Below are 142833 nucleotides of genomic sequence, written 5' to 3' on the forward strand. Positions count from 1 at the left end.
TTGCTAACCTTAGAACACTCTAAATGGAACATTGAGTAGAACATTAACACAGGCACGGAACTCTGGGAGCGCACAACCCCCCTTACTTGCAGGGTACAATAACTTGTTAAGAACCAATTTGCATTAGTGAAACAGTGCTGTTAGAAGCTGGGTTTCCTTACAACTTTTCAATGCCAATTTTGACTATTCTAATAAGAAATCTGAGAGGAAACTTTTGTTGAAATTCGCATAAAATCTTGGAAATCTAGGAAATGTTATCTCTAGCTGTATCTCCATCCAACTCATTCGCATTTTAAGCACATTTACGTAAATTCAGCTAAAAGAGTCTGTACACATTTCATTCCGCTTGGTTTTGTGAATTTCAAAACTTCAACTAATGTGATTTGATGCAAATAAACCCTGTTTCCACCAATAAAGGCATACCCTATTGGGAGCTAATCCACCCCCTGTAGAGAATGCATTTCTTATTTGATTTAGAAAATGTTTGTTGCATTTCAAGTGTTTCCACTCATGATTCCCTATTCCAATGGTCAAGATTAGCATTTAACAGTTGAAAGGAAACCCAACTACTGGAAGGGGGTGGATGAACTCCCGATTCGCATAGAGTATAAATAAAGTAAGGTTGATAGAAACGGGTTTATTCGCATACATTTACATTTGGTGCAATTTTATTAGGTGTTTCTGTTAGGGGTGCCACCTTAAGTTTTGATCCCACAGCTGTTCATAACTTCTCCCTTGATTGGAAATGAAGAGTGTGCATTTTCAATTTGCATCACACAGTCACACAGTAACGCATACAGACTCGCGTTTTCTGTATCCGAATTTTCATGAATGCGCTTAAAAAAAAGCCAATGGGGGATGTCCGTCTCTTCTTTTAAGCTCAACCAATGCTAGCAACAGGAGTTCTCGTGTCTCACAAATGGGTCAGACTGATGCTGAAAGTGAGGGCGGGGGAGTGGTGGCTTGGCGAGAGGGATTATAATTTCTAAACATGAAAATGACTTATGTAACACATTGTAGTTTTCACCACAGACGATTTAGCGTCCATCGAGAGAGCCGTGGCGGTTATGTAACAATGAGTGACCTCACCAGACACACAACCAGTGCCCTCATGTGAGGTAAAGAATCCCTGGGAGATTAGCTGTGGTGTTTAGCCTGCGGAGTCAACCCTCCAGCGCCAGTTCAATCAGATGCATTGGCTTCGAATTGACAGCATCTCTGTTACACATTTAGCGCTAATGCATGTGATTGAATTGCCCCCAGAGACATCAGTGGTCATGTGGCCAACCTGCAGCGGCTAGATTAGGCTACTGCTAGATTAATCTCCCTAGTACTCTATCAAAATATCATTTTAATTCTGTTTGTTCAAATGTACTGCATGATACATTGCAAGAATATGACCCCACTTCCATTGTAAGAAGACAATGATCCTTCTCAAATTCATTATTTCATTATTACAGCCATATAATCCGTTCCAGTATGCTCTAGGTATCAATCCACTTAAACATATTAAACATTGTGGTAATAGTACATAGGCCTACTGTATAGCCAACATTGTAAGATATATTAGACATTAACACATAAGTCATTTAACAAGTGATGCAATAGCGCATATTGCGTGTCTTTGGCTGCGTCTTGAGTAAAGAGCTCATGTTTGTCTTCTTGGCACATAACCTGTCTGTTCATATTAACATGTTAAATAATGTTTTAGTTTTCAAGACGTTTTCTTTTAAATACTTTTCAGGGCAGATACTCAAAAGAGACCAACATAACAAATGCCACCTTTATTTATTAACAAAATAAATAAATAAATAACTTCATAAATACTGAGCAAATTAGTACAGTAATAAAATAATTAGCTGAAATGCTGTGATTCTAAATCTAGCAAGTGAGAATAAAAGTAGTTTAGAAACAAGGCTGTTATGCAATTTGTTTAGAGAAATAAAGCTGAATAAGTCGAAGCATTGGCAACACCTACGTAGAGAATGAGAATAAACATTCAACAACCTTTCACTGTAAAATTACAAGAACAGCAATGTGAACTTTAGAAACAGAACAAAACAACAGTTCACAACATGTTTGTCCTTCTATAAAACTGTCTGTTACTCTGCATTCTAAACAGATGTAAACCATACTGGCATGCTGAGGTAGCTGGCTAGATTTTCAGGAGCTGTATGTTTTATGAAAGGTTGGTTTCAATGCAAGTGCTCTAATTGAAAAAAAAAAAAACAGGCTACTTGAAAATGCCAATATGGTCTGACAATCTGAAAGAACAAACACAATAAGGTTGATACATTAAAGGACCCAGACACGACAAAGGTCTAGGTTTTTAATATCTGTCAAATGATAATGGACGCTGTTGTCCACTGCGACTGCGTACAGCTCAGCCAGAACTCCGGATGGGGCATTCTCTAAATGCAAATTAGTTACGCAAATGCAGTCATTGTTTCGCTAACAACACTATTACACAACATTATATGAGTATATAGTGCCCTGTGTGATATTAGGAATAACCAAATATGTAACTATGTGGAAACATGGCAACAGCATGGACGTAATCACATAATTTCTTTGGGCACCATTGATGAAAAAAAAATATTATGTTATTGTATAAAAACATTGTACTTTCCAGGTACAATCTTCCTTTCTTTTGAATATGATTTACAAAATAAGAGAACGCCATGTGTAGAACTTCACGTCAATGTAACACATCTTTAAAAAAAAAAAAATGAACAGGAAGAAAAGGCTTCATGGCGATTGTTCCAGAACACGGTCACAGACAGACATTCTCCCGTGATTTCATCAGTGTGGCTGGACATGCGCTCCGTTCAGAGTGTTCTGTTTGCTCCACCTCCTCTGGCTCAGCAGCTTGCGACTCTTCTGCACCTTCAGGCGCACGTCAAACACGTCCTCGATGGCTTTCTTGAAGCAGTGGAAGTTGTAGTCGATGAGCCCTGCAGGAGTGGGCACAGGCCAGTGTATTGCTCAATGACAGTTACGAATGCTTGACTCTACCGAGCTCCATCTTATTTCTGAGCGGAGATATGTGGTCACTAAAGTGACCGTGGCTGTCTGAGAGGGTTGTGAGATGTCACAGGGGTGTGTGACAGCAAAAAAACGTGGCTGCATGGTGCTTTGCACTCACCTTTCCTTTCAAAGCTCTCTTCCCTCAGGAAACAGACCATGGCCAGGAACTTGGTGACCTCCTTCAGGTACATGACTGTGGTGTTGTTCAGGTGTATGATGGCCATGGACTCTTTGTCATAGGGAGATACTGCCTCATCCCCAGTTAGACTGGCGGGAAACACAAAGAGGAGAAAGTATCTCTATTAGCCTACTCTCAAAACCTAAAAACACTGGCACTCTGATACCTGATGTTTTCCTTATCAACATTAGATACTAGAAACAGATGGTTTACATAGGTCTAAACAAAGAACAGGATGAAAGAGGAATATATCAAACGAAGAGTTCATTAAATCGCAACAGATGTAGTGCAAAACTATAATTACACAGAATAATTAAAGCTGCGGCTTAGGCAAAAACTTTTTTTCTGATGGGATCAGGGGGCAGATTCCCCCTGATATTTGGGGCAGAAGCTCTACTTTACAATCACATACAAGGCAAATCTTCCACTTCTAAGCTGAGCTAAATGAGTTAATGTGAGCATATTTATATAAACACCACGAGACAGCAAATCGGGGTCACGATATTCATTAGTCAAATTAGATGGGAGATGAAAAATATGACAGAATTTCATTTATTTTCAAACTAGCATTAAGTCTTCACAACAAATGCATACATAAAAAGGGAAACTTCTTTCCCTCGCTCTCCCCATCTCTCTCTTGCATGTGTGTGTGTGTGTTTGTGTGTGTCAGGCATTTCCATGTTTGGGTGGATTAATAGCCAGACTACAACCGACTCTGAGTATGTCTCTCTCTCCGCTCCCCCAATGACAGCAGTGAGACCGCGGGGCACATCTGCTTCTGCAGACGAGTCCAAACCGACAGCTGTGGGACCCAGGGGGTCTGCCCCCTTCTCGCGCCCCTCGTCCACACCTTCCCTGGCTCTGACTACCGTGCCCATAGTTCAGTCTGGGCTAGAGGCGCCAGGAGGCACGATTCTTCCCCAGCCCCTCGCGGGTCAAGAGAAACTCAGTCTTAATACACTTCCAAAAGGAACATCTCCCACAAGTGAAGCAGAAGATGGGAGGGATGTCCTGAGGTGACACATTTCAATTTCCATCTCTCTTTTTTATTTAGATAGAGCTATGAGTCACAGAATTGCAGTGAAGTGGATTAAAGGAACCGTCTGAGTGCTGTGTGTTTCATAAATCTTATCGGTATGAACCAAGAGAACCAAAAGAACATTTATTTTTGTTAGACTCAGGGGGTCATTGCAAAGGGTAAGGTTATTTCAGTGAAAACGTACCCATAGATGCAGGAGATGTCGATGACCACGTCAATCATGTCACAGCACAGCTCGTACGTCTGCATATCCACCGGACTGCTGTCCGTCGCGATGTAGATCTTACTGACCACGTCAAACAGAAAGGCCTTCTCAATGCCTGAGTTCTGAGGGCAAAGACACACACCACCGGGAAGCGATTACTGGAAGCTCAGGTATAATAGGGCAATTACTCAAGAACCAAACCACACCAATTCAGTTCAATTTAGTGCAGTGGACTGGCATTTTGTGCTTTGGAAAATGGAATGTTTTTCAAAATGCATGACAAAGGACAGGAGCTTTTATTGAACTTCCCGTAATAGAGGGCTGTTATATTTATTATTTTAAAACAGAATTATTTTATAATAACGGGTATTATTCAATTACATATAATCCTTTGGATACATTAATTCCATCACCCACAAAGGCACTCATATATAATTAAAAATAATTATACTGCCAAGACTTGGAATCCACATAAAAAAGAGAAATGCCACGGCTTGTTGTTACTGCATTCAATGGCATTATGTGCTTCAAATCAATGTATTCCTTTACTGATGTTTAAGGAAGGCAGAATAAATGATGTTGCTTAAATAATTTAATCCATAAAATAAAATCCATCCATTATGACAAAGGGTCTAGAGAAAATAACACAAACTGTTCATCATTCACAAACATCTAAATCCCTGGTGCATACCAAAAAGCTTCCATAAGGATCATGCAATATAGTAACTTAGAAGAACAAGCTATCATAATGTCAAGGAGAAACACTTTGTGGCAGATCATTTTGTCTTCAAATAGTTTTACAGTTATTTGCATTCTACTGCCCTCGTCTGGTTATAATCAAACATACTGTATTTATAATCAGATTTGGACATTTGGTTGGAGAACTGATCCTGACCAAGATAACTCCAATACTAGCCGTGAAGAAGCATTATGAAGCTTTGGTTTAAATCTAGCGAGCTACCTACCTAAAAACATGTAAAAACGTTGCAAACACCACCAAAAGCCCAGTTGGTACTGATGAAAACTTGCTAACATGCTAACTGGCATCTTCTGGCGATATTGTTGGCAATGTCAAGCTGGGAAAGTTTTATGATCCGAACCACATAACTACACAGTGCATATCATAGACAGGTAGTGGGAACAACAGGTAATTGTATCTGTCCTTCACATGACCATATTCCATTAAAATTAATTTGGAGATTATACCAAATGTAGTTGCTCATAAAATACATACCGCCAAAGGTGGCATAGCGTCGTTTTACACAGAACTACAAGGAAGGGTGGATTTATGTGTGTGGGTGTAGATAAATTACATTACATACCAGTACATTAAATACATTTTAATCAGTGTGTGCGTGTGTGTCTACACAAATGTGTCTCGAGATTCTTTCAATGAGACTGTTACTAAGGAGACGTGGTTCAAATATTTCATCTTCAGTCCCTACTGACGTCGCAATAATGAAATGTAAACTGCTCTTACATTCCCTGGTACATTCCTTCTTAAAACAAACCACCAAAAAAACACAAAAAAGTTACATTAGTAACACACTAAGAAAATCAAATCTGATCCTTGAAATGTGGTTGATGCTTCCAAGGCCTCTGCCTGGTGTAAAAAGGCATGAATGAAAGGTACAGTACTTACAGAAATAAAAATATTGAGGAGGTTCTCAAGAGTGGGAAGCTGAGGAATGAGCTTCTGCACCACTTTACTGAAGGCCTCAAAGATGGAGTGGTCGTATATGCTGGTCAGATAGAAGCTAGGGTGACACACAGAGCAGAAACATATGCTCACCAAGGCTAAACCACACACACTTCAACAGGGTATCTTACTACAGGTAAGAGATGCTATAATGAACAAAACAACCACGAGAAAAGGACTATATGCCACCTTTAAAAAAAGACCATATATTACTACTACTACATATGCGAAGAATGTGAAGAAGAAGAAGAAGAAGTAGAAGAAGAAGAAGAAGAAGAAGAAGAAGAAGAAGAAGAAGACAACAACAAGTCATTGACATCGTCACACACTTTACAGGAGTTATTTATATATAAAGAACAGGAAGTAAGGTTATGTAGACTGAAGACAAGACAAATCAGAAGAGCAGTTCTGCAATTCATTCACATTATTTTCGTGCCTTAGATTTCAGAGAAGGCACTCAGGCATGTTGACATGTGGTTACTCAGACATGTTGACATTAAGCACAATGAGTGAACAGGTACAGTTCAGCTTGAAATGGTAGGCTTCAACCATTCGCTAAAATGGAGCACTTCCACGAACAGAAATTCTTGGAACTGTTGCCAGGTGATGACAGTCCTTTCAGACTGGGAACATTTGGGCAATTACTGCAAACAATCCAGAGCCAACCTCTCAAGGGACAATAGCACACTTTAATAGCCAAATGCAATGCATGTAATGTTTCATGCACATTTCAATGCTATGCTATAACATACTATCTATTGTTCTGTGACCCCACTGAAATACAAACAATGGCACACAGAGGCAATTCACAGCTCAGTCAATCAAATTCACCTGAGGTGTATCCGTTCCAAGCCAGCATCTGCCAGGTCATCATTGGCCCTTTTGTGGATGTCCCTCTGCTTCTCAATCTTGTGGTCGTCCGACAGCCCGTCCACTTTATGGATAAACACCTCAAAGTTGATGTCAGGGTTGACCTTGTAGGCTCTGGTCACGGTTAGGTGAAGTCTGCTCAATGCTTCAACATAGTCATCCTGGAAGATAGATACTTGGGTAAGATGAACATCTAAAGCACATCTACATAAAAGAAAAGGCTACATCAGATGCTGGAACTCTGGGACAGATACGTTGGTGATTGTGTTCATGTGGCTCAACAGGCTGAGCCACGTGCTAAGAACACAAATGTCATAGCGAGCACACATGCCGATAGAAATGCATTGCTGTACAATACAATATAATACAAAACAATACTAGACCATTCTCAGAGACAGGCCTAGTTTGATTTAAAATAGGCCATACAGTTTATAATAATGTTTTGCACCTATGTATTTTCAACCAGGGAAGGAGAACCTGTCTTTGTATTTTTTTGCAAATGTGTGGCTCACATGTGGCTTTGACTTACAACTCAACATTTAGCCAACTTCTTACAAAATACCAATATATACTGTATACATCAGTATTCAGCCTAAAAATACCAGGATATAATTTTACAATACAAAACTAGATGTCCTCCTTATTAGCTCAGAAAATAAGTTATCTTTTCTTTATATCTTTGAGTTATCTTTGATAAGACCCTCCATTTTGAGCCCTATGTAAAGACACTCTCACAGTCTTGTCATCATCTTCAAAACATTTTTGACTGAGACCCAAATATGGACACAAAGGAAATTCATGCATTTATTACCTAACGTCTGGACTACTGCAATTGACTGTTTTCTTCTGCTAGTCACCTAACCATCGCAAAGCTACAGTAGATACAAAACACAGCTGCCAGAAGTGTTACCAAATCAAAAAAAGACCTTTCATATCACCCCTGTCCTTGCCTCACTTCAGTGGTTACTTGTGTGTATTAGAATAGATTTTAAGATATGACCTTTTAAAGCACTATACAGGCTAACACCAAAATACACTGAAGGTCTTTTTAAGATCCTATGTCCCTTCAAGACTCTTCATCAGCCATCAAATGAGCATAGACCCTTTCAATTTTCAAAACACGTTTCAAAACCCATTTTTATAAACTTGCTTTTTTGCCTGTTTGATGCTTTATTGTGTTGTGCTTTGTTACTATATGTTACTATATTTTGTTCATATTACAATTGTCTGTTAATATGTTTATTTATTAATTTACATTTATTTATTTAAGCTACAAATCTGTTCTACACTCTTTGGTGAGTTTAACTGCGACTCTAAATCTAAATGGGGAACAGGAACAAGGGAACCAACAAAGTGATGCAACAGAAAATTACTTTTTAATGGGGAACCAACTCCAGCAGGACTAGTCCCAAAAACAATCTAGGATGAAAGACTTTGCAAGCGCGCGCACACAGACACACACCCATGCAGGGTATGCCAAGCAGTGATTTTGATTAACACATGTAGCCTACCCTGAGAGCTCTAGCCAGTAATTTGCTCTAGCCAGCCCTGGACTTACACACCCACCCTAACCCCCCCCCCCCCCTCGTATTGTACCTGACTGAATGATATACATGTCAGGTAGACCATTCTCTGAGCAACATGCTTATAGGGTCTCCGAGCAGGAAATAAACTCAAGAAATCCTGACAATGTCTTCCGGCCCATTCTTCAAGTTTGGCGTGCTCATTAGATTCTATTATAATCTACCCAGAGAGCTCAGCCAGGCATTTTCTCCAGCCAGCCCAGTCTCTCATTCTGCTTTGATTTTTGGGCCCACTCCTGCTGGAGTTTGATGCCCATTAAATTTGGTACATTTGTAGACTACATTTGTGTGCTTCCCCTCTCCTGTGCTCTTGTTCCTATAGGCCCTGATCGCCACGCTGTAACACCACTATATCTGTCCGTGTTTACACTATAAAAAGGTCCCTTTGACTTAAAGTTAGTATTTGATCACTGCAAACACTCAATTAACACTGAAGTTAAAACCACTATTCAGAATCGTTTATGGTTTATTTACGTTAAGAATGAATTTCATTCTCTAGCATATTTTTCTCATTCGTTAGATAACATGCAAGCTTTCCTTTCAATTTTAATTGATACTGAATAATACATAAGACCTGTACTTGATAATTAATTAATGCCAATCACTGCCTTTAATTAATGTTAGTTCATGAAAGTTTGAGCGTTTGAGCAATAAGCATTGTCTTAAGGAGCTTTATGAAGGCCAAGACGCGTTTGAGCAATAAGCATTGTCTCAAGGAGCTTTATGAAGGCCAAGACCTAAACCCCTAAGGGTAAGCCGACAGTGGCTGTGGCAAAGGAAAACTTGAAAACCAAGCTCAAAACAGGGGGCCTATCTGCCTAAGGCTGGCCTGGGGAGAATACACACAGAGGGGAAGGGAGGCCAGAAGGAGAAAATAGTGAAAACGGGATGAATAGAAGGCAGGTAACAGCTGGAGGTTGATGTTTAGTGCATCAAAACGAAACCACGCATTGAAAGTTCTTCTCTCACCTGTACTTAGTGGGCTTTGTTACATCTAGAAGTTAAGCTCAGGAAATGTTTTTTTTTTTATCCTGATGTATGTGTTTTCTTATACCTACAACTGGCAAATAGATTCAAATTGTATACATGCGATGGCAGGTGTGCGTAGAGCATACAGACACACATTCATCCCGTTTATCAGAAATACAGCAGTATGAAAGCTCTCATTAGATTTACATCAGGATCGTGTGAGTGTCGCTTCACCTGTGAGTCAATGACAAAGATGAGTGCCCCGGTGCCGCGAAATATCATCTCGTAGTCGAACGTGGGGTCGAAGAAGTCGATCTGGCCAGGGAAGTCCCAGATCTGAAAGCTGACAAAGGAGCTGTTGGAGACGTCCTCGCGACAGATCTTGTTGGTACTCTCCAGGAAGAGCGTCTCGTTGGGAGACATCTTGTGGAACACAACCTTCTGGATGGAGGACTTGCCGCTGCGACGGAGGCCCATCAGCAGGATACGTGGCTTCACCTCACTATTGAAGGGGTCACTGAAGCCCAGGACTGTGTGAGGTTGGACAAACACACACACACACACACACACACACACACACATTGAAATATTTTTATTTGTATTCAATAGGGAGATTACAATAACCAAAACAAGATCCAAATATATTTTTATGCCAATCTGCAATCCAAGAATTTACCCAATAGAATACATATGATGGGTATAACACACAGCCACACACCCACACAAAACACATACACAAACTTCCAGATTGACATACCCACACCCACAAAATACGGATGTGTATTTATATTGATGCACACATACACAGAATTCCTCTCTCTCTCTTTGTCAAACACACACACCCACCCCCCCCCCACCCCCACCCCCCCCCCACACACACACACGAGGGAGATTTACAATTCACTTCATGACTATGGAAGAAATACCATCACTTAATATTATCTACTCTGCTCCAAAGCTAGTCATCACCAAAAGTTCACGTGTTTTCAAGTAATTTCATCGAAAGCTAACAGTAAGAAGGACAATGTGATGCAAGTCTGTGCAATGGCACTGCAGGGAGCAGTAATAAAGAACAAGGCTTGGGAGATCAGACCAAGAAAACACACAAAAAAGTTGACACGAATGACTCGTGTCAGGAACAAATCCTATGAGAGTAAAAACAAGTATTAGGGAAATGTGTTATAAAGCACACGACTGACTGACTGACATTTGCCGGGACATGTATGGGGTCCTCAAACAGTTCGACAGTTTGGAGCGATCTGTAACAGGCAGCAGATCAAGTCATCAACATTGTTGGTGAGCAAAGTGGGCACTGGCACTTCCCTCTCACTAATCACATGCTCGCTGATTTGAAGGCTGTGACCTTGATAACTCCATGTTGTGGAATGCGAGCTGCATTTGGGTAGAGCGGAGGCGCACTAAACCTTAAAATACAGCTTTTGGAATCTGGCCACGATCGACTTCCAGCCTCCTAGGACGTCTGAATATGAATAGTCAGTGGTTTACTGGTCTGTCTCTAAGTCTAATAATTATTACACAACGAAGACATATCGGAATTAAGCACCGCAGTTCTAGAAACAATGTAATGCGGAAACTAGTGAAAATGTGTCAAATGATGAAGTAGACTGAAAATACCTCACTGCGGTGAGGCACATTTTTCCATTCTGCTTCTGACCCATATCTGACAGTAACCTTAACTATTACAATAGTAATATGAACAACCAGGCCTAAGGAATTATTTTAACATTGTGCCAATACATTTCACCAAAACTCTACCCCAACCCCCCCACGACTCTACCCCTTAGTAATAATTTACTTCGAGGCGTAGCTCAAGAGTTATACGGCCCGACTGCCTTCCTGGCCGTATGTTACAGGGTCACAGTAGTCAGTTATAGTGGTGTTATTGATTCACTGAACTTGCTCAGCGAATAGCCGACTACTGTCAATGGAACTGATATTGATATCATGTCGCTACACTGCAATAACATGTTTTAGTAGGGTATCTGTGTCTGCACATTCGAGCCAACAGTCTGGTGGCTTTAATCAACCAATTGCTCACAGTAGCATAATATTTTTGTCCAGCGAAGAAAAGTTTAGACAATTAACAACTACCTCCGTCCTCGCAGCTACAGTCAACATCTCCGTCTGTGAACGTATCGAAGTCGTCGTCATCGTCATAGTACGCCAACGCCAAGTCCTCATCCTCCTCGCAGTATTTTGAAAGCCCTTCGCTAGTCATTCCAAAAGTTCTGAAAATGTAACTGCGGCGCTTGACCAACTTCTCCACATTGTCACCTGATATGTCCAAGCCATTGTGAACTTTCACCTCTCCTTCCCTTCACAGTGGGCATACCAGCCCGCCTGCACGGGAATTCGCAGTACACTGCAACAATTCATGACCTCAGGCGCATCAAACAATGATTTGCTCTGACAAACAAGGGTGAAAAAGGACAAACTTGCCATGCCAAATACTTTGTACAGGGCAACGCCTACCCTTTCGCTCAATGAAACAGGCGACAATATGGTGGCCATCGTGCAAAAGTGGCTTAGCACACTGGGAAGTGTAGTGAACGTCTTATAGGTTATATCAGCGTTTATTTAAGGGCTTAATTGTTTAACTCAGCAGTCTACCACGCAGGATGTGTGGTTCTGGTTGATTTGTTTTCCATGCTATTTGAGAATACAGATTGGCTTAACATAGACAGGCAAAATATGTTGTACTGTGGATGTGCTGGTGCCTCATAAGATATAAAGAATAATCACCGCTTCACGTGATTTCAGAACCAAGGACAGTGGTTTCACCTAGCATTATTTCACCCAACGAAACTAATTGAAGCGTTAAGTGCACCACACAAAGGTCCGTTGTCTATTTGAATCCGCTGGATGGCGATGCGAGTATACAAACAAGGGCAGATTCTCTACTTAGAGGCTTTTGTTAAGAGTTGTACTTTGGATGAAACCACATCCGAGATTAGTGCATTCAACCGGCAGTCGGCTAGATCTGTTCAGAAAGTAAATGTATCTGTTGAAGTCACGTGTCACAGTGCGTGGCGTTCTGAATTCTGAGTTCCAGTGCCTCACACGGATGATCGCTAACCATGCATGCATCCCCATGTGCTCCAATTATGGAAGTGTAGCCTACTAAATGTTTTTAGCCTGGAACCACTGGGGAAAAAATGTTAAAGAGAGCTGTCTTATTGTTATCCTTAACTATAAGCTGGTCAATTGTACTGTTCAGTCTTTATTTGGCATCATGAAGGAGTTCTATGAAGTTGTTTCATAATAATTGTGGATGGCCCTGAAGCCCTAGTTTTGCTGGTTATGAGACAGATGTAACTTAAAAATGTTGTGGTGTTTGGGTGGGAGACTGCGTTTGGCAAGTGTGTCTGTTAATCTGTAGTGTTCTGTCCTAGTAACGTGATTCATGTTCCTTTTTGTGTCTGGTCTTAGCGTGTGTGACTGTAATAATTTCATCTGCATTTATTGCTGTTGGATGCCTGTGTGTTACCCCCTGCGTATCAGTCACTTATACTGTCTTTGTTATGTTGAAGTTAGATATGCCTTCTGTTTCTCCCACTATGGCATCAGTGATTCTTGCCTATCTCCATGTCACAATGGAAGGTTTACAGCCAGTAATAGGTCACTTCGCTCTTTCCTTTGATGTACCTACTGACGCCACAGTATTCAAAGACTTGAGATGATTTCCCCTGTGGAAGTGGAGAAGTATTTTAATACTTTTTCAGTAGGCAGGCAATCACAAGAAATTTTATTTCTTAAACTTCATGAAATAATTCAGATGAGAGAGTATTTTGCTGGAACAATGGGTGATTGACGCCATGTGTAGTAACAAGACCAAATGCATAGAGCAATAAGAAATATGACTACATTCATTATACATGCATTTTCTGTAAGCCTGTTCCAACCTGATGCAGCATATAATGTGTTGATGCACAGACTGCATTTGCATCAGTCTTAGCCTTCGACTGATCCGCCATTAACATCGGAACCACCTTGTGTCTCCTCCTCAGCCAAATAGACACCTGACGGTATTAACTAATGCAAACTATCTTGACAGATCACACTGTTGCCGTGCGACAGTCCACATAACCTCAAGCAGATAACCTCATTCCTGTAGGAATGCACAAGACACTTCTGAAGACCTGGCTCCTCTGCCATGATCTTATGCTGTAGACTACTGTCCTTTCCATCCCTCTGCAGGAAGCCTGTTGTAAATAGTTATTCTACTGCATTTATGACTAGAAATAATGTGCAATGCTGAAATGCACAAGGGCACTGACAGCTTTTTACTCTTTTTGAAACCCCAAAGGTGACACGTATTTCGCGTGGGTGCAGTAGGCTTTCTGACAGGTACAGAACAGGAAACCAGCGATGCTTCTACATTCAGGTGGCATGGAGTGTGTGTGTGTGTGTCTGTCCCTGAGACAGAAAGGAACCTGGGGTATGTGCAAAGTGCAATGAGAGCTATGACTCAGAGAGGTATAATAAAATCAAGCCAAAAAAGTTGTCAAATATCTGGCATTGAGCGGAGACTGATACAGACACAGAATGTGTGAAAGGGTGACTGAAAATGTTATTCAACTCAATTAAGTTTTATTTATGTAGTCCCAAAACACTAAAACAGAGCCCAGGGCCCGAAACAGAATGTATTAAATAATTTCTTACAGCCGAACCTCCAACAGAGACTGACTGGATAGATGTTCAAAATATGGAGAGAATGACTTTTTCGCTGAATCTACGGTTTGATACATTTTTGCAGTATTGGGAAAAATGGATTATGTTTGTGACCTCACAGAATCATCACTGATCTGTTATTGTGTGAATTGACATTTATTTCCATCATTGTACCATCAGTATAAATGTATAGGTGACCAACTTTTTGTTCATGTATGTATGCATGTATGTATGTACAGTATGTATGTATGTATGTCCCATTGTATCTTTGTTTCATTAAACATAAAGTATAAAAAAAAAAAAAATTAATAATTTCTTATAATGATAGGTTTGGCTGAATTTCCACAGCAGTAGACAAGTACTATTCAGCTGTTTAAAAGGAGGCTATGACACTGTGTTATGCCGGTGTAATCTAGATCTCTACTGCAACTACTTCTACTACTATGATTACTACTGCGGATATGTTCAGTGTTTGGAGTCGCAGCTGAGAACAGCTGATGCTCTCCCAGATTAATCTCCACACGAAAACAAAGCAAATCATCAAAACAGCTCGGTGGCACTGTAAGTATGGCACTGCATACCTCCTTATGGTTTTACCATGCTGAATAGTGAGTAGAATGTTGTGTATGGCGAGTGAACAGATGAATGAATGATGGTTATTAAGTGCTGAGATGGATGAATGAACCCTGACTGATGATTCGGCATGACGGAGCACGAGAGATGCAACCATACCACTAGTGATGGATGCAAATGCTATTACTGAACAGTAAAATATTCAATGCTACGATTTTGTGAGTTTGGTGATCCAGTGTTAAAGAGCACTAGCTTGCAAACCGATTTAGAACTGAAAGACCACGTGCTGAGTTGTTAGCAGGCACCTTTGTAAAGTATGTAGGAATAATACTTTAATGCTGTATAATGTCTTTGTTAACATGTCCATGTCAGTGTTTACTTCATCATATATTCAATTGCAGCCTTTTAAAACACGTATATAAAATCATACATGTCGACTGTTAACGTAGCAATAACTGTGTTACAGTTCACATCTCACATCTCACACCTTCAAACGTCCTTTAACTGTTGCTAATAGGGGCAAAGCAAACCCACCAGGGAGCCATTTGCCATTGGGTGAATACCAAGGGGACGATTCACACTGGGCTGTTGTGCCAGTTGTTTTATGGTCCATGTGAGTTGTGAGGGTTTGTGTGGAGGGCTTTGCACTGACGGAGTGAAAGAATGCCAGGTGTTTGATGGGTAATTGATGTTACTATTGATGTAAGGCCTGTGGCTCATTGCATTATATATGGTGCGATGGTTTGTTAGACAAGTTATGGATGATGGCTACATATGGGGGTAGTAGTGGGGGGGGGGGGGGGGGGATGGTCACGGTGGATTCATCAGAACCTGCTGTTTTCATGAATCAATCAATGTTGTCTTTTGGAAATTGCATGATGTCCATGTGTAAGCCCTGCATGTGGGAATGAGGGTAAATACAAGCCCTAGGGCCATGTTTGGTGTTTGTAGGCTATACAGTAAATAGGAAGCTGATAAAGCAAAGCAGCTTTTCTCTTTGCTTAAATCTCCTCTGTTTAATATCAGACTCTAATCACTGGCTTCTTAACAGCATCCAGAAGCAAGCCACGCTAGGTTATTTGGCAAAGGGATGAATGCAAGAGAAAAATGCCAGCCTTAAACATTGAAAGTGCTGTAGTTATCACAACAGAAACATTTCAGAGTGAACAATTTCGTTCAATTTTCTATTGTGCTTTTAAGTTTGAAGTGATATTCTAAATGACTCACTTCAATACAGACACACTCTGGATATAACACCAGCCATGTCCTTGAGGCTTCTAGGAATGATACAGCTCTGTATTTAGAGTTTGTAGAATGAGAGACCTTTTGAGCAATACTATTGCTACAACTATTATCTACGTAGTGAGCTTGTTATAAAAATATGGAGGAACCAATCTGTCTCTTTGCAACAGCTGTGTTACATTTCAGTGTATATGTTGATGCAACATTATCATCAATTCATTATAATCAGCTATATACTTACACTATATACAGTGTGTGATATACTATAAATATACGTGTGTGTAAAATATATATATATATACTATATGCAGTACATAAATATTGATGCAAATATTTCTGCAATCTGTACATTAAGATTTACACAGTTAATTCAGGCAGAGGAAAACTTTAGGGACAAACTGGCTTATGTACTAAGTAGCTTGATAAAACATATTTTTATATCAATTTGAGACTATGCTCCCATGGACATGGGTGGCTGTGTCATATAAGCAGTATAGGTTGCAATATTGGTAAACATAAACTGAGAAGTGCTTTGTTGTACAAAAGTGTAATTTGTCTTTAGATTTCAGAGATTTTTCGGATCAGCGAAATCAGAGATTAGAATCTCTCCTTGACATCCCCATCTTAATCTTCTGGAAGTGACATATGTGTGTTGCATATCTCGCTCAGTAATCTGTGTGCCAGTGAACTTGTTTGCTCCACTTTAATGTGTGTTGGGAGATTGAGGCTTCAGGGCTGGGTTTTTTTCACGGGGGGGTTGGTTGGTTTTCTTGTAAGACTCCACCTGTCGGGTCTTTCTTAGTGCCCCTACAAAAGGAATAAGCTCTGTTGTGTTTCCTTTCTTCAGCTTGATGAAGAGAGCAAAATCCCCTCAGTGCCACAAGTTCAGTGTTCTTAGTTGACATTTCATTTGGGATATTAAATAAGCTTTTAAATAAATCTGTATTTGTGCCCGACCTCCCTGAAATGCCTAGCACAGATGTAGGGCGCTGTCATTGTTAAACAACCAATGTCAGGCTCTGTTTGTGCAGGGTTTAAATAGTTCTCATATACTGAGATGTATTTTTATGCAGATCCCTCTGCATGTTTTTCACATTCTCGGCTCTCTGCTGGAAACTTTGCTGTGATGAAGCTCCTTGAGCAGCAGTGCTATTTTTCCCCACAGTTTATCATTAATTCATGTGAGTTCATTGCAGTGGATTGAATGATTGAAGTAAATCAGAAGAAGCTGTTTTAAACAGAGGTCATTTCAAATGAAGCCATAATACATAATTATTGTGCATTTAACCAAGAGCTGTGTTTTTTTTTCTCTCAATGAATAGTAACTATATGAGCCTTAGAAATGAAATGTATTATGTCCACGGGAATGAAAGGGAAAAAGTAAAAGAGATTAATTTACTCAGTGGCAGTGGGTATGACCTTCAGTGTGTCATTAAGACCAAGGGATAAAGAACAACGAAGAGTTCTTTTTTATCTTTCTTTACTTTCTTCTCTCTTGCGCTGTCCCTCCCCTCTCTCATCTCTCTCCTCCTCCCACTGTCCTTCTTTCTCTCTCTCTCTCTCTCTCTCTCTCTCTCGCTCTTTCTCCCTCTCACACACACACACACACACACACACACACACACACACACACACACACACACACACACACACACACACACATGCACTAGGTCATCAGTGGCATCTTTTTGCAGGAGATTGCTGGAGATTACTACTCTCTGACACACGAGCAGCTAGGAGGTCAGTGGTGTGTGTGGACGGATGGATGGCTCGTGAGAGAAACCACGCAGTGGATGGAGAGACACACGGTGCACGTCAGTGAGCAGGCCACGGTCGCCGTTGTCAAGGTAAGTGAAAATAATGGCTTGCAGCGAGACACCATCGATGAGTCATTTTTTACATTTGTGTGAAAGTGACTGAAGTAGATATTCAAGGGAAATATGAGGGTGCTCTGCTGGAGGTCAAGGAAAAGGGCACCTAGGAGAACTAATAATTGACTTTCGATTTTTTCATTTACACACTTCAAGGTTCTTTTTTATGCAGTTTCTTCACCCCCTTTTTCTGAAATTGACACCGCGTAGGGAATAAATCAGAAGGTTTCCGTATTATTAAGGGTTCAATATTATATGTATAGCTATGCATGTGAAATGTTGTGGAACTATCCATTAAGGTTAAAGGTACAATTTGCTGTTATTGTCGTCAAACAGAAAACTCTCACCAACAAAGAAGAAGCAATTCAATGGTTATATTTATCAGTATGCTTGTGGATTCTATGTATCTTTGCTTCAGAGTAAATAATAAATTACCTTGTTGGCATGTTTCATTGCCAAACAACTATCAACAGTTGCAATTAAATGTCTCTTCTACATCAATGTCCAAGAAAATTGTGCAGCATTGTCTGTCATGCCCACACAGTCACATCTGGTCAAATCTCAAAACTATTTGGTTTTCGACAACAGAACCGCGTATTTTACCTTTCAACTGACAACATTGAATAATCCTTCATGTGCATACAGCTATCACACTAAAAGCCTGAATATTTAATTTCATCCTGTATGCACCTCCTGTTGGGCGCTTGATGAAGTGACTAATGCAACAGTAGACCTAGACGATCTCCATCTGTTGTGATCCACATCTGGAGTAGTAGGGAAACATCTGGGTCGTGCCAGAAGCCTCTCCTGAGATCACAGCAAGGTTCAATCCCTCCTGATTCTCGCCACAGCGTGTTTGTGTAATGCATACACTTGTCACAGATGTTTCAAGCACGTACTGTTAACATCTATAGTGTTTCAGCCTGATCTTAGTCTTGACATAGCATGTGTAATGCATGGACTTATTCTTGCTTTTTCAGCTTTGTCCCTCGACAAATATACCTCAGAGACTTTTTAGATCAAAATGCATAAACTTGTGACAGGAAATTATTTGAGTTTCATTTAAGTTGATATTAACATGGACATTTTTAGTATTGCTCCATTAATGCCTGCAGTGCTTCATCATTATAAAGTCACCTGGTGGCAATTTGTAGTGTTTTTTCTCTCTCAATTAGCCAAAAGTACATTTAAAAGCATAGAAAAAAAAAAACATTTTTGTGTGGGTCATGTCAAGTATAAAAAGTCCCTTAAAATAAAGGCCATAGCTTTTCACCTTTTTCAGAGTGCCTGCCGCAATATCACATCCACGTCTCTGAATGTCACCATCCATAATAGATTCTGCGGCTCATAAAAGTTGCAGTTTGTTGTGGATACTTGCTCCTTCCGCTGTGCTCTTAAACAGAAACAGACTGGGGTAGCCTACACTTTGGCAGAAGCAGGTGTGGATAGCCTCTGGGAATGTACAGTTAGCAGACCTCTTAGTGGCGTTGACAGATGTTATAGCATGGACACACTCTGGAGCTCTTAGGCTCAGCGCTGTGGAAGGAAATATATTCTGTCTGTTTTGGAGCCTAGAGAAGACTGTTTCTTCAGGGAAAAGGGTAATTGCTGTCATGCTTGGTTTGTATTCTTGATTGCTGAAGAAATTACTCTTAAAAGGTTTCTATATGCATTGTACATTTGTGCATACTGTGGATATAGCCTGTTTTATTATATTTGATTAGTTAATTGAGGGTAACAAAAGCCTGTCACACTTTTGTTAAGCCTGTCATTTAAGCACAGAATCTTCAAGGCGCTGTCACTTCAGAAGCTGTCAATCACCTGGAGTGAGTTATACAGTTTTACAGTTTTAAACGTGTAGAATAGACTTACTTTACACTACGCTTCATGTATTCAGGCAACAAACTGAATATTATGGATTCAGATAAGAGGCTGCAGGGGACAGATTGGTCATACATAAATAACTGTTACTATATATTTGTAATGAAAGTCTGTCTATTTACCTCTTGGTCTGTTTTTCTGATTGTGATGATGGTAGATATTATTTACGGAAAAACAAAGTTCTGCTCCAAAATAAAATTGAGAGGGACCCCATGTAGGGAATGTGATATATTTAGCTTGATTGTTGAACGAGGCAGTTTTTTCTATGTGTGTGTTTTTATTCTTGCATATGTTTGCTTGTGTGTGTGCTTGTGTGTGTGTTTATGTTTTATATATGTATAATGTGTGTGTGTGTGTGTGTACATCATGTGTGCATTAAAGGACAGCCCTCCAGACATCCCCTTTTTTTCGGGCTGGTCTGAGGGTTATGCCGTAGTGTTAGACATTCCTCTGAGGCTGGAATGCACTTTGGCCATCTTTGATGATGGAAACCTTTGCCTTCTCTCTGTCACACACTGGACACTCCCAAATCAGCCAGGGAGAACAAACACACTGCAGATTGTCCTGTCGCCTGTCCTGGTTTAAGTGCTATTTTGGTTTTTGGGTGTATGGTATCTGGGAAAAATACATGGAATATGGATGTTGCATTTTGTTTGTTTGTTTATTTGTTCATTTTAAAAGATGCTTTATGGTACATTAATCAACATCATATAATGCATTAATTAAAGCTATCTGAAAGACAGCGTGGACCTCCATATTTGCAACCAATGCAATGCAAACAATAAAAGTTAAATGCTAAAGTTTCGCTATTTAAATTCACGAACCACTTACATTTCACATCAAGTACATTCATACATGTACCCTAACACAATCTAGAAAAATACAAAGTAACGTATGCAAGCCTTAAATGGAACCTATTTAATTGAAGTAGTAGTGTTTGTGAATGGAACCTCAATGTACGATGCAGCCACTGTGACATGTTGCACTGACTTACATTTGACTTTATCAAACAAAGCAAGATGGAGAGGCACACTCTTCTTACTGTTGATGTAAATTGGATGTGTTGTTTTTTCTCATCTAGAAAAATGAAAACATCATCTCCACGTTCTGCCACTTCACCATGTGTCTGTGAGCTCCTGCACTTCTGGCTCTAGAACATGCCCATTCCTATGGCCAGAGGGGATGATGGTTAGTTTTCATCTACACACATACCCCTCAGCCACAAGACACAGATATATAAAGGGATGACGAGGAGTTTGTATCTGCACAAATACCCCCTAACCCACAAAATACTGAAATATAAAAGTTTTTTCAAAAAGCTTTTTAATTTTTCATTGCAAAAAGATATTTATAGATCATTACTCTGTGCTTCAGAGATGTATGCTTTTGCCCCTAGTTAGTTTCTGTGAGAGGATACACATCCTTGCTCCTTGAGCACCTCATGGTGGAGAGAGATGGAACTTGAGGCAAGATATCACACATCTTCAGAGACGACATGCAGAACAGTTCTTTAATCAGTATTGAGGATGACTGGAAGAACGGCTGCAATGATGACTTTATCAGATGCCTCATCTGTTTTCTCACAACTGTAATTGGCATCTTGCTATTGTTATCATCTCTCTTACACACACACACACACACACACACACACACACACACACACACACACACACACACACACACACACACATTCTCCCTCCCCTCTCTCCCTACAACTCACCCTCTCTCTCACTCTGTCTCTCTCGTACAATTCTTCTCTCTCTACCTTTCTCCTTCCCTCTCCTCTCTGCTTTCCCCTCTCTCATTCTCTACCCCCCTCTCTCCCCCGCTTACTCTCTCTGACTCTCTTTCTTTCTCCCCTCCTCTCTGTTTTTTTACTCTCTCTCTCTCTTTCTCTTCATATCTCTGTCTCTGTGTTTTCCCCCTCACCCTTCTCTCTTCCGTAGCAGTCCCATCAGACAGCCCTCCACAGAGCAGCGATGGTGGGGAACCGTGATGGTGTCTCTGCCCTCATCAAAGGTGGCTGTGCTCTGGACCTGCAAGACAAAGCAAGTACCTCTCTCAGGTCTTAGAAAACGTACACAGGCGACCGTGGGACTGAGATCCAAAGCAAATACCTCTCTCAGGTCTTAGAAAAACGTACACCTACGACCATGGGAAATCATGCTCTTAGATTGAAGTGCTGTAGTGACATTGTATTCATGACCCCTGCCAGTATATCACTAGCAACTGAACACTTGGATTATGATGCACTTAGACCCTGCGACAGAGAAGTGTGTTGTTGAGTCTTGGTGTTAAGCACTGTGTCTCTTAAAGAGACAGAATGGAATAATGTACCTCTTTTTGAAGCATGTATTGTATAGGCTACTAGGACTGGTATCTTTTTCAAATACATTTGTATTATAGTCATGAGAAAGACAGATAAACACACCTGTCGTTCTAACTGGCCGCCTATATGCTTTGCACTATGCAGTTCCGTGATTCAGGTTGGACCACCCTGAGAAATTGTAGAAAAAAAGCTTTCCCAGCTCAACATTGCTGACTATATTGTCAAAAGACATGAGTCATGAGTCGGGAGTTAGATTGTTAGTTTTCAAGTTAAAATCTCCTTACTGCTGCTTCAACATCGTTTCCCCTCTCCGGCAGGATGGCAACACGGCATTGCATGAGGTGTCCTGGCATGGCTTTAGTCAGTGTGTCAAGCTACTGGTGAAGGCTGGCGCTGACGCTCACATTAAGAACAAGGTAAACACGCCAAACCTATCCAATGCAGTCCTAAACAAACCAAACCAAACCTATCCAATGCAAACCAAACCAACAGTTTCTTTTATATATGTTATAAATCCTCATCAAAATCATAACTCCCTTCTCTCCCTCTCTCACTCACTCACTCACTCACTCTCTAACTCTCTCTCTCTCTCGTTCTCTCTCTCCCTCGCTCTATTTATCTCTCTCTCCTTCTCTCTTTTTTTCTCTCTCTCTCTTTCTTTCTCTCTCTCTCTCTCTTTCTCTCTCTCCTTGTCTCTCTCTCTCTCTCCTTGTCTCTCTCTCTCTCCTCCTCTCCTTGTTCAGGCAGGGAACACTGCGTTGCATCTGGCCAGTCAGAATGGCCACTGTCAGAGTGCCCATCTTCTACTGCTGGGGGGGTCCCAGCCAGACAGCAAGAACCATGTTTGTCCAACTGTGTTAATCTGACCACACACTATTTACACACTGTACCCAGCAGGCTGCTCTTTAATCCCCGCATAATCCAGGGGATTTGTGCAAGGCTGCATTGAAAGAATCATTTGTCAAACACACAGAAAAGAAAGTTTAATGCTGTAGTATTAAAGTCATGTTCATGTTTACATTTTATGCAAAGTAACATACAATTCAGTTCATCACTGTCTCTTTGTCTTTCTTTCTGTCTTTTTCTTCTCTCTTTCTTTCACTATCAAACTGTGCTGCTACATTTAACATTATAATCACCTTCACTGTCTTTCCCCCCTTCTTTCTCAGGTAGGAGATACCTGTTTGCACATTGCCTCACGCTACAATCAGTTAGCTATGATCAAAACTCTGCTGGCTGCACTCTGCTCTGTGGCAGAGAAGAACGAGGTTGGTTCCCATGGTGCTCAGTCATGCTGTGAAAATGCCATATCCCACGCAAAATCTCTGAATGTCACATCGCTGTCACAATGAGAGAAAAAACATGCAGGGAAAAATATATAATTAACAGACCTTTACAACCTATTGTTAGCATTTACATGCAGGAAAATAATAGAGGATTCACTGAATTGTACAACCCAGTGTCAACATTTATTTAAATGTATTATTCGTGACATGTTTACAGATGAGATGTTATTAACATGACTAAAGGTGATGAGATGTTTGTGTTACACAGACAGGAGATACTGCCCTTCATGTTGCTGCTGCTTTGAATCACAAGAAGACAGTTAATTTGCTGCTAGAGGCTGGTGCTGACAGCAGCATCAAAAACAACGTGAGTGTGCCTGATTATTATGCCTGAAAAGCATATTAGCACTATTCACATTCGAGCAGAAGTTCATCAAGATGGAAATGTTAATTCAGTCTGTGTTTCAACTAACAAAGTGAAAATGAAAAAAGAGAATATTGAGATGATAGATGTTCTTTTCACAGATTCAGGTTTAAAAAGTGTTTGTTATAAATCAGTGATTGAATGAATGAATAAGTGAATGAGTGAGTGAGTGAGTGAGTGAATGAATGAATGAATGAATGAACATATATATTTCAATATTTAGTTTGTTGTTTGATAATAAGAGGCCTGATTTAAAACGTATTTGCTGTAACTGACTCTCCTTCAGGCTGGTCAGACTGCTGTTGATAAAGCCAGGGACCTGAACCACAGAGAGATGGCTGTAATGCTGTCCAAAGCAGACCAGGTGGGTGGGGGATCACCCCTGTCAGTACAGAGTACATAGTCATTAACCACAACATCCGTATAATAATACTGTTTATTTTTAGATGTTTGTGTTGGTATGCAGTGTTTAAGTGCAGCCTTTCCATACTCTGTACACGGCAAAGACAAATGAAGAAGCAAACGGAAAACTGGACCAAAATCTAGTCTGACTTCAGACTTGCTGTCTGTGTCTGTGTCTGTGTCTGTGTCTGTGTCTGTGTCTGTGTCTGTGTCTGTGTCTGTGTCTGTGTCTGTGCCTGTCAGGGTCATTGCTTTGCTCGAGCAAGGACAGTGAGGAAGAGGCGAGACCAGCTGAAGGCGGCTCGGCGAGCTCAGTCGGTCCCCCGGGACGATGTCCCTGCAGGCAAGGTAAAGTCTGGGCAAAACATCAGCTCTGGCATAAACAAACACTCAAGCACAGTAGTCTTTTTCAGATGTTACACACACACACACACACACACACACACACACACACACACACACACACACACACACACACACACACACACACACACACACACACACAGACAAGTATAACTCATCCCTGTGGGCGTGCTCAAGGCTGGGGAGCGTTCAAACGACAGGGGAGACAGAGCCACATTTTCCAGACTATGAACTCTAATTCAGCTGGACCTTTTGAACGTTCCTTTCCAAGCCTTTCCTTCACCTTAGCTAGAGATGGCTGCCATGATCAATTATTAATGCACCCTGATGCCACCACTAGTTAATAATGTAGGTGTAGAAAGAACCCCTCCTTGCGGCTCAACTTTTGATACCTTTCCAGTCATTGTAAAAGCAGTATGGTGTCTTGGTCATGGTGGGGCATGACAATGACTTCTGTGAAAAGTGGAAGAATCTTGTGACTTCCTCAGTGTGAGTGAGTTTCCTGTGTAGCTCGTGCCGTTGCAGGAGAGCATGTCTGTGGCCGAGGACACGCACAGCAGTGACCAGGCTCTGAACAAGCGCATCGAGCTGGTCAGCAAAGCCATGTCTAGCCCACGCAACCGGAGGAAGTTACGCAAACTCAAGGACAGGGTACGAGGGGTGCAAATACACATGTCTACACCTAGAAGAGTGCTTAGGGGTGAACTGACAGACTTTACAAAATGATTAAGCCATGCTTATGATGTGCAATATTGCAATGCAACTCCTTCATCATGATCTCTTTTGATGTGCAGAAACAGGAAATGTATTTATACACCTATACAAGCAATGCTATTGCTTATAGAGTGTGTATCTTTACATTACTTTAATCAGCATTTTTACCTGTAGCATCTTGTGTACCTGTAGCTACTGTATGTATCGTATATCTGGTAATGGCTCCATTAACTTGGGCCTTCCTGCTACCTTAGACACGTTCAGCCCGTAACACCAGTCAGTTACGCCCACTATCAGTTATAGCTACAACCGCAAGCTCACCCCGAAACACCATCTGCGGGTGAATTGCAATTAGCTAGCCATGTGTAGACCACAGCACGCATTTCTAAAGAGATCAAGAATTTTAGTCCTGCTGGGTAAAAGTGCCTGTTTAAAAGTGCCTGTTTAATGCCATCATTATGTGCACGTTTAGTTCCTTCTGCACTCATGGTATTGTTGGTGGCGTCTCAGGCGGACTCCCACATGAGGAAGGAGGACCACAGGAGGAGAGCACGCAGCGCCAGCCCACTGGGCGAGGACGACATGACCCTCCCCAACGGCAACGCCTACCAGCTCTACACTCTCTACCGTGACAAAGATGGCAAAGTCAAACAGGTCAGAATGAGGTGTTTGTGATTGCTGTTGATGAATGGTGGTACTAACGAGGAAGGATATTGTGATCTTGGTGTACAGACTGACTCCAAAAGCCTATATGAAACTTAACACACGTTACACTACATAGCCCGTATTACATGAAACTATAATTTGAAGCTCAGTATCAAATATTGTGTATCATAAACTAACAACACACTTAGGTATTACTGTACATAAAATTAGTGTTATACGTAGGATTATGCCTAAATGCAGAGTAAAGGGCTTTTACCTATTAATAAATGTTGTCTCAAATCATTCTGAGAGTAATGTGTATGACTTGGTAGGCTATATCATAGACGGCTGAACAAAGTTTTTTTCTCCAGGTGTTCATTTCCAGTAGTGCTTGATCTCCTATGGTGGATAGTTATTTATCTTATCTTCTCAGGCCCTGGCAACCGACTGCCACTGTAAGCCCTTCATCAAGAAACTGGAGAACCAGCTTAAGGCCACCAAGATGGAGATCAGGTCCCAGATCTATAACATCCACGAAGAGATGAATAGCAAGCTGGGTCGCATGGATCGTCAGAGCAAACAGCAGGTGTGTCACGCAGTCACCCCTTACTTAAAGGTGCAGTCTGCAATTCTGGCAAAAAAAGGCTATTGACATTTGGGCTCAACAGCCAATCATTTACACCCTTCCCTTCCATGCTCCTTTAAATCAGAATGATAAATCAGAAGTTACCTGTTTCTCTTACATTTATTCTTTGCTGTATGTAGTTGTTAGTGAGGAATACACTGTTCAGCAGTAAACAGCCACAATGATAGACTAGAGATTGAGGTATTACACTCAAATGTTTGAATTAGCATTTTTGTAATAATAGATACATCGAATTAAAGTGTAACTGAGAACTTCCCAACCGACACAAATTAACGGACAGACACGAACATCATAGCGTTGGTGGTGAGAACCTTTGCTTGGACAGAAGGAAGGAGTGATCAGGAAAATAGGTACAGCCGCAGATAGATTATACTAGCCTCCGCTAAAATATTATTTATGAATATCCCTGAAGGCCTGCCACTGGCATTACCTTACATGATCACATTATTTCCAAATATTAGACAGCGGTGTTACAAAGATGTCCTCTTGGGGTGAGCATTTGGATTTGTAGGGTCGGCAACTGAATTTAGTATTCACAGTAGTTAATTGTAACTGTAATATTCCAATTTGAAAACAGTGAGGGGGTTCTGAGGGTATCATCCCCGACGGAAATAAAACAGTTGTAGCATTTAACACTTTTCAAGCATTTTGAGATGAAAAGCCCCCCCCCCCCCCCCAGTGCCCGCCCATGGCACCAGGGCTTCTCTCCAGTGGTAGATTACGATGCAAGAGATCAGGCTGAGCCATATCTCTTCCGGAGTCAACAGTTATCTGCGTTGGAGGAGGAAATCGTTAACAGCGCTGCCTTTTTTAATCAAAAGCACTTGTTTAAAATTCCTCCTGGGAGGAGATCAAAGTGAAGGCTTTAGAGAGTGAGATAACTCTGTGTGTGTGTGTGTGTGTGTATTCCTCATGGGTCAGATCAAAGTGCTTCAGAAGATAGCACAGGAGCGTGTGTCTGCGGAGGGGATGGAGTGCCTGTACCGCATCAACCAGAGGTCCACCATAGAGAGGCTGAACGAGGAGAGGAGACAGGTACTGCTACAACCAGCTACAACACAACTCTCTACCTTGATCACACACACACACACACACACACACACACACACACACACACACACACACACACACACACACACACACACACACACACACACACACACACACACACACACACACACACACACACACACAGAACCTGAAACATGTATTATAATCTGCCTTCATAAGGATAGAGAAACCAAGCATCGTAATGGGTTTCATTTGTACTAATTCTAGAATGTTCCATTGCCTCCACTGATGATTAGCTGTGTTAGCTTATGTTAAAACATCATATTGTTTGCAAAACAGACAAAAAGTTAAATATTGACCTGACACGTTTGCGTTTGAAAGTTTTGTCTGTTTGGTTGTACGTAACTCAGAAACTGGCTCAAGTGATTTGGAAATCTCTGTAAGCCACAATAACTAACCTTGCTGTGGCTTGCATGTTAAGCAGGCCAGGAAAGCGAGCGAGCTGAAGAACTGGTGCATGTCCAAGATCCAGGACATGGAGGTGCGCCTTCCTGGGGACCCGCAGTATTTCAAACTCCTCCCCTCGCCATCTGTGGACCTGGAGGCAGATCCAGAGTGTCTGCCGCTGCTGTCCGTGGTGTCGGGGGAGAGCACCAGTTCCTTGGCCACCTATGTGAACGTGCTGCCGCCCTACTCTGCAGTCAGAGGACATGACTTTGACGAGGCCATCGGCAGGAAGTACTTTGAAGTGAAGCTTGACAGCTCTTCAGGTGAGTGCCCGGTGCTAAAGAAAAAAAGACACATTCAAGGCCTAAAGATTTTGTATCATACAAGAAAGTTTTGTACAGACACCTCTATATTAATATATAATAATATCTTTAATATTTAGGTTTCAAAGGAAGATGTGGATTTGAATTTAACATGAATTGAACACAAGTTTATCATGTATCATGTATTACTTACATTTGCAAACTAAATGTAGAACTGACACCAGAAATAAATCATTGTATTATTTATATTTCATATTTGATTCATAAATAATACAGACAAATTTATATCTTTCTGCTTCATTAATAATAATAATCATTCATCATTAATAATCATTTCATAAAACATTCAGGTGTTCAGAAATGTGTTAATATAAGTGTGTTTTGTAAAAATAATGTGTAATATTATTTTATTTAAAACCACCCATTCTTCAGCAGAAGACCAGCAGCATCTGTCGGAGCTTTACTCAGTCCCCTCCCTGCACCTGCCCGTGATGCACCACAAGATCTACGCCCGGCCGCGGCCCATCTCTGGTGACCCCCAGTGGCTGCCCACGGACCTGCAGGAGACAGACTCCTCTGATGCCCGGCCCATCTGGCGGGATGAGTTCTGCCTGAGCACCTCCAGCGACAGCCTGTCACCCTGCAGCCGGCCACCAGGGGGCGACAGCGACCTGGACGAGGTGCTGGTGCCGGGCTGGTGCCTCCCGCGCCAACACCCGGTGTGTGACAGGGTCGTGAGCCGCGCCGCGCCCCTGAGGCACCCGTCCGGCGGGGGCGGCGGAGGCGGCGGGGGTGGCGGGGGCGGCGGCGGTGCTGTGCGGGCGATGGAGTTGTTCGGCGAGCGCCCGGCCGAGATGCCGTTCATCCAGGAGCGGGACAACCTGCACGCCGTCGAGGTGACGCAGCGCTTCTTCGAGACGGTGTCCACGCAGCTGGAGCGCTGGTACGAGAGGAAGATCCAGGAGGCCCAGAGGCTGGCCGAGCAGCGGGCCCAAATGGACCGATCCTCCCTCATGGAGCGCATCCACAGCCTGGAGGAGGAGCTTCAGGGCCTCAGAACAAACACACACACATAGAAAACACACACACACACACACACACACACACACACACACACACACACAAACACACACACACACACATATATTACAGCACACACCTGGACTGGACTATACTGACTGGACATGAGAAAAGAAATGGAGACACACACACAGACACCCACACATTCACACTCACACACACTATCTCTCACAGCTAACATGAGCACACACACACTCTGAATGTAATGTTCTGGCACACTGAACAATTATCCTTCAGGACTACATTAAAACAAAATTAATGGATATATAAAGCCATATATAAATATTGAACCAATGCGTGCGCGCACACACACACACACACACACACACACACACACACACACACACACACACACACACACACACACACACACACACGCACACACACAGTCTGACACAAGCAGACAAAAAGGCTCTGCTAGCCAGCACACTTAATAAAAAAGCATTACTACTACTACATATACCCTTAAACACAGCAACTCAGGGTGACGCAGAATGCACCAATAAAGCACGTCTTATCTCATGAGGCAGTTATTTATTTTACGGTTACACAGCCGTAGGTAATTATAGTGCAGGGAACTGTGAAGTTAGTGCACCTTGTTTTTTTGGCAGCCCCATCCTCCTCTAAGACATTTTAATATTTCATTTCAAGAATTCAAATGCTGCCAAACCGCAAACCAATTAGGCAAAGCCTTGTTGACATTAATACAGAGATGAACTGTGAACATGAAGTGAACAACAACCACTGATACGTACACACACTCATTTAGCACAGTAGCATGCACACACACACACAATTTTTTTAACACAGACAGTTTTTTGCACATTATTAGTAATATATTACATATTTGGAAGGACCTAGATTAAAATACTCAAAATTCCATAAAATGCAGAAGCTGAGGTAGGATTACTCCAAGCTGGATTGGACAGAACCACCCACGTGTAATAAAAAACACGCTTGTGTGCTACTTAGCAACAGTTACAATATTAGATCTTCTGGCTGTTTGGTAAACAAAAAATCCTTCAGAAAGAAGAAAATATGCAGTGATTCTGCAGATCTTGTATGGATTACCAACTGGTAACCACATTACAGCTCTGATCTTCCTGGTCACTCACACATACAGGACCAATAATACTATAAAAGAGTATTCCTCAATAGCAGATTGTGGACGACTCCACGACCCTGACATGTCTGTTTATACACAGAAGTGAAGCCACTGACTGTATGAGACATGAGGATTCGATTACCTGGCCACGACCCAGATGTGTGCAATGAGAGAAATGAAAGACCAGTGTAGCCAATGGAGAGGTTAGGTCCAGTGGATGACATCTGCAAGCTTGCTTTGATAATGAATATTAGATTATTATTCTCAAAGGAGGTGTTTGAATGGTGATGTGTAGTTTGTTCTTGTCGGAGGAGGTGTTTGAATGGTCATGTGTATATTGTTCTTGTCAGGAGAGATGTTTGAATGGTGATGTGTAGATTGTTCTTGTCAGAGGAGGTGTTTGAATGGTGGTATGTTATACACAACAAACAACTGAGGAGAGGCTTGCTAACTGCTTCCTCTGTAACCTGTAAAGTGTATCTAATACTGGTACACAGTAAAACTTGTTTAAATCACAGTTGTTGTTTTTTTTTTGTCAGAATGAGTCATTGCGCACCATAGCAGTGTAGGAAATTGTGGATGTTGGCGGCAAAATGCTGCATAATTCCCTCTGTAAATTAAACCCTGAATTATGTTTAAAAAGCAAATGAATTAGCCTGAAGAGTGTTATCAAAACTTGGCATTGCACAGCTTAACAGAGTTTGAGTTCTTCTTCAACATTTTCACACATTAGACCAAATCGCACCTAAACAGTGGTAACTTCAGCTCTTCAACATGGTGAGAAAAACAGCAAATCCGGTGTTACTGTACTGTGTTTCACCTGCAGTCTGAGTTAATTTCCTTGTCTCTCATGCTGCTGGTGTTGTACTGCCAGGGTAAATACCCAAACGCAGAGGGTATATTACACTGCTGCTCACCCTTGAGCAAAATGATACTCACAGGTTGTGTTTCAGTTAACTACCCTCCATCACTCGTGTGATCCATGAGTATCCATTTTCAGGCCCTTGAGCATCTCTGCATGCTTCTCATAAGATATAAAAGCGATAGCAGGGATTTCCCTAAGTTTTGATGTGGAGTGAAGCTTGGGAAACCACACAACTGCCTCTCTCATGTACTAACTCACTGCCATCATTTCATTCTTTTTGTCACTTTAAATCTGAATTCAGAGCAGCTCTTCTCTGGAATTAGACGAAGTAAGTCTGACTAACTCAGACCCAAGAAACACACTGAGACATTGAGGCACTGGTTGTTTTTTTCTGACAGAGATAGTCGAGACAAAAGTCATATCTTCTAAGGCACACTTGTGTTAAACAGGTGTTAAATGTACACACATGCTCAGATGTAGTAGAAGGTGATGTCACAGAGGTGGTAGTTTAACAAATGTTTCTTATTTTTGGTCAGGGATCAATGATGACAATGAAAGAAATCTGTGTTTAGCTCTGTCTTGTTCATGTGCTCGTTTCAGGCTAAATCCTGAGTCTATTTTAAGCTATGTTATTGATCCCTGGGCCGCCATGTTAGTTAGAACTTTGTGTTCATGTTGCTTTGGGTTTGGTTGAGATCCTTGTATTTGGGGGAATCCTGATGCTCCATGGATGTTCTGACATAATTTTTTGTTATTATATTTTGTAGTGTAATCTTTATAATCTTGATAAGCAATAATGATATTGGATTTGTACATTGTGTCTGCATATTTATTACAAAACTTTTAATTAAAGCTTTTAATTGCTCATTTTCAATGTTCATAACTTTATTGTTGGGTCTACTAGAATAGATTTATATGCTTCAATGATCCAAAACCACATTGTTTTTCTCATACTGAAACACTTTGTCTTTAAGCCCCACCCCCCTCCCGATGAGGACAGTGTGCTCTGATTGGTCAGCTCTGTTGGCAATAACACCATCATTGGGCAATAAGGGATGGAATTCCAACGAGATATTTCAGGTAGCTGTTACTCTGGCATGTACTTTGGGCTTCTGTAACTGTTTACATGCAAAAAGTTGTCAGGATTCACTGGAGAGGACCCAAGCACAGGACACGAAAGGTATGGGTAGCAGAGAAATTCAGTTTTACTGACAAAATGAAAACATGACCAAAATCCAGGCAGGCAAAACACAGACCGAAACAGAACCCAGAACAGGGGCAGGGAACAATAACACAAAAAGAAACAAAAACAAGCGAGCAGTAAGGTACACAAAGACCAAGAAGGGATCACGACAACAGATATGAATTGGACAAAGTGTGAGACAATCTGACAGAGAACCAAAAAAGTACACAGACCAATTACAGACAACGAGAAACACAATGGGAAACAGGTGAGTGCAAGAAATGGAGGGAAACTAAACAATGACAGGAAGTGACATGTAACAGGTGAGGGGTGGAGACAACACATGGAACAACAGAAGCACATGTCAAAGCGTAAACAGAAGCACACAGCAGAGCAAAACAAAATATGATAAAAAGTAACAAAACAGAGAGTCTCAGCTGAAACCCTGGCACAAAGTAAGCAGATCTAAGTAATATACTCTCACACATTCCAGAGAAATCAGTCGGTCCAGTGATATGTCTGAATGTTTCATGATTAAACAGGGGGAAACGTCTGCTAGTTTATTCACTCACTCACATGAAGCGCACTGCATCCGGCTCAGATGAGATCCTGATATGGGCCATATCCACATCAGACTCCTCTTCTTCTCTCCTCTCCTCTTATGTCAGCCCATGGGGTACAGTTAGTGTGCTTCATCCTGCCTCTTCATTCAGGACGGCTTTGGGGTACAGTTAGTGTGCTTCATCCTGCCTCTTCACTCAGGACGGCTTTGGGGTACATTTAGTGTGCGTCACCGTGCCCCTGGAAAGCAGCACCGTGACAGCACCCGAGACAAGACTGGATGGATGGGCCCTTAGACTGGCCCAGACCCACAGGCCCTGTTCCAATCCATTATTATCTGCCATGTGGTATTCTAGTGTACCACTACATTCCCAGGGAAACAACAACAAGCGATGCCATGGCTGCATTATCTCAATGCTGCTCCCCCTCTTCATTCTCTTTCTTTCTCTCTCTCTGTCTTTCTTTCTTCCTCTCTGTTTTTCTCTTCATCCCTCTCTCTTTTCTTTCTTTTCCCCCTTGCTTCTGCTTTTTCTCTATGTATTTACCTCTGTCTCCTTCATTTTTCTCTCTCTCTCTCTCTCTCTCCCTCTCCCTCTCCCTCTCCTTCTCTGTATGTGCGTGCGTGTTTCTGTGTTTGTGTGTGTCTCACGTGCCGCTATTTCTGTCACTGTGGCATATGTGTGCCCAGCCTCCCCCTTCTCCCTGCTCCCTTTGTCCCTCCCTCCCCCTCCCCCTCTCACTCTCTCTCTCTCTGTCTCTCTCTCTCATGCTTTCACTATATCTCTCTCTCAATTACTCTCTCTTCTGCCCTCTCTTGCCACAGGCATGAGTGGGTGCATGTGTGTGTGTGTGTGTGTGTGTGTGTGCTCCTCTCTCTGTCTGTCTCTCTCCATCCCTCTCTCTCCCTGTGTCGCACGTGCCCAGTGCAATCCAGAGCACTAACCCTCGTGTCACAAGCTATCACACTAACTCCCTAAATCACATATAAAACCACTGAAAACTCATCCACAGGTATACATCACACACCTCTGTGACTCTATAACGCACAAGGACGCAAAGAAAAACTGCATTATTTGATAAATGAATAATTTCCATTGGTCCCCTTTAGAAGAACAAATATTGATCCAGCAAGTGTAAAGTCAGGACAAACTGCTGCGTGAAATCAATTGTCAGCAGCATTTCAGGATTAGCACAAACCCAGATAAAGCATATCGTGTACCATGCAAAAGAATACGACACATACAGAAAGACATTATGACTCCTCAAAGCATCCCAACAGATGCGTACCAATACAACTCAGATGTTGTCCTCAGTCACAGAAGGATTACATCAAACTGTTTTTTTTAAACAATTTTGACCCCAGATATATAGATAATAAATAAATAAATAGCTTTTAGTCTATCTGTCTTTTCTCTTGTCTTCTCCTTTGGATGAGTAGCTTCTTCATGTCCATCATTATATAATGAAACGTTCCTGATGTGACTTCTGGCATTTGGATGTGAGGCTCAGGCTCCTGAGAAGAGGAGATCAGATCAATCCTTCATTGACTCTGTCAGCATTATGATGGTAGGCTAATTAAAAGCCTGGGGGAAGCCTGCTTGCTTTATGAGACCTCAACAATGCATCGCACAGCACAAACATGCAGTTGTAAGGGATAGTCCACAGGATAGGCCACACCAGCTTTATGGAATTCAACGTATACACTCAAGCTCCAATTCGGAATTCCATGTTTCTTCTAAGAGATATGTAACAATGGACACGGGATTTAGGGGCAATGTCATCTGCCTTTGGGGAACCAATCGGCTGTAAATCCAAAAAATAGGTCCCCCATGCACTTAGCTATGATATTGGACATTTCATATTGACTAACTCGTCTGGCTTCATAGATTAAACATTAGATTATTCAAAATGAAGGGTGTAGAGGAACACACAAGCAAGCTCGATGAAACCCAGCTAAAGGAGGGTAAAAGGGTCTGCTGGCCTCTTAAAGGTGGGACACCCACATAGAAAGTTCACCCGTTTGGACATGGAGAACGTGACATTGACTACACTCACAGGCACTCTGCTGGTTGGCACTGCTGATATGTGTCTGTGTGTGACTGCATGCATGTGAGTGAGTTTGTGTGTGTGTGAGTGTGTGTGTGTGTGTGTGGGTGTGCTCCTGTGTGTGTGTGTGGGGAGGGTGATGCTGTTTTGAACAATTGCTTGATAAGATGCCATGGGGCATTGTCCCGTCAGCTTCAGATCAATTGCTGCATCCTGTGAACTGAGCATGCAAGGGCTCCCGGGAGCAGTCACTACAGCTAACGATACACTGGCACAGGCACAGGCACCAGGCTTGCACACGGCTAAAATTAGACGCAAATTCTCACTCAGAACGTGACATGAATGACTGATCAGAGAGAGTTTGGGAAATATGCTAACAAAGGACCAAGAAAAGAGCACCTCCCATTGATAGGTAGGTTTTCCCTTGTTTGTGTGTTTGTTTGTTTGTTTGTTTGTTTGTTGTTGTTGTTTGTGGCTTGTTTGTTTGTGGGCATGTTTGTTTCTTTGTTTGTTTTTAAACCACATCCTCATAATTCAACATATGGGTGTAAAAACAATAAGGTTACTTCATAACTATCCCAACATAGCAGTTGGGTCCATCGATCTGTAGGATGTTCTCAAAATCAGGTTTGTTTGTTTGTTGACGTCCGCCTGTTATTTTTCTGCTGGTCGCTGGCAGCACAGACATGTGGCAGTGAACATGGGGGACTGGAACCTGCTGGGAGGCATTCTAGAGGAAGTCCACGTTCACTCCACCATAGTGGGCAAGATCTGGCTGACCATCCTCTTCATCTTCCGCATGCTGGTGCTTGGCGTGGCGGCGGAGGATGTGTGGGTCGACGAGCAGAGCCAGTTCGTGTGCAACACGGAGCAGCCGGGATGCAAGAACGTCTGCTACGACAGCGCCTTCCCCATCTCGCTCATCCGCTTCTGGGTCATGCAGATCATCTTCGTCTCCTCGCCCTCGCTCGTCTACATGGGCCACGCGCTCTACCGCCTGCGCTCGCTGGAGAAGGAACGCCACCGCAGGAAGGTGCAGCTGCGGGCAGAGCTGGAGGAAGTCGAGCCCCTGCTGGAGGAGCACAGGAAACTGGAGAAGGAGCTGAAGAAGCTGGAGGAGCAGAAGAGGGTGAAGAAGGCTCCTCTGCAGGGGTCCCTGTTGTGTACATATGTCATTCATATCCTAACCCGATCAGTGGTGGAGGTGGGCTTCATAGTGGCTCAATATATCTTATACGGCATTGGCCTAGATCCCTTGTACAAGTGTGAGACTTTGCCTTGTCCCAACATGGTGGACTGTTACGTCTCCAGGCCGACGGAGAAAACTATCTTCATGGTGTTCATGATTGTTATTGCGTGCGTGTCGCTGTTTCTGAACCTGCTGGAGATATCGCACCTGGGCGTGAGGAAAATCAAGCAGACGCTGACGGGGCTGCGACCCGCCGACGACAGCGACAGCCTGGGCAACCTGCCCCGCAAGCCCAATCTCCAGCAGCTGTGCGTGGTCACCAACATGTCGCCGCAGAAGAAAAACCCCATGCTGGTGCAGACCAGCTTCTTCCCCGAGGGCCACGCCGACCCTCCCCCGCTCTATTTGGCAGCCATGGATGTGTTGCCGAGTGGCGATGCACAGAGGGACAACAGCATCAACGAGGGCGGCGGCGGTGGTGGCCACCTCGTCTCTTGTTTTCCCCAGCAGACCCGGCAGCTGCGTCTGGCCAGCCAGGGTCGCATCCAGGGTCTGCGCTTCCAGATGCCTCTGGAGCAGCCACAGCTAGCGCTTCAGCACGGCATCTCAGAGAGCCAACCCCATCTGCAGCAACACACACAGCAACACTCTCAGTTTGCTGCTAACGAGTTTCTTGGGGAGGCTCACAGGAGGCTGTCATGTTTGGCCCAGCAAACCCACGAGGGCCAGTACCCCGGCGGGCCCTACCAGCCCAATCACATGGCGGCGGCACCGGTCTCAATGCCCCACCTGGCCACTCATCTGGCCCAGCACCGGCCCAGCCGGGTCCTGGAACTAGAGGCTCGGCGGGATTCGTCAGACAGCGACGTGCCGTACCCGCCGCACCCGCCGCGCAAGGCCAGCTTCATGGCGCGGCTGCCCTCGGACAGTGACTCATCCAACGTGTCCAGCTGCCAGACCAGCCAGAGCTCAGGGTCGGAGCTGGGCTCGCTCAACAACATGGTCATGAACCCGCCGCCAGGACGGAGAATGTCAATGGCAAGTAAAGCGCTGAGACTAAAGGCTTCTGACCTACTGATTTAGAGAGGGACTGATCAGCTGTGTACGTCTCTTTGTAGCATATTGTTACTCTCTGTTAATCCCAAAAGGGCCATAGGTCTTTTAGAAAGCCAACTGCCATGTTTTTGGTGGCTCATTTGCATTAATGTATTCATTACTTCAGGATACCAACAGAATCCATGTGTAGTGTGTGGTATACACATTTGTTTGAGTGAATTTACGACTATATTCAACACCTGCTGCAAAAGATAAGAGTTTCTATGAGAGTTTTGCCTGTTTTTAAAATGCCAGTGCATAACGACTTTCTGGCGTCATTTCTCTTTCAGAGTGTATTCTTGGACATTTCCTCCATAATGAAAAAGTGAACAGACTGACTAAGAGGACTAGAGGATGGTGACAGGTCGTCTCCGTGCAGCAGCGATGAAAGGAGTTATCAGTGGCAAAGACAGTTAGACTCCAATCTGCTCTCCTAGGAATGCATTGGCACTAAAGCCGACAACTTCAAGCGTTTATTCTGGTTTTGGGTTTTTTGTTTTGTTTGTTTGTTTTGAGACACATGTAGTGCTTTTTCTACTGAGTTTTTATTGTAAGCACCTTAAAAAAAATACCTGAAAGCAGAGAGAGAAATGAAAAAAAAAACAATCTTCCCATTGGCGGTAGAGTGAGAGAGTGGGCGAGGAGAAGAACTTCAAAGACCTCTAGACTGAGGAGAACTGAACAAAAGCGCAGGAACTTACAAGCATGAAATGTGACGTAAGCCCAGAGACTTAAGATGCGGAGGAGAGGTTCTGAACTGCTAATGTACTTTGACTGCAACATGTTCTTTGATGATTGTACTGGGGGACAGTAACAGTGGCAGATGCACTGTACTGTCATGGAGAATGCAAAGCGAAAATTCTATTAAAAATGCTTTTTTTTCTTTACAAAGAAGCTTGTTTGTGTTTATGTTTATGTGTAGGTTCCTACCCACACTATTTGACCGGTCAGTCATGGTGTCAGGCACAACAACAGGTGATTTGGGCATGCTACATCAGTTTTATTCACTTTATAAATGTATAAATATCTACAACACTTACAAACAGGATTGATAACTACATTGTTGAGTTTTTTTTCACATGGAACAACATTGTAATTAAATTCTGTATCCTGTAACAAAGCACCATCAAAAACATGCACACAGAATAGTAGAATACAACACAAGAGCTGCCTCTACTAAAGACTAGTTTGACCAAAACATGAGGTATATTAGAATTGCACAGATAAAATGTAATCATTGTGACAGGAATGTCTTGGAAACATCACAGTTTACGCTTGCATTCATTGCGATGTTGCTTTATCGTCTAACATTGTCATTCACAGGTAAGTGTGAAGGCTACTATGGAAGATCTTGCTACTTACCATCAGCTGGTTATAAATATATTACACAATCAGACTTTACAACTGAAATTACTTGCAAAAACTGCATTCTCTGTTGTCCTATCATCAGATTAGGTGTTTTTTTCAGGCATTGCTAAATAACAAATAAGGAATAAACGATGAAGACTTGACAAAGTTAATGGTTTGAAACAGATCAATGTTTACAGCAATACTGTACAGAAAAGAGAAATGTCCAATATTCCTAGGCAAACAGTTCATAAAGTAGTGGAAAAGGTTTCCATGACCTTCTCTTGGCCTCTTGGTACTTATAAATGATAAATATATAAAGAAAAAAAAAACATTTTAATTGGAATAATATACAATATTTTTCAGCATTCTGGTGAAAGATTTTGATGTGATCCCTAACTAACTCTACCCAAAGGTGATTAAGAATGTAACACACATACTTTTATTAGACTGTTGAGAAACACTGATAGAAAAATAGTATATACATTGCAGATATATCAGATCTGCTATTGTACAAATGAGGTTGCATTACTCTTCACTATTGCTCACATATGTGTTCTATAAAATAGCTATCAAACACTACAGTTCATTCCTGAGTAACTTTGGCCACGTCGTGAAAGACAGCATAATGCATATGGAAGATAAGGAAGTGTACTGTTTGTCAGTTAAGAGGTAACGGCACATTTGTAATACTCTTCTGGAAGTATTACTGGAAAAAAATTCTGGAAAAAAAAAATCTGGAAAAAAAAAAATTATTCCTAGAACTCTGTGGTGGTGTCCTCTACATAGCTCACTACTATGGCAACTGAGAAGCTCTAATCTCTAAATAGTACACAGTTTCCAGTGTAGCTACATCAAATGCAAGGATCAATTAAACAGCAGCCCAATTTTGTTTTTCAACACAATCACAAAACAATCACAATGATGTCATCTAATCTCACTAAAACCACCCGCAAATGAAATGTTTCTCACGGATACCTGGAAATAGATTTCCATGGGCAGCTCATTTGTTGATATGCAATTTTCAGTAATTTCTTAGCAAACAAGTAAGTGGAGCACCACTGGGGAGACTGAGGATGGCTACACACTGATCTTCCCTTCCAGGTAAAGATATGCTTGCTTCCATCAGAACTAATCCAGAGCAGGTTCAGAGCACAAAAACACTTGTGGGATATGCTCTACTGATCTGCTGCGATTTTGGTTCTCAGATGGGTGAGAGGAACCTTCAAAGAGAAGAACCTTATCAGAGGTATGGAGCCTAAGCATCCCGACAAAGCTAAGAACAGTAACCACTTTTAGATTCCTAGTCGATGGAACCCTCTGATCAGTTCAACCAGTTTAATCAGTTACTGATAATGGATTGAACCTTGTTTGGGAGTTCCTGTTCTTCACTCTGGACACTCTGGCTCAGACAGGAGACGTTCTCTCTGAGGTCCACCATGCAGGCTCTCAGCTGTTTCCTCTCTCTCAGCAGCGACTCCTTCTCACACACCTGCGTCCACACACACACGCACATTTAAGTGTTAGTTTCACATATCTGTGTTAACATACACATGTCGGTGTGTTACTTCCATACCTGTGTCTACACACACACATAGATAGGTTAGATGTTTTAATGTTTTAATGTGGTTTCACACACACATTTTAGTGTATTTGTTTCATATAAATATTACAGTGTGCTGGCAGTGTGATCCTACCCTGCACAGTGTACATCACACAACAGACAAGCTTATCACAATGTGGCCTGGCTTATGTAGTGTTCAGGCTTTTGTAAACCCCTAGGGTTTCAGTAGTTCAGAGAAATGATCTGCAAATCTAGAAGATGTCTACCAGAAACACTTAAAACACTTAAAAGCATGCACACAGAATGCAAACCTATTGCTCAGACACTGAAACACACACACACAAACATACGTACATCCACACACATATTTTACTCTCCCTTCCCCCAAACACACACACACACACACATAAACCATAGATAAATACACACAAACACACCAACAGTACTATCTTACCAGTTTGTGTATCTCAACCTCCAGGTTCTGAATGCAGTCTAGCTTCCTCTTCCGACACCGCTGGGCTGCGATACGGTTCTTGCTGCGGCGCCGTTCATCCTGAATGAACTCCAGTTGCTCTGGGCTTACTCTGTGCATCCTCATCACCAGCTGGAAGTCACTGCGGGGGAGGTATGTGAGCTGATCCACAGGGAGAGGGAGGTTTACCTGCAAATACAAACGGGGGTAAAGTCTGCATCAAGATTCCCATAGCTAATGTTAGTTACCTGCATTAACTATTTCACTATTAGTAAATCATAAGTCATATTAAATGCTGGAGATTGTTTATGCTAATTAGCTAAATGAGTCTTAAAATGAATGGGATCTTTTGATTTACAAAGGTCCAATGCACCCAACATGCTAAAAACATTGACTAAAGCATTTGTAAACATTTACTATATATAATAAAATATATTTGTTTAGTTATTTTGCACTGATAGAGTGGGAAACTGTGAAGATCTTCTTGATTGAAACTTGAGCTCTGGGTGGTCTACTGTTTCTGTCAGGTCTTTTTCTGACCACTGCAACTTCAAAAGGCAGAATAGAGCTGAAAGCACTGCAGCCAGCTGACCACTAGATGGCAGTGTAGTCAAATAATGGCAAAACATCCTGAGCACAGTCTGGAAATGGTGAAGATATTAGAACACCACACAGAGATAGAATGGACGAGAAGGCACCAATAACGATATTCCATGATTGAGTCAGTGTCACACTATTATCAAAATCAATGCCAGCAAATGTGCTGGAAAATTTGAATAACTATTGTATGGATTTATTGAAAACTAGACCAGTTTGATAGACAATTAAGGTATGGTTAATTGGCTACTAGCTTGTATTTGCATTAAAATAAAATAAATACACGAAGAAAAAATTATTGAAACTAAGGTCATTATTCCTATGCTGATGGACAAAAATAACATCAGCCTTGCACAACTCCTGAGAGGAGGGATTGTCATGGTAACGCTGAGAGCTAGATGCTGAAGAAGGAGCCTGGTGAGCGGTTAGCCGTTACTGATTGACATTCTATAGATAACACAAAGGTCAAGGCTTTTAGAGGGCTTACTTATTGGCTTGTAACCTTTTCAAAGCTAGTATTAAACTGTTGAGGTGATGGATGGTCAGACAGGCAGGAAGGAAAGAGATGATGACAGGAAAATTAGTGAAACAAAATGAAAGAGAGACAGGGATAAGAAGGGGGACTTTTAATAATTACTCAGTTTTTAAATGTATCTGACAACTCATGAAATCCTCACCATTTTGAAAATAAATTGATACGAATTGAATCAGGAAGGGAAAAGACGACAAACAGAAAAGAAATATATATATAGAGAGAAACAGAGAGCGATAGAGATAGAGAGGAGGGGGAGGGGTGTACAGCAAGAGAGAGAGAGAGAGGGTCACATCTTTCAGCATTGACCTTGTGTGTGTATCTTCCCCTTCTTCTCCTGAGAAGGATGGATGTCTATATTTAACTAGACCACTCCAGTTGCACCAGTGATAAGGCTACGGTGACAAAGAGAGCCTGTACAGCCTTCATCAATCCTGGCTGTCACTGCCTGCCTCAGAGTCCCAGGCCTGGCTGGGCCATTACTCTGTAAATGGGCCATGGCTGAGAAGTGGGCCTCATCTGTTTCACGGGGAGTGTGGGGGGGTGACACACCAGGCCCCCCGCTCCACTTTCCCCGCGCTGGGCAGCACAGCCAGGAGCCCAGCCAGTCTAATGGGGTGACAGTGCATTCAGGCCTCGAGCGCCGTGTCACAGCGAGAAAGCAAAGAGGGCTCTCGCTGCAAAGCGAGAAACGCAGCGCATGGCTTTAGATGGCTTGTGGTGATTTGGGAGTGATGTGATGTGACTTCACTGTCAGGGATATTGCTCTGGCACATACCTATTTTTTATCCTCCACACACACACACACACACACACACACACACACACACACACACACACACACTGCAGATGGATGTAAGTGGTGATGAGAGCCACAGTGGTAAAGCAGACCCCGCTATTTTAGAGAACATTTATGTGGCACCATTAAGAACAACAAAATCAAAAGAACACTGTAGGCATGAACAACACAGATATCTGATAGGACCAATATTTAGCCTGTGAAAAGATCCATTCTCTTCAGTGGAGGATCTAAAAAAGAACTACAGGGAATTGAGATAATTTCAGTTTTTAATCCAGTGTTCCAACTTCCGAATTCAATACTAGAACAACGAGTTCCAGTAGTGAGGCAGATCAATTACTCCATGCTGTCTTGGAAGTGGAAAGGAAAATCAAGGAGTATTCTGACTGCATGCTGCTTGTCATAGTCGACATTAAACCTAACTCTTTTAATCCTATCCACTAACCTACCCCAACCCCCAGATGTATGCCCTCTACCCTTACTAGAGCCTTATCTTTGAAGCCACACCATTGAAACCTAATGCACCTATTTGGATGTACAAAAATAACTTAGGCATCAGCATTCATTGCAGGAAAAAAAACATTTCATATATGAGTGGCAGGTTAATATTACTGTTTAAGTTTGGTTCAACTACTGAGTTACTGAGAGTAGTTCAGTTGTTGTGCTCTCATATCTGGATGGGTTATGCTATTGAGTATACACAAATCAAAAGGATATGCATGCTTTCAGCATCAGCCCACAGTAAAGGTGAATGTGCTTCACACATGGATGGTGATACCACATGTGGGATAAGGTCAAAATCATGAGGCAGTGTTTGGAGGCACAGGATGCAGGTCACTCCAGTGAAATCCTCCACATCTGACTCTAACCAGGAGACCTCTATCACCTGCATGAAAAGCTCACTAATCTGCCAGTTGCATATTAATGGTAAATGGTAAATGGACTGCATTCATATAGTGCTTTTCTACCCATTCATTCAAGTCTCATATAACAGGTGATTTCGACACGGATGAAGGCCAGGCCAGGGCAAGACCTATTCCTGGCTAAGCAGCTACCTGTTATGAGATGAATAATGAGTTGAACACTCATCCTCAGCTTCAGTTGACTGATCACTGGACTGGAAATGCATTTCCAATCCACTGATCAGTCAACTGAAGCTACATTGCATTACATTCATTAACTTCAGGCTTTTCATGGTCAACTTTAAAGCCGCACATTCAGGGGCACTTCCTGTGAACTGTGCTTGTGGGCTCTGCGATATGACAAGCAAGTCTGTGGGTTAAATGAACAGAGCAGGCATATGCACTAACCTCCGACCCTCGGTCTTTAGCATGCGATGACTCATAGTCTCCCGAGGAGACGGAGCCCGACTCGTCACTGGAGCTGGAGTCGTAGCACTTCTCTGTCTTGATCTGGGGGGACACTGGGCTCAAGATGGAGTCCTTGGCCCTGCTCGGATCAGGCGGTCTCAGAGCCAGGCAGTAGGCCATCCGTGGGAAAGGGAAGCAGGAGATGTCAGATGGAGGAACACTGAGAGAGGATTTCCCAATTTGACCTTCATCATAGGAGTAATATGTGGAGGTTGCAGTTCGGTCATTGTGAGAAACTGGATGACACTCTTTAACTTGGCCGTGGCTGCTGATTTTGTGAGTGAAACAGCAAGACAACGCCAAGTTCTCAGGAGAGACAGTCTGAGTGGACGTGGAGAGTGGACTGGGATCAGGGCCGGAATGTGCTGGAAATTCTGGTTGCCTGGGAAACCCTGAGGTAAATATAACACTGGTCCTACTCAGCCCTGCTTCTTCTTTGCAGATCCCACCCCTGGATAGAGGCCTCAATGACTTGGAGGGGATGACTTGGGGATTAACAGAGGTCAAAGGTGATTCTTGGTTGAAACACCAGTGGTTGGTTTTCTGAGCCTCTTGCAGCCCATGTTTCTGGTTTGTACAAATGACTCTGTTATCCAGAAACTGATGTGAAATATGTGGTAGGCGTAGCTCCATCTTATTCTTGAGGATGGAGCGTAGGCCTGCAGCAACACTAGTGCTAAAAGTTCTGTCTAAAGGCTTAGAGCTGAGCGACTCACCATCAGACTCCATCATCGCCTCTTCCTCTACTTTTACTTCTGAGCTACAGCCAGACAGACTCCTCTCCCCAGTGCTTGCTTCATCTGGGGCTGGAGACCCAGGTTGAGACCGCTGGACACCATCAGTGGAGGTGGCGGAACACTGAGGAGGGTCAAAGGTCATATGTTTGTCTGACTGACTCAGTGGTGACTCCCCTACGTCCTCTTCACTGGAAGAACAAAGGGTGGAGACTTCACAGGGTTCCGAGTGAACAACCTGTTGGTCAGTTTGTAATGGAGGACTAGTCGTGGTGAGCTTTGGACTCAGAGACTCATCCTTGGAGCCGTGACTGAGCTGTGTGGTCAGGAGAGGGAAGCACGACTCCTCCAGGTCGCGTATGTGTAGCTGCTCTGCACAGTGGAGGACTTCCTGGAGGCTCTCCCTGCTGAGCGAGAACTTCCCGGTGTAGGCAAACTGCAGCAGTGGGGCGAACCCCCTGGCAGTGACCTGCAGAAGAGAATGCAGAGGTTATTTCCCTAGCGTACAGTTTGCAGACACACAGGTCATTATATGGTGCAATTAAACTCAAGTGCTAATGAGTTGGACAATAAAAGGAGAAATTAATAGGGAGAGGGGGGGGAGAGATGGAGAGAGACACAGAGAGAGACAGAGAAAGGTAGAGAGAATGAGAGGCAGAACACAAGCCAAACGAGAGAGAGAGTGAGAAAGAGGGACAGACAGAAAAAAAGAAAGAGAGAAAATAGAAAAAAGGGACACTGAAAACCTCTTCAATCCACCCTCACTTAACTCACAGAAAACAGTGAAAGCCAGGGGCAGTGGCAATCTTTGTGTGTGTGAGTGTGTGTGTGTGTGTGTGTGTGTGGGTGAGTACCGTACTGCTTCAAAAAAAAATCCCCCCCTCCACCCCTAAAGCAGTCTGCTCTCCCAAAGCTGCACATACATAAAGGACTTGGGGGTTGGGTGTGGGGGTGGGTGGGTGTGAGGGCTGGGGCTTGGGGGTTGGGGGGATCTATTTCCAGCTTGCTTCAGCAGCTGCTGCTGCCGCCTACAGAGGCCTCATCTCTATGAGGAGCTCGCGCCGTCAGAGGCTTCTTTAGTGCCCGCACCAGCTCAGCTAACGAGGCCACGCCACAGCAGAGACACACACACGCACACACACACACACGCACACACACACACACACACACACACACACAGACACACACACACACAGACATGTGCACACAGACAGAAAATCCATAACAGAGAAAACACACAGTAAAGAATCTATACTCCAGTAAAATCCACACCATGGAAAACTCGCAGTAAAGAATCCATACTAAGGACATAAGGACAGTTAAGAACCCACACCGCAACATACATTGATAACTCACATAATCACACCAGGCACGTTAGATTATCATTAATCTGTTAACAAACAGACATTAAAGTAACATTATGCAACAATTTTACCTTAAAATAACAGCTTCAAAATCATTTTACACTGACTTGTAATATGGATAATGGCGTCTTTGCCACTGCCCCAGCACGCCTGGTGCGCCTAGTATTGCCTTATGTAACTTTGGGATACAGGGCACGAGACCTCGAGAACTACGTAATGCTTTATGGCACCATCTCATGCAACAACAACTAGACCTATGTGCTAGCTATAAGAGGAAGCTAGCGCAGTGTTCTCTGTATGGACATCATGGCAGTGGCGATGAAGAAATTGTCGGAGGATAGGAAGAGAAAAAGAGAGAGTAACCAAGCAAGTCAGATGCAGAGCTGGTCTTCTTTCTGTTGGACAAGTCAGTAATAACTTATTCGCTTGTGTTGTGTCTAGGGGTGGGCGATATGACCAAAATCTTCTATCACGGTATTTGTAATTTTATTTCACGGTTACGGTATATATCACGGTTTATTATACGTAGGGTGACCAGATTTGGGTTTTTGAAAAAGAGGACACTTCAGCGGTGGCGAAATGTGTCCACAGACATTTATTTATTGACCCTTAAGAACACTAAGGCGCAGAAACAATACTGCCTCAATAGGCTATTGGCCTAAGCAATAGTGGCCAGTATCCATTGAATCTTTAAATAGTAAAATAAAAGCAAAGTGTATGTTAAAAAAAAAAAAAAAAAAGGAAAAATCTTTCTGTGGCATTTAGTCCAGTGCTTATGTTTCAGTGGTTCTTTAATGTACTTTCAGAAGATAACTCAAGTGTTAAAACTTTCTTTTCAATGTGTGTCCATATGTTAACGCAATAATGATGAGATATTTTCTTTATATGGCCACATATTAAAATAAAAAAATTAAGAAGTTGGCCATTACACATAGACATATATACATAGACGCTCCATTGACCGCCTCAGCCTATTGCTGCGACGTGCTAACGTGATGACGAGGTGATGACTGGTCTGTAAACAGACGCAAGTAAATGATGGAGCAGCAGTTTTTCTGGATAAAAAGCACTATAGATAGCGTTTATATTTCTCAACCGATTTCACTGAGTCGTTTTTATATTCAAGGGGTTATGATCTACGTGGAGTACCAAAAAAAGTTTTGTCTCCATACTACTTAGAATCTCGTTGGTTTGGCCGTACTCGCCGTTGATATGATAATCGCTGCTAGACGCTCACTGTTCTTGTGCTCTCACAGCTCATTCACTTTGAAATACTGAAAAATAAATGCCTACACTAGACACTTTTCAGTCCATATTTTTCACTATATTGAATCTTGCCAAACAGTCGAGGATTACTCAACAAGTAGGCTCGACAGTCCTTGCAGGTTATGTGCTTCAAAATGGTACTGGGTATCGTATTATACGGCTCTTCAGAATGTTCAAAAAAGTTCCGTTGATTTGAATGGGCCACCCCAACGTTCGCAGTTCTGTAATTTCTTTATTTTCACTGCTGCGAAAATGTAATGACCGCTGACATTCTTTCATTTCATTCCGCAAGTAGTCCGGTCATTTAACGTAACGAGAAGTAATGGGTTGCTACGCAACACCTGAAACTTTAGAGTTCTATTTTATTTCTCAGCAGAAATCACAAAACGGCTACAAAATCGTTAAAGAGGTATTTTTGGAGGAATGTCTATTGTTTTGGCGAGTTACTGTATAATATGAGGGATGAAGTATAGTTCGGAGGTCATTATCTAAAAATAAATCGATTGGATTTCAAAATAAGAGTATACCGCGGTTGAAACGGTATGGCCAAATCTCTCCCGGTAGACACATTTCTACCGTTGCACGGTATATACCGTCATACCGCCCAGCCCTAGTTGTGTCTTGTGTGTCTTGTGTTGCGCTTGCTTGATGTTAGGTTGTGTTAGGAAAGTTGTCGTCTTGCTAGTTCATAAACATCCCTGCCAATGTTTATTTAAAATTTGTCATTCTTTTTTTTGTTAGTCATATTTGTGTAAAATCTGGTGATATTACTCTACCTTGTCAGTCTACATGCTTCTTTGTCTTCTGCAAATGTCTTTACCCTTCAGCTTGTCGACAAATACATGTGTACACTGTCCATTAGGGGGTCTCGAAGCGTGATTTGTAATTACGACAGTGGTGTAAAAGTGAGCTACACTCCGTAACTTTAGGGGGAGCTCAGTAGCAAAAAATAACAATTCTCACGTAATGGGGCTTTAACAACACACATAACCACAACAGGCATGTTAGATTATCACTAATCTAATCAGAAACTGATTAATAATTGTATTCTACATTTTAGAGTGACTGATCTGTATGACTGTGTCCACATGTTTACTTGCTATCCTATGCATATTTATTTATCCTAATTATTTGAACACATTGTTGGACAGTGAACCAAACTGCGCTGTGGCACCTGCAGGTATCATCTTATTAGCATTCCTGCATGTTGACCCAGAGTACCACTGAATCATGACTCACTGTGTGGGGCAGACTAAAGACGGCCTCCCTGTCCTTCCTCTCCTGGAGCCTCTGCAGGAAGTAGCCGCTGCACGCTGCCAGCACTGCCCCGTGAGCGCAGACCTGCCGCCCCTCCACCAGGATGGTCACGTCGCAGAGGACACCCTCCCTCCTCTGGGCCTCCAGGCTCCGCAGCAGGCTAGAGCTGTGTGTCGGGCACTCGTACACATACATGAGCCCCCCAGGCTGCTCTTCCACAGACCACATCCTCCAGTCCGACCCTTAGAACACATAGATTCATAATCAAACACTTAAAAAACAAATAATAATAATTATTATATAGTTATTTGTTAATTTGTTATTTGTTTATTTTATTAAATAAATATATATATATATATATATATATAATAAAGAAATCTCTTTATGGTGAAGAACGCGAGTGACATTTACTGATGATCCTCTGATCAGGTTGATGAATGACCGATGACTGACTAATAATTTTTAGCTGGGTTTTATATAGCCGCTCAGTGTATTCAACACAGCATAAAAAACATCACTTAACCCTTTTAATTTATGTTTTATTTCAGACATTTTAACTCTGGTAGTACTCCTCTCTACTGCTCTCTAATGTCTTTCTTTATCATGGATATATGCTTTGACGTTAAAATCTCCACATGACGAAAACTAAAACCATACTTCTATCTATGTCTCTGTTTTGTGTGACGTGCGGACAGGTTTGACTGTGGCTCTCCAGTGGGTCTTGGTGCAGCTTCACAGAGAAACTAAGAACAGTGGAACGACTTCAGACAATCTGAGGCAGGAGGCAGAGAGAATTCAGACATTCAGCCAGATCAAAAGGCTTGAGCAGACGACTCCCCCAAACTGTCTCTCCCTCTCTTGTCCCCCCAGGGTAACCCACACAATCACACATGCACATACACACACACACACACACACACACAGACACACATGCACGCACGCAAGTATATACACTCACAAGCATAGACACACACACACGTACCTACACACATACATAAACACACAATCCCTTTTTTCTCTTTGCCTACCCTGTCTGACCGCAGTAGTAGAGAAACACATTGCCCTTGTAATGAATCCAGATGAATTAAAATCACCTTTTTTACCACACTTAATACAGCTGAGTAGTAGCTGTGTATTGTTCACTTGCAATAGCTTGTGTGTTTTTGAAATAGACAATTAACATTCGAGATGCCATTTCTAGTTGTTGCATCAGCCTGTCTCTTCAGGGTCAAAATAACACAATGCTATTAAAGCAGTTAGAAGAAAAAATAGTTCAGAAGCTAAAATGAATCCCTTCACCACACAGAGACCTCATGTTACAAATCAATCTTATGTTGAATGGCAGCGGTGTTGTGCATCGAGCAGGTCCTGATCTGTAAGAGACATGTCACCAGTGTAGTGGAAAGGAACGCACACTAAGTAACTAAGTAACTAAGTACATTTATTAAGTTCTGTACATAAGTACAATTTTGAGGTACTTGTACTTTACTTGAGTATTTCCATGTTATGCTGCTTAACTTCCCCTCCACTACATCTCAGAGGCAAATATTGCACTTTCCTCTCCACCATATGTATTTGACAGCTTTAGTTACTAGTTACTTTATAGATGATGATTTTACACAGGGGATAATATAACAAGCGTTTAAAATACAACACATTGTAAAAGATCAACCTTTTTGGCTTCTGACACCTTACAAAGGTGTTTACATGAAACGGATAATTCGATTTCAGTCCGACTAAGCCAGTTATTCGAATGCATGTAACCACGGTCACTTTGCGGGGTCACATTTCAAATGTCTATAAGTTGGTAACAGCTCCACTAAATAGTGATTTTACCCTCTAAACTTCTCACACAATTTTTCGATAAATGTTCAAATGATCTAATATATCACCAAAAATCAAAGATTAAACAAAAAGTCAAAATCTGAAAACAGATTTGTGTATCAGAGCTTTGTTTTTATTTATTTCCTCTTCCATTAATCATCTAATGACCCCTCAGATTTATCTGGGTTCCCTGTGTATAAAACTGCATATAAAGTAGTTCAAACTAACTCTACTTCCAGCAGTTTCAGTATTAATAGTGATGCTTCAGTATTAATAGTGTAAGGATTTAATACATAATAATATATCAGTAAGAGGGACCAAACCAGTACTTTAACTTTGCTACTTTAACTACATTTTGCTGCTAATAATTATTTACTCTTTATTTAGGTAGGATTTTTCATGCAGGATTTTTACTTGCAATTGATTATTTTTTACATTGCTGTATTGGTACTTTTACTAAGTAAGTTAAGGATCTGAATACTTCTTCCACCACTACCTGCTACACCCATGCTAGCTCCTGACCAGAGTCAAAAACTGTAAGGGATAGAATTTTGAAAAATTCTCATTTCCACTCATGACCAGCAACAATGCAAACATTTGAGCATGAAAACTATTGTAACATAATGATTGATCATGTGATTCTCACAAATATCTAATTGCATAGAAAATAAATACACTTAAAATACAATCAATACGATATTTATAGCATGTACACACTTAAGTATAGTCATGATGTTTTCATAAAAGATTTTTCTTTTACTTTTTAATCTTTTTTTTACTGTAACCTTTTTAATTAGACTTGTAGGCATGTCTCCAAAGGGTTCTGTGAGCCAGTCTCATTGATCGGCCCGGGCAGCATTGCAGAGATACTCCACAGCACAGACGCTGTATTCCCTCCTGAACCGTTTCAGCTTTCAACCAAAAAGAAGGAGTTAGGAGAGGTTCAAAATGGTTTACAAGGCCTCCAGGATGTCAGTCAGACAGAGAGAGGGAGGGGAATGCCAGCTTGATCAGACATTTTTGACTATTGTACCTTTAGTTAGTTAACATGAATGATTAGACCTTAAAGACATACTCAAGGGCTTTGGAAAAATAGCCATTTTGATGTTTTATGTGTTACACCAGACAGTTTCACAATTCTGCCCATATAATATAGCTCTTGCCTTTTTCCACTACTTATTTATATGATGGAGAATGGATGGGTGGGGTGGAGAATGCTGGTAAGATTGTTATAAGTTTTTAAACAATATTGTAGCAGTGAAAATTCCCATGGCTTAAACACTGAAAGGAGATGCATCAATACAAGTTTCAGTTTCAGTGTACGAGCACCTTATTTAAGTTAGTTACCGACAAGAAGGCAAAGACTATTGCTGAAATTAAATAATACAATTGAAAATGAACATTGACAGTAAACAAGCTCACTGTGTGTGATCTGCAATCACCTCTAACTGTGATCCTGCGTGTTGCTAGAGGGCAAGTTTTCTTGTCTGAGCGCTAAATGTACTTGGTTTGTCTACACTTCCCAAATGTTCTAAGTTTGAAGCCACCAAGAAATAAAACATATGGAAAACAAGTAGCCTACCTCTCACAAGAGCTAGTTCCTCCCCACTAAACATCACTTCAGATACCCATGGGCAGAGACTGACACAAGTCTTTTCCTGATCGTATGTGGAGTCATACACTAGGGCTCGTACACTGAGCCAAACTGTACAAAATTCAGCGCCAACCGACTTACATAAGACTGGCCGCACACAAATATATGCAAATTATGCTGGATTAAATTTTGTATACAGACAACTGAACTAATTGCAGTGTAGGCATGTTTGTTGAGATAGGCCCCTACATTACGCTCAAACATACACAACACCATGAGACTATACAGAACTCCTTTTCAGTTTCAATCTGTTTGATGTTTCTCCCCGATTGAAATCGTTAACAATATCATGGGTGCCCTCCTCCTCATGACCACAGGCCCTTCAGAACATCTGTAGATGGCCCTGTTAAACCTAGGAGACCTTGATGCTGCTCAGCTGTATGGGTCGCATGCTGGTTGGGTGCGTTTCACATGGAGAACATATTTTTTTCTTTTCATCATCCTCCTTGGATACTGACCTGGAGTCTGTAAGACTTTCCAAGAATTAGGCCATGACTTTGAGATGCCAAGAACGAGATGTGACACACAAGCAACGCAAAAGAAATGTCTGTATTCAATTTTGAGTCACCTGCCATTTATTGTTTTTATCAATTGCTATATTTGTCTTAGAACTGTTTATATAGAATGGTTTATATTTATCCTTAGGTTGAAAAATGTGATTTGTATATTGGTGAATTAAATTCACATGATTTCATGACTGAAGATGGTCTAACGCCTGAAGGTAAAATTCCTCAGTAAGCTATATTCTTTGTGCAGCCGAGCAGAATAAGTCTAACAGCATGGCACTACGATATTCAGTATGATCTTTCACATGATCAGTTATATAAGGGACTTTGTTCTCAAACATGCTCTGTCTAGTACTATACTGTCTAGTCTATGTGTGTATGTGTGCATGTGTGCATGTGTGCAGTGCAAACACCATCCACAGTCCAACATCATCCTCATCCACCTGACCTTTACAAAAACAACTTGTACTTTAAATTATAAATCCTTATTTCAATCATTCACATGGTTTATGAATATTAATAAATTGGTTTAAGGATTATCTCTGTCTGGTTAATGTCCTGTCTAACTTCCTTCTGCTTTTGAGGAAAGTCTCTCTTACAAGCGATTAAAGTTAGTTGTCCTCTAATGCTGTCACTGGCCTCTATGCCAAGCATACTGCAGGTGTTTGATTCGATTTCAGTACTGATCTGATATGATCTGGCGATCTGGTAGCAACTTGCTAACATCATAGTCTCTCTTACCGATTCCGATGTCAATTCAAAACAGTGATGTCATGCTCCTGCCCTGGAATTCAAACGCAGTGCTTCTTTCTTTCCTGACTGACTCTGATTGCAAATTGGTTGCTGTGAAGTGCATTTTCTCCTGAACACATGCAATACCTACAAAGAACATACAATAGAGCTAGGGAATTAACTTACTGCAGAGATGATCAAATCCTGCACAAGTTCAATGCAGGAACCCCCTGTCATTACGCACAGTTTCACGAGGCTGCCTCTTTGTCCTCAGATTGGACAACACCAATCAAATTATGAACACAACGCCAATAAGCATTGGACTGTTTCATAAGTTATTTCAGTTGCATTTGAAATAATGATATGAAAATGGGGAGGTATTCACAATGAACTTGTCGCTTACCTGTTTTTTTTGTCTCTTTCCAGCCGTCAGTTTTTCCACATTTTGCAAGGCTCAGGTGCTTGTTCTATCTTACTTTCGACAACCGAACACAAAGGTAATCGATTACTCATTGCGGTATGATCATTTAAACGTACAGAGAACGTGGAGAAGTCGCGTTGTTCCACGCAAGCATCTTGGTCCTCATGCGTCTAGCCACACGCGCAGGACACGCCTCCCTTGACCTGCTACATTGTTGACATCCCCAACGATGACGTCACTTACGTGTCCATAAAATGTAGACATGCAATGCCATTTACAATGATATACATGGATGAAGTAAATGGAGGGTAAATTAATATGTTTCTTTACTGTTTATCATTAATTACAAGAATATATTATTGTTTTTCTTCTGTTTCTTCTATTAGCTTGTTGGATAAGATGTATTTTCCTTCAAGGTGATGATAAATGGGGCAATACATTTGAGCAATGTTGCCGTGCAATCAGATGACTGGTTTCTAGTATTCTGATTGGATGACCCTAACAAGTTGCCCATTGATGATTAAAGGCGCTACATGTAAGATTTTAGTTAAAACGTTCAAATCTAACTACATACAGTAGCAACAGAATGCAAAGAAATAACAGTCATAATGATGTCAAACACAACAGCAATGCTGTTTTTAATTGCTAAAATCCCATATCAGAGACTAAACTAATGTCAGTTAAAGTGTTTGTCAATTCGTGGAGAAATTGAATTCTTCTTTTTTTACTACAGAGCCTCAATCCATAATTTTTTGGAGTGTCGGATTGAATTTCACCTACCCGAGTAAGCATGGCTATCCTGCAGTTAAGTGAATGCAACATGTAAATGTCAAATGATGTTGATGGAGACCCTAATGGTAGCCTAGATATCTTTCAATCATATAAATGTTTCCATGCAACATGTAGCCTTCAGCCTCCCCCACCCTTGGCCAAACGTTTTGTTTACTTCTGGAAAGGGAGAGGAGGTAGGGGTGTGCAAACTTAGTAATACAATGCTGCCAATCAGCTTGGGGTGGAGAGTATGAAATCATTTAGCTCACTAGCAAAAAGCTAGTCAGGCTTACATATAGCCCCTTTAAAGTTCTGCTGATAAAAATGTGTTGCCTAATGTTGCTTGGGAAAGTGCCCAAACAACATTGCTCACCAACGTTGCTCAAAAAGTTGCCCTGTGTGTCATCACCTTCAGTCTCGCCTATAGGTCCCCATCACTCCTTTCAACACCTCACCGTCCTCCTTTCTCCAATTACTCCTCTTCACAGAGTTAGTGGAAACACACATCCTTGCACACACACACACACACACACACACACACACACACACACACACACACACACACACACACACACACACACACACACACACACACACACACACACACACACACACACACACACACAAACACACACAGACGTATCACCCCCCACCCCACCACACACACCTATGCACGCACGCTTTTGTCAGTGGTGCTGCCATTTACAAATTAAAGTCTGAAGTAATCAACAATTGATTAAAAACGCTCTAAAACCATTGAAACACACAGGGGTGTTTCTTAACTTGCATAGCTGCTGTGCAATTCTGCAGTACAGCTTCATTAATGCTTACGACTTCATTTCCAGTCAGTCATTACAAATCACACCCTAGGCTCTGTCCAATCTCACACCCAATGATATCAGATGAAGAGTGTGGTCTCAAAATTGCTTGAATTATAGACCTAATGTGGTGCATAAAATAAAGCACATTTACAAATTAACTAAACACTGCTACCCTGTGGCTAAATTGGAAAATTGAAAATCAAGATTGAAATCAACACATCTCTTCACAAAACTGTCTAGCGCATTTATAGTCTGGCGCATAGATCGGTGACACTGAATGCAACATCAAATGCACATCCATTAATGTCTTTCCAAACTAGTGACACAAATTTCACCATTCAGCTTGGCATCAAAGTAGATGCTGGCCAGTGAATGCATGGATAAACACAGGGACTGAATGTAATAGAAGTAACCTAGATCCATACAAGGAAAGGAGGGCTGGTTTGAAAGGAATATATTACGGAATACGTATGTTAAATTGCAAATATAGTAGAAATAATAATTTTCTCAAAGGAGAATCTATTCATTATCTTAACATGGCTGGGAACCATTTGGGATGGATACAAACACTGATTAGAAGAGTCATGTCAAAGTCAAAGTGTTCTTGATAAAAATGGACTATATATTTTAGTATCTGTTAAACAACATCTGTCTCAGCTTGTAGGAGCATCTTCAGCAACTATTACTGTCACTGAACGGTTACTTCAGTGAAAGCACTGGCTCACAACGTGATACTTTTTTGCATATTGTCACTGCTTCTCCCGCAAATTCACTGGGTGTTTAAACAGTTATTTCAAATCCCATTTATTGATAACATTGATGGCCAACAGATGCAGATGGCAGCTATTGGTAGAGCACATAGGAGCAGTGGGTAGTTGTCATAAAAGTTAATTAAAGGACCCATCGTATGCCCATTTTACCACAAGTTGATATGGTTCCTTGGGGTCTTAATGAAATGTCTGTAACATATTTTGGTCAAAATACCACAAGGATCATTATTAATGGCATCCTTTTTACCCTGCCAAACACAGCCATTCTGTCAGCGAGCTGTTTTGAGCGCCTATGCTAATGAGCCAGCTAACCCCTCCCCCCGCCCTCCTCCCCCCTCCTCTACGGTTTTGGGCTACTCATTCTAACCTTTTAGTTTTTAGCTACTCATTCTAACCAAGTTTAGTTTTGTAAAATATGGCGACTGGATACGAGATTGTTCAGACCCTGAACAAGAAGAGGCTCCCAAACAAGTTCGAGAATTTAGGGTACAACAGGACGTTTCTGAATGGTAAGTAAACTTTGTCACTTCACTTGTTTTTACTTTGGCTGAGGTCATACGGTCTAGTCGGTGACGAGAACATCGCAATGTTAGATAATAGTGTGTGCATGTACGAGTATGTCACAAATACAGTGTGTTTATGTAAGTTACTGTTTGTGAAAAGTGTTTATGTAAATGCAAGTAACGGGAACGCCATTATGCCTGCTACACGAGTAAAGCTCCAGCTGTAAAGTAAAATGTTATCTGACAACAGTAATGGACCAAGCAGGTTGTAGTGGCTAAAGTTCCCTTCTTGTTATCAGGAATTCATTTTCAACATATTCATTCACTTAACCACTCTAGACGGAATAAACAAGTCTCTACGCGTGTTTAGTGCGTTTAACAACGGTAGAAAACAGTGTTTTCGCTCCGTCTTTACTGAAAACTGAACAATGAAACAAATCGTACAGTTCTTATACATTCCATCAATGCGCGAGCAGACTACGTCGTAGCTCACTACCACGCGCACTCCAAAGCAACTCTTATGTCCCATGCATATCTGGTTATTCTAAGCAATGCATGTACACTAAACATATATTAAACTGAAATGCAAAACTATAAAATACAATTATGCAATCATTATAATGAGCAATCAGTAAATATGAATCTAAACAACATAATATATTAATCTGAGTCTAAATTACAATGTGGAAAATGGCACTAACACAGATGTAGAACATAACGTAACGTGTTTACCTCCGTTTATTAGCGTTCAAACATTGTTTTCTCATTATATCGTTGTATTTGTCAACTTGTGTCTGTAATTGTAACACAACATTCAAATACACTTCACCTGCAATGTTGTCACTCTTTATCTATACAGGCGTATTTGTGCCAAGTGTGAGCAAATGCCTACAGAGCCTGAGAATGGATGCTGCAGGGAGATGCCACAGGTAAAATTATTTGTGAATGACATGGTAATTATGCAGTCATCTTGTTTTATATTACATGATACTTACACTTTCAATATTCAAGGTAACAAGAAGACTACTGCAGCTTCCAAACCAACCAACGTGCATCATCCGGGACTTTTAGCTGTGTAATTGAATGTGTTCTCACTACAGAATGCATTCAACATCTATAGAGCAGACTATGGGCCTTATGTCTAAGGGGAATATAGCAGTAAGTTGTTTTGTTTTTTATGCATATGAGTCATCAGTGATTTCTGCAATACAAATATAACTGGGGAAGAAAATACAATAAATTAATCTTCCCTCTGTCTTACTTTGCTTACTGCTCATCTTGCATGTGTCAACTGTTGACATGTTACATACCAAAACTGTTTCTATAGACTTGCTTCAAAGAATGCCACAGAGCTTTTTAAACATAGTTATTAAATGTACTGGCTAGTACATGGGTAATAAATACAAAAAAGACCAATTATAATAAAAACATTGATTACAAAATCACACTTTGTGCCATCAGTAGCCATACTGTTAACAAAGGAAGACTCATTAGATGTGTGTCACCATTTATTCTCTAAATACAATGTAAACTTTGCTCAGACGTTACAGGTATTTGGTGTACAGAAGCTTTGTTAGCTGGTCTTGGGGCTTTCTGGGACTGAGAATCTGGGTGGTCCTGCTCTCCCGCTCCAGATGCTGCTTTGGAGGATCTGTCTGACAGGCCACATGATGTAGCCTAGGACACTGTTCAGATGTTCTTCCTTAACCACAAGAGCAGCAATGTTATTCATGTTTTTTCCTGAATGTAATAAAAGGAAAATGGGGATGAGGTGGGGGGTGGCGGGTGGGCCAAGGCCATGTAGGGAACCTCCCAATGTGTTGTGACGGGCCAACACACGGGAATCTCATTCGCAGACTCAATCATGACGTTTCTGACCTAGAGGAACCATAACAAAGATCGCCAATGGTTTTTTTCCAGCGTTTTTGGGTTGGTAGACATGCCAGATACCCAAATGAACGTGTAGAAGCACTAAAAAAGTGGAATTTTCATAATATGGCACCTTTAAGGAAATATTTTGTACACATACCATAATGAGTCTCAAGATACACTGGGCTGTGTCAAATCCCATGTATTGATTTCACATCTGCTTTACATAACACAAGTTTATGCAGTATATCAAGTGTTCTAGGCTCTTCATGTATAAGGGCGGGGGCAATACCAGAATACATCAGCATATACACTCACCAGCCACTTTATTAGGTACACCTAACCTCAACTGTTCGTTAATGCAAATATCTAATCAGTCAATCAATCACATGGCAGCAACTCAAAGCATTTAGGCATGTAGACATCGTTGACCTGCTGAAGTTCAAACCGAGCATCAGAATGGGGAAGAAAGGTGATTTAAGTGACTTTGAATGTGGCATGGTTGTTGGTGCCAGATGGGCCTGTCTGAGTGTTTCAGAAACTGCTGATCTACTGGGATTTTCACGTACAACCACCTCTAGGGTTTACAGAGAATGGTCCGAGAAAATATCCAGTGAGCGGCACTTCTCTGGGCGAAAATGCCTTGTTGATGCCAGAGGTCAGAGGAGAATAGCCAGACTGGTTCAAGATGATAGAAAGGCAACAGTAACTTAAATAACCACTCGTTTCAACCAAGGTATGAAGAAGAGCAGAAGGCAAAACATGTCAAAATTGGACAAAACAGAATGGAAAAATGTTGCCTGGTCTGATGAGTCTCGATTTCTGCTGCGACATTCAGATGGTAGGTTCAGAATTTGGCGTAAACAACATGAAAGTATGGATCCATCCTGTCAACGGTTCAGGCTGGTGGTGTTGGTGTAATGGTGTGGGGGATATTTTCTTGGCACACTTTGGGCCCCTTAGTACCAATTGAGCATCGTTTAAATGCCATGGCCTACCTGAGTATTGTTGCTGACCATGTCCATCCCTTTATGACCACAGTGTACCCATCTTCTGATGGCTACTTTCATCAGGATAACGCATGTCACAAAGCTCAAATCATCTCAAACTGGTTTCTTGAACATGACAATGAGTTCACTGTACTCCAGTGGCCTCCACAATCTCAAAATCTCAATCCAATAGAGCACCTTTGTGGGATGTGGTGGAACGGGAGATTCACATCATGGATGTGCAGGCAACAAATCTGCAGCAACTGCATGATGCTGTCATGTCAGTATGGGCCAAAACCTCTGTGGAATGTTTTCAGCGCCTTGTTGAATCTATGCCACAAAGAATTAAGGCAGTTCTGAAGGAAAAAGGGGGTCCAACCCAGTACTAGCAAGCTGTACCTAATAAAATGGCTGGTGAGTGTATAATATCAGAAATGAACCGCTCCAACAATCGTTAAGACACCCAACATCCAACGGCTCCCCATAGGGATGAATCCTGTAAACTCTGTCTGCACAACAGTCTGTAATGCAAGACTGGTACATTTATGAGTTTGCAGATGAAGAACAGATTGTCGGTCTTGAACTGTGAGGATGGGGGACCTAGACCAGTGGTTAAAGTCAGTATACATTACAAAGCTACTATAATGAAACATCAATACATCAGAATAGTCTTAATCAATCATTTGTTGATGGTTTGTTTGTTGACTTTATTGGTGGCCTCCAGTACGAGCATACTGTTGCCATTTCTTCTCTAAAACTGACAGCTGTACTTTATAAGGATATTTACTGTATTGGAAGCAATGTTTAATCTGTAATGAATGTAATGTAATGAATGTAAAGATTCTGTATTTCAAGTTGTTTATTAATCCCGTTTCAACTCCCCCCCCCCCCCCCCCCCAGTTACTCAGCTTTGGTTGTATGCATGTGCAGAGTAAAAACCGGCTCAAAAGGACCTTGAAGTGGGTGAGCAAGTCTGGGTTTGTTGTCCAGAAATGGCTTAATGATATCTTTGTCCATCTGGTTATCCGTAAAGTCACATCTATACATAGTTGCCATCTATCTCCCCAAGTCACTGAGGACCCTCTTCTATGACCTTACCGACTTGGGGCGGGTGGTAGGGTCAGAAAAGAGATAAATCACCTACAGGCCTACCTTCTTCATTAAGTTTTACTGCTGTATACTAATGTATTTTGTAGATTAATCTGGCGGTAGACATAATTTTCTCAATTAATAGTAAAAACGGTAGCCAGAATTGAATGCCATTACCATAATAAAAGCCTTGCAATACGTGCACATTTCCAAAACATCATAGCATTCACTCTGAAACTTCAGAAAATACTATATAAAAATAAGTAATTAGGCTACTTCCCGGCTTGAAAATGTTTACACATTACACTGGGCGAGTTGTCCGTGCAAAACTAATTTTTCTCGTTTATTTAAGGTTTTTGACGAACATCATGTGGATTTGTATTCTATAGCCCACTGAACAATTTACACAGCAGAATAGGTGTGGAAGGCAGACCGGACAGTAATTTTTTATGTTGCTGCCACCTTAACGCCTTCCTCACTGGTGAAATAGAGAACTAGCCCCATACTGAGGACCAATCAGAGAGCGCCATGACTGAACACAAGATCAGTTCGACTTCCGCATCACATGTGAATGAAATACTCCAAAGATCCTTGGTCTCTGCTTGTAAAAGTAAAGTTGTGGCGATACTCTTGGCCTATCAGACGAGGTACTAATGATACGTTTGCTTTACCTTAAAATGCGAATAATTCTTTAGTGTACCCTGTAGCTTAACTGAGAGCAACGGCCATGCATCAGCGTTTTACCATGGCTCCGTTGTTAAACTTCACATGCAGTTGCCTGTATAGTTAAGGTTACCTTTTAATATTTGATATTCCTAGATGCAGCATTTCACCATCATTTGTAACCGAAATGAAATACAATCATTCCAGTGAAACACTATAACTTTACACTGACAGTTTTTTTCTTCTTTGGATGGCATTCATTATTCAGTAGATCAGGTGTCAGCGTGCAGAGTTCAGTTTGCCCTGGCGTTACTGAGCATGCTAGACTTTGGTCCAGTCGATACATTTGTTGTAGACTATGGAATAGCGGCTCAGGACCTGAATTAGTCTCATGTCCAACCAAACCAAACGTTATGTGATATTCTTTCAGTGAAGGTTGTATAGGTAGCACCAGCTGGAATAGATAAAGGGACTGATTACAAAGAGTCCACTGCGTTCTGGATTTTCTTTCCTGTTAATTATTTCATTTTGGCGTTTATGGGTCACGCTATGTCTCTTCCTCAGGGAAATCATTATGATGTCGTCAGTCTTCTGCCAGAGAGGAACACTGAATGAAGACAATATCCTGGAGACTCCTCTGCCTGTCAAGATAGACAGCAACATCCCTTCCTGTAAGGGGGCACACTCTGTGAAGAACCAAACATGTGCGCATGGTGAATATTCAGAAAATGGCCAGGTTTAGACTTAAATCTTGTTTGACTCTATTCGCATTGGCATCATTTATTTTCTTAATCATAGTCATTTTAAAATTCTCAATCCAAGAAGCCTCTGACTTGCCAGATGCATTTGGCCTGGAGGTGATCCCTCACGCCAACAGAATGGAAAAATCTCAAAATCAGCTGCAGGCTGACAATGCAACCCCTGACACAGACACTAAAGAGGTCAACATGAATGCGGAGACCTTGTTGGAGAAGTACTCGGTGCCCAATTACAACTTTCACACCTTCTACTACACCTGGTATGGTAATCCACAGTTCGATGGGAAGTACCTCCACTGGGACCACCCCCTGCTTCCTCATTGGGACTCAAAGGTGGCGGCTGCATTCCCCAAGGGGCGGCACTCACCTCCAGACGACATCGGCGCCAACTTTTACCCCGCCCTGGGGGCATACAGCTCCAGAGACCCCACTGTCATTGATGCCCATATGCGTCAGATGCGAATGGCAGCTATTGGTGAGGCACTGGGTTTAAAGGGGAAATGGGACCTTTAAAAAATTAAAAATGATGTGCCTACCATACAGATGTATCTCTAAAGAAAATGTGAAAAGATGTCGTTTCCCAATCGTTTACCTGTACTGCCTGTTTACCTTCAGTATTTGTTTTAGGTGTTGTCTTTGCATACATTGGTTTACATTTTGTCAGGACTAGATAAATGTATACAAATGTAAGATGAAACTTGAAATAGGGCAACTATTTGCATATAATGCACAAGAATATTGGTAAACACTGTACTTTGACATTATTGTTGCATGCCAAGTGATAACTACATATCGCACTTTGAGAGAAACTAAATGCATGTATCATTACATGCCGTGAAAACCTGCCCTAATCTGCTTTGGCTTAACCGAGAAATTCAGGGAACAAATGTTTGGTATTTCGGCACTATATTGGACTTTTGATAAAAGGCAGCAGTGGTATGCTTACATGTAGCAGACACTTTGATCTGAAAAGTCACTTGTACTGCAGGAAGGGCGTAGATTTTTTTTCATTGTGTGTTTGCTCCATGAAATCAAACAAACTATCTCGGAGTCGTGTTGGCACTTCCAGGAGGAATTTCAGATGGAACTCAGAATGCTGTTAGGGACAGAGCCATGTTCTCCCCGAACCTTATCAACTTCTGCCATGTACCCTTGAATAAAACATTTTACCTCCTACTACATCAGCCTAGAGGAACTGCTTGGTTGTCTTTAGCAGAAGACTGCAGACAGTGGGCAGCTTTAAGGTGTGTGTGTGTGTGTGTGTGTGTGTGTGTGTGTGTGTGTGTGTGTGTGTGTGTGTGTGTGTGTGTGTGTGTGTGTGTGTGTGTGTGTGTGTGTGTGTGTGTGTGTGTGTGTGTGTGTGTGTGTGTGTGTGTGTGTGTGTGCGTGCGCGCGCTGAAAAAGAGCATTGGTAGGCCGCACTGTTTCTTAAAGTTATATTTAAACGTTCAAACATCAAGTGTGTTGTATAACAGGATGTTGTTCTACTTCTCTGTGTGTATATACCAGGTGTGCTGGCCATCTCCTGGTATCCCCCTGGTATGAAAGATGACAATGGTGAAGCCACAGATGATATTGTGCCTCTGATCTTAGATGCAGCTCACAAATACCAGATTAGGGTAAAGTATATATTGATCTACTTCATTCTGCCTAGTTCTGATATATCACAGAGAAAATGTTATTAATCAGAAAATAATTTAAGCTGAGATGTGGCATTTCTAAAGTACTGATTGCATTGGCTTAAAAACGTGCCACTTGTATATAATACAAGTATTCCTGTGCTTTCTGTTTCTCTGTGGCAGGTCTTGTGATTCTGTGTAAATAATTGTAAATGCATGCATTAAAAATAACCTGAAATATAAAATCAAGATGATACATAGTACATGCACACATAGTGGGAAATGATTTTGTCTCTGTCAACCTAAATTTGTATGATCATATTAGGTCTGTTTTTTTTGGAGAACACAGACAAAAAGCATACAGCACCTTAAAAAGACATCTTATTGAATTAACCTTGCCTAACTTTCTTCTGCACAGGTGACTTTTCATATTGAACCCTTTAAAGGCCGAGATGAGAAGACTATGTTTGACTGTGTCAAGTACATTGTGGAAAAGTGAGTATTATATGGAATGACGTTTTGAGTGTTTAGAAAGCAACTTAAAGGAGAACTCAGGCATTTTTTAACCGGGGCCCTATTTTACCATCTTTTCGAGTAATTTTTTTTACTAGGGACAAAAGACGATCTAAATCGGTCCAGTATCGAGTTAGAAGGCTATAACCGGCAACCGCGGAACGGCTATACAATGCAATCCTGTGGGGCAAGCATCCGCATCAAAGTAAACTGTTTGTTTTCACCACTGACAGTCATTAGTTGAAGGGTAAACTAATGACTGTAGAAACAGTCATTTTCTACAGTTTCTTTACAGATATCGAGGCAAACAGAGCCAGGTCTATCTCTGTAGGGATCCTTTCCATGTTGTCAGACACTTACAATAACTAGGGTTGTTCAAATAACGCATCAATTCCGAATAATTCATTATAGAAAAATAACAAGTAAGAAAAAATGAACACAGATTAATTTCACTCTATGATGCCCCTTGACCCCATATATCACTGTGCACCGCTCAGCGACGGCCATATTGGATAGATATAGTGGCAGTCTGCGTTTATGTAAGGTTCTTCAACAAGGAGAAGAAAGAGTTCGGTGAAGACTTGTTAGGTGTTACACCCCTTCAGACCAGTACAAGAGGAGAGGACATCTACCTGGCCATAAAGGAGATGTTAACAAAGAGGGGAATAGAGCCGAAACAAGTAGTTTCAATAACCACAAATGGAGCCCCTGAATTGTACTTTCTTTATTTGATCGGACAGTCAGTTTTTGACTACATACAGACGTTGATACATACTAGGCTACTTTAATATATACGGCACTGAATCATAACACAAGTTAGACATTATGATGTTCTGGACCTCTGCTTGAGGACCTTTTTCTCTAACTGGACCTCTTTGAATTTGAATTGAATACCCCTGCCCTATAGGTAATGACGAAGGGGAGACAGTGGGGGGGCTTCACCTGTGGGGAAGCGGGTCCTCTGAGGGGGGTGGGGCACAGTGTGAAAACAGAGGACAAAAGGTGAAGAGGGGTGGGGGCTTGTTCATAGCAGGAAGGAGGCTATCTGGGGGGGAAAAGTAAAAATGCTAATGAGTCTCAGCTATTTGCTTGGAGACAGAGTACATATCCAGGGACATGGGTAACAGAGTGGGATGGTACAAAATAATGTGAGCACTCAGTTCATCTGTTACAACAGGAAAACTGCAATATTCGGTTCCATTACTAGCAAGATCAGTGCTTTAGTTGTTGGTGTGGTCTGACGTTACCGAAGTTAGTTAGCTTGCTACTTTTAGACAAACTATGAGATCGGTTATCAGGAATAAACAAATTTTGTTCTTCATTAAATAAAGTTCATTGAAGTAACTGTTGTTTGCTATTAATGGGTGGTGAACATCACACTGCCAAGGCTTGTTTAATTAGTAACTTCACATCAATGTCTAAATGCTTTTCACAGCAAATTGATATGTGCAATGAATTAATCAAAAACGTTCATTCAATTAATTAGATTATTATTTGAATCGCTTAACAGCCTTCTGGAACTGCTCTGGCCTTCACAGCAAAGAATCTGAGTAGCCATTACAGATTCTATGATTTATCTTATGATAAAACATTTTTAGATCCTTAAAGCACTTTGAGGAATTGTTCTTTACAGAATGATTTTGGCTACGAGCCCCATACAAAGGACTCTTTAAGGCTGAGCAACCTTTTCTTGAAAGACTGAGTTGTTTTGTAAATTACAGATTCTATGGCATTTAAACATAACTGTGACCATCATGGGCTGAAATGCATATTGCTCGCACAGTCATAATGTTGTGACCTTTCTCTACAGATATGGAGAGCACCCAGCTTTCTTCAGGTATAAAACAAAGACTGGGAAGACCCTTCCTTTGTATTACATTTATGACTCTTATCTTCTGAGTCCAGAGAACTGGGCTCGACTTTTAAATCCTAATGCGAAGACCAGTATCAGGAACACCCCTTATGATGGAATCTTCTTGGCTCTTCTGGTAGAGGAGAAACACAAGAGGGCCATCTTGTCTTCAGGCTTCGATGGCATGTACACTTATTTTGCCACCAATGGCTTCACCTACGGCTCATCCTATCGCAACTGGAAGTCTATCAAGGCCTTCTGCGATGCCAGCAGCCTGATCTTTGTGCCCAGCGTCGGCCCGGGATACATCGACACCAACATCCGGCCGTGGAACTCGCAGAACACGCGGAACCGCATCAAGGGCAGGTACTACGAGACCGCCCTGAGTGCTGCGGCCGAGGCAGGTGCCCAGGTTGTCTCCATAACCTCCTTCAATGAGTGGCATGAGGGCACCCAGATAGAGATGGCGGTGCCCAAGGCAGGGCACACTGCTTACCTGGACTACTTACCACATAAGCCTGGCAACTACTTACAGATAACAAGAAAGTGGGCTGATACATTTAGTGGTGAATGAAGGGTTGTTTTGACAACCAAATGTAAAAGCTCTGACTTAAACAAGATATTAAACTGTGAATTTTCGATTTTATGCCAGTGGGGTATGGGGTCTGTTATTCCATGGGAATGTATGGCATTTTCTGACACGTCTGACACGTCTTTGCGGTGGGATGTTTGCGAAAACAAGAAGATTGCGGTGGGTTTTTTGCGAAAACAAGAAGTTTGCGGTGTAACGACCGGCCTATATGGCCAAACACTGCAAACACTTGTCTCACGCAATGCATTAGAGATGACGAGCTGCACCCTAACTATGTGCTGTTCCATATCACCTATAAGAATACCCAGTGTGCTCCACATCTTTTACCTGTCATTATGCAATAATAAAAAGGAAAATGAGAGAACTGTGCAGCATAAAGAGGTCTAATAAATGAAGTGTGGTCCTTGTCTTTTACTAATCATTTGTTGAAATTATGATTTTCATTTGTGTTTTCTAAGTGAAGCACTTTATAGGGTCATATTCCATTCCAGTATTGAGTGTAAATACCCACATTTTACACAATATAAGAAGTAGTCTATATTCCCCTGAATAAAGAGCATTTCCTGACATGGTGATTTACGCAGATCATACAGAAAGAGACGTGTTTGCGGTGTACCCACTAGGCTTCATGGCAAAACGCGGCAAACACTTGTCTCAGGCAATGCATTAGAGATAACGAGCTGCACCCTACCTATGTGCTGTTCCATATTCCCTACCCTACCTACGGCAGCCTGCGTTCCGTGCAGCCGCATTGACGGTAAACACAAGAAAGGTAGCCGGCGCATGAGCAGCCTGGGGAACATTATTCCACATCGCATCACATGCCGTCCATGGCGTCTTCGCAAGTGATGCACTGCTTTTCAGGCGATAATTTTACAATAGCCCGAATTCTCACAGTGATGTTTTGTCTTTAAATTCACGAGACATTCAGGAGAAATCGCCAAGTCGTGTCGCTTGCAGAGAAAGGACTATGGGTTTGGGCGCTTCCGATCCCTGGCCAATCTCATCAAATATTGTCACAATTGAAAATATTTCACTGGAACCAAGGCACATGCGGCATTTGGGATACCTCCACAGGACGACCTCGACCAAAAATACAACCAGATATGGAGTGATTTCATGAACGCCAACCGTGGGGATGGTGAGTGCAGATTTTTTTTTCTCCTCTCATCCGCGGTACCTGGTTTCAACAAAAAACAAAATAGGTTTCAACTCAAATGATAAAAAGGCTATGTGAAGAAGACCCTGACACACCAATCGTTATTGGGCCATGTCATCCCCTCTTTGTTTGAGTAAGTCCATTAAGGACATGATAAAAGGAAATGTCTTGGGCTCCTACAACGTGGCATTTGGCTGGGCTATGTGCGCCTTTATTTTTATACACCGATAAAAACAACCACAATAGTGCATGTGCCCTGTGTATGTTTGCGCGCGGAAGCCTTCCGTGACCTATGTGTTGAAAATCCTCTCTTTGCATAAAATGCATAACTGGCACGTAGGTTGTCATCGGTGCACGCTTGGGCGCAGTGTGGGCTCAGTCGGTAGGGTACATACACTGTCGTTTACTGACATGTATCACAGGCTTGAGCATCATGTTCTAAAACGACCTTCAGTAAGCGCCGCTGAAAGTAATTGCTCACCTTGGATGGTGCCCCTCAGCATGGTGTAGGTTATTGCATAGCCTAACACGTAAGCCAACTATAGTCACGTTAGTGCAAAGGGTTAAATGGCATGCCTTTTTTTCAAGTACACGTGAACGTTAGAGCACTACCGCCGTACCACTCAGTCTGCGTGTCCTAAATACATCACATTTGATTTAAAACGAGCCATCACTAAAGATAGAGGAATAGAAAGACCGTGGCTTTCGTGGCGCTTGGTTTCTTCCTCAGTTCCCAGTCATTTCTGAGAACCTGTGCCATTTTTTGGAGCTTGGCCTGACTGAGTGGTAATATATTTGTTGACGTTAAGAACGCGAATAAGCCCCTTACCTGTAAGCCACGGATTTACACAAATGCACCAAAACCGTATTTTTTGTAGGACTGACAATCTGTCCAAATCAGTCCTACCAATTTGATAGACAGTGACCTCATGTGCGCCACTATAACCCAAGGACAGTGAAATCAGGGATTGTTTACCACGTAGCCTTTGAGTCTATACACTGCATATTGACTGAATTAAATGTGCACAGAATATAGTGTAGTTCCAAGTGTAGATATTTGTGGCAATTTATATGCTGTATTGGTACACACACACACATCATCCTGATGTATTATTGGATAGGCACATCAGGCAGTGGTTGAAGTAGTCAACTGTGATGAATAGGAATCGACTATTGGCACTTGCACTGTGGTGTCATACTGCTTCACTCTCTTCCCTTACCTTTAGTCCTCCTCTCATCAGCCTCACGTGCAACTGTTTACACACACACATACATACATAGAGTGTGAGAGAGAAACACACCAAGACCGATAGTGAGCAAGATGGACTAGAGCCACTATTTTATATTATTTTGTGCTGCAGAGATGTACAAAGCCTATCACTCCAGTGCTTACTGAAAGTGCTTTCCTGGTGCAAGAGGATTAGCATGAAATGCATTGATAAGCCTTTAAAACATGCCTGTCACTGGTCAGTGCTGCCATTAATGCCCACGGAAATTTAGCAAAAGTCTCTCACAGTGGCGCCCTACTACACAATTATCAGTGCAAACTACTGAGGCAGTCCATGTTTCTTTTACGTATACAACAAGGGTGTCTACAGCACCCCTGGGGCGGCTAGAATGTGGTGCCTGGATTTGCTATTGTTGTTTTTTTGTGTGGATATGACCTTTGCTGTAATATTGTCAGCTAGTGGGCATTGAGAGTCGCTGACAGAGCTTGCTTCGCCTTAAGATGGCAGTGTTTACACACGCACCTTCTGAGTGACACGTAGCGTCATAGATCAGTTAAGAGGTGTGACTCAAGCACACCCTATCATAACACAACTCTGCTGGCCCAGTGTAGTGTCTTGCTTGATTCCTCACAGCCGTGAAATAGATATGTGTTTGCAATCATTTGCTGACTTGATTCGGTTCAGCATGCTTATTCATCATAATTTTTCAGAACATGATGGTCTTAAAGTAATCTCACTTTAACTCAAACAGGGATATTGTGATGAAATAAAAGCTATTTGCTTAATGTTTGCACAACCACAATTTCATGTTATAAACATGCTCATTGGTAAGGCACTGTTGTTTGGAGTAATGTCTGTACAAGTACCCTCTTTTGTTTGATCAATGTTCCTTTTTAAATTAACAGTAAGAAGAACTGTGGAGAATTGGGATCTACACGACTGGCACAAACTATCACAGAAACAGAGATTAAGAACATTTGACATTTTTGTCTGCGTGGACATCAGAATATCACCAGGTAACCTGCATAATGATATGACTCAACTTATGAGCGTAATGCAGATATAAGACCAATGACATGCATCCCTACAGTATAGTTTCATATGTGTTCCAGACCAGATGATACACAGATGGCAAAGTCTTCATCTTGTGTTGCTCCCTTTAGTTTCTGTATTGCCCTATTTAAACAATTTTCTGTGTCTTTCATACTATTTTTATCTGTTGTGGTCCGTTACATCTCATGGTCTGACCTTCATGGAAAGCACCTTGTGATCTTAGCAGAGGTTTGGTGTAAATTTAGTTGTTGTTAATTTTTGTCGTGTTGTTGTTGTTTGTTTCTCTTCTTCATCAGAGTATGCCATCTGCACCCATCCTCAGAGTTCTAAGACCCCTTCTGCTTGGAACGTTTCTGCTAGGATGTTTCGTGACGTTATTTTTAATGTACCTCAAACCCTCCACGAGTTGGTTGTCTGGTCCTGTCGAGTCAGAGACGTCCACGGCTCGTGTTAAGAGCCTCCTCTCCAACAGAAGCCAGCAGAACCAGACTACCATCTTGGTCTGGCTCTGGCCCTTTGGACAGACGTATGACCTGAACGTCTGCAGCTCTCTGTTTAATATCGAGGGTTGCCACGTTACGGCGGACAGGAACCTGTACAATAAATCAGATGGGGTGGTCGTTCATCACAGGGACATCTCCAGTGATCTGTCCAACCTGCCTCCAGTCTACCGTCCTGCGTTGCAGAAATGGGTGTGGATGAACCTGGAGTCCCCGTCCCATTCTTCTCAGTTATCTGGCGTCGAAAATCTGTTTAATTTAACCCTGAACTACCGCCAAGATGCTGATATCGAAGTGCCTTATGGGTCCATCGTCGCCAACCAAGGGGATGAGGATTTTGTGCCACCTAGCAAGACTAAACTGGTATGCTGGATTGTGAGCAACTGGAATCCAGACCACGTCAGAGTGAAATACTACAATGACTTGTACAAACACATTGAGGTTCATGCTTATGGACAGGCTTTCGGGGAATACTTGTCTGACCAAGATTACTTCCCAACCATTGCCAGCTGTAAGTTTTATCTCTCGTTCGAGAACTCCATCCACAAGGACTACATCACGGAGAAGCTCTTCAACCCTCTCTCTGTGGGGGCGGTACCAGTGGTGCTGGGACCATCACGGGAGAACTATCAGAACTTCATCCAAGGAGACGCCTTCATTCACGTGGACGACTTCTCCTCGCCCAAAGAGCTGGCCGAGTTCCTCCTGCTCTTGGACAAGAACGAGGAGATGTACCTGAGGTACTTTGACTGGCGCAAGCACTTCAAGGTGAAAAAGGCTTATTTCTGGGCCGAGCACACATGCCTCGCCTGTGACTACATCAGGAGGCACAATGAGTATAAGACTTTCAACAACCTTGACAAATGGTACTGGGGTTGATTCAGGGTTCATCTTTGTGGGTGGCCAAGGTATAGGTGTCTTACAGGGGTGAAGAACTTGACTATTATTTATTACACAGTCTAAGAATAGGTCCAGGGTTTTGGGCTATGGCTCAAAGTGATACATTTTCTTTTTAATCTGGAACCAAAATGGGTCTGCCTTTTAGATTTTTTTTTTTTAAATACTGTAATTGATATGGCACTGTAATGTTTCCCCTCTTGTGAAAATGTGAATTAATACGGGCGCCCTATGTGGCAAAGTCCCATTGTAAAAAATATATTGTGGTGATTCTTTCAAGAAGGAAAAATATAAATATATAATTGTTATGAGGAGGATATTTCTACAATATATTATTTATTTTACTTTGACATTGTACCATAAAATGTTTATTGATATTAGTGATGCAGTCATCTATGCAGTGTTTACACAATTTCAATTTGTGAACATAGTGCAACTACTGTAAAATATCTGTGTACAATAATTATTTTTTGAGAATTATTTTCCATATTTTTGTATGGATGTACTTGCACAGGAAGCACCCTGGAAGACTCCCTTGGTCATGTGAGAATGATGCAGTCTATTTTTGAACACTGTGTCAACTGTCTACTGTAAATGATGAATTTCATGTGATAGATCCACAATGACTAATAATGACAGTATCTTGTTTTTTATCAGGCAATATATTTCACATCTTGTGTCACGAGGAGCAGCTTGGAAATTTATATTATCATCATTTTTTTTTCTCAAAGATACTATGGGAGGCAAACGACGAGCACAAGTTTAACATGTAGTCTATGTGAGGAGACCTTTCGGGTGGTCCGTATTCTTTAACCCCATAATCACCCTTGATAACCCTTCCTCCCCCCACATATCTATAAACATTTAGAACGGTCAGTATCGCAGTACATTTTCAGCACATTTTTCATGGGAGTTTGAGTCCCTTGCCACCCACTAAGGTCAGTAAAATGCACCCACCTGTGCATGGTGGACCCTGCTACAGGCTTAGACAGTAGAAGCTTTGATCTGTAGAGCGATGGTTACTAAGCAGTAATCGCTAATGTGTAGAGGATGTGCCTGTGGTGTTGGGGCCTTGGGGTCTGAATGGTTTTGTTCCTATAATGCACTTCTCCATAAGGTCATGTGGTCAATGCGAAACACAATTTTTCAAGTCTAAAAGCACACACAAGAAGCAAAAATCACCACAGCTGAATGTCCGTGTCTGTTGATGCTATCAATTGTTGATATTTTCAGATTATGTCTACACACTTAATCCAGATCCATTAACTGGACACAATGGTGTAAACGGTAAATTCCAAGCCAAAGTGCAGTATATGCCTGTAAAACCAGTTATTTTGCTTCTCTATGTTCACACCTGCCTTGGAAGTTTTCAACTTTTATTGTTTTACAACGTTAAATCATGGTTGATTTTAATTTCTGCTCTTTTCAACAGAAAAATACACTTGTCGAAGTGAAAACGGATGAAACCGATAAACAGATAAAACAAATGAAAAAAGAAATTAATACAAAATGTAAAACACCTAATTATAATAAGTCGACCACAATTCAATGTTTGTTAAACGATAAAAAATGAAAGCTTCCAAGGCGGGTGAATACTTTTTACAGGTACTGTAGATCTCAGTCATGGGTCTGGCTTGTATTATGGGTCACGGCTTTTAATAGTTACGGGGGGCAGGTGTCACTGGTCAGCCTGTCTAATACACTTATGAGAAAATATTGATGCTCTGTGGTAGATAATCTGACTATTTGCATAAGGATGTCTCAATGCCGACATTTTTCAAACTTTTTGTATTGTTTACTGTCAATGGGACCATCTGTTTTGGAAGGGGATGACACCTGTTTGCCACAGTTAGTCAGAATTGACTTGTTCCGTAACCATAATCTGTATATAACCTTCATCGTCTGGCACAAACTTGAGATTTCGTGTTATTTATAAACTAAATGAAAAAAAAATGCTAACTTACATACTGTGTATTGTATCAGCGAGTTGAAAAAAAAAATCATAGGCTCTGTGTTTGTTTTAAGTGTGTATCTTCAGTACTTGACGGTATGAACACCTCTTGTAAATATCTGTGTTGTTCAAGTTTCTCTCTGACCTGTACCTGGGTTCCCCAGATGGCAGCTTACGCTGGATTGAGTCTGAGCCACGTCTGGGCCAGATCTGTCCCGAGATCGACTGACAGTCGGGGGGACAGCACTGTGAAAATGAGCTCATTGTAACTTAGAAGAATAAGACCGGTGCTATGAGGCAGAAATCCGCCGAGGATTACAACGAAAATAATAGTGTGTGGAAGACAATGCTGTTAGTGTTACAGAGAAGACATTTTGTTGTCATGTGAGGCAGTTTTGAGAAGGAGGAGAAGAATACCGATGCTTTTTGGATTAGCGCTAATCCGTTTTGATGCTATCAAATTGCTTGTGTCTTTCTGACTTGCTGCAGAAATAGCACTCTCATTCATCCTTACATTGTGGCTTGGACCTACTGTGCTTATGTTTGTATCCGGCTTTCTTTGCTTCACAATTTGTGTCATCACACAGCATTTTCCGAAAGAAAGAGTGTGTGTATGTGCGTGAGGGGGGGAGAGAGAGAGAGAGAGAGAGAGAGTGCCTGTTATAACCTCATATTGTATAGGAGCAGCTCCATGTGTGAAACCAGTTTCTTGTTGGTTGTGGCTATCTAGACCAGGTCTTGCCATTTTGCAGTCCTCTCTGCAGTTGTCTCACAGCTTGTTTCTCTGTTGGCTCTTGGCTTCCTTTTAAGCCAGTCTTTGGATGAGTAGCGTGTTAGTAATCTGGACGTGCCTCTGATTGATTCAGTCTGTTATAGTGGGCTCATGTGTGGAGGCTGAGCACCAGGCCCTGGGTGGGAGAGACATGTGTCCTCTATGCATCACGACGTCAGGAACGGCCCGAGTGGACAGAGCCCCCCTGCTGATCTACCTACGGTGACTGTTTAGCATAACTGGTCATAGCAAAAATGTCTGCCAAAACGTAATTTGCCAAAATGTTTTGCTGTAGATGTCTGTAGGTGTCAAAGAAATAAAGACGAATAAAAATAAGTGATTTAAATCTCTTTTTCTATGTCTTTCAATTTCCCTAGGAAGAGATTGTTTTGTTGTTTTATGTTGGAGAAGGCAATCACTGTCAGATGTTGGTGATTAATGAACGTATCCACCGACAACAAATTATATTCAATATCTCCATTGAAGATGAATACTTTTGCAACATCTGCAGATATACTGTATGTAGAGGGATGGGATTTGGTTGAACAGGTATGACCGATTCTGCACTGCAGTAACCCTGCATTATTTTCCTGTCTTTATGTAAACATATTGTAAACTTTTTCACTCGGCACTAGCCATTCATCTCCATCAGTAAACCTTAGAAGCCACAGAGGCAGATATAAATAGGCCCCAACATGGTGTAATATGATTGAGGAGACCAAAGGGACTGTGTTTTGGTGTTCACGACCCAATCGTCCAGCTGCTGTTGGTTACCTCATGTCTGTGCTGATACTCTGGCATTTGGAGTGATCCCCCCCTGAACCCGTACAATTTACTCGGCCTGATCCACAACCTTAAACAAGTGCCAACTCCAGCAGCTGCACAGTGCCCGGGCTCATGACCTTTCAAACACACCCACTGAACTCTTTCATCCATGCTCCACTTTTACATATACCTAAATGTATGTATCATTCAATATATTTATATCCAATATATTTCTATCCAACTATCAGGGTTGGGAAAGTTACTTTTGGAAATGTAATAGGTTACAGATTACTAGACACACGTACGCTGTTAAAATTGGTATAAGTAGCCGAGAGGCAGTGCAAATTCAAACAAGAGAACCAATCAAAAACAGCACTCAAAATTTGAGCGCATACGGCCAAAGGAATGGAGTCTATCTAGACCGCAAAAAGATGCAAAGCAACAGCATGAATGTTATATTCGCTTTAAAGCTTTTGACCTAATAGAGTATATTCAGATGTAACCCCTTTGTAATCACCAACAGCTTGATTAGTCATGGATTACAATTGCATTTATTTTAGAATTTGATTACCTAACTCCATTACATTACGTAATTTAATTACGTAACTCCCCAACCCTGGTAAATGTTTGTTAAGAGTTATTTATCACTATATAATAATAATAATTATTTATTTTATTTGTAATGCACTCTTCATTCAAAAGAATCTCAGAGTGCCAACATATTAAAAACTAACTATAATAATAAAATAAAATAAAAATGAATTAACATAAGCATAATAGAAAACTTTTTAACATTTTAACATACGATTTAACACAAGGCCAGAAATGCCTTCCTGAATAAAAATGTTTTTAGTCCAGCTTTAAAGGAGTCCAGCGTCTGCGTTGCCCTTAGGTGGTCAGGGAGGCTGTTCCATAAGCGTGGCGCTGCCGAGCAAAAGGCCCGGTCGCCCGTGGTGCGGAGCTTTGTTTTGGGGACGCGGAGGAGCGAGCTGTTTGAAGACCTGAGGGTGCAGGTGGAGGTTTGGGGAGTAATTAATTCTTGCATGTAGGGAGGTGCATGCCCATTTATGCATGTATGGGTGAGTATAAGGACTTTGTAGTCAATCCGGAAAGAGACAGGGAGCCAGTGTAGTGAGTGTAATATTGGTGTTATGTGCTCATATTTCCGGACCCTCATCAGGATCCTGGCAGCGCTGTTTTGGATGTATTGCAGCTTCTGGATGTTCTTGCCAGTGATCCCATAGAAAAGCGAATTACAATAGTCCAGTCTTGAGGAGATAAAGGCGTGGACAAGCTTCTCTGCATCTGATAAGGTTAAAGTGGGGCGGAGTTTGGAGATGTTTCTTAGATGATAAAAGGAGGTTTTGCACAGGTGTTTTATATGGCTATATGACCCTCCCATCTTTCCAATACTTCCCAACAACATATAGCACTTCATGATGGCCTGGGAATAGAATTGTTTTTAAATAATACACAACACAACAATTGATACTTGTTACTTAAAATGTGCCCTGTGCGGTGTAAATACAGTTATATGCAAGAGTTTGGACAGCACTGAGCTAAATCTGTATTTTGCTGACTTTTTTTTAAGTGAAAGGAAATAACTACAACCCCCTGCAGCAAAGGAACATTTAAAAATCAGGATTTAATTAAATGTTGCTGCAATGTTAAAGTTAAAAACGGAAAAAATAACAGTTAACACCTTCCATTTGTAGTCTCAGAACATAACATTAACTTGTTAGGCCTTATTTAAATCATTAGGAATTGTAAAGAAGGTGAAGAGTTCTCATTTGGAATGGTCAGCTCATGACAATTCCAGAAGCTGAGGAATTCTCTGACTTCGCGGTTGCTATGGCAACACTCCACAAACATAGGCTCCTCCCAGCAGCTGACAGAGGATCTGAATGAACCTATATGATGCCCACAAAGCAGCAGATGGTTTTAAAAAGACAGCTTGCAATTGTCAGTGACTACAATGTTACCAAGAAATGTCTGCTCAGGTTAATTGTGAAGGTCAAAATGTGATCTTGAGCACCAAGAACACATCCAAATACTGTATAACTGCATTTCTGGAGGCCAACCAAGCCCCTCAAAAGACCTGCAGGACGATTTACCTGACACGGGTGTGATGGTGCACCATTCTACTGTGCGGTGCTCTTTGTACAATCATTTGTACTATTCTGTTTGGGGACTTTCTAGCAGCCAGTTGCACAGGAAACATTGTATGGAGGAAGGGAAGAATGGATCCCTCTAAATATCAGCAAATTCAGAATGCAAATGTCATGCAGTCAGTCAAGAAACTGAAGCCTACAAGACGTTGATCTCTACAGGACAATGATTCAAAGTATACCTCAAAATACATCAAGAAGTACTTCATCCAATGTAAATAGTAGCTTGAATAGTAGCAGAATGTCCTGCAGTCCCGAAGCTTCAGCATGATTAAAAATCTGTAGGTAAATCTTAAACATTCTCTAAAATATTAAATACCCTAATGTATTTCAGAACTTGAAGTGATCTGCAAGGAGGAGTGGGTGAAAATTCATAAATTAAGAGTAAAAAGACTTTTAGCTGTCTACAAAAATAATTTGCAAGATGTGACATCTGCCAAAGGAGTGTTACTAAGACCTGACTTGGTAGGGTGTCAACATTTTTGCTCAGGCCACAATTACTTTAAATCGTTGTATCTTTTTTAAGTTCATAAACTTAAGATGTAACACAGCATTAAAATTAGCTGAAAGCCTCATTGTGTAATGTGTCTTTGCTGCAGGGGTTTGATTTACTTCTTTGACTTAAAAAATCGACTAAATCTGCCGTTTCCACAGGGCTGCCCAAATGTTTGCATACAACTGTATGTAGAGTTACCAGAACCAAATACACTTTCTTCTTCTGAAGGGGGGTATTTTTAGAAAACACATATACTGTATGTTTGTGTGAGTAGACTGGAGGGATAAGATTCAGAGTACATATCTACACGGTGAATGCTAGCGTCTGCAAGCGGTATACTCAGATGTCTCAAAGACATGACTTTGGTTCACCAGTTTGTGTTTGTGTTTGTGTGTTGATGTTTCTTCCATTCACACTTTAATCTAGCTGGCTTTCAGGGGTGCCTTAACACCCAGACCCACTTGGTGACAGAGGAAGCGTTGTGAGAGGATAAAGTTCTGCTGGATCATGGAGCAGTCCCCCGAAACCCCCCCCCCCCCCCCCTCACAACCTTTCCGCCTCATTCACTCCCGGGACTATCCAGTTCCAGCGGACCACTTTCCTGAGTGCTCCGTTCTCCCAACGCTTCAGAGCGTTTATCACCTGGCCCTGGAGAGGCTCTTCAGAGGGTGCTCTCGTTACCCTACCCCCATGTCCACCCAGTCTCAGCCAAGACCGCTCCAATTATCTTGTCATCACCATGCTAAGCAACTTTCACCCCTGACATGGATGCTTTGTGTCTCCAAGGAGGTGTCTCCAACGGTTACAACATCCCTCCCTACCGCACGGTTGTCATCACTTGTGAAACTCAGATGGGCTGTTTTGGAGACGCATTGACAAAATCGCCACTGATACTTTTCTCGAAAAGTTCAGCGCCGCTGAATTAAGATGAAAGAGGGGCAAAGACGCTCGATAAAGAGGCAGGTCGATAAGAGGAAATGTTTCAAACTGTATTGGATTTTCAAGAGAGATCAGGTATCAAACAATCTGGTTCACAATAGTAACATAGACAAACACACACACAAACATCTCCCACACACTCAGGCACAGACACACACACACACACACAAACTCACACACACACAAACGCCTGCCCATGTGCACACACATGAACACACACTGGAACACACACAGAAACAAAGTCCTCAAAATCAACTGACAGACACACAGACATAAATGTGTTCCTGTGTGCGCGCACACACGCACACACACACACACACACACACACACACACACACACACACACACACCTGAAAAAAAGGTCCCCAAAATCAACTAACAGTGATACCCACTGTATACCCGATTTAGTTTCCAACATACTCGCCGGTGCCTAGCAACCTTGATCGTGTTACTGTTTGTCTCCAGCCAGTGTCCAGCAGTATGCAGGCTGCATACTAAAAGTTACACATGAATCAGACGTCTTTGTTTGCTGGTACAGACTCACAGTGCGGGCCATGTTAACAGCTGTTCTGAGCGGGAATCTGCAAACAGACATTGCTGTTAAGTAGGTGTCTATGGCACAAGGGGAAAAGTCACATGGTTGCATAACAACCATAACAACAACATATGGCACAAACTAATGCCTATTGAAGTTGTTGTGTTTTCAAAGCACATTTTATTGAAAGCTGGCATTGACAAATAACACGAACACAAAGCAGGCAGCAGATATTCACAGATATTCTGAATCTGTTCTACAACTGGTTAGCTGTTTTACAACCAAAAGCTGTTAGACATCAATACTTGTATTTGTATCCACTATTATTGTTTCATGAATATACCTTTTTTATGTTTCATGGAATCATGTATGTATCATCTCTGATCTGTGTGTGTGAATCCATCTGCTTGCTCCTGATTCCCTCTTCTCCTCCTCTCCTCCCTTCCCTTCTGTCCCCCCTCCCTTTTCTGTCTCTATTTCTCTACCCGGCCGTCCCCAAGCATATGCCCCCCCCCCCCCTTGATCTGAGGTTCTGCTCAGGTTTTTCCTTGCCCCAGTCACTTGTTCTAGGGGGTTCAGGTTCTGGGCTCTGTAAAAGCACCTAGAGACAACTCAATTGTTATTGGCACTATCTAAATTAAATTGAGTTGAATTGAATCTGAAAGAAAGAATATTCACACAGTCACACATACTACGATACCAAGATGACCTAAATTCAGTAAACCACAGTAAAAACAAATATCTCACCTAGATGTGGGAACAATTGGAACAATTGGAATCCGGTAGGAAAATTATTCAAATGACATAATTTGCATAAGAATATAACTCAAACGACTTGCATGATTTTCATATTGTCATGGACTCATTAATCCTCCTCATTTATCCAGAGCAATGCAGTGCCATGAAGGCCTGCGGTTTTTGAGAACGCTTTTAGATACTTGGTCCCAGGATCTTGGCATGGCCATCAAGAGGCTCTGCCAACTAAGACACAATCCTGCAGAACAATGACTACAGGAGCATCGTACAAACACCAACCACACAGTCTCCTCTGGTACTGGTGGGCTTGTGTTGCCTCTAACTTGGGCCCAACAGCTGACCTTCACTAGATCTGTTGGATTACGTTTTTGGACTAGAGGCCTTCCTGGGCTATTTTTTGCCCGAAGAGCCCCCCCCCCCCTAATCCTGCTGCAAAATGATACATCTGCTTGCAATTGCTAATATCCAACGAGCAGTCAGCAATGGTCAACTATGAAACACGCTTTGTTTCAGATATCAAAAGTGGTTTGCATATTTGCCCTCATTTGAAATTTTCATCTGTGAAAAGCAACCTTCACTGTCTATTTACGACTAAAATGCCTGATAAATAATTGTTTGTTCAGGCTGAACACACACGGAGGCCCCTCTCGAGGAAAGCTGGCCCTGTTTGCCTGACCCTGCAGCTACAGAGAGCCTGTCAACTGATCTCAAGCCAAGACGGTGTCAGTATTTATTAAGATGCTTAGCAATCACTGGGCCCATGGCCTTGTTCGTGGCTGAAGCACAGTTAGACTTTGCCACCGGCGACATATGTGTGTGTGTGTGTGCAAGGACGAATTCCACCTCAATCAAAATGACACGGCCGTGTTTGGTCGTAGATAGCCCACACGCCTGCCTACCAGGCCCGATACTTATTGTTGTTTTTTCGTGTCGTAAAAGCAGCGGGCATACAGAGCGTGCAGTGGGGGAACTCCCATAAAAGGTGCAGCAATGTGCTGTCGGCATGGTCTCTCTCCCCAGGGACCCTCGGCTAATAAGAGGGCTCGTATTTATAGGCTGTCTGTTCAATGCATCCCCCCTAATCCCTGGCCATCACTGCGCATCTTCACTCTACGACCCCCCCTAGCCAAAAGCCTCTGCGTGTGTGTGTGTGTGCGCGAACATCACAGTGCAGTAAGTATCATGTATTTGTCACTATAAATGTTAAATGATAGATATGTGCATTGCTTTTATCTATCTTACACCTTGACCTGCAGGTAGGCACTGGGACTGTGCAGCCTTCAATTGTATTACAGTGTTGATTGGCTGTATATACCACTGCAGCAGATATTTGGATTGTCTTTCCAAAATCTATTTCTCTCTGACCCTCAAGTAACGATGTCTGCTGAACGCTTTGACTGCCATTACTGCAAGGAGTCCTTGCTGGGGAAGAAGTACATCCTGAAGGAGGACACCCAGTACTGCACTAAATGCTATGAGAATCTGTTTGCTAACAGCTGTGACGAATGCACCCTGCCTATCGGATGCAACAGCAAGGTAAGAGAGACATGGCAGCTAGCATCTCGTTTTTACAGCTCTTTGGCAAATACACATACAAATACTCTCTCTCTCTCTCTTGCACACACACACACACACACACACACACACACACATGCACACAAGTACACATACTCTCTCTCTTTTGCACACACACACTCATGCACACAAATACACATACTCTCTCTCTCTCGCACACACACAAATACACATACTCTCTCTCTCTCGCACACGCACACATCTTACATAAAACCCACAAACAAAACACACTTCACAACACAATCGCATTCTTTTTTCAAAGCATTCTTCTCATCCTGAATTAGTTTCATGCATTTTCGCTTCGGCCACACTAGGGTATAACTTCTTCTCCCTCTACTCTCCCTCTATGGCAGGACCTGTCCTATAAGGAGCGCCACTGGCACGACCAGTGCTTCAAGTGTGCCAAATGCAGCCGCTCCCTGGTGGAGAAGGCCTTCGCCGCCAAGGACGAGCTCCTGCTCTGCACCGACTGTTACTCTCACGAGTACTCCTCCAAGTGTAACACCTGCAAGAAGACCATCATGCCAGGTACCGTCTGACTGGATTGGCCTGCAGGGCTTAATGTCATAATGGCACTTTGCAATGAGAGTTTAGTCTGGGGGACAACTTGTTGAAAATGAATGCACACAAGACAAATATCGATAGGCCTTTCCCCCTAACCCAACCTGTGCATATGCCTGTGTAGCATTCTCCTCCTCAGAGCCCGGCACTTTGACTTTTAGCCCTGCCTTTCGGGATGTGTTTGGAGTGGTTGGGAAATGTTGCTGTAATTGCTCCTATCCACATTGCACACTTCACCAAGGTCCTGAGATGTAAATACTAACATACTTCTGACTACATGAGACTACCGTTAGAGCAACCCAGCCATTTGACGTTGATATGAGACACTGGGGCAGCCCAAACACTCATCAGCATATTGTTTGTATTTAGTGTGGCCCTCAATAGTTGTGTAAACACACCAAGTCTATACTGTCAGCCGTCTGCATGAACATAAAAGCTTTGAAAAATATTACAGAGTGCTAGATGTGGGCATCAGCACTAAACACTAAACTTCTCCTCTTTGTGTGTGTGTGTGTGTGTGTGTGTGTGTGTGTGTGTGCCTGCGTCTGATCTCAGGCTCAAGGAAGATGGAGTACAAAGGGAATAGCTGGCATGAGACCTGTTTCCTGTGCCAGCGCTGCCAACAGCCAATAGGAACCAAGTCCTTCATCCCCAAAGACAATGGCTACTTCTGTGTCCAGTGCTATGAGAAGCAGTTTGCCTACCAGTGCTGTGCTTGTAAAAAAGTAAGTCACGATTCCAGTGAGTCAGTTTGATTAAAAATAATAAAAAGAAATGGCATGACGTTTGTCACAGCAAATGACTGTGATGACAAACTTTCCTGTAAAAATGGGCTTTGTTGCATATGTAATTGTGATTCACTGGAACAAATCCAAAAGTTCAAATCCCAATGTGCATTGCATTCAAATAACAAAATGGCTTTGAGGGAGTTCCAATACCAAAAGAGTCTAAGGTGTCAGTCAGGGTGCATTATTCTCTAATAACTGCACTACCTCCACATTACCACACCCTGTGACCTGAAGCTAAACCACCTGTCCACCGCAGGCTATAACCACTGGTGGAGTGACCTACCAGGACAAGCCGTGGCACAGGGAGTGTTTCCAGTGCATCGGCTGCAAGAAGCAGCTGGCAGGGCAGCGCTTCACCTCCCGAGAGAACTACCCCTACTGCCTGGAGTGCTTCAGCAACCTCTACGCAAAGAAGTGCGTTGGCTGCACCAAACCCATTACAAGTAAGTTTGAGCGTTTGATAGTAGGTATTACCAACAGATTCTCCAGTGATCTGAGCGATCGAGCAGGTGTGTGCTGCTAAAACATGTCTGAGAGATAATTTGGTCCTGTTCCATTTAGTGATTTAAAAACAAACATTGTGGAATGTAAGAAATAATAGCAACTTCATGTAACTTTACTGTAATCACATTTCAGACCAGCTGCCAACAGAACATACCAGTATCAAATTGCCTAAATCAGTCTGACTGCTGGATATGTACGAGTTGATGTCTATGCCTTTTGGTTTGCGACATGCCCCACATATGTATGTGCTGGCATATAATGATGCGTGTACATTTGTGTATGTGCATATATTCATGTACCTGCATATGTGTATCTGTCTGCACACGCTTTATGTGCCTAAAGATGTATGGGCTGTGTACTTGCATATGTTTGGTTTGTATCTGTGTATCTTATGTATTGACTATGTGTGTGTGTGTGTGTGTGTGTTTGAAGGCCTGGCTGGATCAAAGTACACCTCGTTTGAGGAGCGTCAGTGGCACAGCGAGTGCTTCACCTGCATGCAGTGCTCCGTGTCGCTGGTGGGCCGAGGCTTCCTCACACAGAGGGACGACATCCTGTGCACCGATTGCGGACGGGAGAAGTGAGATGGCCAAAGATATGTACAACAAACAAACAGCAAACAAGGCTGACTTCAGTCAGTTTATTGTGGCACAAACGACACACAGCAACACACAAACACTCACACTCACACTCACACACACACACAAACACACACACACACACACACACACACACACGCACACACACATTGATGCACACATACACACGCACGTGCACACACGCACACACACACACACACACAGACTTGATGCACACATACACACGCACATGCACGCACACACACACACACACACACACACACACACACACACACACACACACACACACAACTATATATATATATATACCCACACTCACACTGTTTAGGATATAATGCAGTGTATTCAGTGTATTATAGCAATGTTGCTGTAGCTCCTACATTGCTAAAAAAGGTGAATCTGCCATAATTGACTTTCTCTGTGTGTACTTTAAAGAACTAAACACAGTTTGTATGCATGTATCAACGTTGCAGTTGTGTGTATATTCTATAAAATATAAAACATGCCCTTGTATCTTGTTCTTGTCTTTTTATGCAGAGTCGTACTAAATGTTTAATGGCTTAATGACAAACAACAAAATACGCGTAACCACACAGAAGAGTGAATGCAATGGAAACAATACAGTGCACACATTACCAACAAATGGACTCTAATGGATCAGCATTAAGCATTTTTCTTAAATAAAGTTTTCACATACGCAAAGCATTGAAATGGATAGTGCCTTAAAACATTGAAATGCATAGTGCCTTGTTAAACCCTTCGGCGGGCCAAGATTTGACACAATCTTCCTGGTATCACTGTCAAGCATTATATTTCAGATAGGGCATATGGTACAAATGGTATTTTATCATATTTTGAGGGATTCTCTGTAGCATGACTTGAAAATCTGCCTCCATCCTATGCCTAAGACTGAAAAGTAGGCCTTGGAATTTGGGTATGCAATTTTAGGAGGAAACTGCCAAAAAATGGCAAGACTCATGCCGTTTGCCGCAGCACACACTCACACACAGACGCTGGTTAATGAAAGCACGTGAGCATATGAACCTCCTCCGTGTGGCATTGTGCAACTGTGAGCACAAACCGAAGAACTGGCTACAAAGTGCTGACTCCTGCTTCCTCCCAGGATGACAGCAGTCACATGGCAAGGTCAAAGTATACTTAGAGGAGTGAGGTTTTTTACACCAGCGCTGTGAGCAAGGCGAGGTAAGGACAACTTCACTTTGAAACACAAACAACAAACATTGCAGAGTGTGATTTCAGCATTGCATGATTGAGGGTGATAAGGAATCTCTTTATTTTACTCTTTTCTATAAAAGCTACATCTACAAGCAAACAGAGTGAAGTATGCAAACGGTTTTAAAGTGCTGCCGAGGTGAGGGTGGGCACAAGGGTTTAGATTGGCAAGTTGCCAAGAAGCTGAGAATTTAAGGGTAATTAGAGGGTAGTGGGTAGTTTGTTTATTATTTACAAATTGTGTAAAGATTGTCCAAAATCTTCCAAAAATGTAGAAGCAGAACATGTACTTTCAGAGTACTTGTATAATTCTACATTGCAGAGTATAAGTTTGGCGACTACCATACATTTGATATCATCTTTCTCCCTCGACTTAGCATTTGAAAGTGTTCCGCTGTCACTTCACACTATCAGTGACCCGCCATGAGTCTCAGAGTCTTCAGCTCCGTGCTTCTGACAGAGAAGCCGACGACAGGCAAAGGGAAGGACAAAGCTGGCATTCAGTGTGTGGAGTGCTGCTGCAAGAGCCTCTACATAGGGGGGAAGGACAGTGTGGTCCATCAGTTAAACCTGCCGGCCATGGGGGCCGCCGCCGCAGCCACTCCAAACGTCCGGGAGGTCAACCGCAGACAGATGGGCAGGGGTGGCGCCGTCGTTCAGCTGAGGGCTATCCCTGTCCTCAACCACCTGCTTGTGCTCTGGGATGGTTCCGTCACCGCCCTGAACATGTTCTCCTTAGAACCCGTCCCGCCACTGAAGAAGCTCCAGAACGTGTCCTGCATGGAGGTTAGCGCCTCTGCTTCCCCCACCCAGCCAGTGTATGTGGAGCTCCTCACGGCCTCCGTGAAGAGGAGGTGCGTAAGCCTCCACAGGGTGTATGTGAATAAGTGGGAGTGCCTGAAGCAGCTGCCCCTGTTGCAGGAGCCCATGGCTTTGGCAGTGAGGGAACCCTGTGTGTGTGTGGCCACAGCTGACAGGTACATGTTGCACGATTATGAGAGTGGAAACACGCTCGACCTGTTCCAGCACAACCTGAGCAAGCCCAACCTGATCGTAAAACAGGCGGGGGAAAGGGAGTTCCTTCTGAATGGACCTGGATCACTGGGTGAGAGTTAATCCATTCATTTATCAGTCAACCAATCAATCAATCAATTAATTAATGAATTTAATTAATTAAATAAGCCCTCTGTCTGGTTCTCCCTCCATCCATCCATTCGTCTCTCTATCTATCCATCCATCCATCTATCCATCCATCTATCTATCTATCTATCTATCTATCTATCTATCTATCTCTCTGTCTGTCTGTCTGTCTGTCTGTCGGTCCATCTAATCTAATCTGCTCTGGGTCAGTATCCTTTGCAACCTGACTGTATCACTTCAGTTTCATACACAGTACCTCATGCAGAAACTGTTGGCACTGTGACTGCCGGAGACATCTGACCCCTGGCGTCTGTTCCCCCTCAGGCATGTTTGTGATGTCAGATGGCATCTCCCAGCGTCCACCGGTGCCGTGGCCTGAGGGCGTCCTGGACGCAGCCGTGTGCTTCCCTTACACCCTGGCCCTGCAGAGTCAAGCAGTGCACGTCTACAGCATGCTGGACCAGAAGCTGAAGCAGGTCATCCCCATACCGAAGGCAGGAGCACTGACCTCGACCACAGGTGGCACTTTCCCACTAGCCTTTACTCTTCCATGGTGCAATCATAACGGGGCAGTGTCTCAGAAAGGCTTTGGGTTTGGGCTTTTAGGCTATGGGTTGGGACGCGCATGGAACATTTCATTCTACTACAAATAGCTACGTATTGAACAGATTCTGCATGTAGTCAGTGTCAATCTACTCAACTGACTCATGAGGTACCACACCTGCCTACTGGCATTTCTCTTACATGGTGCAATCACACAATGGTAGTATCTCAGACAGCAAATCCCAAGATAAAATTCAGCGATGAAGAGTTCAGTGGTGTGGCTAGGAACAACACAGAATGTGATTGGTTTATGTACGCCCCATTTCCTGACTTTAACTGTTAATATTATTACTCTATATTTCACTTTATCATTTCTATATTTTATAGTCCAATCAAACCCTAGCAATGCCTCAGACATGGACACTACACATGATCTACTGGTTGAGAGACACATGTCACAGGTGTCTATACATTTTAAAAAATGTCTTTTTTTTTTTGCTGTGGATGACAACAGAGAAACCTCCTTGTCATATGTTTAACAGATGATATAATAACTAATGTCTGTAAACTTGGATAGACATTGTGGCAGATAGTGAAGCAAAATGAACTGAACTGAATGTAATTTTGTGAAAGTGTGAAAAATCGCAATATACTACACATACCTATATATACACTGAACACATTCTGCATGCAGTCAATGTCAATATATGGAACACATTCAGGAACTAAAAACCAACAATACTATGTCTTAGTTTCAACTGTGTTATAATGTGCCTACCGTCTGAAGTCTCGGCAGTGCACCTTGCTGAAGATGAGTCATAGCTTACACTGCAATTGGTATTCCTAACATGCTCATTTCAAAAACTTATTTTTTTCTGTGCAATGTGATCCTATCGAGGATAATGATGGTGGTGATGATAATGATGATAATTATCTTAAGTGGGGCCATTTAAAAAAGACTACAAGAGTCAATCCAGCCGAGGATAACTGCTCAGACCTTTCAAAATACAGAAATAACAGGCTTTTTCTGCACCTCTCTCCACCCTAACACCCCACTCTATCCCTCCCATCCCCCCTGCTTCTCCCAGAGGGTGTGTTTGTCATTGCCGAGAGAGACATTTACTGCCTGCGTCCCAGTGCCCTTGGGGATCAGATAGAAGCCCTGGTGGCTGAAGAGGAGATGGACCAGGCTTTGGTTCTGCTGGAGGGAGTTAAAGATCTCCTGCCACAGGACACATACAAGGTAAAATACCAGCAAGGGAAACAGTGAACATATTGGCCTGTTCTGAGGTCAGCGTTTGACTCCAGCTTTGATGTTTGTGTCTATAGCTCAGCTGGTAGAGTAAGGCGCTAACAACACCAAGGTCATGGCTTTGTTACCCAAGGAACACACATACTGATGAAAAGGATACTGATAAACCTTTCTATACAACACAGCAAATCACTTTGGATAATAGCGTCAGCTGAATGACTGAAGGTAAATGTGAATCTCTATCAGCTGAGGGGACGCATCTGTTACACACCCACACAGCTGTTACACATCTGTCTCTTTTCATGTTATGAAATAATACGCAGGAATGTAAATCATATTACTGGCATAAACCCTTCAAAATGATTAAATCAGATGAAGCACACCTACTGTGGATGAGAGGGGTCTGACACACACACACACACATGCACACACACACACACACACACACTACAAGCATTACAACGGTTGAATTTTGATGGGATGTATGTCGCCCGTGCTCTTAAGCACTTAATCGAGTCATTGTGTCTATGGGGATAAGCTACCCGCTAGCTTGAGCTGATTACACGGCGTATTCGTGAGATACACAGAGACCAGATGTGACACGTGGTATAAAATCAGTTCAGGCGGGAGAGAGAAATATAGGTTAGCCCAGCCCGACACAAGAACTGTGGTTCATATCTGGGCTGCACCAAGCACAGAAACAGCTGATATCAGTGCCACTGTCTTACTACAGAGATCATGGATGACTTGCATCCCACTGGGAGCACATTGCAAATTGCAGTCATTAAATTGAAAGCCTTTATTGCCATTGTATAGCTCTTCAAACAATGCAATTTGGAGCAGATCCAATATCATGGGTTCTATACCAAGGAGAATACACAGACTAATAAAATGTACATGTATTGTGCTCTCAATTGGCGTAAAAGTGCCTGTCAAAAGAATTCATGTGAGGTAGGAGGCATGCACTAACGTCATAGTTTTGACCCTCTTCATAGTTAGCTTTTTAGCTAGACAGCCAGGAAATATCCTTCCCTACTGGCCTGATCACCAGGGTGATTCTGGTCAGTGGTACCCTCATGCATACATTCATTTCTCATGTCAGTAGGACATGTGGTGTTAAATAATTCAGATGAAGAGCTATGCAGCTAATCTGGTCATGTATTATTATGGAAGGACTATTATTTAATCCCACTGTCATCTTGGCCCTAGGGTTGAAGGGCAAGTTGCCTTGTGTGGGCTAACGCTATTCTTTTTTTTTTATTCCATCATTCATTATTCATGATTCTTAGGACCTACGGAAGAACATTTCCTGCATGTTGGGATTAATGCACTTCAACCAAGAGTGCTTCAGAGAGGCCAAAGAACTCCTAATGTAAGGACTTGTGAATCAATGTTCTAATAATGTATACATTACTGAAATCTTGCCACTATGAATTGACAACATTAACATTTATTACATTTACGATTGTTCAGAATGATTTAAATGTACATGTGTAGCTTCATACAAGCTGAAACACGAATTAAGCCATATTATACTACAGTGAAGCAATACACTCCTACTGCTTCCATTTTGTTTTTGTGAACTGTTGTGACTGCATCAGTTAAAACGTTCTGTGATTAAGCCTCTCCTGCTTTACACTGTTTTCCCAGAGAAAGTCACCTGGACCCGCGGGAAGTCATCCATCTGTACCCAGAGGTGAACAGCGCCTGTGGCGACTTCGACACCCAGCTGCCGTCCATCAGTAACAGCAGAGACTTGCGAACCCTGAGCAGGGAGGACCAGGCCTCGTACCAGCGCTTCCTCCACTTCCTGGGCGACTTCCTGCGAGCGGTCAGAGGGACGGCTCAGGCCGTGGCCTGCCGGTCGGACGTGGACTCCGCACTGTTGAAAGTGTATCTGCAGTCAGAGGAGACTGAGAGGCTCCTTCAGCTGGTGTGTGCTCTCAATGACTGCCATCTTGACCTGTGTGCCTCAGCGCTGAAGCAGCACAAAAGGTTAGAATACCTGGTTTATTTACTTGCTTGCAAAAGTAAAAGATATTTATTTATTTTTGTTTTTGTAAGTCGCTTTAGACAAAAGTGTAAATACCTTAACCATAACCACCATATTTCCACATGCTTTCTTTTTGCAGATTTTTTGAACTTTTTAAATGGCAATAATAGTGAAGAATATATTTATTTATTTATTTACTTTGTTTCTGTAAGTCGCTTTGGACAAAAGTGTCTGCTAAATACCTTAACCATATCCATCACCATATTTCCACATGCTTTCTTTCTGCAGATTTTTTGCCCTTGGACTACTCTACCAGAGTCACGGTCAACATTTCAATGCGATCCAGGTAACGATTCAGCACAATGATTCCTCTCCATGCCTAAAACTGATCCCGTCCCCTCCAGGACGGCAGACTGCCAGCTACAACAGTGGCTTTGTCTCCGCAGACGTGGGTGTGGATAGCTGAAGGGCGGTACGATGACAGCTCTGCGACCAATGTGTACGATCACATCCTGAGCACACTCAGACGGCTGAACGACAGAGACACCTTCTGGAAGTTTGCAGACTGGGTTTTGCAGAGAGATCAGGAGGTATTCTATTCTTTCTCTCTCGCCTCCACACAGTACGTACACACACACACACACACACACACACACACACACACAGACACAGACACGTTTCTCCTGCTCTGCACAGCAGCATAGGGTAGAGGGCAGAGTTGCACAGCGAATGCAATAATGAGACGAGAGTTAAGAGGACACAGAGACCTGCACAGTACAGTACACACGGACACACACACACACACACACACACACACACGCAGGTCAATGTCACCTCCACGAGAGTTAAGACGGGTGTCAAAGACCTCCACGAGAGTTAAGACGGGTGTTAAAGACCTCCTCGAGAGATAAGAGGACAACCCAGAGAGCTGCATTTCCCAGGCACATTCTGAAACTGAACTGTGAATTTGTGTGTGTGATTGTCCAGTGCTGTAACAGTGTCATATAACTATGAATGATAATTGTCATTTTGTGTGTCTCATCTCCACATGAAGGCTGGAGTACAGATCTTCATACAGGACACTGAGGGCTCCATTCCTCCCTTTCACTCAGACGAGGTCATCTGTTTTTTACAAAAGTATCCCGTGTCTTTGCTGACATATCTGGAATATTTAGTCGGAGAATTAAAAAGCAAGGTCGGTGCTAAACCCCTGGCATGCATGTTTAATGCCATAATACTTTAATACGACAAGGCTTGGATGAGATTTAGCGTGGTATTCGGACGGAGGGGGGAAGACCCCTGGCGTCCCTGACATGATGGTCTCTGATGAAGTGGTCTCTTCGCAGGAGGAGAGGCATCACACCCTCCTGGCCCTGGCATATGTCGCCCAGATTCTTCAGCAGGGCTCCGGAGAGGCTGTCGAATCCGCTGGCGAAAGCGTCAGACGGAAGCTGCAGCAGCTTCTGTGGCAGTCGACTCAATGTGATGCTGGCGCTCTGCACGGTCAGTGGATCTCATGATGATAAACACACACACCGATGATTACCACACACACACACACACACACAGTCAGGTCGTCTGAGGTGGGTTAGGGCTATAGGTGGTTTGAAGCAGGTTAGGATCAAACCTGCAGCAGCTTTGACTCACTGTGACCCCCTCACTCTGGGAGTCCGAAGATGATGAACAGAAGTCTTGATAATTCAGTGGGGTTGTCCGAGGTAACAGCGCTTTTAAATTTAAAACATTTTTATGTATTTTTTCAATGTAGTCTTGATTAGGCTGAAAATTCAGTAAGTAACAGAAGAAACAGAGTGTAGCAGCGGGATTGGTTGTCAGTGAGGAGGGAGCATGTCTGGGCATGGATGATGGTGTGTATGTGTGAGTTTGTGCGAAAGACAGAGACTGTGTGTGTGTGTGTGTGTGTGTGTGTGTGTGTGTGTGTGTGTGAGTGTATATATGTGTGTGTGTGTGTATCTCAGGACATCCTGTTTCATATTATGATGATCATCTCCAAACCGGTTAATGGCAGATGGTGTTCAATCTGTCAATGAAAATCCCCCTGGAGTGAAATCTGTGATTACACCTTCAAAGCATCCTTCACTAACCAAAAATGCTCTTTTATCCAAAACAAACAATACAAACTGAAGGAGAAACAGTAAAACCATAAAACAGAATCAATGTACCATTGTTCTGATATTCTACTGTTAAGGTATGTCTTATTCTTTTATGAAGGTCCCCTGTAAATGCTGAATGTCATTTTGTCATTATGGTGTTGACATATCATAACCTACACGCATACACACTGCATCTGTATTGCAGATAAAATTTCATGCACGAGCTTACACACGGAGAAAGCGATCCTGCTTGGGAAGGCTGGGGAGCATAAGAAGGCCCTTCAGATCTTAGTCCACAAAGAGAAAGACAGGCAGGCAGCAGTGGATTACTGCTGGAGGACCTCTGCTGGTCGAGAGCGGGACTTCAGGCAGAGGCTCTTCCTCTCACTGCTTCAAATCTACCTGGACTCCACACCAGCAGTGGGAGCTGCTGCAGACCTGCTGAACAACCACGCCGCCGCGTTCGATGCGATGGTCGTGCTGCAGGTGCTGCCAGGCAGCTGGTCAGCGCAGCTGGTGATGCGCTTCTTGCGGGAAGCGTTAAGGGACGCCTTTCACCAGAGGAGGATGAAGGAGGTGGAGAGGGCCTTGGCCAGGGCAGAGCAGCACAGGCTCATATACACACGGGTGAGCAGCACCAAAACAAACATGCTAACTAAAGATTCCAAAGGTACCAACTATAATAGAACTGGAACAGAAACTCGAAAAAAGAAAAGGCTCTTGCTAGAATACAGATGCAGTGGATGCTCTAATGAGAACCTTTAGTTGGGGTGAACTTTATCAAAGAACATTCACCACATTTGCAGTTTCGATGCAACTTTCAGATGTCAGGTCAATGACACATGGTTTTTGTCAATAACTGGTTCTTTATGTGTAGAAACTTCTGCATAGAATCTTTAATCATAGAACCTTCACTAATGAACTTTATACATATCTTGACTTTTGTCCTCGGTTTCGCAGCTCAGGCATTGAAATCACAGTCCAGGTGCTGTATGTGGATCTGCTGTTTTTAACTTATCTTGGCCTGTCAGCAGAGCACACAAGGACACATCTAACAAGGCACTGATGATGACTGTGCTCTCTGTCTCTCTCTCTCCTCAGACTAAGACCTCAAACACGATGATAAAACTGGAGAGCAGCACCATGTGCCATGTCTGCCAGCGTCTCCTCACACGGCCCGAGTTTGTCTTCACACCAACGGGCGAACTCGCCCACCTCCACTGCACAACAGGAGGCAAAAGTGCCCAGACATTATAGTACCCATTTAGCAAAGCCAGAGTCCCAACCAAACACTACAAAGTACAAATCTGAACCTGAAAATGCCTACATCTCCTTTAGACTTCAGTCCACACATTTACTTCTTTCGGTAAATAACTGCATAATTAGAGCAACTTTATGGGACTGGGAATCATACATCACAAGGCGCTGCACTGCTAAACTGTGTGTCGGGTACAGTGCATGTCCCCAGGGGTTTATGGCGGCCGCCTCTTAACCGTGCGCTCGTAAGTCCTTTTTGTGGCCACATGCTGACGTCAGCACAGGAGGGCACCCGTTGCCACGCCGCACATCTCCTTCGGTTCGTTTGAAGCCAATTACAGCTTAGCTCTGATACTTTGTGTCACAAGCAGCACAAAAGCGAGAAGGTTGCAGGGGCAACTTTACAGGCAACTAGACGGTCTGAAGGTGTGTGAGAGTGGCTGTGTGCATTCTGGGCATGTTTTCTAATGTTTGCCTGTCAGGCAGGGACACCTGAACTGGGCCTGGACCCGCTCCAGAAATGCTGACTGTGGTCCGACAGATGCGCCGGTCAGACTCCCACAGGACACACTCCGGAGGACATTTCAGCCTCACCGCAGTCTAGCCCGACAGGAAGACCCTAGCTATTTTATACCCACGCATGTTACTAGTGCAAGTCATGTGCCCGTCTCCATCAGGTGTCCGAAAATAAACGAAAGACAAAATCCTTTTCAGCCCCCTCACAGGCCTAATTTGCCTTGTGGCGGCCCCAAAACATACATCCCAGGGCACTATATGACACTGTGAATATTCTGCTTGCATTAAAATACACTCAAAAATACCACAGAAGTGGAGCTTGACTGCTTTTGGAGGGTGATATATATTCCATAGACCATAGCATGTCAAAAACCACTTCCCATGAATGAGATATATTGTTATAGTGGGCAACCGCATGGGCCGTAGTCGGAGGAATCAGAGGCTACTTTTTTACATGTTAACCTCAAAGGTTCAGGCTGTGGGCCCAAGGACGTCCTTCTGACCTGGCGTGTCTGTCTTCCAATACCCTAAAAGGTTTCACTGCCTGTATATATATATACAGTATATTCATTAATTCCACAAAAAAACCCAGTCTTCTGACACATAAATGCATATACCGTTTAATTCAAATGATAGTGTTCGAAAAGTAATAATATGTAAACAAATATAGCAATATGTGGAAACTTGTTCTAAGTAAGCATAAACATATAGTATTGTGCCAGATGGAGAAGGAAAATGGCCCAGATTTATGAATCGAAGCTCTTTTGACTTAATGCTAACCGTAGGCACGCATGCTTTTTTTCTCTTCATCTGTCCAACTGGACTTTTAAAAGGAGGAGCGTACATATAAATTGCTGCCTGGGCTAAAAGCTGCCATTGCGAAGGGTTGTGTGTGAGAGGGAGTTTGTAAACACATGAATGCATGCGCGTGGGACGTACCTTGTGTTTTTCTCTTGCACGTCCATGACCGCCTTTGGCCCTGAAGGAACCTGATCCATTACTGTTTGGGTTAAGTCCGACTTAACTGGACTGAGAGTTCTTATTGACCCCTCATAACTCTGATTATGTTTAACATTATGATGGCCATTTGTGTGATTAAAGTTTCAAATGACAAAAAAAAAAAAGTAAAAGGCGAAAAAGTGTGCTTTCTAGTGGTTAAATAATCACTTTGTTGTAAATATTGACTCTCAAATGTGCAGGTCTTGTAAGTAATCACGTGGGCAGGCTGGATGGTTGCTGGCAGGACTCCTGTATCTTTAAAGGGCACCCACACATATGGTCATTTCACACTCCAGGAAACAGGACGGGATGCAAAAATCAACAGTTATGGAACAGATTATGGTAGAAAACCAGACGTGGCTCCCTTTATAAATATCGAGGCAGAAAAGCATAACAGGAACATTCTCTTCTCAAACTCTCTGTCTAAATTTAAAAGCATGCCTGATCTTAAATTGCAACTGTTTACTGAAAACATTTCAGTAAAACAGTACATTTGATTCAGATGGAGCACGGCGTGTGCCTGAAGGTAAGAGCTTGTCATTGAGTTTTTATTCCAAGACAAGCAAAATATACTGTGTCTCCCCACAATGTCAAGTCAAGTCACACTAAGGACTGGAGACTTCTGTTGATGCGTGTCCACAGTAATTACCTTTCACTACAAAATCAACTCAAGACACTTCAACTCTCTGCTTTTATTTTTACATCAGTGCACCTATTAACTGGCCAGAGACAGCTCATCTTGGCCAAATGGTGAAATCAGGTACTTCAATAAATAAAAACCCTTGCATGGGAAAAGTGTGTAACATGAAGTGTATGCCAGTCATTTTTAGAAAACTTGCCACAAATTACGGTGTCGTCTCCCTCGTGACGCATTTTTGAGTGGTGCAGCGGTCAGGGAGAGACAAGGCGAATCTTAATTTGCAACCCATGGCAGCAATAATGTTAAGGTACCAGAAAAACCTAAAAAGATAGAACCTTCTTTAATTTCTAGTTTCCCTAAAGGACCTAATGCTATAGCTGCGGCGTCACCAGTATGGGAATACATAGCTTTCGAGGATGATCAAAACATATCTATTTTCTACTCCCCCCACCCCCCTTTGCTACAACAACGCTGTCATTTCCACAGCTTTCTTCACTGTCGGTTTTGGAGAGTAGCCACGGGGGGAAATGCTCGCCGTGGACCACTGGAGACGCCGGGGAAAGTGGCCGTCGCCACAGGCTCCCACCCCGGGCCCCCGGAACCGCCCAGAACCAAGAGAAATGGTCCCACATCAGGGCAGGCAGGCAGACAGAGACAGACAAAGAGGCAGAGATGATGGCTGACCCCATACCACTGTACTGATATTGTCTGAACATGCAGCGGTTGGGCTATCTAAACACAGGCTGCACAGTATTTGTTCTTTGTTTGTGCTGCCATTACTGTCTCACATGTGGATTTATGGAGATGTATTCAAATATGATCCTATAGGCTGCAAAGCCTCCACCAAAACCATTCAAATGTATTCAGATGAACTACAATGTCCTATTTACAGGTGCACAGCTTGAGGTTGTTACTGATGAGATGGGAAAAGGTCAGTATCCTGCCAACCACTAATACATCTCAAAAATATTAGACCTATCAAAACAAAAATAATGTAATTACAAAATATTGGTTTGGCTGCTGATCTAGATCCAGATTCTGATTATATTCATAGCTGCAAAAGATCGCTTCTTCTCTTAATCTGTTTTTTGAGAAAACAATTTAAAAATATGAGCAGAGAGAGAGAGCTTGGAGTGTGTCCTTAAGTCAACTGGCCAACACGATGTATGAAAACATTATTTTTTATAATCTGTACAGCAGGAATTAGACCTAACAGCTGTGAGAGGGATTGGTTGATGGCCACATCTGTGCCCTGGCTCTAAGGTCTCTCCATTTTTATATCTTTTTAGTTGCTAATGACCAATGGGATTTCAAGACCTTCCAAGATTTCAACAGTCTGTTCATTCTTTGCCCTGTTACCTTTTTCAAGCTCGTAATGATGGATAAAAGCTGTTATGGAAAGCAAATGATTTTGAATGTTTCTCCAGGCGTGCTGACAAACACAAAGCCTCCAGAGATCCAACCCAATGTGTGGTTGTGTTGCGGGGTCCTGAACTTGAGCATATGAGTGCCTGCCCTGGAGTCCACTCTAACCACCGTTCCTCCCTTTGCCTCATTCAGATTTCTGGGAAGAGCTCCAACCTTTGGCTGCTGCTTGCTGACTCATGCAAACCTTCAAACTAAACATTTGCCCCTTGAAACTATAAAAAGGGCTGGACTGCCCTCTCCAACCCCCCCTACATTTTGGGACCGAAATGGATGTCAGTTAGAGCAAATTAGCACAGTCAGCAAGAAAGCTGGTTTTTTTATTATTTATTTTTTTACTTTTATATACTGGTAACAATTGTAAAATGTTATTCAAGATACGGGTGTGATATTCACACGACCACTTGAATGAAGAGTAGGTGTGTTGTAAATGAAACTTAACTGAATGTAATGATTCTTAAAATACACTTCACAAAGTGGGGGTAAAGATGGTATCTTTCAAATTCATGCATGACACATAGGAAACACTTGCGTAAATGAGCTGTGTTTACTTTGTGGAATGTTTTTGTCTCACACTGATGGGTTTCCTGAGTCCGATTGGGGGCCTTAGTCTCAGCACAATGGGAATACCTGACTCTCACAGATCTTAATTTTTTGGCCCATGTATGCTGCTGTTGCTGAGCTATGGAAGGCTATCGTTTAGATCTTTGAAAAACAGAAGCATCTAGAGGAGAGGAAAGACAATCAACATGACTGTGGAAAGCCTCGAAGCAGGAATGCCTCGATGGAGTCACAGTGGTTTGGACCCCTTATGAAAACAACAAATATTTCGGCAAACATAAACACAGCCCAGCCAGCGGTCTGGTACCAAACGGTGGGCATGTCCACACCTGGAGCTCGACTGGCAAAGCAAGAGGGACTTCACAGCCAGCAAGGGAGCTACCACAGTCAACAAACACTGAAATAAATAAACTTCAAGTGTAATTGGGGAAAAAACACAATGACCAATAGCCTGCTATTTTATAGGACAGGCAGAGCATTCAAGGCAAAACTAGGAGAAGTGGAATCTTGGGTCAATTGTTCTGAATGCCAGGAAACACACACTGTAATGAAATGGACCCCTCAATAAATGTACTACAAATGAAATGGACCCCTAAGTTAATGTACTGCAACAGCACATAACACACTTACCCTAAATATCACTATAAGGAATCAACATATTGAGTACTTCGAATTTTAAGGTTCTATAATTTTTGTATTATTTTTTTAAATAAGTGACTGTAGTGGATATGTTACTTAACGTCATTTAAAGTGTATAAGAAGTTTTATGAATATTGGGCCTCATTCTCGAACGCAGTTAAGAAGAATTTAAGAGGAATTTAAGAGAAATTTAAGAGGAATTGGATTTAGGACAACATTTGGCATTCATGAAAGTTTTCTCATCTGGGATTTGCTCTGAACTTCAGAAGACTTTCCGAACTCGAAATAGCAGTCGTAACTCGGCCAGAGTTTCCTCAAATGCGATTCCTTAAAAAACCACAAGATGGCCCCGTGGGCCATCTTGTGGTTTTTTGAGGAATCGCATTTAAGAAAACTCTCCGTGTTAATGCATTTGTGAGAAATCGTTGGTGATTGCGTTCACATCAACTACAGATCCTCGGATTAAAGTATCATTAACAATTACGTTTCACATGTAGGCCTATACTCATGATTCTACGAGGCACCGTGATGTCATAAAATAAATAAAAGGACTACACCGGAATGCTGCGCTCGTCTAGTGAGCGTCGTTTGGCACTGCCGTCTGTGCAAGTACGGCAATCCAGAATTTTCAAGTAGTTCCATGTTGGTGGAACGAACTGCCTAGCACTACCAGAGCAGGCGCGTCCCTCTCTACCTTTAAGAAGCTTTTGAAGACCCAACTCTTCAGAGAGCACCTCCCTTCCTAACTGGCACTTCGACTAGTGCTTAACTTGCACTTATAGCAGTTACATTCCTGCACTTCGTTTTTATTTCCTATTTCGTTTTTCTATTTCTTATGTAAAGTAGTATTTATTGTTACACTAGGTCTCTATTGCTCGTAGCTTGACTGTTCTATCCCTTGTACGTCGCTTTGGACAAAAGTGTCTGCTAAATGACTAAATGTAATGTACACGAAACCGCTTTGACATGACTCGTTTACGAGTTGCTTTCGTGTAGATTCGGTCGATTCCGACTGCACACGTCACTATGGTTGCGTGCCCTTATAAGGAGCTGGCAGGGCGTGTATGTATGCAAATTCAGGAGCACGAGAACGCGCTTTCAATTTAAGAAAACTCTTCCGGGGGAGCACAGCCCAGAAAACTTCTGCTGCGTAGGACCGCATTTTCAAGCGTGCATGAATTTGGCGGATGTCTTTTGCTTACGTTGTTTTTCCGAAGCCCGTAAGAAACATTTCAGAAGAAACTTCAGAAAATGTTCGAGAATGAGGGCCATTGTGTTTAAGAGTAGCAAACGCACATCAATCAAAGGGCTATGGGTCAATACTGATAGACTCCAGTTTGCAGCTCCATAAAATCAAAGCAAAAAGCAGACACCTCATTTTGATCATTTTTGATAATATGCTGCATAAAATTATTTTCAATATATTGCAACTGTTAGTTAAGAAGTAAATCCACCAGAAACCCTTGGCTCACGCAGACAGGTGTATCAGATTGTAAACTCAGAAGTGCTTTGGCACGATTTCAGTTCAGAAACAAGGAGTAGCTCCACCTAGTCAGGCAATAAATAACCTTTTCATACATATATGCACATCTTTCCGACGGACAAATATGAAAAGGTCTACGAAGAAGTCAGTCCAGAGTCATTCCTGTAATGCCATGATGGCAACATTTATTTAAGGCAACAATGAAATCACTCCATATGATTTAGTATGACACACAACGCTGTAATTTAACTGGCCTGCCAGGTTCTGTGAAATCTCTGTGCCATCTGGCAACCCCAGTGTTCAGTCTTTCACCTGGCATTTGCCAGTAAGCAAAGCATACAGTGACTTAGCGAAATCTGAAGTGGTTTGCTCACCACAAATATAAAGGTAGTGTGAACGGGAACTCATTTTAGCAGATGCAGTGTGTACTTACTGTAGGCCATGCTGCCAGTTCTCCTGCTGGCCTTGTGTTTAAGCTGCTATTCTTTTTTCTGTTCCGGATTCGCGTCGGGCCAAAGAGTCAGATGCTACTGTATAAATATGAAATCATAAAAATCACAGAGAGGGAACAACTATAAGAGGATCTAAGTTGTGTATAACGGGAAGTAGGACTTTGGCAGCCCTTGTATTTTTCAGAATAAAGAAAGAGAAAAAACAGTCACTCTTTGTCATTCATCTTTTGTAAGATTAAAAACAGATGCTGCAAGAAGGAGTATTCACTTTTCTACTAATTTGAATCTTTGATCTTATCAGACCTCCACCCCACAAAAAAGCAAGGCATACATATTTACCAAATAATGTGATATTACAAAAAAACAAAAACACAATCAAACATTTGCAACGTTGAGGAACAGTATCTAAGATACGTCACTCTGATTTGTACATCAAGAGTGTCTACTTTGGGGAATTTATGGGGCCTTGTGCTGTGACTGCGAGGGCTGAAAGCATGCAACTTGTCCCAGTGAAAGTCCCTGACATAAAGTGTCCTTCAGAAACAGAAAGTATGTGTCTTTGAGATCTTCCTCTACACCAAGAAGAGCCCAGGGTGTGGCAGTGGTACAGTAAAAACACAACATTTGCTTTCAATTGTGCTGTCACACGAGCCTACCCATAAAACTTGCTGGAGTCCCTAACATGGATCCTAACCAGTTTAAAAGTCAGCTTCATTAAACTGCAGTTCTATGGAAACAGCGGTTAGGTTATGCATTCGGTAATTCAATATAAAAACAGACCTGGGGTAAATTTAACAGATTAAACCTCCATTGCTCTCCATTTGAGTCCACAGGTCATTTATTTCTTATAAAAAAGGGGAATATAATCTGCCTCGCTGAGGCAAGAAAAAAAAAAAAAAACAGTTAAAAGTGTAGATAGAATTTTTTGCCCGTGTGAAAGCAGGCATCTATACCCTTTCCTCTCTCTCATTTTCCCATCTACCTGTCAGCTCCCCAGCGGCATGAAGAGTAATGTCTGGTGTGTGTGTGTGTGTGTGTGTATGTGTGTGTTCACGGCTCCTTCTCATTAGGAGCGGGGAGCGCCGCTTCTGGCTGCTCCCCAGCCCATAGATCTCATCATGAGATAGGCAGAGGAGTTTGGGTGGACTCGCTACCAAAAAAGCTCACGGCTCGTAATGTCAGGCTCTGGCACGTCAAGTCCTTTAATTTGGAGAGGGGTGTTTCAGGGGCAGCACGGAAAGCTAAGAGCTCGGGCGTAATGTATAGATGTTAGAGAGTTTCCAGGCGCGAGTATAATTAGTTTAATTTCAGCTGAATGCCACACTTGATGGGAAACTGTAAATGGGGTATGAAAGTGATAAAAATCTTCAACTCGAGAACTTTCCTTGCATAAAGCTCAAAGACAGGTGATGCACGACACTAAAGCATGGGGATTAACTGCTTACAGTTACCTGGCTGAACAGATTCTGCAGCTCTCTCACTGAGGAATGACATCTAAATAAAACTGATATTTAACCTTATTTTCTCATAAGTAACCAATAGATATGGTCAATGTTGGTTAGAATCACTAAAGCCCAATTTTACTCGGGAAAATGTCTCAATAGTCTCAATACCTCAGTTCTGCTCATCTCATCTGCAAACTGAAAGTGACAAGCTGAGATGGATAATCAGACAAACCTCACATAAACAGGTTAAATCCAGCCCATATTATAGTCATTTTCCATGGATTTATTAGAAATCTCTGTCTTTCCGCCCATTTACCACAGAGGAATTAAGGAATGTTAAAGGTGCTGGAGCGCCTGACCAGACCTGAACCACACTGTTGAATCGGATCCAAATATAACCAGGCAAAGGTAAACTCCTTACTGTTACATCCTGGGAATCAGCTGGAACCTTTTTTTCTTTCTTTACCACCAAACCAGAAGGTACCATTTATAGGGATCATGTGCAGAAGTGCAAATACTTGAAATGTCTTTCAAACAGACCTGAAATGTTTGTGAAGCACCTCTCACGTGTGTGGACTTTTGCTTGGACAAGCAATGACCCTGCCCTTGTACCCTTGAAAAAGACATTCTCAGTTCTTCCGGTTCTCTGTTTCCATAGAAGCATTCTCGTAAGTTCTAGAACTTTTTAATGAGGGTTTCTTTGGAAATCTTCCCCTGCACCCTGTGCATTAAAAAGCTTCGTTGTAAAAGCTTTAGGCCTTTTAAAGACCATGTTAAGAACCTATATAACAGCACACTCAAATAAAATTCCTTGATTGACAGAAAGGGTGGCTGAGCTTTTTCTTTAACTTAAATGGAAAGGCCCAGTGGCAAATATAGAAAAGCCGGCCTCCACCGTAAAGGCCGCTGAGATTCACAGTAATCATCATTGTGTACATGAGGCTATTGAGGAAAAACCACGGATGTGACGTCATAATTATTACCTCTGAAGGAAGGGAAAGTCTTACATGTGGATGTGCCTGGTTAACAGGACTACAGCTGTGGTAACTAAGTGCAGCTTTTGCATAAACTAAAATTACAGAGATGACTCAAGGTCCGCTCACTTCTTTGGTCCCTTGGGGTTGTCGCAGGACCAACATGGGTAGACTTTCCATAAGGAGAGTGTTTGGCTAAACCAAACCTCAGCTGTCTTGTTCTGGGAGGCTTCACAGTGTTCATTGTTTAGCGAAGCCCTTCATTTTGTGTTTGTGTGCAGAGACTTTACCACCTACCAGTGAGAAACAAAAGGAAGCTACTGTATGTTGAGCGCAGGGAAATTAGCCTACTGAGATGGCAATTACTGGAGATTGTGAAACTGTCTAACCAGCGTAATACTCGCAACCCTTTTACATACATCCTACCTATCCAGATCATCTGCCAACACTGACATCATGAAGCCTGCAACTCTATGTCCACAATTTCTGATCCTATTTACTAGTAGATATTTTGCATCAATGCCAAATACATCTATCATATTCGATAAGCAAAATGATTCAATTCAAAGCAAATTCATTAACTCAAAGCAAAATGATTCCTATTTTACAGTAGAGAATATATGCTCCACAAGCAGACAACACTGAGAGCTTTTGCGAATGACCAACATAGAGCGCTCGGTCAAACAGAAACCAAATGCAAACACATCTTGAAGCTGTGTGATGTTGATTCTGCACACCCTCTTTCAGAAGGACCTATAATTACTGCCATATTTGTCACAATTTATTTTTGGTTTTCTTTGCTTTCATGGCGAATTAAGAGTGATCCCCATCGCTTAAACTTTCCCTTACTCAGAGGCCATCTCATGAAAGTAACTTTAATCAGTTTAGCCCCGTCTAAACATTCATCTTTTTTATGCACTGTACCAGTGTGCCAGTGGTGACCTTACAACGTACCCAGTAAGCTGACGTAATAATAGCTTATGAGTGTTTAGTTACACATCTTTGTGTGTCAAACATGCTGGTTGCAGGTGCAGGGACACACAGCTGCCCCAGACGCACACTCATAAAACCCCTCTGGGACCACCCCAGGTGACCTCGGTGGCATTCGCACATCGACGTGCTCATCGCATTTGCAGTTCAGCTCAGCGATTGTGAAAATGACACACTTGATCCCTGGCAGACAGCAAGCTAGTGTAGACCTGTAATTTGCACTGGTATGCAATCTAAGATTAGTCATTATCTTTAAATACAGGATTTACCACCAACACTTATGCCCTGAGAAAGCTATTAGGGTTGCTTTATTTAACTTTGATTCCTTTAATTGATACCACAATAAGCACAGGCGAAGCAGTCATCTCCCGAAGCTGCCTTTACATGTTGGACATTAAAGAAACCCCTAACAGACAAGCAAGGAGACAAGAAGACCCGAAGACACAAGTTAATTGTTACAGCTTTTTCTTCCTGACGGAGAGCTTGACAGATTTACTTGATTCAGAGGGGCGTCTGCTTTATGATCTATTGTGCGTGAAGAGATCGTCCTGTCTTTTAAGTGTGACATCTATAAAACTCTCAAAGAGGCACATGGGTGTGAGGGGGTCAGCTGACTGTCTGTCAACCAATCAGGAGTCAGGAATGTAAAGGAATGTAAAGGAATGTAACATAAGCGTGTAACAGATGTACCTTGTTCCGCATGAAGGTCCCCTGACACGACAGATAACATGACAGACGTAACATGCTGTTCCCCATCTCCACTCAAGGCCCTGGGGGACCACAGATGATTTACACACCGATTCAGTTTCACCAGACACAGACATACACAGAGCTATTAACTACACAGAGTTTGTGTCTGGAACTAGGTTGTGATTGTCGTGTTTTGATGTCAAAATAGGTCGTTTTTTATATATGTATAGTTGTAAGCATTGTTGAAGCACATGGGTGCAAACGCTAGACCACACAGAAGGCCACAGAAACAATTCCTTCATTCCTTCAAGTGTAGCCACTTTTGACAAGTGAGAGTCTCACACTGAGGGAAGGAGAATATTTTAACTAGACTGCACTAGCAACTTTACAGAGGGGCAACTGGCAATTTCCATGTTTTATGGTAAGACGAGGAACAGGGCCAGTGCTTTCTGGAGAAGAGCGTATTGTCGGTGGTTTGTACAGAGACTTGAGATAGCAAATTACTGCTGGTGAGAACTTCCTCCTACACCATGCACTACAGAACATTACCCCGTGGTGTTGCACAATATCTGAACTGGGCATCGGACCCGAATGCCTCTGAAGCAACTCATTAAAATGTCCGGCGTGACAAATAAAGCCTGAACATTTCTAGGCCCTAAATATCACAGACCTTATACCCACCAATTTACAGATAATAATATTTTCCCAGCTAAATTTTAAATTCTTCAGCCCACGGCCAGTATATGTGTGTATGTGTGTGTGTGTGTGTCTGTGTGTGTGTGTGTGTGTGTGTGTGTGTGTGCGGGCGTGTGTGTGTGTGTGTGTGTGTGTGTGTGTGTGTGTGTCTATGTGTCTGTGTGTGTGTGTGTGTGTGTGTGTGTGTGTGTGTGTGTGTGTGTGTGTGTGTGTGTGTGTGTGTGTGTGTGTGTGTGTGTGTGTGCATGCATGCACAACTGTGTGCCAGAGATCTAGCTGCCAGAGAGTGCCAGGGGGACCCATCTGCTCAAGGTGAAATAGAGCATCTTCTCAAACACACAGTCACGCCCGCTATACAGAGCAAGTGGAGATATTATACTTCTTATGTTGTCATCAAAAGGTTTTTTTCGTCTTTCACAAAATACAAAAAACCACAAAAACAAAAAGAAGCTCCGCGTGCAACAGAATCATCACACAAAAAGTCCTCCATCACTGTGATACAGGTATCAAACCCAAACATATTCAAAATAAAAGTCTCTTAAAAGCACGGCCATGTCTGATATGTCCAGCAGATAGAGAGACCACATCTCTTGTTGGCATCTAAGTGTCATTCACTGTTCTGTTCTAAGAGCTGGGGCATTACTTCTTTGAGATTCTTCCCAGGTACTAATTCTAGAGAAGAAGACTCAAAAGACCTGTGTTCCAGTGTCTAACCGCATCACCTCGTGCAGCCGCACACACACCGCTACTGTTACCCTTGAAACCACGCCCCTGTAATTGTGACATAAAGCCCTAAGGGGCCAAAAAGCCCTAAGGGGTCTACAGACGTGCTTGAACACAACATCACATAGCCGTATTCAAATTCAGATGGCATTTTCGCCCTCCTCAGAGCTGATATTCGTCACTGAAGAAAACCAATTACAGACAATACAGAGTATGGAAACTATATCACTCAAGGCAATCATCTTTGGTATCTCTAAGGTATCTCTAAGGTATCTCCTTATCTGTTTCTGAAATAAATGTCTACTAACAAAAATGTTCTCTGTCCCTTATAGCATGTTCCAATTGCTGATGGAAGTGGAAACATTGCTCCTCACACCCACTACTCCTCATCTACGCATATGGACAGCCAAACTCTACCCACTCACTATGTTCTTTTTCTTTCTCTCCTAATCCAGACTATCTTCGCTATGAGACGCTGCTGTAGTCTCTCCACCCGGTCTACCCATAGAAACCCTCGGCCAATTGCACCCACTGCCACCGCACTGCCGTACACTTACTCTACCTCATACCCTATGCCAGCATTTATATACAATATATATTATTGCCATCATCAACATGTTTCTCTGTTCCTACTCCCCTTACCCCTGTAACAGTAAACCTATGAGCACAGTGTATACCCACTAAACTGGTCTTGTTTGTATCATGTATTTACCACCGGATATCTGTATATATATTATGTACATCTACCAAATGCAGGATATGTACAACACCTGTTGTTTCCCATCCCCTTCTGCCACACAACCCTCCCCCCTTCCTATCTCCACCCGGCCGACCTCATGCAGATGGGTCCCCCCTTATGTGCCGTGGTTCTGCTTAAGGTTCCTTCCTGACTAACAGGACGTTTTTTCTTGCCCGTGTTGCCATTGTGCTTGCACTAAGGGGGTTCAGGCTCTGGGCTCTGTAAAGCGCCTAAAGACAATTGTATTGTTATGGCGCTATATAAATAAAATTGAATTGAAAATTGAATTGAATTGAAAGAATAGAAATGGTCTGGCCCTCTACAGCAATTAGGATGAAATCATGCCATGTAATGGCAGCAGTGATGTGCTGTATCTATGTCCAATAGGAACCATCGCACTGCTTCCTGTTTCCTGTGTGCATCACTCCTGTGAACGTTCTAACTTCCGGCCACCATTCTGGCTCCATTCTGGCTCCGTTTCTGAGAGCCTGTAATTTCACTGACAATTGCGTTGATGAGACGCTGGCAACCCTACCATTCATAAAACCCAAAGTGGCTCTTAGTGGTGTGTCGAATGTATCAAAATCTCAAATTTGCTCTCCAACCTATAAGGGTTATCTTTAGCTTTTTCCTCACGTGCGAGTTTTGCGGATCAACCAACAATTAGGGCACGTTCTCTTGGGTGCCTAGTACTCACCAGGAAGGAAAACCAGATAAGTCTATGTCTGAGTGGTGAGAGCATGCATACACACACACACACACACACACACACACACACGCACACACACACACACACACACAGGAAAAAAGTAAACCTTTCCTACCCCACCACTACAGTGACCTCATACCTCTTGGGGAATTATGAAACTTCGAAGCCCAGTATCGATTTTAAAAACCCAGACCTCCGCAATCACTGATACGGATCAACCTGCTGTGTCATCACTCATCTCACAGTGTCTCCCTCCTTCCCCATCTCACTGTTTATCACAGCCTGAGCACGCTTAATGAAAGTGTCCAGAGCCAAACTGCAGCCTACAGTATATTTCCCCCTGTGCCGTACATGGCAACCAAACAGACGTGTTTTACTGTGACCCAACACAGTAAATTAATTAAGAGCTATGTCATTCGGTTTTAATATCGAAGCTGCAGGGTGGTTATCACAATGGGCAGGGACAGGCCACATCAGAGGGCCTGCGAGAGAGTAATGACTTTTGCAGAGCATCACTTTAAGACCTGCCCATGCCTTCATCCCCTCTCTGTCACAGATTTCCATTGAGCCGTCTGCAGTCATGGACACAGCCATGCCTTCTTTAGTTTCTCGGGAAAATGCATAATCTTAGCACATGTCCATACAGTGTGCTGTATACAGTGGTATACTGTGTATAATGGCCAGATTAAACAGACTCCGCATTTTCCAACACGTGACTCAATGCAAACAAAGATGTATTTTGGATTTGAGCACATCTTTGTCAAAAAATAGGACCAAAGGAAACTGTATTATTTTGGGGCTGTGTGGTTTGACAGTTTTTTATAAACACACACACACACACAAAAAAAAAAAAAAAAGAGCTGAAATTATGTGAACAAGTGAAAAAAAGAGACTCCACCCGCTGGGGCTCTGTCATTTGGCTGGATGTTACTAACGTTAGCCGCGTCTAGCCTCTTTTGTGGGCTGTAAACACAAACATAGCCTGCAGAAAAATGGCTGGCTGATACTGACTAAGGTGGCGCAGGCAACACACTTTGAGATGTTGGACACTAACCCAAAAGCTCACTTCTATACAAAGTCAGAAAGATGTGTATAAAAAAAAGCCAACCATAAATGGCATGTTTTATTTCTGGTGTTTAATTGCTGTTGGGATGTGTGCTTATTAATTGGTTTAATCATCCATTCCCAGTCACTTCGCACTAAAGTCAGTGAATGTGAATCGTCACTTTTGTATCCAAGTACAAAATGTCAAGATGTTTTTTTGAAACACAATCTCACTTAAGAAGGGGAACAAGCACAAACAATGCCTTCTCGACTCCAGTTAAATGCCATAACTATACACTGTACCAAAGCATCACTTTGGAAAATTGCACTTGATAGTCCAATTCTGAAAATTGTAAATGCACAAACACGCCTTGTGTTCAAGGAATGCTTAATTACAACCCTATGAGCAGGCAGTCCCCCCTCAGTTGCAGTATAGGAATATCCCACATAAACCTGGTAAACCCCTACGACACAAATAGATGCACAAACTATCAGGCTGCAGAAAGTCGTCGGGGAATCAACCCAAAAGTGTCATTATGTGCGCAAAGATTTAGGGTACATTGACAATTCTAATCATACTTTTGGGGGGCCTTGGGTGCGTACCTTATCATCAATGGGGTGTGTGCATTTCCTCTGTGGCCAAAACTAAATAAAATAATTACCAGTGCCAACCTAATTGAGAAAGTCACGTTGGCGGCTGGGCGTCTGAGGGCTGGGATGTATGGACACAACTGATTGATTAAGCTGAGCTGACAATTGCAGGAAGGCGAGAGAGGCCTCTGATTATAGAAAATAGAATAGAATAGAAAAGCCTTTATTGTCATTGTATTCATACAACGAAATTTTGAGTGCTTCTCCTGTTGGTGTGACGAGGGACAACATATAACACAACAACAACATATAACATAACAATACTACAACTATCCAAAAACAGTAGGAACAGCCCCCCCAAAATATATATATACATTAAGAGTAGAACAAAGTGCGGTGGCATAGACTAAAGTACTTCAATAAATACATCAATTAATACAGCTTTGTTTATGCACATGTGTAAGGTGACTGAGATGGTATGTGACTTGTAGTCAATAAAGTGCTTAGTGTTTAGTGCATGTCGGTATTTAGAGTTCTGATGGCTGTCGGGAAAAAACTGTTCTTAAGACGCGTGGTCCTTGCTCTAAAGGATCTGTACCGTCTGCCTGAGGGCAGGAGAGTAAACAGGTGGTGGCCTGGGTGAGAGGAGTCTTTTAAGATGTTATTGGCCCTGCTAAGGTAGCGGGAGCGGGCAATGGATTCCAGGGAGGGCAGTGAGAAGCCAGTGATTTTTTGTGCTGTGTTGATGACCCTTTGGAGGGCTCTCTTGTCTGCTGCGGTGCAACCGGAGTACCACGCCGAGATGCAGTAGGTTAGTACACTTTCGATAGTGGTGCGGTAGAAGGCCACCATCAGTTTACACTCCAGGTTGTTTTTCCTGAGTACTCTCAGGAAGTGTAGTCGCTGCTGTAGTCTGAGGTGTTGACAGACCATGAGAGGTCATCTGATAAATTGGCTCCTAGGAATTTGAAGGTGTGGACCTTCTCCACACAGTCCCCGTTGATGTAGAGTGGGGCCGGAACTGCACTTTGCCTTCTGTAGTCCAGAATTAATTCTTTCGTTTTTGTGGTGTTCAGTGACAGATTGTTGTCTGAGCACCACACTGTCAGTTTCTGTACTTCATCCCTGTACGCTGATTCGTCATCTTCTGATATGAGCCCGATCACGGTGGTGTCGTCAGCACATTTAATGATGGTGTTGGTGGGATGGGTTGGAGTACAGTCATGGGTGTACAAGGAGTACAGTAGTGGGCTCAGCACACAGCCTTGTGGAGAGCCAGTGCTTAGAGTGATGGTGGAGGAAAGGTGGGGACCGAGTTTTACAGTTTGTGGGCGGTTTGAGAGGAAGTCCTTTATCCAGGTGCAGATGGAGGGGGAGAGGCCTAGTGCAGTTAGTTTGCTGACTAGTATGTCAGGGATGATAGTGTTAAAAGCTGAGCTGTAGTCAATGAAGAGCATTCTTATATAGGTTCCACGGAGTTCCAGGTGGCTCAGTGCGGTGTGGAGGGCTACGTCGATGGCATCTTCCGTGGACCTGTTTGCTCTGTAAGCAAACTGATGCGAGTCAGTGATGATTGTGGATAGGCCAAAGTGTGTAGGGACCAGGGAGAGAAATGAGACCGCAGCTTTGAGGTTTTTTCACCATCAGGATGGTGCACAGCCTCGGAGCTCATTCTGCCCCCTGCTGGAGGTTCATAGCATTGCCCCTCTGACCTGCATACTATGGCGCTTTCAGTCCGAAGGTGACAGGGTGAAATAAGCCAAACGGAATGTATTTTCCAGTGCTTCTTTTTATATCTTTATTAGCTGTTTCTAGGGCAAAGTACTTAGAAAAATACACAAGCAAAGGACTATAAACTGTTTGGCCTGAAATAGTAAATTTAATGAAAGCCTCACTATACCCTGCCAAACAGACAAGCTGACCAAACACAACCCGGGCAGTGGCACTGTCTATCTCAAGCTGAGAATTAGACTAAACAAGTTTGTCCCTGGTGGGCTGTATTAGGACATTAAGCCTAATCATGACTGGGCAAATATGAAGCCTAATCATGACTGGGGAGATATGAAGCCTAATCATGACTGGGCAAATATGAAGCCTAATCATGACTGGGGAGATATGAAGCCTAATCATGACTGGGGAGATATTAAGCTATTGATGAAAGACATCAATGCTTTTTTCCACAGGTTCTCTCTCAGAACCATTTCCATGAACTCCTTTTTAATTATCTTACATTAAAAGGCTCACATGGTAAACACTGTCTTTGAAATAGACAACAACAAAAATAACTGTGAAATGTATCTATATATGATACTGTGCATCAGTATCAATGTCTTCTTTATGTTACTTTTCTTTGAGGGACACTCATAAAAGGGCTTAATAATCCATATTCAGGATGGTGGATATAAGTGACTATAGCAATATAGCTAAAACATTTACTGTCTTTGAGTGTCAAGAGATACACAAACTTTGAAAAATAAATATTTGCTGTCTGGCTCTCACAAATGAGTCTAAATGCACCAGACAGTGTTTTAATGTCCATGTTGAAAGATGTAAATGTTTTTAAAACGTGCACCACCAATGCAAATACACTCTCTCTGTTTGTACATTCATTAATTTGTTAACATGGATGGAAAAACATTGAAATAAGTATCAAAAGTATCCTCTTTTATCATATCGAAAAACTTAAAAATCTATTCATGGGGTCTAAAAACATTGAAAGCAAACAGTTCTTCCTGATGTGACATGCCAACTTTGGGCAGATCTTACTCTTAATTATAGCCTAGCTGTGAGATGGGAGGTTCTTGTGTGGTAGGTGCTTTTTTAATGATCCGAGAGGGACAGATATGGTATAAATACCCTCAGCATTGTCCTGGAGAGCAGCAGTTTCTGGAAGTGCTCCTCACCCAAGGATATACAGAGGCAGGAGCAGTGACTGTGATTTGTTTCATTTGGATCCGGGGAAGCCGGTAGGTGCACTCTCTTCTCCCTTCTCGCTCAGCACTCTCAGGCTGATGCAGGATGCTGCCTAGTCTAGGCCTTTTACTCTGGATGCTAACATTTAGAATGTACACTGTTTTCTTGCATTTGACTTTATTTTAAATGTATTATAACTAAATGTATTTACATTCTAAAACGTATTTATTCAGACGATTCAGATTCCGCATTCACAATGCAACACAACACATAGGAATAATGTTACTTGTTGTGCTTATGGCACACAAGTGCCATAGAGAGCATTGCTCACTTACACAACTTAAGTGAACTCAGTGATGCTGGCTTAGCAAGTGGCTACTCAAGGCTTATGGAATGGGAAGGGAAATATTCTGCCCTCAGGATCTCTCCTTAGGTTAAACGCAAGCATTTAAAACTCAAGAGAGTGCTAGTAGCATGCAGAGATCAGTAGATTTTACCAAGCACTTGCATTTGATGCACGTGACTTGAAAAATGAGGACCGTTCATCATGTTCTGAGCATTTGTGTTCTATTGGCAGCTATATGCATCTTTGAATCATGCAAGTAATTTCAGCTGAATCTCAAGAGACACCAGAAGCATTGAATAATCACCTCTCATCTCCATTCCCCCTGTAGATTTAACCTCAGAAAATGGAACTCCGAGTAGCATCCATCGTCCTCCTCTTCGTGGCCCTGGCCGCTGCCACTGGCGAGAGATATGTTGTCAAGAAAGTCATGAAGGCACAGCAGTACCAGCCCTACTCAGTGAAGAGCCATGGTGAGTTTTGCAGCTCCTTACTGACATGCTAGTGCGGGCTATCACTGGGTTTAAGACACCTTAAAGAATTAACAACTAAAAGTGTACTTGCTAAGTCATACAAGTTTAGAGGTGACATCAGAAAGAGGCAAACTGCACAAGCTGTAACTTACAAATCCTTACCATGCATAGCTGCATAGCTGCATCCCTGCATAGTGATTGGCTGCACTCAATTGGAAGTTTAACCAATAGTTATTTGCTCAGCATAGGACTGTCTCAACCTATTACATATGCATGAAAGAACCTGAGCCTGTAATCTACATAGATAGGGAACACTTCAAGACCTTCCTTTTAAAAACAAAACAGTGAATTTATGCAATGGAAATGCAATGAGGGTTATCCAGTAGATTACAGCAATGCAACTACCAATGACAATATGGTTTTCTGATTTATCCACTGACATTATCTAAGCAGTCACAGAAACTCACTGAATCATTGTCAAGTGAAGCACTTGTGTTATATTCAGAGATATACCTATGTGTACTGCATCATGCAATGTAGTGACACAAATACTTTACATTTAGATAACTGTATATCATCACTCATGTTTGGTATTCAAGTTCTTTTAAAATGTAGTTTAGTTAAATGCAGCAGTGTTATATGATACAATAGTTTAAGTTTAAAATTGTATATTATTTAAGACATGTCCTACAGGTAGTGTACAAAGACTAAAAACAACAAATACATGAAGTTCACCAGTTTGATCTTTTTGGAAAAATAGATTCAAGGGAGAAATTAGGAAAAGATAGGAACACTGAAACACAACTTCACACAACTATGGTTCAAAGAAAAGAGGTCTTGGGTAAATGGGTGTGTGCACACCTAGTTCAAAAAATAAATCTCGCAACATCTGTTTTGGTTCATAGAAGTCGTGCCTCCAAACTTGACAGAGTTTACGCACTGTTGAACGTAACCACATTAAGGCACCCATAAAAACGGGGGCCCTCAATTTCCCCCTAGGGGCTCCACTAACGCAGTCTCACATCTGTTAGTGAGAACGGCCTTAAACGTGAAAACTATTCTTGGCTTAGTCTGGAATCATTTCAGCCACTGAAACCGCTGCAAAGTGCTCAAAAACCTGCTCCTACCAGAAGCAACCTGGTGCAGGCCCACTGAGCAGCTCTGGGGCAGACGTAGACCGGGTGTGAGCCAAATTTGGGCCAGAATGGCTTCGTCATCCAACCCCCCCCCCCCTTGCTGTTTACAAACTGACTGCCCATTCCTTGGAATGTTAATCTTCTCATGTCTGACCAGACATTTAAAATGTGCTTGGATGGGCCCAGTGTGCTTCTGAGGCAGGCAGAATCAGTTCCACTACTCTACAGGGCCTTAAATAACATGCGCATATCATGATGTGAATGTTCCTAAAGTAGCAATGAGGTATTTTACACAAACCATTTAAATGGAGAAAAAGTGTAAGTTATAAAGTTCTGGACAAATAGTCTTATATAAAGTTTGTTTTCATTACTTGTACGATAACTACTCACTTTAACTTAGAATGAAATGCATTTCTCTACCCTTGCATGATAGTACTGAACTGACTTAAACAAAACGGTAAAAACTGAATTTTCAGAGGGAGTTAAGTAAGTTCTGGATGAATAATCCACATTTTAAAGTATGTTATATTAAGTTTTTGATGTTTATACCATCTGAAGAGCACAGTTAATGAGTACATAAAAATATTATTGGTCATATTAACTTGACTTGAGACAGATGAGACTGTAACAGCCACTGCTGTATTCCAGCGCACACAATGACTTTTTAACAACTCCCAGGACTCCCATGTTTTACTGCATCATCCTCACAACAGAGTTTTGCTTACAGTATAATGTCACAAGGTCATATGACTATTTTTGATTAAAAAATACATATTAACTCAAATTACTGCTACACCAATAAAAAATACATACAAGCACTTTAACCAGCCTGTTGACAGCCTAAAGACAACCTACTGTAATTATTTCATGTCATGTACAATTAACACACACACACACACACAGAGAGAGACACACACACAGTTACACATCTTATTTGTTGATAACCTTTTGGCTCAAGTAAGACCACAGATAACTCAAAATGAGTGAGTGTTAGGGATAGAATGTCAGCACACACACACTTCTCACCTGTTGCCACTAATGCACCAGGTACTGTTACTGCAGACACCTGTTGTTGTTATTAAGGTTAAACGGTGCACCTGTTACTGCTACTCATGATACACCTGTTACTGGCATTCATGGTGCACCTGTAACTGATCGCCATGTAACACCTGTTGTTCCTCCTACAGTGGTGTCAGTAGCTGGAGAGCCAGGTGCCCCAGGTGAGCCCGGAGCTGAGGGTCCTGCCGGCCCTCCAGGCCCTGCTGGTGAGAACGGCGTTGGGTATCCTGGCGCAGCCGGACCCCCTGGACCCCCCGGACCCGCTGGCTACTCTGCTTCCGGAAAACCCGGTTCCCCAGGCGGCCCCGGCAAACCCGGTTCCAACGGCGCCCCCGGAGCCAAGGGTGAGACCGGTCACTCTGGTCCTCAGGGACCCAGAGGCATGCCTGGCCCTTCAGGAAGCCCCGGACCTGCTGGTTTGTCCGCCACTGGCAAACCAGGCTCTGCTGGTATGCCCGGAGCCATGGGACAAAGAGGAGAGCCCGGTGCTAAGGGATACACAGGTGCCCCAGGTGCTCCAGGAGCTAAGGGAGATAGGGGGGTTGGTGTTCCTGGCCCACAGGGTGCCACTGGTGCAATGGGTCCCATGGGTCCTTCCGGCCCTGCTGGTGAACCAGGTGTAGGAAAGCCCGGCAGATCTGGTGCCCCAGGTGAGCCCGGAAAGTCAGGTAGCCCAGGTAGAGATGGCGTTCCCGGATCCATGGGAGCTCAGGGAGCCAAAGGTCACACCGGAGCCCCCGGAATCGGTGTGTCAGGCAAGCCAGGTGAGAACGGCGCTCCAGGTATGCCCGGCTCCACTGGTGCTAGAGGTGCTCAGGGTCCTGCTGGCGCATCTGGTGCTCCAGGTACCCCTGGTTATGGCAAGCCCGGCGCTAACGGTCAGAAAGGTGAGAGGGGAGTAGTAGGTAGCCCAGGAACCACAGGTCAGAAGGGAGAGCCAGGTGCAATGGGTGCCACAGGCTCAACAGGCTCAACAGGACCCATGGGTCAATCTGGCTCCCAGGGAGGAAGAGGTTTCCCAGGAGAGAGGGGCGCTGCTGGTACCAAAGGTGATGCAGGTGCACCAGGTCTTCCCGGGCACAAGGGATTCAAGGGAGATCAGGGACCTCAGGGTATTGAGGGCAAACAGGGTTACACAGGTGCCACCGGTCCAGTCGGCCCAAGGGGAGCCACCGGAGCCTCTGGCCCTAAAGGTGAGACTGGCTTCACCGGTGCCACAGGTGCTCCAGGTAACCCCGGAGCTTCTGGACCCAAGGGCAATTCCGGACACCCAGGTGCTGCAGGAGACCAAGGAGGTGCTGGTTCTCCTGGTCCCAGAGGCCCAGTTGGCCCAATGGGACCTTCTGGTCCTGCCGGCATGAAGGGTCACACCGGTCTCCCCGGCCCACCTGGCCCTGCTGGCCAAACTGCTAAGGGCATCCCCGGCCCCCAGGGGCCACCTGGACTCCCAGGTTCTGATGGCCAGGACGGTATCCCCGGCCCCTCTGGCCCACCCGGACCTCCTGGCGCACCTGGCGAGGTCATGTATGAGAAGAGCATGGGCCCAGGTGAGATCATGGTGCCCACTCTGGTCAAAGCCCCCATGTCTGCCTTCACTGCCAGCACAACCACCCCCTACCCACCCTCTGGTGAGCCCATTAAGTTTGAGCATGTAGTGTACAACGCTGAGAACCACTATGACCCTGAGACAGGTGTCTTCACCTGCCAGGTCCCAGGAGTGTATTACTTCTCCTACAACATGCACGTGAATGGCGCTAACGCCCTGGTTGCTCTGTTCAGAAACAGCGACCCCGTGATGTTCACTTATGATGAGTACAACAAGGGTTTCCTGGACCAGATGTCCGGTAGCGCTGTGCTTCAGCTCAATGAGCAGGACACCGTGTACATGAAGATCCCCGATGATGATGCCAACGGTATCTTTGCCGCCGACAATGTCCACTGCTCTTTCTCTGGCTTCCTGATTGCTTCTACGTGATGAAGTGATTGAGCCTTTAATGCCACCATTTCTCAACCCGTGAAATGTTACTCAAGTCATAAATGACCTGTTAGAGTAAAAGTTAAGGATGGTCTTTATTTTTTGAGAAATAGAGGCATCTTGACTTGAAAATTCAAAGCAAAAGGGTGCAGGTGAGGAAGAGGTAATTTATATAACAGGTTATCAGGGATTTGACAACAACAAACAGCATGATCAGAGATACTGTTTTTTGTTTTTTGTTTTAGTTTTTTTTCATTTGTTTGTATTTGCTTTGGTTTTGAAAGTGGAGACAGCATGTGAAGGTTTAAGTTCATTTTGTGTCCTGGTAATTTCTTATTTCCAATTTTTCCTTTTTTACTGATCACAACAGGTGCTCCAAATGCGTTAATGTTTGTTTTTACACAATGTTTTCATGGCCTTCTTAATAACTATATTAAATAACATAACAAATATGTGATACGTATGTGCACAGTTTTGTTTCTGACATCATTGTCTCTGACTTGAATATTGTGAAATGGTCAAATTGATCATCAAGAATAAAACAACATATAACACAAGAACACCAAGGCAAAATGTGTCCCATCAATGTTGTTATATGCCTAAGATTCAATGTGCTATGTAAAACATAATGGTTGAAATAAATACTGTCTTAAAGAACACTTCATCCTTGTTGGGTCTTATTTACATATGAACATTGGACATGGTTTAACTTTCCAACTTCAGAATTTGGAAAAACAGGATTACGCAAGCATTTGGTATTTAAAACCATCACACAATTAGTCCTTTTGAGAGGAACACTTGCCTAAATAGCTCATGAAACATTCACTTGCATGGAGGGAAGTAAACAGTTTGGCCATAATGGTTTTAACATGAGTGTCTCGTCTTCAACAGATGTGGCACAGCACAGTACTGTCTCTCTGACAGTAATATAGGGACTCAATAACCAAATATTAACTTCACATGAACTGGCTCCACTCGACAGGAAAACTGGAATCACCATGGAAATCCTCTAATGTGGATTCTTTTTCAGAACGAACTGAGATCCAAGAAAGGAACCAGTGTACCACAATTTAGAGTTTTTTACTGGGTGTTGGTTGCCCCCACTGTTTGCAGAGGTTTTCTTATTCTTCCTTTTTTGCTCAGAAATAGCTGGGGGTAGGCAGTAAATATGGGAGTAGCCAGTGCAATGTGGAAGCGCTGGATGTGAAAGAGACACTCCACACATGAGGGCCCTGGTCCAGACAGAGGTCTTTCTTGCGGAGGTAATTTAGGCCTGCTGACCACAGGCCACAGGCAGCTGAAGTGACTGAAGTGACCATTTTGAGAGGGGAGATGAGAGAGGGAGAGAGAGAGTGGGCTGTGGTTTTAGCGAGGAGCAGGAGGTCGGTGCCATCATGAGAGGGTAGACACAAGAGTCCTCACTGCATGTGAGGAAAAGAATGAGCAAAGAGAGAGAGAGAGGGAGGGTTGAAAGCCACAAGAGCTTGCTCAAAAAAGATACTCCGGAGCAGACTGGGGGCAGGAGTATTGGGTGAAAACACACCCTTCCTGTGGTGGCAGGATTAGTAGGGAGTGGTTAATCTGGGAGCCCTGGAAATTCTAGGTTTAAAATTGGCTCAGACGGCAAATGACCAAAAACACCCAAGTGGTGTCTTCAAGTCATCTCTCTTTACTTGGAAGGGTTTTGTTTTCAGTGAGGTTTGGAGCAGATTTGACCAGAATGTGACAGCAATTTCACCGTGTTCCCCGACTCGATTTATGATGTGTGTGTTTCAGGAAATCATACAACCAAAACGGAAACCTGGAAGGCAGCGCTGTTGTATAATTCGTTTTTGTGTCCCTGAACATGCCAGGGACATTCACAATTTTGCCTAAGAATAGAAGTGGGTGACAAAACAAACAAGAAACACACAAACACAAAACAGTCAAACATAGCACAGCAGCAAAACAACATATTGGTTTGTGGTGCTGCTGCAGATCCCCTTTCTGATGGTAAACATTCTAGAGGTTTCCGAAAACATACCGTGCTCACACATGTATGGATCTTTGAGTTTATGCTAAATGGGCATTCATTAAAACTACACTTCTACACCTAGTTTTCTAGTCATACATTCATACATCCTGCTAGCAATGATTGAGCCAGGCCAAATCAGATGGTTTAGATCAGCATCTATGGGAATATTTCTCCTCAACTGATATTTGAAGAGAAATGTTTATACATGTTCAGTACTGAACTTCAAGATAGCAAAAGAAAGAATTGTATTTACTCCACGTTTCCTGTCAACCATGTCAATTACAGTGTTCCATGAATTTGATAAAACTGTATATCTGATAATGCATTTGGAGCAAATTCATGACTACCTCATCCTCTACCACACAATATTGAAAATAGGGTACTTCCATTGTAGTGTGGCTGTCAAAGAATGCCTAATTTTCTAATAGGATCATGTTTATCAAGAGACAGTGTGGGTATGTGGCAGAATGCATATTTTGCAGGAGTTGTTATGACATTGGTGAGGTGGGAGCTGTGTAATATTATTATTTACTAATATTAATATTAATATTATTATTATTATTACATCAAGATGCAAACACATGCCACGGCTTTAGGGGATGTATATTTTCTACCAGCTTTTTATAATAATTAAAAAAATATATATTTATTTTATTTTATTTTATTGTTTATTGCTTTGTTTGTTTTGCAACATTCCTCACCTCAAAACCCTTTTTATGGCAAAGCTTGTTGGCATGTCCTGTAACTGACCAGACACATCTTCGCCACATGATGGCGCTGTATGTACAAGGACTATTTACGCAACCTTGGGTGCTACTCATCAACCACTCCTATTTTAGACCGCATAGTGATGAAGACATGCACCTTTAGACACGTGCTTTTTTATAAATGTTACTGTCTTTGCATGTTCCATGCAATATCAGTAAACGTTGTTCATCTGTAACGTTCACATTTGTATTCCAACTACAATATAATCCTAATTGTGTGAAATACCTACATGATGTTCTATAACCCTGTGTTTGAAGGCAGCCAAAAAGAATACATATAAAGTATTATGTTACTGAAAATACCTATTGTTACTAAATTCATTTTTTTGTATTTTCCTAGTTTTAGCATTCTTCCCAGAAGTCTTATTAACATGTGTAGTTATATGAAGGGTTTTAAGAAATGCTTTTGAATACACAGGCCTGTGGCTGCTTGAAATAATGTCTTTGGGTACCTAGAAAAGTATAAAGTATTATTATTATAATGTGTACAGCACGGTAGGTGAAAATGTCCCCTCTTACCCTCTCTGGGTAAGTTAAACCATGTCACAATCAATTGCTTGTCAATCAATTCTATAAAATAAAGAATATTCCTGTATCATTTTGGTCTAAACCAATTTTCCAACTTAACCATATACTGTTTTCAGTCCACTGCCATTCTGAAGTCTTCAAAAGTGTATTCTCATCATGGGGTTAATTCATCACCATGGTAACTACGTACCTCAGAGGGTAAGTACCAAACTAACACCACGCTGAAAGCAAAGCTGGAATACTGTGAAATGGTACAGCATTTCTTTGTGTATTTACTTTAGTTAGAACGGTCTGGGTAACATATAGGATGAACCTCCATTGTTTACTTATGTTCTAATACTGCATACTAACTTAGTGATGTTGACTTGAGTAGGTTTTTTTTTTTTACCAACTAATTAAAGTACGACCTGAAAAGTCTTTCAGTGAAGTGGGTAGCCAAATGAAATAGAAATGGTGAAAACATGTTATGATTTAATGTTATTGAAAATCTGCTTTACCTTGATTCAGACTGATTGCATAGATTCAGACACAAATCAGAGCTGACAAACCTCAACCAAAATTGTTACATATTTATGTTTAATTTTGAAAAAGTGCACAGACTTTTTACTGTTTATTTTATTACGCTATTCAGATTTCTCGTCATTCAAACAGGCAGTTTTAATCCTGGCCTGCCGCTTGCCAGGTTTATGTCTCACAAACAGATGTGTATAGTAGTCGAGGTGGTGTCTTTAGTTGAACGCAAGCGAATGGTGATCCCCAATTGGTCTTTGCTGCTGTCAATCACACCTTTCCATGAATCCGCTTCTACATCGCCATCATTTGATGCTCAACGGACCCAGCCGTCTAAAGCATTACGTTAGATTATGTTATTTTCATTTTTCATGATATAAATATACAAATAGCATTAAATCGATATACATGCTTCAGCAGAAGAGCGCATAATGTTTTAGACGGCTTATTTCATGGTAAGCACATGGTTTTATTTCTCTTACATTTCTGCATGCGGGTGCATTCGCCTTTTTCCCTTTCTACTGATTTCAAGTTAATTCATTGGGGCTATGCGGATAATAGCCCACCTCGTGTTACATACACCGAGCCATCTGTTATTTGTGATGTTACACGTCTGCTAAAAGCATACTCTGCTCGTCGTTGTCCCTCAAAATCATAAGGAAGTGGTTATCCATAAATGACGTGATTGTGCATGCCGCTCATTCTGTACCGGAGCGGAATCGGCGTTCTCCTGCTGCAGCGGTTGATGCGCAGCGTAAAGGGCATAGATGGAAACCGTATATTGCTTGTAAATCAACCAAGCTAAAAAGGCCAACTTTAACGGGAGTGGTCAACGTGTCCTCCGGCGCAGTGTAAGATTATGCCAGTCAGTAGTAGAGAAGATAATTAAACGCATTTCAGTGAGGTTGTTGTTGTGGCAGTCAAATTAACTGTTGCAGAGCGAAAAACAGATCAATAGGATGATGTAGGCTAACCTTTGTGATGCCTAGTTGTTTACATTTAAATTGTGCATAATCTAGTACAGTACATAATCATTCAGTTTGGGGGTTTCCCTATCATTCAGTTATGGGTTTTCCCTATCATGGTCATAGACAGTGTCATCGTGGAAGATACATTGCTGATAACGAATGGTCTGAGATTAAACCTCCCGTACATTGGCATCTCCCGATAGCATCCTATCAAGTCAGATGCTTCGATAAGCACTGTTTGGATGTAGGGTAGACTGCATGTAGGCCCACACGATGAACCAGAAAACAACATACAGCATTTTTGGGTATATCAGTGACATACAGTGGTGGGGGCATCCACATTGCTAAAGGGGGGTATTAGACACTGCTGCCTGTAGTGTTTCTCTAAGTGTTGGCTACGTTTCATTACGCAGTTAGCCGTAACACCACTGGCCTTGTGGGTACATATGCCCGATCCGCAGTAGATCAGGGTCAGCTGCCGCCTGAACAGTTCACGATGTTGTTGTTTACCAATGTTTACAAATCCTTTGGCTTAAACATGCAGTGCACATTAGCACGTGATTGCCTCTGAAATAAACTGAGTTTCAAGTCTACAGAACATACTGAATGCTTTAATCAGTCAGATTTTGGAAGGAAACGGTCTTTCATGTCTTTCAGGCTTTCCACAAATCATCTGTCTGCAGACTTCTAAGATGTGGCATATGCTATCATGCATTGCCAACATCCATAAAAACTGCCATGTAGACCTACGTATATATTTAATATGTAAGGAACTTCTGCACCAAAGGAATTTTTCATGTCTGTGGCTTATTGGCGTTTTGAACTCCATTACAAGTAGATGTGTGTGTCTGTAAATAATCTTAACGTAATAGAAATGCACTGTTGAGTTGCGGTGGCATGACAGAGAGACACCATAGAGGAGACATTCATCTGACATACATCTGCTCTTGTGTATCACCCTGCTAACTTTCCCGATCTATATCTGAAACGGAGGGCATAACACAGCTTATATATGGTAGAAACTGAATGATCTATGATGATAATCAAAGTAAGCACAACTAATGTCTTAAAACTAAGAGCACAATGAAAAAAAGGAATGTCCTCTTACAGAAATGCGTATAATTATCTTCTCTACTGGTACCTGTAAAGTGCCTTGAGACAATTGTATTGTTTTGGCGCTATATAAATAAAATGGAATTGAATTGACAACTAATGTCTAAAAACTAAAAGCACAATGTAAAACCTAATGTTCTCTCACAGTCCTCTCAAGATAACTTCATTGTTCCTTTGTATGCTAATGTAACTTAAATCCCTTTGCTGGACATGAGAAGGCGAATGTTCACTTGTTTATTGTTTAGCTCATAAATGTATGAATGTGAATACATTCTGATTACATGATGGTGGTTATATTAAATATCATACAAATTTGCTTCATAATATACCCATCAATCGAGAAGTTTAACTTTGCTTGACTATTTTTGACCAGTATCTGAATTGACACTCATCATAGAATGGTTGATTGAGTTGGACTGACATAATGGGGTCTCTCTTGATGACACTCATTCAGCTAGTTTACACTTAAGAGCGAAATACAAGTAAGGCACTATATAATACAAGTCATTATAAAGTGCAGTGTCTTTGTAAGGTTGAATTCCTGGGTTGGCAACACCTTGGGACATCTATTTATTTCTAATATAACAATTGAAAAGCATTATATAGATGAAAAACTATTTAAATTATTTTACATAAATTAGTTCTAATTATTAAATCTACAGCATATGACTAATACTGCTGCTGCTGCTGGCCGCTTAAATATTTACTGATCTCATAAATACAAATCATGAGTTAAGACCCACAGTGAAGTGCAATGTGTGTAGTTATAAATCCTCAGTTAGTGACATGGCATAATGGTGCTTTTTCAAAACAAAACGTGAATTATGAAAGAGTCACTGACATCCAAGACTGACCAAAATGGAGTCTTTGTCACACAATGTAGCAAACCTGAAGTGAGTTTTCTGCCTTCTCCTCCCAGACGGAAAACAATGGGCTGTGTCCAATGCAAGGACAAAGAGGCGACCAAACTGACGGACGAACGAGAGAACAGCATCACTCAGCACTCGGGGTACCGCTATGGTTCTGATCCCACGCCTCAGCACTACCCCAGCTTTGGCGTCACCGCCATCCCCAACTACAACAACTTCCACACCCCCGTCAGTCAAGGGGTGACAGTGTTTGGGGGCGTTAACTCTTCCTCCAATACCGGCACCCTACGCTCCAGGGGTGGGACAGGTAAAATATTGTCGCCATATTGCTGTAGTTACAAGGAAATTCACACATGACCATCAGTGTCAGCAGATTTCATTTCCATTCAGCATTATTTATTTCTATAGCGCTGTAAACAATGGGCATTGGCTCAAGTGTTGTCCTACAGCCTATATCAATACCTGGGTCATGCTGATTGCATGTCTGTCTGTGCAGGAGTGACCCTGTTTGTAGCACTTTATGACTATGAAGCCAGGACAGAGGAGGACCTCAGCTTCCGAAAGGGAGAGAAGTTTCAGATACTCAACAGCACGTAAGTCTTAAAACTCTAAAATGCTGTACACATCCAGAATGTCGGGAGATGTACAGATCACATTTGAGTCTTGAATAGGTGCAGGACTCAAACTAACAACATATGGAAAGTCTGCATTTTTTAATTCTCCTATACTGTGTTTTGACTGTCCAAGGACCTAGTGTATGAAGGAAGTGATGCACAGCCACTGTGGAGAAATCTGTATTTTTTTAAAGTTCACTTAGCCTGAGGAAGTGCACACTCCTATGAATACTGTAGTGATATTGTAACCAGACTTTCAGGGGATTTGTTATTTTTCAACACAGAGCAGAGAATGGTTCCTGATTATTGCATATTTTGAGTCTCCTTGCATAGCAGTAGGCCTACATGACACAACTATGAGATTCTAAAATCCTGTTTATCCATTACTACCACAGTAAGAGCACTGTTTAGTATGTCTTTGCTGCAGTTTACCAGCCTATCCCCATTAAACAAATGGGATTTGGGCATAGGGGTACGTGGACTTTCTTTTTAGTTTGTTTTGCCTGATGAAGACCTGAACGGTTGAAACATTACAGCAATAAATTCGATGGCAGCATAACATCAGTGCTAGGACACCAACTTTCTGTGTCAAGGCGTTTATTGCGGCCTGTAAAAGAGGCGATAAAAGTGATGCAAAGTGCAAACACAGTCTGCCTTTTATTGTTGCTGACAATAAGTTAACTCTTTCTTGCCCTTTCTTGCCCTCTCTCTTTCTCTCCTTCTCTCTCTCTCTCAAATTAAAATGCCTATTTTCTTTTATTGGCATGACAGCAATTCATTTACATTTCCAAACCTACCTAATCATTTTGAAATTAAACTCTCACAATAGTGTGCCAAAAATAACTATATCCGTACAGGATGTTTCGGTATGACCACTGCACAGTATGATATAAACATAATATTGATCGACATTAATTTCTTTCTGACCGCATGTGCAGGGAGGGGGACTGGTGGGATGCTCGGTCCCTTAACACAGGTGGAACGGGCTACATTCCCAGCAACTATGTGGCTCCAGTCGACTCCATCCAGGCAGAGGAGTAAGTATTCCACTCCACTCTTACACCTATTAATCAGTTACTGTAAATATAGCCACTGTATATCTGGCTTGGCCATGGCAACCATCCATTTAGAACTAGTGACGGCACTTTGTCCTATCAGTTAAGAAAAGACTCGATGTTCGGCAGAAAGAATGAATTCTGCAATTCTGTCAGTTTAAGCGATCAAAACGTGGAAATTATATCTGCAAATAAACATAACGCATGCGTGGAAATCGTGGTATAATAGGGATAATGGACTTCATGGTGTTCGGGTAGCAGAAAATAATGCACTTCAAGGTGTAACTTATTACTGCTTCAGACGTGCATTATTTTCCTGATTTTACCCGAATGCCGTGTAGTCCATTACCCCTTAAGTAAATCTGCAGCACATTACCTGTTGGTAGAAGGCCAACAACCCTGGGTAGGAGCCCTGACTTCAGCTGCTATCTCCTCTTTGAGACTTGATATTTTTAGAAAAGTCATTATCACTATATATATAATTTAAGCAACACTAAGACTGGAAATGTATATGTGTACTCACGTCATCTCTCATATTTGCAAATTAACTCAAATTTGTTCTCAAGGCAGTATGTAAAATAAGCCTTACTCCTTAATCCTGCTCTCTATTTCTGACGGACTGTGTTTTACATTACGCCCTTTTTAGCTGGTACTTTGGTAAATTAGGCCGCAAGGATGCGGAGAGACAGCTTCTCTGCAATGGCAACCCCAGAGGCACATTTCTAATAAGGGAGAGCGAAACCACCAAAGGTAGTGACAAACTATTTCTATAACCAATTTCTATATTTCTATTTCTACAAACTCTAAAGGTAGTGACTAAACTATTTCTCACATCTAAAATTAACTGCATTCACAAAGTGATTTGATGTCTCTTAATATATAAAATTAATCTTGATGAGGCTTGATGTGATGGTTATGTTGCAATCTTTGGTGTGTTTGGTGTTATCAATTGCTGTCAGAACCAGATCACATATCAATTGAAGCCTTAGATGAGGTGTGATCTGGTATGATCTCTTTTTTTTATAGGGGCCTACTCATTATCCATCCAGGACTGGGATGACGTAAAGGGAGATCACGTGAAACACTACAAAATACGCAAACTGGACAACGGGGGATATTACATCACCACTCGGGCTCAGTTTGAGACCCTCCAGCAGCTAGTGCATCACTACTCAAGTAAGACTGTACACTAAATCATGTCATTCACTACTCAAGTAAGACTGTACACTAAATCATGTCATTTGCACACTATATTCCAGTCAGCCTAATGATGGAAAGCATCTGGTAGCTTTAGTGTGTTATATACTTGATTGTAAATGGCACTGATGTAAAATAAGCAAATGTATAGTGCTCATTATAGTCATGGTAGTCTTTTGAGATCTTACTGTATATTGTTCCTCCATCAAAGTCCTTATGAGAAATGTTTACCTGAATGTCTCATAACCTGATGTGTGTTGCTGTATGTCTCATATCCTAATGTGTCCCCATGTCTTTTATTCTCATTCCCTTATCTGTATCTCTGTCCTGATCTGATCTATCCCACATTTGTATATTATTCTGGCATGCAAACTGTCTCATATGCCAATCTGGCTTTGTGTTTCATATGCTGTTGTGTGTCCTCGGGTGTCTCATATTCTGGTCTGTCTGTCTCGTGTCCTTCTCTATGTCCCCTCCGTCTCGGTGCAGCCAGGGCCGCCGGGCTGTGTTGCCGCCTGATCGTCCCCTGCCACAAAGGCATGCCCCGGCTCGCAGACCTGTCCGTCAAGACCAAAGACGTTTGGGAGATCCCACGGGAATCTCTGCAGCTGATCAAGCGGCTGGGAAATGGCCAGTTTGGGGAAGTCTGGATGGGTACGCTTCCCCACCACATCACACACCGCACACCACATCTAAAGGCAGGGTTGGGACATATGTTTTAAGGCTGTTTTTTTATACTTAGTGAGCTTTCACACATTTATTGGTGTCCTTTTTAGAGTCTATAGTACAATAAGGGCCTCATAACCACATAAAGTCACTATATAGTACATTGACATTGTTGTTGTTACTGTGATTTTTCTCCACTCCGTTCAGCTATGTTAATTAGTTCATCTCAGTGAATCCTAGTGGCTTTGGGCACAGGGAACTTTACATTATGAAAATGTAGAAGATGAAAATGGTAGCATAAATGGTAGCATAAAACTAAGTGTCTGAAAATCTATTTACATATTTTAACTTAGATATTCTTTCCCATTTCGGTTGCATCCCATATCAGCTGGTTAAACAGTAGTTCCAGGTCAATCAATTCAAGTTCCTTTGAATGGAACCATTTTAGGCATTCTTTCTACATGTTGCTGCTGAGTCACTGTTTCTAAACATGGCCGCCTGCCTACCGTGTTCCTGACAGGTACATGGAATGGCACGACCCAGGTGGCAGTGAAAACTCTGAAGCCGGGGACCATGTCCCCCGAGTCCTTCCTGGAGGAGGCTCAGATCATGAAGAAACTGAGGCATGACAAGCTGGTGCAGCTCTACGCCGTGGTGTCTGAGGAGCCCATCTACATCGTCACTGAGTACATGGGCCAAGGTACCAAACATCTTTTCAGATCAATTACTCTTTAATCGACTTACACTAGGGACTATTTTGAAGTAGAAACAATTAGTAAAATAAAGTTTATTTCTATATTTCTGCAAAACAAAGATATGTAGTATTATTGTGTCTTACACCTTATTTGTTAAATACATAGACTGTGTTCATGAGCAACATATACCAGGCATCAGCATGTACACGTGTCCTGGGCTACATCAAATGTTCCACTTGAAATAGTATGCCTCATCACTAATGAGTGTAAAAATGGCCAAACCGCTTCTGTAATGTGCATATTTTATGTGGTGGTGCTGCTCTGACTGCCAACTTCTCTTGGATTTACAGGAAGTTTACTCGATTTCTTGAAGGATGGGGAGGGACGGGGGCTTAAACTCCCAAATTTAGTGGACATGGCAGCTCAGGTAAGATTACATATTAATCTGGATAATGTTTAAGAAAACAACTTAGCTAATATAATGAAATGCTAACCTTTGTTTGTACCTTGTAACCTTGTACTTCCCAAAGGTGCCTGTGAGTGGCCTTATTGTTCAGTTTGTTTACAGTCCAAAGGCAGTATTAACTCAAAACCACAGGACCTCAGGGTTTTTCCTGGGTCAAAATGGGTCTTCGGTGCTCAAAAAAAAAATTGCGCGCTACGCGCGCACAGTCTGTGTTACCATGTCACCTTATTAGCTTACATGTTACCATTTCATAGATAATGGAGGATATACTTCAGGAAATCATTTTGCTTACACTTTAGATTAAAATAGATACGCTAATAGATTGACAGTAGTCCAAGCGCCATGGTGCTATCATGTATGGTTCAAAGATTATCAAGGTTTACCTCTACATATGCAAACTACTGAAATGTATATCAATAAAATCTAGAACTAACCAGTGGTCAGAAATGTAACACACAAATTATGAAATTCAAGTTTATCTATTATTACTATTCATTTTTATTATACAAACCTACATACCATTCTTTTTGTTTTTATTATTAAAACTGTCCACAAATATGTTTAATAGTGTGTTTAACTTCTATTGGCCCACCAATGGAGGCTGCGTTGGAAATCAAACTTTTGTCAGCATTTTGAGTGAACATTTAATTTGCATTTGTACAGGTGTATTCGTGCACGTCGGGCTGGCCTATCGCAGCGGAACGACAGTTTACAACCGCACCGGTTTATTTATCAATGATAATATTAATATTATTATATTCGAGATGCAACACAAATTTATCCGCTCTCCTCCGAACGAGCTGAGCTTTCATTGATAAACCAATGCGGTTGTCTGCCTCTCCCGAGGCCCCGCGGTCTACTGGTACTCGTTCAAACGGGTAGACAAATCAAATAATAGCCTACACCTGTGTATGTCCTCAACATAGCAGATATTTTAATACATTGAAAGCCATGAATACTGAAAATAGAATGTTATGCTCAAAATCAGCGCCGACTGATGAAGTCAGGATGCATACGCAAGTTGACTGATTGGCAGCTGGCCGCTCTGTCCATTCGCGCACCTCACAGTTGCGTATTGTTCAGACAAGAAGACACGCTTATCAACTCGATTACTATTGATTAAAACATAACGAGGTTTCGGCTGTAGCCTATACTTGAAACATACTATTGAGACCATATTCGCTTACATGCATTGCACGCGTGATGAATTGCCAATCATTGAACAGAGGCTGCTCCTAGCTTGCCAGTTAAGAGAAGACGTTGGTTTGAATTTGAGCAAGCAGCTAGCTAGCAGTTGCTGACATTATTTAGCTAGCTAGCAGTTGCCTACAATATCTTAAAAAAATACTTTGATAGTAGGCTTAGTGTTTTATTTAAGCAGTGTGTTTGTGTACCTATATATCCTATGTGTGATGGTTAGAATATTAATGCCATATACAATAACTCACTTATGAGAGCTATCCAAAGACTGGTGGCTGCCTTAATGTACTGTATTTAGCAGTCAACCTCCCTTACTCTGTACGTTTAGATGCTTTACAGGTAGCTGTAAGCCATTAGATGCATGAGAAATAATTCATATCTATAAATAACAGCTCACCTTTATCTTTTTAACCAGATTTGTAAACAGGTCGCGATCAATATTTTGCAGTAGCTACAATAGGCTACCTTGGTTAAATATCGAATTACGGTAGATGCATGCTAGCATTGCGCTAAATAATTAAGACAGCTAACATTAATTAGTGGTGTTAACATAAAGTCAGTTATTGTATATGGCATTAATATTATTCTAAAACACCTTCACTAGTTGTTTTAACCAGATTTGTAAGCAGGTTGAAAACAACATTTTTGAAGTAAAGTCCCTTGGTTTAAAACAGCTAAAAGCTAGCTACATTAAGTTGCTTGCTCAAATCTCAAATCCAAACCAACGTCTTCTCTAAACTGGCAAGCTTAGAGCAGCCTCTGTTCAATGATTGGCTCGGGAGGTGGGATGCGCCCTTGAAGTCGACGGTGAGGGCTCAAAACACTATTAAGCTGAATTGCGCCATGAATGACAGCTTTTTTTTATTTATTTATTTTATCGCGGACTTTTTTTTTGCCTTAGGCGCTCGCGATTTGATGTAGGCGCTCGGGAAAACGGCTTAGGCGCGCGCCCAAATTTTCTCTATGCAGGAAAAACCCTGGACCTTAAGTTTCACCTCACAGCTTCACCCTCTCCGAGGTCTGCTGATGGATTCATGGCCTTTATGTGATCCTTTTTGTAGGTGGCATCTGGCATGGCTTATATTGAGAGGATGAACTACATCCACAGAGACCTACGGTCAGCTAACATCCTGGTTGGTGACAGCCTGGTGTGCAAGATTGCTGACTTTGGGCTAGCCAGACTGATTGAGGACAATGAGTACACAGCTCGGCAAGGTAAGAACTCTTCTTCTTCCCACAGTGAAATGAAAAGGAAAAAGAGACCTATTTACAGCCTGAGGTGTATTACACCATATGGGTTTTACCTGGTTTACAAAATCAGTTAGTTCATCCTGAAGCTAGCATGCCGTATACTCCTGAACAAGAATCTGGAATCTGGAACCTTCAAGGGTTTTTTGTTTAGGGGATAGTTGAAAGGGCATACAAAGATGCCATACAGGCAGTAGGTAGCACATACAATACAGTATCTTGAACAGTTGGAGAATCTACACAGTACGTTGAGATAGCATCTTTGAGGGTAATACTATAGTACCTTTCCAGGTTCTCTGTAGAGAAGATAAGATAAGGCTCTCTTATGTGCACAAACTGAGGAAGGTGAACGACCTAAAGGCTGTCATTTCTTCTCTGTTTCAGGTGCGAAGTTCCCCATCAAGTGGACTGCCCCGGAGGCAGCTCTCTATGGAAGGTTCACCATTAAATCTGACGTCTGGTCCTTTGGGATACTACTCACAGAGCTGGTAACCAAGGGAAGAGTGCCATACCCAGGTGATCTATATATATACATATATATTCCGTCCACTTTACCGTAGTTTATTTATAGTGTTTTTTGAGTGGCGGACTAAGTTGCCGTTTGTGTGTAAGTGTCCATGTTTGTGAGTGCATATGTGCTGTATATGCATGTCTCTATATGTGTTGCCCACTCACACATGTGCATGTACAGCAGTATTGCCATATCGTGAGTTGCGTATGTGTGTGTTTATCTTTGTGTGTGTTTTTAGCCAGTACGCTCACACATGTTTTGTCTGTCGTGTGTGTGTGTGTGTGTGTCCACCAGGCATGAACAACCGTGAGGTTCTGGAGCAGGTGGAGCGAGGCTACCGGATGCCGTGTCCCCAGGACTGCCCAGTCTCCCTCCACGAGCTGATGATCCTGTGCTGGAGGAGGGAACCTGAGGAGAGGCCCACCTTCGAGTACCTCCAAGCCTTCCTTGAGGACTACTTCACTGCCACCGAGCCCCAGTACCAACCTGGAGACAATCTCTAAAGCCGCTCTCCCCCCAAAAAGGCGCTCTCTCTTTTGTATTATTACTGCTACTATACTTATGATTATTCTATTGATTTAAAACTTGACTGGCTCTCTAACGGGGACAAGGACCCTTCTAAACGTGACAGAGGCTTCCATATTTCTCATCGATCTCATTGCTGTGAAAATGAAAAAGTACAGAGACTCCATCTTCTGACATGATGACGTGCAACAATGTTATTGGGAGACACAATCTCTGTGGCTTCACCCTTCACCCCCAGTGTTTTAAGAGGAACTCAATGTGAACCTTTGTATACTTGTTTTGCCTTGTTTACTGTACCTTAGTTTATTGTTTGCAACACTTCTCACGCTCCTTGCCCAGATTATTCCGCAATTGTAAAGCATTAAAAAGCATGGATCGGGATGGCAAACGGGTGTGATGTAATGGCAAATCTATTATGCAGACTGACTGTGTGGTAATATTCATCACCATTACATTTGATTTAATTATAGGGTTGAATCTTTGGGTTGTAATTAACCCTGATTTGCTTTGTAAGGCCAGAGAGAGCACTTTTTTTCCACAATGGGCTATTACTGGAACTCTTCACTTCCCCGAGCACTGGCTGGCGGTGTCAGTAACCCTTAATCATATTTGAACATTTATGGCACTTGTGTTCACATTGAAAATAGAAGAAACTAATTTGGTGCTAAATTAAGATGGTAACACTTTATTTGGATAGTCCGCCTACAGTGACTTTACAGATGGTCTGTTGAAATTCAAGTTCAGTCTTTCTAATTGTTCACTGAACATCACCTTAGCCAAACCCAACCCCTAACCACAAATTGTAGTTAACAGAGTTTCAACAGATAGTCTGTTTATTATCTTAGCATTCGTAGATAGTCTAGGGGGGACCATCCAAATAAAGTGTGACCAGATAGATAGAGCCACTGAGTCATAATGTGAACCAAAGCATATTTATTGTAGACAAGTTTTGGTGAGGAGATTTGGAGATGGTTATGGTTAACATGCTGCTGTCTTTGGTTTCAATGATTAGAAAATGAAATGCATAGCTAATAATATAAAACAACTATAAAACAACAACAGCATCCTGCACAAGTATTCATTGTCTGTTGTTTTGCTTTTTTTGCTTTTTTGTTTTCTCAACCATGAAAATTGGCTTCTCTGTAATGTATCTTTTTTAAATCCTTAATGTTAAATTCATGTGTTAAATTCAAGTGAACCTAGCTAAAGGATCCCTGAATGTCTGTGACACTTTCCTAATTTCCAAATGCGGTTCACTGGCATCAACCAAACATTACAGAACAGAATTTTCATTTACCAGAGCTTAAGAGAAAGCATTTCTTCATTTTTGGTCAGTAGTTGAGGAACTGTAATTAAAGTTTAGCAAGCTAATAGACAACAGCTGTGGTACAAGTACGCCTACATAACTCAGAAATACTGTTCGACTATAAATGACATTTACATTGAAGTTAAGACCTTTTTTTGGTTTTCTCCAAAATGATCATGTATTTGACCAAATTAATTTGATACAGCGTATTAGCAGTCATCCTGTCACAGAAACGCAAACCGCACTGAAGCAGTCTCTTGTGCTTGCGGCCTGTTCCTCTGTCTGAGGAGAGTTCAGTGTCAGACTCACTGAGTCCTGCCTCTGGTGGACACTGTCCGTCTAATACCTCTCGGCCAATGCATGACTGCAGCGTAGTGTGCTTCAATAGTGAAAGCGTTTGGTTACAATCACCCCTGAATTTGTCTAGTGAGTCTGCCATAACGCTCTTTTTACCTCATGTTTATTTTGTATCAAATTAGATTTAATCACTCATCTTCAGAATATTATTTGATTCCTCAACATATTTATTTATGTACGTTATTATCATGCTTTATTTTGTACAATAAAAGCTCATGCTTCTTACTTGCTGGCCCCTTGATGTGGGTGGTGAGTTTGTTTAAGACCTCTGGGGTAAAATCTCAGTTTTCACAAAATGTTACCAGTAGTGGTAACAAACAAGAGAGGAATTCATAGTTCATAGATAGTAAAGAGACATTTTTCACAATGACATCTCTTGTTTTCTTTTGTTATACTGCACATACTTGGCTCATTTTCTTTGATGCTTAATCTCCACTGTACGAATTCATGTACAATATTACCCCATTTTCCCCTCACACAGCTTTCTCTATGGCTGAACATGTTTGTTTTTGTTGGCTGTTGACAAATTAGCTGTTGACACTCACATCTTGGCCTGCCTGAATAGTTACTAAACTTCAAATCATTTATTAGAGCTCAAAACTTAGAATTCAAATTGTACAATTCAAACAAACACTGAACAATGAACTTATACAAAAACAGGACGATTTAGGCACGTCAAGACACTGTAATCCCCTCTCATTCCAGCAGAGAGCAGAACTTCTCACATACAGACATGCGGAAGCCAAATTGCTTCCAGACAGATGATGATATTTGTGTAGTGTTAATTTCTATGATATAAATACAGTGCAAGTCATCAGATTTGGAACAGATAGGAATTCACACATGCATAACCGCTGAGATTCGATGGAGTGACAGGATGTCACATGACTGATGAAAACCTACATTATCTACTGGAACAGGCTCATTTACAGTTCTGTAAGGCATCAAATAAAAACACTGTATACAACCGTGTACAAACCTGTATACAAAACCTGAGAAGAAACTTGAGAAAGAAAGCCACAGGGACTGCAGATGGAAAACCACATTGCTGTTTTCTGTGGCATTCGTACTGTATTCTGGGCCTGCGTGTCACCATGACCAGGCCAATGACAGAAGGAGGGGTGTGTGAGTGGGGGGGGGGGGGGGTCTCTTCTTCCAGCCCTGAGTGCAGGGGTGTGTGAGAGGGAGGGGGGGGGGGGTCTCTTCTTCCAGCCCTGAGTGCGTGATTATATCCTTTCCCCTTTCGCTGTCTGCTAGGGTCCTCTAATGGATCACGCCCCCGCTGCCAAAAAAGGCCAGAGCGCAAGCAGCTGGCGAAGGGAACACCGGCTAATAATAAACCGGACCAGCGAGGGGGATAAGGTTACCTTGAAGCTCCCCTTGCTCCTGCCTGTCTGCTTTGTGACCTATTACCATGTGAGGCGTAAATAATATTGGCTAAACTGTTAGCACATATCTGCTGCCCCCCTTCGCTTCAGATACCCTGCTTCCTTCAACCCTGTTTTCGCTCTCCCTCAGTACCGTTCCCCATAGACTCCCTTCTGCTATGCAAAGAGACCAGCCACACTGAAACTTCCATCTACATCAGCCCCCCCACCAATGATTTAGCAAAAAGTTCAACCTTGCTGGATTATATGGCGGCCACACAAGAGCAACACCATTTGATACGTTGGTGTTCAAAAGGGATTTAAAAGAAACAACAACAAACAAGATCACAGAGAAATCTGGCTACCCCTCACCTGATTTGCTGAAGTAACCTTAATTTCAACATGGACGAGGCTGCATCACAAGGTACAGCTTTTTATTTCCTTTGGCGCCTCAGGGTTAGGGCAATGTTGAAGCCTGCTTGATAGTAGCAATAGCTAATGTGACAGGATATAGTACAGGTCTTACAAAGGTGGATTACAAACTTGTGGCAGGAAATGTTTCAGGCAATGACAAGTTACTGAGGTTTCCATTCCACACTACTAGTGTTGTGACGTCAAAGTATATCATACATGACCACCTAATAATGTTGGCAAAAGACCTTCATATTTGTTGGTAATGTGCCACATTGTGATGCAAAAAGAACTTTTTTATTATTATGAATAATTTATTACTGAGGAATAAATATGACAGGTTGAGAGGTTTTGTTTTTGAGCCAAATATAGAGTACGCCAGAAATGAGCTGTACAAGCAGTACAGTGATATGTTTCAACAAATGTAAACAGTGTGCTCTGAAGTTCAAGTGACTAAATGGTTTGCTGCTTCGCTTGTCAGGTACACTGGCACGCTAGCCTTATTTTCAGTGTGTGAAGTACACAGAACGCCATGTTCAAAGAGCCTGTCTAGTCAGCACTTGGACTGAGTTCATTTATTATTTATGGCATACTGTGAACTTGATGAGGAATTCTTACAATGTGTGTGGATGTAGAGGAATCAAAACAGTATCATATCATATCAGTGTTCTCTGGATGGCCCTGTTCCTAGAGGACCTAACACCTGTTCTGAACTAAACTGAGTTTTAGCTGAAGATTTTCCACTGACTGCCAATTTTAGCTCTGGTCCACTGTGGTGTAATACAATAAGGTCTCGCATAATAACATCATCAAAAGGACATTAACTGTTTAAAGCACTTGGGCTCAACACAGTGATGTGTAGAGTGAGATTTGTTTATTAATTTAAAGCAACTTTGATGATTGTCATGAAAGTATCCGAATAGTCACTTGATATAGAATGACATGTGCCTTTAGTCAGACAGTGCAACGACAGTGGTATCGTACTACAAAGCTCCATGGAATATGAAAATATATTTATGTATATTTTGCTATAAATTAATCAAAATTTAAGTTTTAGCTTCTAATGTGCCCTAATGTGTGATCACAGACTGCCTTAATTGGCTGTTCTCTATAAATTGCATATTAGCCTTAGCTAATGATAAACACACCATATATATATATATATATATATATATATATATATACACATTAAAGCATTTTTTAGGGGTGTTCAATTCTTTTAGGTCAAAGTGGCTATTTCAGGGGTCATCTCACCAGTTAAGGGTTAAAATGAATGATTTGAACCTATTTTAACAAATTAACTTTAACAGGAAATTCTGAATCCAGGCACAAAAAAACAAATTCAAACTTTTTGTAATGGGAGTGTTTTACCCACCAATTCTTTTCCCAGGCGCAGAAGCAGAGTCTACGAAACAACCCCCCAAGCAAGGCAACGGTTTCCCGAAAATCCAACTCAAGCCGGTACAATGGGTTATAGCCATCGTTCTCGTCCTGTCCTGGTCTGCGGTCGGTGCATATTTGTTCGACTTTGTTGATGACAAACAAATAGCCGGTGAGTTTGGCAGAAGTCGCAACCAGACAGACAACACACAACACACAACACACAACACACAACCAGAATCAACACAGTGTGTGTTCACCTCCGCAGTGGTTCCACTGACTTAAAGGGTTTCAATCACTTTTTGACTCTCTGTTTGTTGTTCTGTTTGGAATACACACTACAGCTATTCAGGAAGTGAGCATGGATCCCATGGCAGCAGCAAACATGGCTGTAGAGGGAATAAAACACAGCGCAGACAAGTTGGTGGCCGAAGTGTCTGATGCTGTTTACAATGCTCCAGGTAATGACCAGCGTGTATATAATGTTCATCTGAACATTATACCATCACTCCCCATCCCATGTAATGAACAACAAACTTGATATATTTCCACACACATTTATGTTACATAGGCATAGCCCTTGATACAGTTATAAAAACTATAATATGTATACTATAACATAATGAGCGATAAGATACTTTAACATAACTGTACAGTAACAATATGAAAAGAGTTAAGTAATTTACAGTGTTTATTTTTATTCTTGCCTCATTCTCTGTAGAGAATATATGTAACTCGGAATACCTAAAGTCAAGTGGTCTCCTAATGGAGGATATACGAGAAGGAATAAAGGGGGTTGTCGTTGACGTATTTGACATCTTTGAAGGTAATTCCACCCAGCAACACACACACTTGCCAACATAAGATACAAATCATAGTGATACACAGAAGAAGCAGAATTGTCATTTACTTGAGTTAAGAAATATTATTTGTTGTAACATTTGGGGTAAAAGGATTATGCAAATCTATATAGAACAATTTTCATTCTTCATTCTTATCTCTTAAGGAATGTTTTCATCAATTACTTTTTCAGGAACAATACACACAGTGACCTACTATCCAGACATGATGTTAACTGGAACAGTGGATGCAATCAGATATGTGACAAGCATGATGAAAGGTATTTTACTATTTGTTAACTGAATCTGAATTAAACATAAAAACACACACAGACACACACACACACACACACACACACACACTAGTCTGCACGCACATAGACGCCAGATATATACGAGGACAGAGTAAGACCAAAAAAAAAATCTTGTTTGTTGTACCATCATTTGGAAAATATGGTTTGCAATGACACCTAATACATCCCTCCATTTGTTGCCTCATATTTTTAGGGAACCGCCCCAAACTGGACACTCTGAAGTATGGGGGTGTGGCATTGGAAAACATACGAGATGGCCTTAAGGGCGTCATCGGCTGCTTATTTGACCTCTTCGAGGGTAATTCCTCTAAGCTACAGATGTTCTCTACATCTACATAACTAACAGCACTTGTGCTGAGAAGTGAGAGTGTTCAACCAACTAAAGAGGGCACACGTCACTCTGCTACTTATTGAGCTCCAGTGGCTGCCTGCATTAAGTTCAAGACACTTATGCTTGCTGGTGATTGCTGGTTCTGCTCCCACTGTTCACGTTCGTCCAATGAGCGTCGTTTAGCACTGCCGTCTGTGCAAGTACGGCAATCTAGACTATTCTCATTCGTAGTTCCACGTTGGTGGAACGAGCAGCCTAGCACAACCAGAGCAGGGGCGTCCCTCTCTACCTTTTAGAAGCTCTTGAAGACCCAACTCTTCAGAGCACCTCCTTTCCTAACTTGCACTTTCTCTCCCTTCCTCTTCTGCTATGTCCTCTAACTAGTACTTAACGTACAGTAGTTACATTCCTGCACTTTTTTATTTCTTATGTAAAGTAGTATTTATTGTTACACTAGGTCTCTATTGCTCTCCTTAGTACGTCACTTTGGATAAAAGTGTCCGCTAAATGACTAAATGTAAATGAGAAGATGTCTGTGTGCAGTCATGATGTTTTCAGTGGTTTTCTAATTTTTTGACATCACCTGAACCACTACTCGAAGCACACTGATTGCTCTGACAGAAAATCAATTAGGCCTACTGATCCTCTATGTAGGGATTTCACAGTGGGAACTGAGCCTGTGACGAAGAGGTTACAGTAACAGGCTAGAAACTGTTTTATTAGCACACAATTAATGCCAGATTATTCAGGCAGCATCCACTATCTATCTACTGGGTTACTCTGACATTTTAGGCTGCCCTTCTCACATCACTGTTTTTTTTTATTTATTTTTTTAAATCTTATACATTTACTGTCATTCATTTGTAGGAACACTCGATGCTGTGGCCTTCTTTCCTCACAAGATTTTGACTGGAGCAGCTGATGGATTCAAATATGTGACAAGTGTGGTGTCTGTGCCAAGCTTCCTCGCTCTCCCTACAGGTATTTCACAGGTCTAAACACCTGGCACATTAAAATACTGCTTAGGTTTTAATGCAGCTAAAACAAAGAAGACCAAACTAAGATTGAGATAAATAAATGCGAAGTCTTGTCCTCTATATTTATTCTCCATCATTATTTTCGTTTTTTGTGTCCGTCATTAGAGTGGATATCGGAGCTCAATCTTAATCCAATGGATGCCATCATGCAAGCAACTGAAGAAATCACAAACCTGAACAAGGATGCCTTTGACTCTGTGTCAAGCATGTTCAAGGGCAGTGAAGGTAGAGTCCTGCTTGCTTCAAGAAAATACATTTTTATATAGAGCTACACTACAAGTGTTTGCATTGTTTCAGTGGTATTTGATTTAAGTGGCGGACTGTGACACTGCACATAGACACACACACACACACACATATATACACACACACACACAAACACACAGTGTGTGTGTGTGTGTGTGTGTATATTTACACGTATACTCTTAGTCACCAATAATGACACTGATGTTCTGTAAACTCAGTCAACTTTTTTTGATAATTTTAGAAATAAGCTTTGATCCCATGAAAGTTGTGACTGATGCAGTAGAGGAGATCGCGGACAGGAGGAACATGTTCTTGTCATATCTGTCAAACGTAATGATGGAGGACAAAGGTGACTGGTGCTGATGTTTCACAATCCATATTATTCCCCCACTTATATCTTACCGCTTATACCACATATATTTGCACTGATTACTTTATGAAATATTTAAAAGTTGTACAGTGTACAGTTCTTACTGCTTTCCAAGAGGGCTAAGTGTGTGTGTTCATACACTTACACATCTGCTCCTATTTGGTTTAGATGAGACACCACCCATGACCAGGAGGAAAGGTAGGCGCTCAATTTTTTCAAAATCAAGATTTCAAACTGTTGGTTTTTCCTATCCATAATACTAATAACTTTGAGGCTAAATCTGTTCACTTGTCCTTATGTGTTCAGCCATATATTTTTTATTTATTCTTAACAGGGGAGTTTTTGCCTCCAATGGAAAAAGGTTTGTGTCTGCCTGCACTCGTCATATAAAATATAAAGTCATATAAAATACACATACAAGTATAGAAAGTTCTAGCTTATTTTGTGAATACCAACAGCTTTATCATATATTTTTGAGATGCTTACATTGCTGCATAATTTTACACCATATTGCTTTAACATTTATGCAATTGAAAAAATATAACGTTCTGTGATATGTCATTGTAATGCAATACTTCACATTCCTCTAACACATAAGCCCTTGATCATACTTACTTATCTATTTGGCAGCTTTCATCCATTTGAAAAATGAGCTAAATTTCACCTCCTGACAAATGAAAATGACAAACTGACATGGAATAAAATGCACGTGCTAACACAGAAAGTACTCACGTGTACCTGACTATGGATTACTTATAACTGTAAAATGAAAATACGCCTATGTGTTCGGTGTTTTTTTTTTCAATGTTTGTCTCATCCTAAGTGAATGCTTAATGAAAAACAAAACATTTGTGAATGTTTGGGCATTTTGCATTCACTGCATTGTCAGCTCATGTTTGGTCAGTGTACTGTATGTCTGATGCTGGGGGTTCTGTTATCCTGTGTGCAAAAAAAAATACATTTAATAATCATATTAAACTTAAAATAACTGACTATTCTTTAAGATGTGCAAAGCATGCGGTCTTTCTGAAATAAACAGTGGTTTTATAAGTGCACTTTTTCTTCATTTCATATATTCCATCTTACATCTACTCTTTGTCTGATCGATGTAACAGACTTGAATGTGGTATGCTTATAATGCATATCATTATAACATATTGTAAAACAGGCTGGTAAACAAATAGGTGTATAAGCTGATTTTAAGTAGGTGTAAAGTACGTTAATACAAAACAAAACATCTATGCCAACTTTCTACAGGAACTCCAGTAAGTTTGAGTTTCAAAATAGTTTATAGTTTATCATTTATAGTATTAAATTAGTTTCTGCTAGTTACATAAGTTACACTGCTATAACATGCTTTGAGTAATTCAAAGGTGTACAAGGTATAATTTAATAGTTACAATGTAACAACTAAAGAATATTTAGTCCATTGCATGAATGCATCATGCTACTCTCTGGGTTTACTGGAATGGGTTCTGTTTTAACTCGGATGCTTTTACATTCCCTAAAACGTCTCACCACATCTGAACTCACTCATGATATTTGTACCTTTGAGATCAGCTCACTTGTGAAATATACAATATATTACATGTTACGTTGGTAACGGTTGGTTGGTAACAAAACGGACAAAACAGTTGCAGAAATTATGGGAACAAGAGAAGCAGAGGTTGAAAAGATAAAGATTAAGATAGCCACTACAACCTGGCCAGAATACATCCTGGAAGATGAAGAACCAGTGGATGAGCACACTGAGAAACACGAGGATGATCACCAGGAAGAACCTGACGTTATCACAGCACCAGACAGTGACGCTCAAGCTGAAGAAAATGAACCTGAGGAATTACCTGACGCTGACAGCACTGATGCTGTTTCCAAAGATGAAGAGGAGACAGGGCAGGAACAGGATGAAGAGGACACAGCTCAACAAGAGAGTCAAGATAATGATGAAGACGATGACGATGGGGTTGATAGGGACAGTAATGAGGAAGCTGGCATAGATGAACTAGCCACTGAGGAGACAGCCTCAGATGAGGATGAGGAGACAGCCATAGATGAGGATGAGGATGACCAAAGTGAGGAAGAAGAAGAGAAGGCCGACCTGGCTGATGAATCTGATTATAGTGATGTTGTGAAAGAGGAAGACTCTGATTCCGAGGAACTTGCGCGTGATACGGAGAGTGAGGTCAGTGAAGAAGTGAGATCAGACACAGACATAACGGAGTCTGAAGAGGATGATGATTCTCAAATCAGTGCAGATGAAGATGTAGAAGAAATAGAGCCTGCAGCTGATGCTGAAACTGCTGTTTCTGAACCAGTCGTCTCAGACGATTCTGAGATTACTGCAGTTGCAGATGAAATAGAGCCTACAGCTGATGCTGAAACTGAGACTGCTGCACCTGAGCCAGTCGACTCAAATGATTTAGAAATGTCTGAAATCTCTGATACTTTAGACAAACCTGAAGAACAAAGAACTCCTGACGTTAACACAGTTGGGTCTGACACTGATGCCAATGATTCAGACATATCCGAGGATGATGATGATTTTGAGAATTATTTTGAAGATCTAATAACCGCTGACATTTCTGTTCCTAAGCCTGTCGGGAATGAGTCTAACATCAGTGAGGCTGGAGATGAAATTCCTGATGATCATGAAGAACCTATTGCACTTCAATTAACTCTGATTGAGCTTGTGGACAAAGACTCTGATTCTGATGATGATGAGGATTATGATCATGACACTGGGATCACTGTGGATGATTCTGAAGAACAGCTCACACTTGATATTGCTCTATTTGAACCAGACGAGAGTGATTCAGGCTTACCTGACGAAGATCAAGACACTCTGGACAACATCGCAGGACAGACAAAAGAATCTAGCATCAATCTAACTGAATCAGGAAAGTCTGATGATTCCGACATCATAACTGAGGCTGGTGTTTTTCCAGCTGAGGATCTCTCTGTTTTGGACGACGCTGACGATGATGCGAACAACAACAACAACGAAATCAAGAGGGCCAGAAGCAAGCAGCTGAGACGCAACAGGCTTCACTATGGCATTGAGGAAGAAACAAGCCAAGGCTTGAAAAAAGGTATCAGTGTAATTTATATCAGGTATGCTTTCTTAAGGGAGAGGATTGTGAGGTA

General features: G+C 42.1%; 12 protein-coding genes across 65 annotated transcripts in view; 10 read left to right on the top strand and 2 right to left on the bottom strand.

Moving 5' to 3' along the window:
- Positions 1 to 1769: 1769 nt before the first annotated feature.
- rragd (ras-related GTP binding D) lies at positions 1770 to 11971 on the bottom strand. Its single transcript, XM_012836866.3, has 7 exons — positions 11683 to 11971; positions 9805 to 10100; positions 6980 to 7179; positions 6092 to 6206; positions 4429 to 4571; positions 3146 to 3294; positions 1770 to 2954 (listed from the first exon to the last, which is right to left on the bottom strand). Exons 1-7 carry the CDS (start codon positions 11807 to 11809, stop codon positions 2803 to 2805), a joined length of 1182 nt encoding a protein of 393 aa, XP_012692320.1. The 5' UTR covers positions 11810 to 11971; the 3' UTR covers positions 1770 to 2802.
- A 5899-nt stretch (positions 11972 to 17870) lies between these two features.
- ankrd6a (ankyrin repeat domain 6a) lies at positions 17871 to 29495 on the top strand. Its single transcript, XM_042709820.1, has 14 exons — positions 17871 to 17924; positions 21776 to 21877; positions 22476 to 22574; positions 22902 to 23000; positions 23328 to 23426; positions 23713 to 23811; positions 24155 to 24232; positions 24514 to 24618; positions 25159 to 25284; positions 25858 to 26001; positions 26426 to 26578; positions 27560 to 27673; positions 28134 to 28419; positions 28855 to 29495. The coding sequence occupies exons 1-14, from the start codon at positions 17871 to 17873 to the stop codon at positions 29493 to 29495; spliced, it is 2199 nt and encodes a 732-aa protein (XP_042565754.1).
- Positions 29496 to 32464: 2969 nt separating this feature from the next.
- On the top strand, positions 32465 to 38430 carry gja10a (gap junction protein alpha 10 a). 3 transcript variants are annotated; one of them, XM_031580595.2, is made up of 3 exons: positions 32465 to 32649; positions 35939 to 37486; positions 37834 to 38430. In XM_031580595.2, the coding sequence occupies exons 1-3, from the start codon at positions 32596 to 32598 to the stop codon at positions 37870 to 37872; spliced, it is 1641 nt and encodes a 546-aa protein (XP_031436455.1). In that variant the 5' UTR covers positions 32465 to 32595; the 3' UTR covers positions 37873 to 38430. The 3 variants fall into 3 exon arrangements, with proteins under 3 accessions (XP_031436455.1, XP_031436456.1, XP_012692159.2); XM_031580596.2 differs by lacking the exon at positions 32465 to 32649 and adding an exon at positions 35331 to 35671; XM_012836705.3 differs by lacking the exon at positions 32465 to 32649 and adding an exon at positions 35331 to 35671 and having other exon boundaries at positions 35944 to 37486.
- Positions 38431 to 38519: 89 nt separating this feature from the next.
- bach2a (BTB and CNC homology 1, basic leucine zipper transcription factor 2a) lies at positions 38520 to 54195 on the bottom strand. The gene is made up of 6 exons (XM_012836706.3): positions 53965 to 54195; positions 48828 to 49087; positions 44165 to 45427; positions 40909 to 41115; positions 40257 to 40382; positions 38520 to 40113 (listed from the first exon to the last, which is right to left on the bottom strand). The coding sequence occupies exons 2-6, from the start codon at positions 49071 to 49073 to the stop codon at positions 40069 to 40071; spliced, it is 1887 nt and encodes a 628-aa protein (XP_012692160.2). The 5' UTR covers positions 49074 to 49087; positions 53965 to 54195; the 3' UTR covers positions 38520 to 40068.
- A 7095-nt stretch (positions 54196 to 61290) lies between these two features.
- Positions 61291 to 67155, top strand: manea (mannosidase, endo-alpha). 3 transcript variants are annotated; one of them, XM_031580251.2, is made up of 6 exons: positions 61291 to 61441; positions 62022 to 62170; positions 62280 to 62690; positions 63725 to 63834; positions 64253 to 64329; positions 66158 to 67155. In XM_031580251.2, the coding sequence occupies exons 1-6, from the start codon at positions 61323 to 61325 to the stop codon at positions 66771 to 66773; spliced, it is 1482 nt and encodes a 493-aa protein (XP_031436111.1). In that variant the 5' UTR covers positions 61291 to 61322; the 3' UTR covers positions 66774 to 67155. The 3 variants fall into 3 exon arrangements, with proteins under 3 accessions (XP_031436111.1, XP_012692186.2, XP_031436112.1); XM_031580252.2 differs by lacking the exon at positions 61291 to 61441 and having other exon boundaries at positions 62077 to 62161; XM_012836732.3 differs by lacking the exon at positions 61291 to 61441 and having other exon boundaries at positions 62028 to 62690.
- Positions 67156 to 67289: 134 nt separating this feature from the next.
- On the top strand, positions 67290 to 74692 carry fut9a (fucosyltransferase 9a). The gene is made up of 3 exons (XM_031580254.2): positions 67290 to 67932; positions 70085 to 70195; positions 70529 to 74692. The coding sequence occupies exon 3, from the start codon at positions 70532 to 70534 to the stop codon at positions 71609 to 71611; it is 1080 nt and encodes a 359-aa protein (XP_031436114.1). The 5' UTR covers positions 67290 to 67932; positions 70085 to 70195; positions 70529 to 70531; the 3' UTR covers positions 71612 to 74692.
- A 6696-nt stretch (positions 74693 to 81388) lies between these two features.
- Positions 81389 to 84066, top strand: fhl5 (four and a half LIM domains 5). The gene is made up of 5 exons (XM_012836718.3): positions 81389 to 81547; positions 81940 to 82114; positions 82703 to 82872; positions 83192 to 83378; positions 83872 to 84066. Exons 1-5 carry the CDS (start codon positions 81389 to 81391, stop codon positions 84021 to 84023), a joined length of 843 nt encoding a protein of 280 aa, XP_012692172.1. The 3' UTR covers positions 84024 to 84066.
- Positions 84067 to 85165: 1099 nt separating this feature from the next.
- On the top strand, positions 85166 to 95210 carry si:ch211-266g18.9 (transforming growth factor-beta receptor-associated protein 1). Its single transcript, XM_031580766.1, has 12 exons — positions 85166 to 85241; positions 85649 to 86376; positions 86736 to 86930; positions 88043 to 88197; positions 89496 to 89578; positions 89857 to 90201; positions 90488 to 90545; positions 90646 to 90789; positions 91254 to 91394; positions 91546 to 91702; positions 92519 to 92940; positions 93415 to 95210. The coding sequence occupies exons 2-12, from the start codon at positions 85695 to 85697 to the stop codon at positions 93568 to 93570; spliced, it is 2538 nt and encodes an 845-aa protein (XP_031436626.1). The 5' UTR covers positions 85166 to 85241; positions 85649 to 85694; the 3' UTR covers positions 93571 to 95210.
- A 16379-nt stretch (positions 95211 to 111589) lies between these two features.
- col10a1a (collagen, type X, alpha 1a) lies at positions 111590 to 117444 on the top strand. Its single transcript, XM_012836742.2, has 3 exons — positions 111590 to 111852; positions 112474 to 112615; positions 114939 to 117444. Exons 2-3 carry the CDS (start codon positions 112489 to 112491, stop codon positions 116783 to 116785), a joined length of 1974 nt encoding a protein of 657 aa, XP_012692196.2. The 5' UTR covers positions 111590 to 111852; positions 112474 to 112488; the 3' UTR covers positions 116786 to 117444.
- A 3420-nt stretch (positions 117445 to 120864) lies between these two features.
- fyna (FYN proto-oncogene, Src family tyrosine kinase a) lies at positions 120865 to 132110 on the top strand. The gene is made up of 12 exons (XM_012836710.3): positions 120865 to 121059; positions 123605 to 123861; positions 124051 to 124147; positions 125107 to 125205; positions 125870 to 125973; positions 126250 to 126399; positions 126910 to 127074; positions 127607 to 127786; positions 128132 to 128208; positions 130509 to 130662; positions 131080 to 131211; positions 131501 to 132110. The coding sequence occupies exons 2-12, from the start codon at positions 123615 to 123617 to the stop codon at positions 131707 to 131709; spliced, it is 1614 nt and encodes a 537-aa protein (XP_012692164.2). The 5' UTR covers positions 120865 to 121059; positions 123605 to 123614; the 3' UTR covers positions 131710 to 132110.
- A 2642-nt stretch (positions 132111 to 134752) lies between these two features.
- Positions 134753 to 142833, top strand: part of si:ch211-266g18.10 (titin) — a 31115-nt gene continuing 23034 nt past the window's right edge. For 15 of the 50 annotated variants that reach the window (XM_031579663.2, XM_031579649.2, XM_031579651.2 and 12 more), the window contains exons 1-11: positions 134754 to 135185; positions 136563 to 136724; positions 136897 to 137013; positions 137274 to 137378; positions 137586 to 137672; positions 137899 to 138003; positions 138904 to 139017; positions 139179 to 139298; positions 139561 to 139668; positions 139858 to 139887; positions 140024 to 140050. In XM_031579663.2, coding sequence (XP_031435523.1) covers positions 135164 to 135185; positions 136563 to 136724; positions 136897 to 137013; positions 137274 to 137378; positions 137586 to 137672; positions 137899 to 138003; positions 138904 to 139017; positions 139179 to 139298; positions 139561 to 139668; positions 139858 to 139887; positions 140024 to 140050 — 997 coding nt within the window. In that variant the 5' untranslated portion in view covers positions 134754 to 135163. Of the gene's footprint in view, positions 135186 to 136562; positions 136725 to 136896; positions 137014 to 137273; positions 137379 to 137585; positions 137673 to 137898; positions 138004 to 138903; positions 139018 to 139178; positions 139299 to 139560; positions 139669 to 139857; positions 139888 to 140023; positions 140051 to 142833 lie in introns of all 50 variants that reach the window. The other 35 variants (XM_031579648.2, XM_031579671.2, XM_031579683.2 and 32 more) reach the window with 6 other exon arrangements.
- LOC116223387 (serine-aspartate repeat-containing protein F-like) overlaps positions 140064 to 142833 on the top strand; it is a 3750-nt gene continuing 980 nt past the window's right edge. Inside the window, exon 1 of the mRNA XM_031579701.2 lies at positions 140064 to 142833. This exon is cut by the window's right edge and continues 980 nt beyond it. Coding sequence (XP_031435561.1) covers positions 141335 to 142833 — 1499 coding nt within the window. The 5' untranslated portion in view covers positions 140064 to 141334.

This window comes from Clupea harengus, chromosome 14 (assembly GCF_900700415.2).
Source record: "Clupea harengus chromosome 14, Ch_v2.0.2, whole genome shotgun sequence".
Taxonomy (NCBI): domain Eukaryota; kingdom Metazoa; phylum Chordata; class Actinopteri; order Clupeiformes; family Clupeidae; genus Clupea; species Clupea harengus.

Excerpts from the sequence above, each read along its gene's own strand:
- rragd (XM_012836866.3), bottom strand. The coding sequence starts at position 11,809 with ATGACTAGCGAAGGGCTTTCAAAATACTGCGAGGAGGATGAGGACTTG. Across the intron at positions 6,207-6,979 it reads TTGGAACGGATACACCTCAG|CTTCTATCTGACCAGCATAT; the intron begins GTGAATTTGATT and ends GTGTCACCCTAG. Across the intron at positions 2,955-3,145 it reads AGAGAGCTTTGAAAGGAAAG|GGCTCATCGACTACAACTTC; the intron begins GTGAGTGCAAAG and ends CCACTCCTGCAG.
- ankrd6a (XM_042709820.1), top strand. The coding sequence starts at position 17,871 with ATGGAGAGACACACGGTGCACGTCAGTGAGCAGGCCACGGTCGCCGTT. Across the intron at positions 21,878-22,475 it reads CTCTGGACCTGCAAGACAAA|GATGGCAACACGGCATTGCA; the intron begins GCAAGTACCTCT and ends CCTCTCCGGCAG. Across the intron at positions 24,233-24,513 it reads TGCTGTCCAAAGCAGACCAG|GGTCATTGCTTTGCTCGAGC; the intron begins GTGGGTGGGGGA and ends TGTGCCTGTCAG.
- gja10a (XM_031580595.2), top strand. The coding sequence starts at position 32,596 with ATGCAAAAAGTTGTCAGGATTCACTGGAGAGGACCCAAGCACAGGACA. Across the intron at positions 32,650-35,938 it reads CCAAGCACAGGACACGAAAG|CACAGACATGTGGCAGTGAA; the intron begins GTATGGGTAGCA and ends GGTCGCTGGCAG. Across the intron at positions 37,487-37,833 it reads CAGGACGGAGAATGTCAATG|AGTGTATTCTTGGACATTTC; the intron begins GCAAGTAAAGCG and ends TTTCTCTTTCAG.
- bach2a (XM_012836706.3), bottom strand. The coding sequence starts at position 49,073 with ATGTGGTCTGTGGAAGAGCAGCCTGGGGGGCTCATGTATGTGTACGAG. Across the intron at positions 40,383-40,908 it reads AGGTTGAGATACACAAACTG|GTGTGTGAGAAGGAGTCGCT; the intron begins GTAAGATAGTAC and ends GTGTGGACGCAG. Across the intron at positions 40,114-40,256 it reads AACAGGAACTCCCAAACAAG|GTTCCTCTCACCCATCTGAG; the intron begins GTTCAATCCATT and ends TTCTCTTTGAAG.
- manea (XM_031580251.2), top strand. The coding sequence starts at position 61,323 with ATGACTGAACACAAGATCAGTTCGACTTCCGCATCACATGTGAATGAA. Across the intron at positions 62,691-63,724 it reads GATGCGAATGGCAGCTATTG|GTGTGCTGGCCATCTCCTGG; the intron begins GTGAGGCACTGG and ends TGTATATACCAG. Across the intron at positions 64,330-66,157 it reads GTCAAGTACATTGTGGAAAA|ATATGGAGAGCACCCAGCTT; the intron begins GTGAGTATTATA and ends CTTTCTCTACAG.
- fut9a (XM_031580254.2), top strand. The coding sequence starts at position 70,532 with ATGCCATCTGCACCCATCCTCAGAGTTCTAAGACCCCTTCTGCTTGGA.
- fhl5 (XM_012836718.3), top strand. The coding sequence starts at position 81,389 with ATGTCTGCTGAACGCTTTGACTGCCATTACTGCAAGGAGTCCTTGCTG. Across the intron at positions 82,115-82,702 it reads CAAGAAGACCATCATGCCAG|GCTCAAGGAAGATGGAGTAC; the intron begins GTACCGTCTGAC and ends GTCTGATCTCAG. Across the intron at positions 82,873-83,191 it reads AGTGCTGTGCTTGTAAAAAA|GCTATAACCACTGGTGGAGT; the intron begins GTAAGTCACGAT and ends TGTCCACCGCAG.
- si:ch211-266g18.9 (XM_031580766.1), top strand. The coding sequence starts at position 85,695 with ATGAGTCTCAGAGTCTTCAGCTCCGTGCTTCTGACAGAGAAGCCGACG. Across the intron at positions 86,931-88,042 it reads AGCACTGACCTCGACCACAG|AGGGTGTGTTTGTCATTGCC; the intron begins GTGGCACTTTCC and ends TGCTTCTCCCAG. Across the intron at positions 90,790-91,253 it reads TTTTGCAGAGAGATCAGGAG|GCTGGAGTACAGATCTTCAT; the intron begins GTATTCTATTCT and ends CTCCACATGAAG.
- col10a1a (XM_012836742.2), top strand. The coding sequence starts at position 112,489 with ATGGAACTCCGAGTAGCATCCATCGTCCTCCTCTTCGTGGCCCTGGCC. Across the intron at positions 112,616-114,938 it reads CTACTCAGTGAAGAGCCATG|TGGTGTCAGTAGCTGGAGAG; the intron begins GTGAGTTTTGCA and ends TTCCTCCTACAG.
- fyna (XM_012836710.3), top strand. The coding sequence starts at position 123,615 with ATGGGCTGTGTCCAATGCAAGGACAAAGAGGCGACCAAACTGACGGAC. Across the intron at positions 125,974-126,249 it reads GGAGAGCGAAACCACCAAAG|GGGCCTACTCATTATCCATC; the intron begins GTAGTGACAAAC and ends TTTTTTTTATAG. Across the intron at positions 131,212-131,500 it reads GGGAAGAGTGCCATACCCAG|GCATGAACAACCGTGAGGTT; the intron begins GTGATCTATATA and ends TGTGTCCACCAG.